Genomic DNA, 144179 nt, shown 5'->3' with positions numbered 1-144179 from the left:
GGACTATAGGCTGGAGCAACTGGCTCCTGGATAGTTGTTTTTATGTTTTTTTTTTTTTCATTTATGCTTTTGTTTTTCTGGTCAGGGGACTTTAACTCAGGTCCTGCATGTGTCCCTGAGTTACTTTGTGTTCAAGGCTAGTGCTCTACCACTTGAGCCACAGCACCACTACTGGCTTTCTTTCTTTTTTCTTATGTGGTGCTGAGGAATCGAACCCAGGGCCTTATGCATGCAAGGCAAGCGCTCTACCACTGAGCCACCTTCCAACCCCCCCCCTTTTTTTAATGGTAGTGATAATGTCAGGTACTGTGCTAGGCTGGTAGCATAACTTCTCTTCGTTTGAATTTTCCAATAGCATAATGAAGTAAATGCTTCAATGTCCTTTATTTTTATATGAGGAGACTAAAGCTCAGAAAGGTTAAAGAGCTGGACAAAAGCTATATAGATGGCACAAAAAGCACATGAGAGCTAGTCACTGGTTTTCTAGTATTTAAACCAGTGCTTTACAGTATGTACGTGGTCACACTTCTGTTTATCTAGGTATTTCAGGAACCCTACTACTAGAGCTATTGACCATGATTAGAGTTGTTTGCTAGTTCATTAGGAAACAAAGATCAGAGAAAACAAGAGAGGTAGAAGAGGTAAGAGATACTTTGCTAGGCAAAAGTTAGACTAGGAATCCACACACAACAGTGCTTCTCAAAATGTGCTATATATGCAACTTACCTAACACTTGTTAAAAGGCAGATGATCATTTAGCAGATATGAGGAGAGGCCTGAGATTCTGCATTTCTAACAAGTCCTCATGTAACTTGTTCTGACTGATAAAAGGACAATACTTTGAATCACAAGGCCGTGTAGAGCAAGTAATAGAAATCCATTACTACAAGGTTCATAATTTAATTGAAATTAGCTTCTACACTACACTGTCACTTATTTCATTTTTCTCCTATAGGCTGTTCCAGGCCCTTGTTTCGGCTTGGTGCTGCCAGTCTGTTTCAGCTTGTTTAATTACTCATTCAAATACAAGAGTTAAGTACATATGAGCATCTTCTCCCATTCTGAGTTTTAACTGGCCTTAATAACTAGGTCACTTAAAACTTAGACATTATCTTTCCTTGGCACAAACTAGATCTCTGGCCATGGAATTCCAAGGCCCAATAGTTGCCCCCTCCTTTTCCCTGGCCTTCCCTCTCCCCCTCCCCATTCTTCCTTCTCTCTCATAGGGATAGTCTTATAAAGTAAGGCATGTATTACTACACCCCAATTCTTCCTAATTTCCTTTCTCAGAGTTCCGGCCTTCATCCAGAGCAGAAAATAGCCTGGCCTTTTAAAGAGTCCAAATCCTTATTCCTTTCACATAGTTGAAATGATACCAAGCATTAGTTTAAGGCCGTCTTCTTTGTAGAGTCTTCTCATCAACTCCAGAAGCCCAGTAATATGTTCCCTGGGAGGTTATTTGCTTTTCCTTGCCTTCTTCTCTCTTTCCTTCCCATAGGATTTTGATTATAATAATTTTGAGCCATTCTTTAAATTTTCATCTATGTTTATATTCTATGACTAATTTTCTCCAATAGCAAGAGTTAAGGGGGACTCTAAACTCCAACCAAGGTCGGTTTGCATTTTAGGTAGGGAAAAGCCTTTTACAATGCTTATGGATCCACTTGATGATCTGTAGCCCCCAGTGATTGGATTGCTTTTCCATTCTTCTCTTTAACCTTGAGGGGGAGATTAACCTTGTGGGGTAGCCTTTTTAACATCTTTAGCAAACAGAATAGGTGATTTCGCATTTCATCACTAGATGAATTAAAAACTGTGCAGACACAGAATTACAATCCTTGTAACTTCTGTCCATTAATCTTATTTTTACCTTATGCCCAGAAATGGTCCTTGAAATATTTCATGATAATAATCATATCTTCCTTAGCCATGTTTTCCCAAGATTAAATGCACCCAATTCATAATAAGTTCTTGGTGGTTTCTTCCTTCCCCCTATTCTACTCTTTTCCTTTATTTTCCTGTCTCATACCCCTTTCCACTTCCTTCTTTTCCTCTTTTACTTTCTTTTCATTTCCTTCCACAGTCCTGGGAATTGAACCCAGGACATAGCATATGCTAGGAAACTGCTTCTACATACTCTTAGTTCTTTGTGATTTTTTTGGTCTTTTTTTTTGGGGGGGGGGTCCGGTCGTGGGGCCTGAACTCTGGGCCTGGGTGCTGTCCCTCAGCTCTTCAGCTCAAGGCTAGCATTCTACCACTTGAGCCACAGTGCCACTTCTGGCTTTTTTCTTTTTGCTTATGTGGTGCTGAGGAATCGAACCCAGGGCCTCAGGCATGCAAGGCAAACACTCTACCACTGAGCCACCTTCCCAGCCCCGATTTCTTGGTTTTTTGACACATGCATTATCACTTGTAAATATTCACCATAAAATAAGCCCCCTAGAAATGGATACACTGTGTGTGGTTTGGTCAGGGCTGAGTGCATTAGGACTGTGACTTCCTGTGTTTTTCTCAAGAAATTGTTTGAGCATGCTAGCTTAAAAAAAGAATAAGTCATTTCTTCATATGTTTTGAGCACCTACATTGGATCAAGCTTAAGATCTACCAAGTAAATAACTTTTCTTAATGTTTAATGGCAGAGATTATCTGTTTTTGTCCTTACCCTCATGGGGCTAGGAGAGAGTACAGCCACTTTCCTTTTATCTTTTCTGCTGTTATCTACTCTCTTCTACAGAGTCTCTCATCTACAGAGGACTTCAGTACCTCATTTAGTCTTTCTCTTTGTCCTGACTCTGGCCACCATCCTGAATGATTTTAATACCATTCTAGGTGATCCATCATATGCTTTATTCTTTCAGTCATTTTCACCTCTCCTGTACATCACGACTATTCCTATGATCTTTATTATCAGAAGATGACCTCACCTCTTATTCCATTATGAATATCTAGGCCACCAGATGCTAATACTCATTTTTCTGCCTTCACACCACCCTCCCACATAGTTGTGTCCCCTACATGCCCCAGCCTTTGTGTGTGTATATGTGTGTGCATGCATTCACATGTTAGTACTAGTGCTTGAACTCAGGATGTGGGTGCTATCCTTTTGCTTTTTTGCTCAAGAACGGCACTCTACCACCTTAGCCACAACTTGACTTCTGGCTTTTTGGTTAATTGAAGATAAGAGTCTCATGGACTTTCCTGCTTGGTCTGGTTTCAAATTGTGAACTGTGGATCTCAGCCTCTGGATTAGCTAAGACTATAGGAGTGAGTAATTGAAAGAAACCTGGCTCCTTTTTTTGTCCTGAAGAAAGAGACTTAGCTCTCCATGCAAAGCTAGTCCATCTGTCTGCCTTTGCTTTGAGGCCTGTGATCTCCTACCAACTTGGGGAACTTCTTTGAGCAGTTACCTACTTTTTCATCTATATCTTCATCTCGTCTTCTTGTTAGTTTCTTCCCAACAGAATTTTTATATACTCAACTTTTATTCCTTTTTTTTTTTGTCAGTCATGGGGTTTGAACTCTGGGCCTTGGCACTGTCCCTTAGCTCTTCAGCTCAAGGCTACTACTCTACCATTTGAGCCACAGTGCCACTTTTGGCTTTTTCTGCTTATGTGGTGTTGAGGAATTGAATCCAAGGCCTCATGCATGCAAAGCAAGCACTCTACCACTGAGCCACTTTCCCAGCCCCTCAACTTTTTTTTTAATTGTGAAAATACTGTACAGAGGTGTTACAATTACATGGGTAAGATAATGAGTACATTTCTTATCAAGCATTGTAGCCTCCTCCTTTGTTTCTCCTTCCCATCCCTTCCCATCCTTCCCCCCCATCCCCCTCCCCCCCACCAAAGTTGTAAAGAAAAAAAAGGACAAACAAAACTGTTCTCTGACTATATCCTCAGCTACTATTCATTCTGTTTCTTGTCTTCCATGATCAAAGAAGCTTTCCTGAAGTGGAGACAATCGATCCATTTCCTCATTTGCTTTGCAAAACCTAGCCTGTACTCTGGCTATTTCCAGAGCACCACTATTACTGCTCCATAAATGTTTGAGTGGATGAAGAAGTGAGTGAAGAATAGTCTGGCTCTGGTGGCTCACATCTGTAATCCTAGCTACTCAGGAGGCTGAGATCTGAGGATCATGGTGCAAAGCCAGCCTAGATAAGAAAGTCTGTGAGACTCTTATCTCAAATTAACCACCAGAAAACTGAAAGTGGTGCTGTGGCTCAAAGGGGTGGAACTGATACCTTATTTTCCAAATCCAATGAACAATTTAAAATATTTTACTGACCTTCCCTCTGCTTCATAGAACATGATCATTGTTACCCTATTTATGCCTTCATGCTTCCTTTGAATGTGCTTCTTCCTTGGCTTCCTCTCCTGAGGTTCCTCATTACTCTCTGATTACTACTTCTCATACTTTTTTTGGTGGAACCTTCCTCTGCCACCCCTTAACTGCTGGTCTTTACCAGGATTTTTCTCATTCTAAACCTTTCTCCTAGGTCATTTCATCATCCCCATGGTTTTATTGACAAAGATATTGACATCTAGATCTCTTTATGTATAGCCAGCCTTCTCTTTGAGCTTTAAGCCTTGTATGTTCAATTGCTGTAGAACATGGTATTATTCCATAGGAATCTCCATACCAAACTCAGTATGTACCAAATTTATCTTCCTTCCTCAAATCTGCTCCTCTTTTCTACTCTTCCTCCTCATTTGGGTGACTCATATCTTTATCCACACAGTTGTCTAGGCCTGAAATTTGGTAGTCATTCTAAATTCCTCATTCCATCAGTCACCAAGACCTATTAAGTCTGTCTTCTAGGTATTTCCTGATAGTTCTCTCTTCTATGTTACTATTTTACATTAGTTTTACTTTTACATCCTCTCTTTTATAAACTATACAAATAGATTTGTAACAACAGGTTTCCTTGCTTCTTCACCTACTTACCTTTAATTTGTCCACATTGGTGCTGAGCTTTCTCTAATGTCAATCAGGTCCATTACTCTGTTTAAAGTCTTAGAATGACTCCCCACTGCTTAATATCCAGGCTATTATACATGCCTTACAAGTCTCTTTACAGCTGGGCCTTGTCTACTCATGTGATCTTATCTCTTTCCATTCCTTACTCTCTTTTTCCAAATAATGTCAAGTTCAACACTCCATCATGCCTCTGGACCTTTGTACACACTCTTCTCTCTACCTAGAATGGTCCTTTGTGTTCTAGCCAAACTCTTGTTCTGGTTTCAAAGTTATAGTATGTCTGGACAGATACACAAGAAATTAGTGACAATAATTTGTCTCTACAAAGAAGTGGGTGGCTAGACATAAGACTGGGAACAAGATTTACTTTGCTTCTGCTTTGTACACTTTGTACCTTTTCTACATTTTGGCCCTATAAATGTGAATTAGTTATTCAAAAATTAATGTGATTTTTTAAATAAAAAGCCTCAAGAATCATGTCCTGTAGAAAGTTGTTTCCCCATTAACCTTCTCCTCTACAGTTTTGCACTTTTCTTTTCTTTTTTCTAGGTCCACAACTGGGACTTGAACTGGGTTCCTGTAGCCATCTTTGCTAAGTGGCTAGCTGTCTATCAATGGAGTCATGGACCCCGTTGCACTCCTTTTTATGTGCTACAGAGATTAAGTCCCTGAAACTACTACTTGTGCCTAAATACTTACCTTGTACTATAATGTATCTCTTTTTTCTTTTCCTTTTTTTTTTCCTCTTTTGGTGCTGGTTCTAGGGTTTGAACTATAAGCTTCCTATTCGATCTTGTTTTTCCTCCTAGGAAATTTCACTCTTACCTGGAGCTCCACCACTTGAGCTACACCTCTATTTCTGAATTTTTGCTTGTCAGATGAGGATTTGGCCTTCTGGGCTGCCTTCAACTGAGATTCTCAGATCTTAGTTTCCACAGTAGCTAGGATTATAAGCATGAGTCAGTGGCACTTGTCTATCTAGTTTTATAATTTATCTTAAGTTGCCTGTTTCCCCTAATTGTGAGCTCCTTGATGAAAAAGATTGAGCCTATTTATTATTTCTCCAGAATCTAGTTAGTACTATGCTCCATAAATGTTTGACCACTCAAACATTTATGGAGCATAGTACTAACTAGATTCTGGAGAAATAATAAAAATGAAGAAGTGAGTGAAGAATAGCCTGGCTCTGGTGGCTCACACCTGTAATTCTAGCTACTCAGGAGGCTGAGATCTGAGGATCGTGGTTCAAAGCCAGCCTACATAAGAAAGTCTGTGAGACTCTTATCTCCAATTAACCACTAGAAAACTGAAAGTGGTGCTGTAGCTCAAAGGAGTGGAGCACTAGCTTTGAGCAAAAGAGCTTAGGAACAGCACTCAGGCCTCAAGTTCAAGTCCCAGGACTGACCAAAAAAGGAGAAGAAGAGGAAGAGGAGGAAGAGGAAGAAGAAGAAAGAAATGAGTGAAGAAATATATGAAACAGGACTACTCCAGTTGTATAGGAATACTCCAGTTATTAAAAACCTCCCAAGCCTATGCTCTTTCCACACCTTCTTCACTCAGTCTTTTCGCCATGTGAAAGTGTGCTGAGCCTAAAAATAATACTTTTACACTAATGCTTAAGTATTATTCACCACCTGGTTATTTTAGGCTTGACACTTTAGTCTAAGACTACCCAGATTATTTCAAAGTCCTTTTTACCTTTGTGTCATCAGTAGAGTTGAGAAGTATTTGTAATGTCCCATTTTGAGTTACTGAATCAGAATAATTGGTATTTACTGAATAACCACAGAGCATCAATAAGTGTATTATGCTTTTATATATACACTGTCACAGTGCATTTTGCTTCAAGTAGGTTTTTGATTCCCAGTTTATAGATGAGGAACTTGAAATCAGTCCCGTTAAGTGCTTTGGTCAAGGTCCCATTGCTGGAAAATGGTGAAGGTGAGATTTGAACCAGAGTCTTTTGACTTCAAAAATCTTGATTTACTCCTAATTCTGCCCTGATTAAAGGGAGCCTATTTGCTCCATGACTATCTAGTAAGAGGTTCTTCAAGGCTGTCTCAAATACCTTGTTGTATTGTACTTATCACTTCCCAATTCTATTTTTGAATGGGATACTCCTATTCTGTCTTTGGGCTGCTCTGGTCATTTAAAGAAACGCTGCTTATAGTGAGACACAATTACAAGTGAGATAAATAAGATGTGTTCAAGAACAAGTAAGTTTGGTTCTCTAGTAATACTTCCCTTCCAGCTTGACCAAACTTTTCTTTCACTTCTTTGACCACAGTTCTTCAACTTGTTACGGGCTTATCTCAACAAACAGTTCAAGCATTCAGCTTATATTTTTGCCAATTCTTCTATAAGGAAATTATGGGAAACTTTGTCCAATGCCTGGATAAAATGAAATACCCTGAAGCTATCATATTCTGTGATCTGCCAATCTAGTAACCAGGTCAAAAAAAGGAAATGAAATATGGGAGGCATATTTGTTTTTTAACAGGGCAATTTGTCAGTGACTCAAAGTAATGAGTTTCTAGTGGCATCCTTTCAGAGAGAATTGACTAGCTGTCAAGGTGATGATTTGGGGGGACAGTGAGCTTCCTACTGCTCTTCAAGTGACATCTAAATAGACAGGGCCTCCCATTCTCATTACTTTGAATTGTACAACACTGATTGCACATGTTTTCAAAGCTTCTATTTTAGTTTTTATTTATCTCTGTGTTATACCGTTTGCACGTTTCCTCTGCCCAGCTCATTCCCTAAACACTTCCCTATAACATTCCTCCCTGTAAAGCTCACCACCATCACCACCACCACCATCATATATCTTTCTTGTCTTTTGAGAAAGATCTAGAAACATTTCTCTTGTTAGTTACTAGGGTTTCATTTTTTTTTGGGGGGGGGGGGGACCGGTCATGGGGCCTGAACTCTGGGCCTGGGAACTGTCCCTCAGCTCTTCAGCTCAAGGCTAGCGCTCTACCACTTGAGCCACAGCGCCACTTCCAGCTTTTTTCTTTTTGCTTATGTGGTGCTGAGGAATCGAACCCAGGGACTCACACATGCAAGGCAAGCACTCTACCACTGAGCCACCTTCCCGGCCCCGAGAAACATTTCTTTTTCTTTCTTTCTTTTTTTTTTTTCCCCCGGTCGGTCATGGAGCTTGAACTCTGGGCCTGAACGCTGTCCCTGCGCTCTTCAGCTCAAGGCGGGCGCTCTAACACTTGAGCCACAGCACCACTTCCGGTTTTCTAGTGGTTTGTTGGAGATAAGAGTCTCACAGACTTTCCTGCCAGTGCTGGCTTTGAACTGTGATCCTCAGATCTTAGCCTCCTGAATAGCTAAGATTACAGGTGTGAGCCACCGGTGCCTGGCTTCTTTCTTTTTTGGTGTCAGTACTTGGCCTTGAAATCAAGGCATTTTGTTCTCCCTTGGCTTTTTCACTCAAGGCTGGTGTTTTTCCACTTGTCACAGCTCTACTTCTTGCTTTTTGCTGGTTAAAAGGAAATAAGAATCTTGAGGATTTATCCTCCTGGCTAGCTTCATAACACAGTTATCCAGTATCAGCCCTCTGAGTATCTAGGATTACAGATGTGAGCCACCAGTGCCTGGCCTGAATCAGAATCTTTTAAAGGTAGGCTTCATGAATCTGCATTCTAATCTAGTTTTCTAGGTATTTCTTTTACTTTAGAATTTGGAAATCACTGTATAGGAGAAAGAGAATTAATGGTTGTTTTTGAAAAGTGTGGCTAAAACAAGCCACACATGGTTGATTGGTTATGACAGGGTCTAGATATGTATTCAGGATGAGCTTAAACTAATGTTCCTCCTACCTCTGCCTCCTGAACATTTGGATTACAGTATTTCATCACCATATCTGCCTCCATTGAATCATTTTTTTAATGTTTCTGACGTCTATAAAAATTAAAAAAGACATTTGTTAAAATTCTCTATTAAGGTTGTAAAAATAGGCTTGGAATATTAATGTAATTAAATAGCAATCTTTCTAAGGTCTAAGTAGAGCTACTGCTAGTAAAATCTAATCTTAATGTATGTCAAATTTATATTACTGAAGAGTTTTCTTTTATAGTTGTATGTTGTGTGACTGAACAATGTATAGATTCAATAACATATATGATTATATATACATATATATGACTCAACAATATTTGTACTTTGAAAAAAACTACATATGTGGTCTGGGAATGTGGCTTGGTGGTAGAGTGCTTGCCTAGCCTGCATGAAGCCCTGGGTTCGATTCCTCAGTACCATATAAACAGAAAAAGTCAGAAATGGCTCTATGGCTCAAGAGGTAGAGTGCTAGCCTTGAGCAAAAGAAGTTCAGGAACAGTGTCCAGGCCTTGAGTTCAAGCCCCAGGACTGGCAAAAATACCCCTACATGTATTTTATCTGATACCTAGTCCTTGATCATGGATAGTAGTGCTCATTGTTGTTGAGAATTGGATCCATTTAACTGTTTTATGCTGTATTTTCCAAAAGTATATGTGTGTGTGTGTGTGTGTGTGTGTGTGTGTGTGTGTGTGTGTGTGTGTACGTGCCAGTCTTGGAGATTGAACTCAGGGCTTGGGCATTGTCCCTGAGGTTTTTATGTCAAAGTTAGTACTCTACCATGGACTATCCTACCTGGTATGACTTGGAGCCAGTCGTCAGATCTTAGCCTCCAGAGTGGCTAGGATTACAAGTGTGAGACAACAGTGCCTGGCTGGTAATGTCAGTTTTAAGAAGTGACTATCATGTATTGTACACTTGATGGAAACTTTAAAACACAGTTTCCTTTTCCTTTTGTCCATCACATAAATGAGGTCACAAAGTACTAAGTGGTAGACTTGGAATTCAAACCAAAGGAAAATATTTTAAAGTCAATGCCCTTAATCACATTACTATTTCTTTCCCTTCCTTCACTCTGGCCAGTGAGTCAAAATCTCTCTATGAGTTTCTTTTTGCTGAAGATGCAATCAGGGTTGAGGTGTAGTCAAGGAAATCAGCTATTTTTTTTCTCTCTCTCTCTCACTCTCTTTCTCTCACGCTTCTCAAGTGTGTTCCCATTTCTTACTTGACTTTCATTCTCTCAGATCCCCATATTCAGTCTCCCAGTCATTCATCAATATCCTTTATCTCTGGGAGAAAGAAGGCCATCTGTCCGATGTTTTGGGCCAATTAAGTTTACTCTGCAAACAGCAATGGAGTTTTCTATCTTAGGGAAGTTACAGCAGGGAGATGCTAAAGTTAGCATCTCCCTGCTGTAGCATCTCCCTGCTATAACTTCCCTAAGGCATAAAAAATATTTTTAAAGCCACAGGACAAAATTTTGTTTCATGACAAGGTGTTTTTAAGGATAGGTAACTTGTGTTTCTCAACTACTCCTCCTAGTGGCTGCCCACTTGAACTGCTCCCAGAGCTGCCTCCCTTGGCTCGGAAAATATATGTATATATGTATATATATATATATATATATATATATATATATATATATATATATATATATATATATATATATATATATAAATTGTACAGAGATGTTGCAGTTACATGAGTAGGGTAATGAGTACATTTCCTTTCGAGCATTGTTACCTCCTCTCTTTTTCCCCTATCATCCCTTCCCTCTCCCCTCCCCCTCCCCACATTATAAAGTTCATTTTCAACATAGTAGTCCTGTATATCTCATCGTCACAATGGGTCAACCTGCATCCCCATTTAAGCATTCCACTATATCCCTTCCCCTCCCCAAATTACAAAAATGTATATACAAGATGCAGAACATTGGCATCAAATACAGTGAAAACGGGTTATACCATGGGGGAAGAACAATCAAAAGAAACAAAAGAATTACATGGTGCATTATAAGTACATTAAAAACAATAGCAAGAAAGAAAAAACTACTTGTGTCCCTATCTTGGGGTTTATTTCACTTAACATCATTTTATATGGTCATATGTACATAGCTTTTAACCTTTTATGTTTGTCCTAGACATGTACTAGTTATTACAAATAAGGGAAACCATGGGACCTATGTTTCTTTGGGCCTGGATTACTTCACTTTGTGGCTCAAGTGATAGAGCACTAACCTTGAACTGACAGCGCCCAGGCTCAGAGTTCAAGCCTCACTAACAAAGAGAGAGAGAGAGAGACAGAGACAGAGATAGAGACAGACAGAGACAGAGACAGAGACAGAGACAGAGACAGAGAGAGGAAGGAAGGAAGGAAGGAAGGAAGGAAGGAAGGAAGGAAGGAAGGAAGGAAGGAAGGAAGGAAGGAAGGAAGGAGAAAGAAAGGAAAAAAATGCTTTCTTTTGGTTAAGGAAGCCATTGTGTGGCTAGAAGATTCCTGAAGTAGTTATTATAATATATTTTTCAAATTCCTGCTAAGGACATTAATAGAATAATGGATAAAACCCACATGATCACCAGGCACTGGTGGCTCACTCCTGTAATACTAGCTACTCAGAAGGCTGAGATCTGAAAATCACGGTTCAAAGCCAGCCTAGGCAGGAAAAACCATGAGACACTTTTCTCCAATAAGCCACTAGAAAACCGAAAGTGGTGCTGTGGTTCAAGTGGTAGAGCACTCGCTTCCAGCTGAAGAGCACAGGGACAGCGCCCAAGCCCAGACTTCAAGCTCCATGATCAACAAAAACAAAAACAAGCAAACAAACAAAAACCCACATGATCATCTCAATTGACTCAGGGTATTAAAAAATTCAATACTTTTTTTCTTGATGAAAACTTCTCAACAAACTAGGGCTAGAACAGAGCTTCCTCATCCTGACAATAAAGCATTTAAAAAAAAACAGTTAATATCATCAATGGTGAAGACTGAAAACATTCCCCCTGAGATCAGGAATAAGAAAGTTCTATTAAACATTGTATTGAAGATTCTATCTGGGGAGTGAGGTAAGAAAATAAAAAGGCATTCTGATTGGAAAAGAATGAGTTAAATTGTCTTTATTTACAAGTGGCAGGTTTTGTATATAGAAAACTAAAGAATCCACGACTATTTGAAGTAATAATTCAGCAAAATTGCAGAATACAGTCTATTTACATAAATCAATTGTATTTTTAAACAATAAAAATCCAATTAAGAAAGGAAGGCCATTTGAAATAATAGAAAGAAAAATACCTAAAATATTTCAATTTTAGAAAATGACGAATACTGTACATACTACAAAATGTTATTGAAATTAAAGACCTAAATAAATGGAACTACATCCCATGCTTGTGGATTAGATGATGCAAAACTGTTGAGGGCAATACTTCCATGTTGATATATAGATTCATTCGAGGCTGGGGATGTAGTCCAATGGTATAATGCTTGCTTGGCAGGTATGTACATTGTAAAACAGGAATTCCAGTGGACATTTTGATAGAAATTGACAATTTGATCTTAAAATTCATGTGGGGTAGTTAGAATAACCAAAATTATCTTGAAAGAGAGATCCTGATTTTAAACTTAGTACAAAGCCATAACACATGGAATCATGATATGATATGGTGATAAACATAAAGATAGAAGAATGAAATACGATAGAATTGGCAGCTCAGAGTAACCATATATATAGTTAGTTGACTTTGACAAAGCCCTTCAGTGGAATCTACAATAGACTTTAATTTCATGCATGTATGAAGGCATATATATATATATATATATATGATTATTTTATTGGTATTGGGATTTAAATTCAGGGCCATAGACTTGCTGGGCAGGTGCTCTACTTGTCCTTTTTTGTTCTGGTTACTTTTGAGACAGGGTCTTGCTTTTTGCCCAGGATAGCCAGCACCATGATCCGCCTATTTACACTTCCCATCATAGCTGAGATGACAGATGTGAACCATATGCCTAGATGTTGAGATGGGGTTTATTGAGCTTTTTTTTTTTTTTTTGCCTCAGCTTGCCTGGCACGGTAATTCTTCTGATCTCAGCCTCTAAATCCAGCTTGATTTAGATTTTTTTCAGATACGAACTCACAGTTTTGTGTAGGGCTGGCCTTTCTCCTTATACCTCCCACCTACTTGAGATCTAAGGTATGTGCCACCATACCTTGCGTATTTGTTAAGATTGGGTCTTTTTTTAAATCCTAGATCACCTTGAACCATCATCCTCTTGATCTCCACTTTCTCAGTAGCCCAGACTACTGACAATGGTCCCCTTTTTTACTTTTTGAAGTGAGGTCTTGCCATAGTTTCTCAAGCTGCCTTGAACCTCTGGATTCATCTGATCTTCCTGCTTCAGCCACCTTAACAACTGTGACTACAGGTATGTGCTAACAAGGCTAAGAATAGCCTTTTAAGCAAACTGTACAAAATTATATATATATATATATGTATATATATATATATATACATGGTGGACATGCTCTGAGTCTGAATGCTTGACTACATAAGAGAAAATGAAACTGAGTGTGGTAGCTCATTCTTATAATCCCAGCTACTCAAGAGGCTGGCCTCAAGTAAAACAAGAGACCCTATCTGAAAAAAATAACCTAAACAGAAAAAGATTGGAAACTTTGCTCAAGTAGTAGAAGCCTTGCCTAGCAAGCATGATTCACTGAGAGTGAGTGAATGTGGGTGTGAGAGAGAGAGACAGAGAGAGAGACAGAGAGAGACAGAGAAAAAAATAGAAATATTAGAACTGAGGAGAGAAATTCTGTGTCTTAACATCGCTTGTTACAAATTTTAGAAAAGTTGAAACAAAAGGCAGGCCATGTACACATGGTGGTAGTCTCTCTCTTGACCTAGGGCTCTGCAGGTAGGCAGCGTGTTCTCATTCATAGCATGGGATTTACCAAAGGAATACTAGTTTCTGGGCCATTACACTAGGGTTTGTTAAAAGTCTGATGGAAATGCTCCAAAAGAAAGGAAGAAATAGATGTTGTCAAAGAGAAATAAGATAACTAAAGGAACAGATTTTTCAAAAAGAGAATACAGGAATGGGATTCAGAGTCCAGTAGAAGGCCTGAGTTCATGATTGTGTGTGTATGTGTGTGCACTAGGCCTTAAACTTAGTGTTTCATGTTCTCATTTTGCCTTCTCATTTGACCACTTAGACCATACCTCCACTTCTGTATTTTTTGCTGCATAATTGGAGATAAGAGTTTCTCCAATTTACTTAGACCCTCAACCCTCAGATCTCAGCTTCCTGAGTAAACTAGGTATTATAGTTGTAAGCCACTGGTGCCCAGCAGTTCATGACCTTCAAGTGCGTCAGATCAGCCGGGTTATGTGATGTTCTGGGCCATTCAGCAACTTATGTGCAAGCTCTATTGATGCAGATGGCAAGGTTCATCCAGGGTTGGAGTTTTGCTAGTACAAAAAACAAAAGGTACAATTTGCACAGGAGCAGAATATATCTGCGAGGATGAGACCTGCATTCAGGAATGCTTAAGGAGTGGTCAGGAGGCAGGTTAATGATCACAAGAATAATAGGCAGTCGATTTGGGGTATTCAGAGGCTATGTGTGTGAGGAACTGTGCATGTGTAGTGGGCGTCAATGAGTGATAGGAGAATATGATAGTCAAATAAAAATGGCAGAGGTTGGAAGTGGCGCTGTGGCTCAAATGGTACAGTGCTTGCCTTGAGCTGAAGAGCTGAGGGACAATGCCCAGGCCCAGAATTCAGGCCCCACTACCTACAAAAAAATGGCAGAGAGGATAGAATTTTGTGATAACAAGGTTCACAGTGTTACCATGGGAACAGGTAGCTAAAATGGAGTTGAGCAAAAAGATTGTGGGAGACAAACAGGTCAAGGAGCTGAGTACAGGAGTTCTTCTGCGTTAAAAAATGAAGCAGTAACTTTGTGGAGTAGGATGCAGAGCCATTATAGAGGTGAGTCAATTAATGTGTTTGCTCTTTTGCAAACAAGCAGGCTTTTGCATTTGCATTTTTAACTACCATGAATCTTGGCAGGACACTAAACAATATCAGATAATTCAGCCTCTGCCCAATTAGTTTCTTTGCCCATTCCTTAGAACAGTTATTTTCATTGTATACTACTTTCTAAATAGGACATGTCCCCATTCCTCTCCTTATAGCTCTTTTTTTTGGGGGGCGGGGGTCCGGTCGTGGGGCCTGAACTCTGGGCCTGGGCACTGTCCCTCAGCTCTTCAACTCAAGGCTAGCGCTCTACCACTTGAGCCACAGCGCCACTTCCGGCTTTTTTCTTTTTGCATATGTGGTGCTGAGGAATTGAACCCAGGGCCTCAGGCATGCAAGGCAAGCTCTCTACCACTGAGCCACCTTCCCAGCCCTCTCCTTATAGTTCTTAGCTGACCTTGTCTCCTATTCCATAAGTAGGCCATCACAAGGGAAGTCTTTCCTACCAATCCTTGCCTACATAGACACTTACCTGCACAGGCAAACTTCCTTGCTTTTTATCTTTTAAATGAAGAATCTATCCATTTTCCTTCTTCCAATGTGCCTAACACCAACAATATCCCTTCTGTAATATCCTTTCTCATTTCATGTGTGTGTGTGTGTGTGTGTGTGTGTGTGTGTGTGTGTGTGTGTGTGTGTGTGTGTGTGTGTCCTGAGGCTTGAACTCTGGAGCTATGTGCTGTTCTCAAGCTTTTTTTGTTCACGGCTGTCAGTCTACCAATTGAGCTACAGCTCCAATTTCAGCTTCTTGGTAGTGAATTGAGATAAGAGTTTCATGTACTTTCCTGCCTGGCTTTGAACGATGATCCTCAGATCTCAGCCTCCTGAGTCACTAGGATTACAGTTGTGAACCACTGAAGACTTAGATGTGAATCCAACCTTGGCAGACAAATCCAGATTTACCAATAAAAAGCCAGAAGTAGAGGTGTGACTCAAGTGAGGGTGCTAACCTTGAGTGGATAAAGCTAAGCAAGAGCCAGAGGGCTTGAGTTAAAGCTGCAGTACTGAAAAGGAGTGGGAATGTAACTCAAATGGTAGAATACTTAATTAACATGTGCAAGGCCTTGGGTTCAATCTTCAGTACTAGAAAGAAAAAAAAAACAGCAATGAGTTCATGTTAATCCTCTAATTCCAATTCAACACCAGAGATTCATTAACAAGGAGAAATCTGACTCCCTTATTCACAAACTTTCATATTCATTTTTTTGGTGTGTATGTGGTTCTGAGATTTGAATTCAGCACTATGTGCTTGCTCTGCAGGTGTTCTACCACTTGAGTCACACTTCCAGCCCTTTTTGCTCTGGTTATTTTGAAATAGAGTCTTGCTTTATCCCAGGCTGCCCTGGTCATTAATTCTTCTATTTGTTTCACACTGTATCTGGGATGACAAGCACATGTCACTGCACCCAGCTTTTTCTGTAAAGGCCTCATGAATTTCTTTTACCTGGGGCTGGTTGTGTTTCCAATCCTCTGGATCTCAATCTCCCATGTAGTTGTGATGACAGATGTACACCACTGTGATATTTCAGATCTCTGCCTCTCCATTGGCTTGGATTAAAATGTGAAAATTTGTTTTTAAATTTTTATTATTAAGTAGTAGTATCAAGAGGTTATAATTCCATAAGTCAATAACCTGAGTACAATACTTCCTGATCACTGTCACTCCTTCCATTGTTCTTGCCTATTTTTCCCTCCTCCCATTCCTACCCTCAAGTAATATAGTTGAATTTTTATGTGATGTACACTCATATTCACTTCTTAACCTATAATACTTTGGTTTCAACTCTGCCAATTCATAAAAATTAGTATTTCTGAAGCCACAATTGTTTGTAGTAACTAAATCCAAAGACTACCATCTAGTCCTGATCTTCCTTGACTTCCCCCCACGTGTTCATTCCTCCTTGAAAGTCTCTACTTCTTTTTTTTTTGTCAGTGTTGGGGCCTGAACTCAGGGCCTGGGCACTGTCCTTGAGCTTCTTTTGTTCAAGGACACTCAACCACTTGAGCCGCAGTGCTAGCTACTTCCAGCTTTTTCTGTTTATGTGGTACTGAAGAATGGAACCTTCAGGAATACTAGTCAAGCATTCTACCACTAAGCCACATTACCAGCCTGAAAGTCTTCACTTCTTTAGTGCAGTCACCAGAACAATGCCCCTCCAAATATGTGAATGTTTTGCTTTATATAAAAGGATGCACCTTTTATGATTGAGTTAAGTAAGATGAGATGTTGAAATAGAAAAGTTATTCTGGAGTATCTGAGTGAGCCTGATATAATTCTAGGGGTCTAAGAGGGAGGAAAGAGAGCAGTCAGAGATGATCTTATGACAGAAACAGAGATTATGGAGATACGACAGCACTACATGTCTGGCCCTGAAGAGACAAGAAGGGCCCATGACCAGGAAATACCATCTGTCTCCAGAACCTGATAAATACATGAATTTGAAGATGAGCACTAATGGTTCATGCCTGTAATCTCAGCTACTCAGAAGGTGGAGATCTGAGGATCACAGTTCAAAACCAGCTGAGACAGGAAAGTCCATGAGACTCTTATCTCCAATTAATCATCAGAAAGCCAAAGTAGATCTGTGACTCAAGTGGTATAGTACCAGTATTGAGCAAAAAATGCTAAAGGACAGCACCCAAAGCTCTGAGTTCAAGCCCAAGTACCATCCCACCCCCCAAGAGACATGGATATGAATTTTTTCCCTAAAGACTCCAGAAGGAACCAGCTCTGTTGAGACCTTGACTTTAAGTCAGCGATACTGATTTTGGGTTCCTGATCTTCAGCAGGACAATAAAATTCAGTTGTTTTTAACCATTAAATTTACAATTTGGTAGAAGAACACTAGGAATCTAATACAGCTAGCCCTCCTGATACTCCACTGTCCTGCTTTTCTGTCTTTCTGCTTGCTTCTTCTTTACCTACTTCCAGAAATCCTCTTCCTCTGCCATTCCTTAAACATTGATGATCCTCAGCTCTTCTCTCATTTCAATCTGCAGCCCCTACCTGGGTACACTTATCTCCTCTCACAATTCCACTGCACTCGTTCAGGATAAACAAATCTGTGTCTTTCAGACCTTATCTCTCTCCTGAGCAATTCACCTACATCTCCACTTGTCTACTCAGCATTTCTATCTAGTTACTCTGTAGATTCCTTAAACTCAACAAGTCCCAAAATGATCTCATTATTCTTCCCCCACATTTCCCTATTCCAGTTTCCCCTGAAAGTCTGCTCCTCCTGCATTCCCTAGAAGTTCATGGGACCGCCCTCTCATAAATACAGCTAGAAACCCAACTCTTCACTTCTCTTTCATGTGTTTCATATCTTAGCTCTATTCAAATATGTTATCTTCATTTTTTTGCTTAACATAATGCAATTGTTTTCCACCAGCTCTCTTGCTTCATTCTTACCCCTGGGAATACATCTTTCCTTCAGTATCCCAGGAAGTTTTCTAAAATGCAAATTTCATCATGACCCTCCCCTATTTAAAACAATTCAAAGATTTGAATAATGTCCAAAGTCTTTGGAACTTCTTATAGAGCTTGTATGATCTATCCTGTGGTTATTCTCATCAGTGTCTCTTCATTGTGGTCCACATTCAGTCTATGTCTATGTACCTAAAGTATTATTACTTTACTGAAGATACTCCATTTTTTTTTTTTTTTGGTCATTCGTGGGGCTTGAACTCGGGGCTTGGGCACTGTCCTCCTCTTCAGCTTAAGGCAAGCTCTCTACCACTTGAGCCATAGTGCCACTTGCAGTTTTCTAGTGGTTTATTGGTGATAAGAGTTTCACGGACTTTCCTGCCCTGGCTGGCTTTGAACGGAGATCCTCAGATCTCAGCCTCCTGGGTAGCTAGGATTACAGGCATGAGCCACCAGGGCCTGGCTACTTCATTCTTTTTATTTTTTTTAAACTCTGTGTTATTGGGTCGACATATCTTTCTGAAATGTCCTTTGTCCTCTGGATACACTAATTTCCAGAACCATCCTTTTCTGATTACCCTCTTTGTGCATGTAGGGAGGGTGCATGTGTGGCTGTGTGCATGTGTGGGTGTGCACCAGTGCTGGGGCTTGAACTCAGGGCTTCTCACTCTTGCTTGGATTTTTTTGCTCAAGGTTGGTGCTCTACTACTTGAGCCATACCTCCACTTCTGGCTTTTTGATGGTTGTTTTTGTAGTCTCAGACTTGTATCTTATTTTTATTATATATGTATACTTTGAAAATTCTTTGAAATAACAGATTGATATATTGTTATCATATATTTTCTAATATTTTCATTTTGTCCATTTGGACTCCATTTTCACTCTTTGAAACATATTTTTCTTAGAAGGAAACTTAAAGTCCTTTCTAAATGACTGTGTTCAGTGAGTGGGTAGGTAATTTTCTATAGTTGCATATAACGGAGTTTTTCATCCTTTCCTGGAAATGTTTCAAAATTAGACTCACAGGGCTTCTCAGTTCAGACACCAGAAGCACAATGCAGTACAACCTGAGATGAATATTTTTAAAAATTTTCTCAGTAAATTTAGATTAATCACATGTAATGCAGGCTTTGCCTTGAAACCTTTTTTCTTTTTTCTTTCTCTCTCTCTTCCTTTTTTTCTTTCTTTTTCTTTTTCTCTCATTCTTTTCTTCTTTCCTTCCTTTCTTTGGTATTAGGGATTGGATTCAAGCTTGCTGGGCAAGTAATATAACACTTTTGAATTAATTTTACTTTTAGTTTTTAGGGGGTTTTTTGTTTGTTTGTCAGTTGGTTGGGGGGCTTGAACTATGGGCCTGAGTTCTGTCCCTGAGCTCTTCACCTCAAGGTGAGCGCTCTACCTTGAGCCACAGCACCACTTCCGCTTTTCCAGTGGTTAATTGGAGATGAGTCTCATGGACTTTCCTGCCAGGGCTAGCTTTGAACCATGATCTTCAGATCTCAGCCTCCTGAGTAGCTCAGATTACAGGTGTGAGTCACAGGCGCCTGGCTTTAGTTTGTTTTTTAGATAAGGTCTTGCATTTTGCTCAGTCTAGCCTCAGACCATAATCTTCCTTTTACTGTCTACCGAGTACTGGGATTACATGCCCAGCTAATAACTCATTTTTAGGATGCTTAATCTACTTTAGTTATTCTTTCAGGCCTTAACTATCCTGAATAGAGGTATAACATACATAATTATTTTCTAACTTTAATGCAGATTTTCATAGCAATCTGGGTAGGAGTCTGAGATTTTGCATTTCTGGGAAAGTTTCCTGCAACATGATGCTGCTGATCCTTGGACCTCGTTTTGGATAGCAAGGACATTTGAATTACACAAAAATGGAGTCAGAGAAAACTGGGTTAGAATCCTACTTCTACAACTTAGTGAATGTGCACCTTTTTGTTTTTTGGTCGATCATGGGGCCTGAACTCAAGGCTAGCACTCTATCACTTGAGCCACAGCACTACTTCCAGCTTTTTCTGCTTATGTGGTGCTGAGGAATCGAACCCAGGCCTCATGCATGCAAGGCAAGCACTCTACCACTGACCTACCTTCCCAGCCCCAAATATGCACCTTTTTCCTTCACTTGTCTCATTCTTACATTCTCCATTTCTAAAAGATGTATAATAAGAGACAAAAAAGGATGTGCTTTTTTGCTTTGCTATTAAGGAGAATGGGTTTGTGTGTGTGTGTGTGTGTGTGTGTGTGTGTGTGTGTGTGTGTGTGTGTGTGTGCCTATCCTGGGGTTTGAACTCAGGACCTGGGCTCTGTCCTTGAGCTTTTTGCTCAAAGCTAGCGCCCAACTAGTTGAACACACCTCCATGTCTGGCTTTTTGATGATTAATTGGAGATAATAATGAACTATACAACTTGTGAATGGGAATGAGTGCGGAAAAACTGGGAGGGGGTGAGGGGAAGGGATAACACTGTTCAAAAAGAAATGAACTCATTACCTGACTTATATAACTGCAACCACATCACCTTTACAACAACAATTAAAAAACACATTTTTAAAAGTTTCATAGAATTTCCTGTCTTGGCTGTTTTAAACCATGATCTTCAGATCAAAACCTGCTGAAGAGGTAGGACTATAGGCATGAGCCACTGAAGCCCAGCTAGAGTCTTGTTTTTTTGTTTTTGTTTTCTAATATTTGGTTTTGGAAAAGGTCAAACACAAGAGAGGATAATATAAATGAACTCCTCTGAATTTATCATCCTCCTTCAAAAACTACCAACATATAGCCAATATTGTTTCATCTGTATACCAACCCACTTTTTCATCCTCTGAATTATTTGAAAGCAATTCCTGGAATCTATATAATTTCCTCCATGAACACTGCAGTGTATATATCAAAAGAATAAAGTGTCTCTTTTCACTTTGTTTCTCATTTTCTAGTCCTTTTACTATTGCTTTCATCTAAAACTTAGTATAAACAAATATCCAGCCAGTGTTCAAAAATCCTCAGTTGTGTCATAAGCTTTTTGAAGTTGGCTTGTTCAAATCAGGTTAAGGGTGGTATTATTATTAAGGTGTTATTATTAAGTACTACTAAGGTAGTATTGTTAAGGGTTGTAACAGTATTACTAAAACTATCCTTACAATCTCTGCCAAGCACATCTCTACTATATACATGAATCTCAAGTGTTGAGGAGCTTGCTGGCTCATTGCAGCTCATTTTAATCTTTGGATACCAGTATTATGAGGTTTCCATTCAATATAAACTATTTCTATCTCCTCTACCTCATATGCATTGAGTTTTACACACACAAAATTGCTCCCTGGGTTCCATGAGCTTGTATTAATTTCCTGTGACTGCCATAAGTACAAAAAGTTGTGTGACTTAAAACAACATCACTTTTTAAAACCTAGCATCAATGGCTCACACTTATAATCCTGGCTAATCAGGAGGCTGAGATCTGAGGGTGGCAGTTCAAATCCAGGCTTGGCTGGAAAGTCCATGACATTCTTATCTCCAATTAACCACCAAACTACTAGAAGTAGAGCTGTGGCTCAACTGGAAGAAGACTAGCCTTGACCAAAAAAGCTCAGGGATAACATCCAGACCCTGAATTCAAGCCCCAGGACTGACACAAAAATTATTTTCTCACAGTTCTGGGAGTTAGAAGTCCAAAATAAGTTGTTGACAGGACTCTGTTCCTTCTGAAGGCTCTAGAGGGGAATCCTCTCTTGTGTCTTCTACTTTATGATAGTCATTTTTCCTTGGTCTGTGGCAGTATAGTTCCAATCTGCCTCCATCTTCATGTTTATGACCATTTTCCTTTAATATTTGTGCCAAATTAACCTGGAGCAAGGGTCGACCCTAATCAATATGACTCATCTTAACTAATCACATCTGCAAGGACCTCCATCTAAAATAATGCCACATTCTGAGGTTTCCAGGAGGTTTGGGCTTCAATTATTCAACCTATAAAATAGCTCTTCAAGAATTTGAAGGACATCAGAAAATCATTCACATTTTTCTCTTATACTGGCAAGACATTCCCTATTCCTTCAATCATTTCTGAAAATTGGGTTTATTTTCTTCCAAATCATTGACAATCATTGAATGACGGAATGTACTCTTGTTGGGGTGTAGTTTGCTGACACAGATTAGATCCAAACTATCTCCTCTCTGGGTGCACATAGTATAGTTTTATTTCCAAAGTCAAAGTTGAGTTGGCACATTTTCTTTATTTCCCCTTCTCTTTCTCTCTCTCACCTTAGGTTATTAGGTGTCCCTCATTGGTTCTTTTATTTTTCTTTTATCATTGCACTTACCACACGATGAAATAATTTTGTAAAAAGGAATTAAGGATGCTATGAGTCAACTCATTGAGCCAACAATGCATTGTAGCATAAAATATCTGAATCATCACGCAACCATTGAATTTAGACTATATATGCCAGGCACTGTATATAGCACTCTGAATACAAATTTAGATAGGACATAGTCTCTGCCCTCAAGGAGTTCATGATCTAATGAAGGACACAGGTATGTGAACAGACAAGAAAATATAGCTGGGCTGACACTGTGATAAAGGCAAGTTCAGGTTGCCTTGAAAGCACAAAAGGACATGTAACCACAGACCAAAATTCAACTTGTAAGGGGAAGCCTTGTTTGGGCATATGATGTTTAGGCTGAGTCTGAAAGTATGACAAAACATCATTTAAGCAACAAGGGAGGAACAGATCGGTATCAAAACAAAGATTATGTAAAATAGATAGCAAGTGGAGAATTACAAGGTCACAAGTAATTAGGACTTGCTGAAACATTAACTGTGACTACACAGTAGCTGGCAAGTTGGAGGAGAATTGTGTGGTATCCATGTAGCTCCACTCCATTTGTAGGGACTGGGGTGTTACATGAGCTGTAAATTCTGATGGCTTCATAGAGACAGAACTAGAGGAGGAGAGACCAATTAAGAAGTACTCCTGTGAAATAGAAGAGTGATGGTACTAGTCAAGGCTTGGGATATAAAACAAGGAGTAGATTTGGGGAGGCGATAGTGAGTTTGGTTTGCCTTTGTGAGTTTTCAGGGATGATATTAATGAGGATGTTTTCAGCATGAAGGTAAAAATGGAATGTAAACCATGACAATGAAAAGGACCACCTTAAAAGCATTTGGATGGAACTGGTCAACACCCAGAGTATAGGAGCTGATGTAGGAGGAGGATCACATAAGGGACAAATTAACAATGGGAAGGTGTACTGGGAACTAGGAAACCAAAAAAATGTCATGGAAACCAAAAGTAAGTAAACAACAGCAGCATTAAATAGCATGGAAATATCTAGTAATTTTTCTTAATCTTGTTTAATTCTCTGTTAAAATTCAAAGAAATTAAAATTATACACTACTGTCTCATCAAAGAAGGAATCAGGTTAATGTGATTTATGCATAGTGAATACTGTTTCCCTTCAATAAAGTGTCAGCATTTTATTAAGTTAACAAGTCTTGATTAATCATTTATTCCATGCTGAGCTTTGTTGTAGGATCTTCAGTAAATAAGACACATACGATCCCTGATCTAACAATATAGTTTTAATCTAAAATTCCTAGACCTATGTAATCTTGCTCAGAAGTCTGAGTGAAAATTAAAATTAATTTCTTATTCACAAAAAAACAATACCTGTTCTATGGAGCACAATGCTTATGAACCTGGGTCTAAGTTCTAGAATCACCATCAGCTAAACTATGTGACCATGAATAAACTACTTGATCTCTCAGCCTTCATTTCCTGAGCTATAAAATGAAGAGATTAAGTATTACCTTCAGGAGGTTATTATTTAAGGATTCAATGCATGCAAGGTACTGAGAACTGTACCAAACATACAAAAAGAGCTTAATAAATAGTTTTATTCCAATGTGGTATGTTTGTATATGTGTGTGTTGGGTAGGTGATAGCTACAATGGAGATGATTAAAATAGATAGTTTTAAAGCCACTAAAACAAGTAAGTGTGTAGCTGCTTTAAATGAGGTCCTATAGTCTGAGACTACAATATTTGTCTTGAATTCTGAACAAAGAGGATTAACCACTATGGCCCTTAGGCCAGAGTTGGTTCATGATCTGTTTTTGAGAATAAACTTTTATTGTTTATGGCTCCTTTTGCATTAACAACAGAACTGAATAGTTGCAAGTGAGATAATATGGCCCATAATTCCTAAAATACATACCACTGACTTACTACAGAAAGAGTTGGCCAATCTCTGCTCTAGGAAGAGAGAACAACAAAGGTCACAAGGCATAAATGAGCACAGATAACTCAAGTGAAAGAGGTACTGAAATGGATGAGAACAAAACTGGTAAGAATGTTGCTTTCAATATTGCTTTCAACTTTAAGTCCACTAATCTTCCTTTGCCAAGTCTACCTTTCCTCTATTGAAAGCTGCTCATCTCCAGCCTTTGAATCTGATATTGATCCTTCTATTTGTATGTTTTCCCAAGGATCACTGACAGTGCTTTCATCGATCTTATATGCAGGTTCTCAGTAGCCTAAGGGTAAGTCATTGAAGCCAGAATACTTGAGATGATTTAGGGCAGCACTTTTCACCCAGTGTAGGCCAGTTTTCTCCTAACAGGTCAGTATTAGTAGGATGCACTGTCTCCAATCATAGCTTTATTACTTAATTATTTATTTATTGTTGGTCCTGGAGCTTGAACTTAGAGTCTTGTGTTCTCACTTGGCTTTTTTGATTAAGGATCATTTTCTACCATTTGAGCCTTATCTCCATTTCTGACCTCTTCTTGGTTATTTGGAGATAAGTCTCGTGGACTTTTCTTCCTAGGCTGGCTTCTAGCCTCAATCTCAGATATCAGCCTCCTGAGTAGTATTGCTACTTATTCAGGAGACAGAGTCATAGCCTTATTTTAAACTTGCATTCTACTCTTCTCTCAGGTGAATATTTGAGTTGGAATTTATTCTTGTGGCATCTAGCTAGCTAGCTAGCTAGCTATCCTTGGTCTGTCTGTCTATCTATCAATCATCTATCTATTTGGGGGCATCTGGAGATTGAACTCAGGGCCTTTAGATTGCCAGGCAACTTCTCTATAATTTGAGCTATGCCTTCAGCTCCTTTGTTTTTATTTTGTGTTTAGATAGGGCTGGCCTCCAACTTATGATGCTATTGTTCCACCTCCTGAGTGAGATTTACAGGCATGTACTACCATACCCAGTTTGTTGCCATGAGTCTTAAATTAAGTCTGAGTAATATCCATGGTATAATCTCACACACACATGTGTATACATGTACATCTACCATTATCTCTGTGTATATGTGTGTGTGTCTGTGTATACATGTATTTTTTTTGGTCGGTTGTGGGGCTTGAACTCTGGGCCTAGGTGCTGTCCCTGAGCTCTTCAGCTCAAGGCAAGTGCTCTACCACTTGAGCCACAGCGCCACTTCTGGTTTTCTGGTGGTTAATTGTAAATAAGAGTCTCACAGACTTTCCTGCCCGGGCTGGCTTTGAACTGCAGTCCTCAGATCTCAGCCTCCTGAGTAGCTAGGATTACAAGCATCAGCCACTGGGGCCTGGCTTATTTATCTCTGTATATGTATGACAGTGGTTCTAAAACTATGTTTTGAGAGACACTTGTGCTCACTGAGATATTAATTAGTAAATATAATGTAAATGTGCCAGTACAGACATATTTGGGAAATGCTAAGTGACCTTTCAGTAGATTTTATTTCTACAGGTCTTAGAGCTTCAGTATGCTAATGGGTACTCTTGAGTCTCTGAGAGAGATTCAGTCTGCAGCATTTCCTACACACATTTGATCCAATCCTTTTTCCTCAGAAAAGCAGTTTATATCCTCAGGGACACTAGTGTTTTAGAGACAGCTTGAGAATCCTTGCTGGAATAGAGGAAGTTGAAGCTCTGAGTAATGTGTCTGGCCTTTTAGTATGAGCCTGTTTTGAATGCATTAGTTCTGCCAAGAGATCCTCCATGTGTGATATTCTGATTACAGATTGAAGTTTGTGGTGAATTTGTTACAATGGCAAAGGTTATTTCTGGATCATACTGTTTCCTGCATTTACTGTCATCTATCCAGCAAACATTAGCATCTACTATGATCCAGTACTGTTCTAGGTGTTCAAGATATACCTGTGATAGGGACATATAAGCTTTTGCTCTTACAGGATACATAATTGTATGTGTGCATGCCCAGATGCACACAGGGCATATAATAGATACATATAAAAAAGAATATGGTACTATATTAAAGAATAATGCAGAGTGAGCAATTAGTGAACTCAGGGTCTGGGCATTGTCCTTAGCTTTTTTTGCTCATGGCAGCACTCTATTATTTGAGCCACAGCTCCACTTTTGACTTCTGTGGGTTTTAATTGATGATATGAGTATCACAGACTTTCCTGCCCTGCCTGGCTTTGAACCTCAATTCTCCAATCTCAACCTTCTGAGAAGCTAGGAATTACAGGAGGCATGAGACACCAGTGCCCAACAAGAGTTCTCTTTGTTAGCACTGTCTGTGAGTCAGTCAAATGGAGATGTCAAATAATCAAGTGAATAGACAAGTGTGGAGCTAGGAAAGATAAAAGATAATCTGAGCTGGAAAGATAAAATGGAGGTCCATCAGTTTATGGATTATTGTATTTCCTCCCCACCTCCAGTGAATCAGTGTTGATAGAGAAGGATACCAAGACCTGAGTTCTAGGGCTTGCCAACATTTAGTGGTAGCAAAGTAAGATGAATAGGAAAAAACAGACTCTGAAGAACATGGAGAGAGATGAGAGGAAAACCAGGAATATGTGTCATGGAAGCTGTAAAAATGAAATGACACTGCTGTTTAGGAAGAAATGGCCAGTAGTAAGTTTTAAGCTTGGACCTTATGACACATTAATACTCCAGAAAATATTTACCAATGTAATGTAGATAAAAAGCATATATGTTTATCATAACAAACTTAATTCAGAAAATTAATAAAAGCAATAAAAGTATATAAATCAGAAGAGAATAAAGTACCCCAGCATGCTGTTTCTCCATGCAGGGAGTGTATTTATTTTCAGCCACTCTCTCTTAAGCAGCCTTCAGGGCCCATTCACAACTTGTATTTTAGAACAATGTCCTATTGATGAGCTCATGCCAAAAGTGCTATTCTTCTCACCATCCTGTTAAGAGCCCCTTAGTTAGAAAAGCCTTTGGTCAACCTCTGGATTTCAGACAACTAGCTGCTTCTTTTCAGAGTAGTATGAAGGTCCCCTTCTGCAGAAGCAACGATTCTCTTGCACAACAAAATCAACCTTCTGTGATTTGATTTTTTTTTCTTCTGGAACAGACTGGGCTCTGTGCTTCTTTCTGTAGAAAGTATCTGGAGCCATTCTCCCCCCTCCTACATTCTTAGCTGGAAAAACTAGTTCATGAGCTGTCCCTTTCATAGTGTGTGCCTGTGGTGTGGTGAGTCTGCCTTAGATTAATTCAATTAAACACCTCAAGCTGATTCTGTCAAACATATTTTTTAATGGGGAGATTTATTTTGCTAATAGGATCAACATATGTTATATACAAAGGTAACCATTAAATAATTATAAACAAATATTTCATCACATACTCCCAGCCAATTTTGCATGTCCTGCCAGATACAAAACATGTACTTTAATAATTTACAGGGAGTAATTTGCATAAAACCATTGAAAGTGGGAATATTTTCAAAGCAGCTGCTTATGTGATGTGATTAGCAAAATCTCCCCACCCCCCATTCCCACCCACACAACATATTAGTCATTCCTTTGAATTAATACATTGAAGGCTCCTGTTAAAATTAAAATATTATCTACTAATAGAGGGACAAATGAAGCTATTAACATTTAGCTCAAATTAGTTGATTGAATTCCTTAATCATTTAGCAAAATCCTTTGTGAAAAGTACCAGAAGAATTTAATTTTGGGGGATAAAAAATAGTCTAGAACTGGGCTGCTGCTGTCTGGGGAGGGATGATAGTGTTAGGGAGCTATGTAAATCAGGGATTAATTCAAAAGTACTGGAAATTTAGGTAGAGAGGAGATTGTTAGAAAGTGAAGGATGTGATAGTAAAGGATGAGAAAGGCAATGGAAAGTGAATCTCCTTTCCTGTTAGTCTTCCAAGAGATAGATAATATTGTCCCAGTATGTCCTTGATTAAATAATCACTTCTTTACACTTTAGAAAATTCTTAGTGGAAAAAAAATTCTTAGTGAGGTGCCAGTGGATTATACCTGTGATCCTAGCTACTTGGAAGGCTGAGATCTGAGAATGGAGGTTCAAAGCCAACCGAGGCAGAAAAGTATATGAGAGTCTTATTTTCAATTAACTGTCTAAAAGGCTGGAAAAGTAGTTACAGCTCCAGTAGTAGAGTACCAGCCTTGAGAGAAAAAGTCAAGCAAGAGTGTGAGGCCCTGAGTTCAAGCCCCAGTATCAGCATAAAAAGAAAATCCTTTAGCTCTCTCTGAGATTATACCAGATGAAACTGAAGAATTCTCTGGGATCATGTTGACTTTCTGACTCACTTTTGGGTTCAACATCATGTTTTGTTTTTATTATTTTTTGATATCTATCTTAAAATTTTCTCTTTTTTTTTGTTTTTTCTTTTTTTTGTCGGTCGTGGGGCCTGAACTCTGGACCTGGGCGCTGTCCTTCAGCTCTTCAGCTGTAGACTAGCCCTCTACCACTTGAGCCTCAGCCCCACCCCTAGCTTTTTCCGCTTATGTGGTGCTGAGGAATCGAACCCAGAGTCTCATGCAAGCATTCTACTACTGAGCCACATTCCCAGCCCCCCTTAAAATTTCTTTTAAGCTACAAATGACATGCTCATTGCAGAGTATCCACTTATGAAATAAATAGAATCAAACCTAAAAGATCTCAAACATCAAGCTCAGTACCAGGCCTGCATGTTAATGACATGCTCTCAGGAACTTTTCTATGCATTACTGGCATCTATGTTAGATACTATTGTATTATATTACATATTTATATATTAATTGGTGCATATAATTTTCTTCTTAATACAACCATCTGTATTCTGTCTGCCTCTTCCTTTTTCTTTTTCTTCATTTTATTGTGATAAATGTCTAACATACTATTTACTATTTTAATCAGTTTTCCGTGTACAATTCAATGGCACTATGCACATTCACAGTGCTGCATAACATTACTTTCAGAAATTTTTTATCATCCCAGATCGAAAGTCTGTATGTTTTAAACAACTCTTCATTTCCCCTCTCCTTAGCCCCTAGTAACCATATTATGTGGTAAGCCATTTGCTCCTTGCTCTTTTAAATTTTGGAAAATGTTCATATGTAAACATAATATAAAAGTTCAAACAGGGTTGGGAAGGTGGCTCAGTGGTAGAATGCTTGCGTTGCATGCATGAGGCCCTGGGTTCGATTCCTCAGCACCATATAAACAGAAAAAGCTGGAAGTGGTGCTGTGGCTCAAGTGGTAGAACGCTAGCCTTGAGCTGAAGAGCTCAGGGACAGTGCCCTGGCCCAGGGTTCAGGCCCCACACTAACAAAAAAAAAGTTTGAACAATGCAAAACAACAAACACAGTATTTCTCTGCTATCTGAAATGGCCCCCAAAAGCTCATGTAATGGAGTTGGGCCCTTTGGAAAGTGATTGGATCATGATATCTCCAACCTCATCAGAGGGTTATTGGGAGGTAGAACCTAGCTGAAGAAAGTAGATGTGATTTTGAATGGTATATTGGGACAACTATTTGTCCACTCTGTTATATTGGGGTCAGCAGACTTCTGACTCAGTAACTTCAAAAAAAGAACAAAAGTTTTTATTGTGGCAAAAGCCATATGACATAAAATTTACCCTCCCAAGAAATTCCAAGAGTTATGGAATAATAATGTCAACTATGTACACATTGTGCAACAAATCTTCAGAATCCCCATCTATCTTGAATGACTGAAACTCTACACTTATCAAACACTTATTCCCTCCCTTCTCCCCAGCCCCAACTATCATTGTAGTCTCTTTGTCTATGAATTTGATTATTTTACATTCCTCATATGTGTACAATAATGCAGTATTTTTCATTTTGTGACTGATTTCTTATACTTAAGTTCATCAGTGTAGTAACATGACAAGATTTCTTCTTTTTTAAAAGCTGAATATAGTATTCAATCACATGTGGATAAATTGTTATAATCTAGTATTTAGTGGAAGGACACTTAGATGGTTTTCATTTCTTTTTTTTTGGGGGGGGGGTCCAGTTGTAGGGCCTGAACTCTGGGCCTGGGCGCTGTCCCTCAGTTCTTCAGCTCAAGGCTAGCACTCTACCACTTGAGCCACAGCGCCACTTCCGGCTTTTTTCTTTTTGATTATGTGGTGCTGAGGAATTGAACCCAGGGCCTCAGGCATGCAAGGCAAGCGCTCTATCACTGAGCTACCTTCCCAGCCCCTTCATTTATTGTCTATTGTGAAAAGTGCTCCATAAACATGGGAATGTGGATGTCTTGTTTATGTACTGATTTCATTTCCTTTGGATACATACCTATAAATGGGCTTGCTGGATTTAATGGTAGTTCTATTTTTAAAAAATTGAGGAACCTCCTGTTGTCCATAGTGGTGACGCCATTTTACAGTTGCTTAGTGGCTGCATAATTTTACAATAGGGAGCATGGTCTCCAATTTCTCCACACCTGTCAATACTTAATATTTTTTATTGTGGCTATCCTATCATGTTTTGAGCTGCATTTTCCTAATGATTATTGATGTTGAACATCTTATCTATTTGTTGGTTATTTTTAAATCTTCTTTGGAGAAATAGCTTTCCAAGTCCTTTGCTCACTTTTAGATACAACTGTTTTGTTATTGAGTTGTAGACATTCTTTACATATTCTAAATGTTAATTCTTTATCAGATATATGGTTTGCAAATATTTTCTACCATTCTGTATGTTGCCTTTCTATACTATTGCTTATCTTTTCCTGTGCAGATTTTTAAAGTTTTGTGCAGTCCCATTTTTCCACTTTCGCTTTTGCTGACTGTGCTTTTGATGTGATGCATTAACTTTCACTTAAGGTTGGACTTTCATCAGGATAGCTTGGTTGTGATTTTTGCCTTCATTTTCCACCTCAGTACGCTCCAGCACATTGTTTAAAAGGGGTGTTGGCTGATTGCTATTGGCTCCCTGACAGTATACACCCAGAGCTACCTTTATTTTTCTGGATTTGTTCCCATGCACAGTAACTAAAAAGCCTATGAGAGGGATTGCGTTCTGGTTTCTTTCTTCTCCCCTTTTGCTTAGTGTTAGAGACAAAGTCTCTTCTGGGGCTTCCTTTTCCTTCTCTCATCCACCTTGTGAGTCAGGCAGTGGTGTCTGAGCCAATGACAGGCCAGCAGGAAGGCTGATTTCAAACCAATGGGAGGTTCTTGAGTTCCAAATGGACCAATCAGCTTATTAGGGACATTGAATACCTGGATAGCTAGCTAGCCTCTGCCCATTGTCCTCTTAGTAATGACCCTCTTGTTTTGCCAGTCAAGGACCTGAGGTCGAAAAACAAAATAACAACAACAACAAAAAACAACCCCACCAAAACCCTTTGATAGCTTTAATCCATCCACACAACTTCTGTCCAAGGCCCAGTAGAGCTTAACCATTCTCCCTTTGTCAAAAGAAAGAGGGGTTGGGTTTCCTACAATTGTCTGCCTTTTTCTGTCTCCTCTACTATTTTTGTTGTACTCTGTAGTTAACTTTACATAGAGTGGCTACGTCAAGAGGACCTGTGCAGAGGAACCAGGCACACTCTTCTCGTTGGCAGCTGCAACGACCTTTTCCTTTTTCTAATCTAGGGGCTTGGAGGGCCACGGGGGTAACAGTGGCTGTGGGAGAAGAGTTTGGCTCTAGTCTGTCTTCCTTCTGTATTTCACACACATCCTGTGTGCTCTCTCTCACATACACTCTCTCACACACATACACGCGCGCGCGCGCGCACACACACACACACACACACACACACACACACACGCCCGCTTGCTCGCGGTGTGTCTCGCTCAAGATGACAGGGCGCTGGAGAAAAGGCTGCTGGAATCAGCTGGTAGGTACAGTAGTAACCCGAACCCCACCCACCCATTGCCTCTGCTTGCTCAGGTTTCACCGGTCACTCCTGCCAGGGGAGAAATCGTGTAAACGCGCCTCCAGAGGAGGGGCTGGGGGAGCTGGGAGGGGCGGGGGCGGCGGAAGGTGAGCCCGGGAAGGTGGCCCAGCGCCCCTTCTGCCGGGGCCCCTCCCAGTGCTCCCTCAGGGTGTCAGCCTCAGCCCCTGTTTGCCCCTACTCCACACCTCCCCCCCTCCCCCGCTTTGGAAGGGATTGCCTTTTTTTTCTCTGCGGCGGCGGAAATGACAGTGTGGTGCTGCCGTGGTGTCATGGTGCTGCCTCTGGACGGAGGGGCGAAAACTCTTTAAGTTTAGCCTGAGAGACCCAGAGGTGGTAGCGTCGCAGTCACCGTGCTGTCCCCTGCGGGGCGCGCGGATCCTGGTTGCTGAGCGGCGGCGGCGGCGGCAGTGAAGGCGGCAGCGGCAGCGGCGGCGGCGAAGGCAGGCGGCGGCCTAGAGTGTTGGTGGCGGCGGCGGCAGTGACGGCGGCCCGAGAGCTGGCTCTGGAGCCCCAGCCAGCTTGCTGCGGAGGCCGGCGAGCGCCCTGCGCTCCCAGGCGCGCGTAGGAGATGGCTGGCACCCGGGAATGCTATGGGTAAAATGCGCCCCCTCGCCGCGGCCCTGGGGCTCGAGCGTTGCCGCCCGCAAGGCTCGGCCCCGGCTCCAGCTGCTCTTCAGGTGCCGCTGGGGCCGGCTTTGGCTGAGGGCACCCGGGCTCGGCGGGAAGGGGTGACGGGAAATGCCAGGCTCAAGGGGGAGGCAGTAGGAATCCCAATCGGGCCCTGGCTCCCGGTCACGCCGTTGGGGCCCGAGCTCCTGCCGCTGCCCTCCTGGGACGGAGTTTGCACTAGCGGGTGCTGGGCTGGGGCGGCCCGAGGCCTCTAGTACAGCCGGGCCAAGCCGGGCGCGGGCAGTAGAACAGCTCTCCTGTCGCTGGGGCACAAGTCTGGGAAAGGGCACTGCCACCTTCCCACGCTCCCGCGAGCAGCAGCGTCCTCCGCCCGGGCGGCGCCCCTCAATCGGCCGTCTGCCCGATGGTGGCAGAGCTGGCGCAGTAGGCAGCAGCGGGCGATGCGGCGGACACCCTGCCGGTGGGGAGGCCCGGCGAAACTTAATGCCTTTTTCGCTGGGGGAGCAATCTTTAAGTCTCTGTCTGGGTGGTTCCTTATTTCTGGCCTAGCTGCGAAAGCAGCTCTGTGGGGGAGAGGGAAAACTTACAGATGTCCACAGAACACACTGCGACGGAATCAGTGAAAGGTGGGTTTTTTTTTTTTCATTTTTTACTCGTAACAATTAAGTAAATAACGGCGGAGCAGATTTTTAGTAATACGGGTGATGATCGGCTTTAGGTTACTTTGCAATTCGTGTGCAACACATTTTTTGGAGGCATTTATTTCTTCTTAGAGCAGGAAATTGGGATCCTGGGGTGCTTGGGCTCATCACTTTCTCTGTCTCTGTCTCTCTCTCTCACTCTCTCTCTCTCTATCTCTCTGTCTCTCCCTCTCCTTCTCTCTGTCTCGCAATTCCACACTCCTCTACCTGCCTTCACCACCATTCCCCTTATTCCTGCCTGCCTCGTAACATGTACTTGCCCACCCAAATCTCCCGTCAAATCTGTCAAATCCCCTCAGTCCCAACCGATCCCCCATCAACCTGTGTACTTGGAGCTACGCAGCTTCTGGCTTCTCAGCCACGTTGCCTTTTTGAAGATTTTTGAGTGTGGAGCTAGTGAATGGTGAATGTTGTGTGTCTCTGGGAAGGAGTACTTAAGAAGGAACATGTTGGAAACTGTAGACAAATACGGAGACGGGAGATGTTAACTCATCTGATTCTCAAGTTGGGCCAGAAAGGCTGCCTTTAACCCCATTGTGTTCCCTCCCAGTTCTTGAGTCAGTTCCCCGGCAATGTTCCAATATAAGGGGGTTGCCAAATAGGGAGTTCTCCCTTACTTTTCTTCTGTTTGGGGAGCTTTAGCTCTACCCTAGATGATTATCCCTAACTCATCCTTCTTTCTACGTTCTCTTCATTCACAGCCCCAAGGGAAAAGGAACCTTTTTATGTATTCTTGCCCAATCAATTAACTTAATGCAGATATGTAATGGAAATTAGATTTCTCCTGATTGTTCCTCACAATTTGATTAATGTGGTTGATATACAGGTTTAGGATCCAAGAAGATCAGAGAGTTCATCCCAAATCTGATGCTACATTGGCTTTACGACCTTAGGACATCCCAATGACCTTCCTTTCATAGTTGGTGAACTTGTACAAAAGGCTTAATATTGTGTACTGAGTATTGTGACTATTGGCTTGGTCCTTTGAAGATGAAAGGATTCTATAAACCCTTAGCATTTTTTTTTCAAAGAAAGCAGTTCATTTACCTTTTATTGGGTGATGGATTGACTGGGTGTAAGTAGGTTTATGAAAACCTTAATTTGCCATTATTGGTCCCTCTGGGATCCAGATCGATCATTGTATTTAGTTCTTAAGTCTGTTTTGTCCCCAAGTAAGTGCCACTGAATGAAAACATATATACAAGTAGACAGAGAACAATGGTGATGATTTTAAGTTTTGAATTATGTCTATTGTACCTAACGATCTGAGTCAGGCTCATTTGAATACATAACCTCACCCATTTTTTAGCTTGTGTGGGGGCAGTTACTTGATTTCTAATGAAAAGTGGAATAGATAATTTTAGGCCTAGCTATATCAGCATGATGAACATCTTATCTAGTAGCAGTGAGTCTGTAAGCACCTATAATGTACAGAGTCTTTTGCTGGCTGGGCTGAGGCCCTAGACTTGACCCAGTTTTTTGGCTTTAGGCTTGTTCAAGGACAGACTCCCAACCTGCAACTTCAGGACTAGGACAGGAGTTTCTGTATGGGGCAGAAATAGAGGCTAAAGACTTGAAAGGCTGGTTTGGTCCCTCCAATTTACTTTCATGACTACTAGAATTCTCATCTAGCATGTTGTACCTTGCAAGGCCACCCCAGGGAAGTACTGCTATAAACCAGAGAGACTTGGTTGCTTCACAAACATATCATATGAACAGTGCAAATTGATTTAGATAAATTGGTTTACTTAATCTCTCCTTCTCAGAACAGAGCAACGTGCTCTAACTTGCAGATGTTAAAGTAGTGCCAGTGGCGTCTCATAATTGCTTCCAAATATTGCACTGGGTAACAAGCCTGTTGATTCCTTCATTCCTCCTCCCATAAAACCTGCTGACACCACAACTGAGAAAGAAACTATAGGAGTATGTCTATCAGCAAACCTCATTAGCTTGGTGAAGATGAGAGAGTGCTGTTTTCTTTATTTTCCTCTTGGAATTTTTTCTTTCTCAATAAGAACATAGAACCCCAAAAAGGTGAAGGCAGGGCTTCCACTCACCATATATCTCAAATGACTCTTCCTGGAGGTACCTGTTTGGCTTTGTGTGTCTGTCATAGATTTTGGTAAATTCCTAGGTATTAGGCACTGGAATTCAGCTACTGTAGGTGGCCCAAGGTTGCTCTATTTCCTTTCAGCTATGTTTGTTTTTTTTTTTTATGTAAAAAAGAAAATGTGAGTTTGTGTTTGTGAGGCTCCTTTTTATTGAAGTTGGATGTCTTGACTTGGAGCATCATCAAAACTTGAGATGTGACATGTTTGTACTTGATGTACCATAGTTCAGGAGGGTTTAAAATTATTCACATTTTAGTAAATGAAACTTTGGTACCAAGACAGTATTGTGCTAATGTTTGTGTTTTAGATCTGTCAAAACAACAATAGCAATATTTAAAAAAACACCAATGTGTTAATCACTGAGCAGTGTATAGAAAAGACTAGCAAAATGTTTTTCAATTAATGTGTTAGATCACACTGTCAAGTAAGCAGATCAGATGAATAATGCTGATACACAAAATTCCAACTTCAGTTACCCCTTCCCCACCCTGATGCAGCCTGCTAGTCAACTTTTCTTCCCTCTCCCATCCAAGAATTTTGATTTGTCAAAATTCTCCTAAGAGTTTTCTGTGGGCTATACAAGTCTCTTATCTGTACTTTGCTCATCTTCTCCTTCTTACTAACCATAGGCATATAACATTTTTGATACTCTCCCAGATCCTTCAATTTTCCTTAGAATCCTACAAGCTGGTAAAACTCTTACATAGTAGAATATATTTGACAGTATACTCAGTAGTGGGATTTTGAGTAATATGCCAACATCCCATTGTTCCTTTCTGCATGTGAGATTCACCTGAATATACACTAGAATGTTGGCTCTGACTGCCTGACCTCAGGCTTTGTCTCAGCCTCTCTTCTGCAAGTCAGATTCCTCTGGTTCATGAATAGTGTCCCTAGGCTCTCAATCATATTCTTACCAAGACCAGATGATCTGATAACAAATCCATTATATAATGTAAAATCCTTCTAAAATGTAAAATCCCAGTATTTGGAATTTACTCTGATAGAAGCATAGTGTATAGGCATGACAGATAATGCTAATTTGGGACCCCAAAGAGTGTGGAATATATACATTTCAGAGATATAAAAATAGTTTAAGGTTGAGAATCCTCGATCACTTTGTCTATAGTCCTTTGTTCAATGTTGCTAGGATCCATGTAGTTCCCTTGAGAGTAGAGGCTTGATTTCAAATAGGCCTCTGTTCTCTGTCCATTGTTTTCTGACTTGAACTTGGGGTCTTCTCAGCCTAATATTTAGAAGCATGCTCTATATACACATACATTGGCAGTTTTAATCTGTAGAAGTAGAGATGACTGTCCAGCCAGCTAGACCACTGAACACTTAAAAATTCATAGATAATTTCATTGGGAAACAGAAGTTGGGAAAAGTAGTTCAAGCTAGAATAGATGAAAAACTGAATTGGAGCTTGGTGTCAGTGGCTCATGCCTGGAAACCTAGCTATTCAGGAGGCCAAGATCCTCAGATCATGGTTCAAAGCCAGCCCCGGCAGGAAAGTCTGTGAGACTCTTATATCCAAATTAACCAGTAAAAAGCTGAAAGAGGAGCTATGGCTTAAATGGTAGAGTGCTACCTTTGAACAAAATAGCTCAGGGACAGCACTCAGGCCCCAAGTTTAAGTTCCAGGATCAACATAAAACAAAACAAAATGCTGAATTGGTAACAGTTTTTGTTTTCCATTTGTTGCCCAACCTTACAACCTTTCCAGCATAATGTGAATTAAGATGAAGTTGTTATAAATGGTACTTAGGATTCTTGTCAATGATTTTACCTTGGCAAGTCTGTTTCTTGGTTACTTAATTTTTAGCATTGTAGTAGGTTCTTTTATTTTGATACTAACTTTAATCTTTATGATTACTACATTGTATAACAATACCCCAGAGGGTTGGATTTAGGTGATAAATATTGAAAGGAAAATATCTTCATGTAATATAAAATATTAAGTAGGCTTTAGTAACTGATTAGGCAGGAAGTGGTTCTGGTTTTCTCTGCCAGTCAGCAATCAACCTTCAGTGATTACTGAGCCCTCCCAGTATGTGATGAAAGCTTAAGAGTTAAGGGATAGTTCTTTCAGTAGGAAGAACTAAAGAAGATATATGAGCATAGAAAATGACACAGTCAAGCTGATCATAGTGGTGCATGCCTATAATTCTAGCACTAGGAAGCTAACATTTGAGGCAAGCCAGAGACTCTTAAATAAACTAACGAAAAAAAATTTTAAATATCATAGTCAGATCCAAGGTCTTCCAGAAATCTTGTGGAAAAGTGTGATTGTCCTCTATTATGCCAGCCATGTGTTTGAAGTAAATTTCCAGATTTTTTTTTTTAAAAAAACACTGTTTCATGTTAATCATCTTTGTATTGTGAAACAGGATACAAATTCTGTTAAAATGATACTTTGCTAACCCCCTTAGGTTCCAAATGTATTTGTAAAACAGATTAATAATTTTGTTTTATCCTCATCTGATTTCCACAAGAGCCTATGAGATATGTGGGGCAGGTATTTTTAATCTGATTGACGAGTAAGCTGAGACTTCAAAACTTTAAATGTTTTTCCAAAACTGCTTAGCTAATTTAGTTTAGATCAGTTTCTATTTTGAAAATAAAGACAGATAATGGCTCTAATACCATTTGTAAAAAAAATACTACACATGTATAAGGTAATTATCAATATTCATTAAGATTATTGGCCACTGAACCCCTTTTCCTGAGTTTCTATTTCCAATCCTTATCATACAGGGTGAGAATAGTATTGTAATGATTTTTGAACTTCACAAGGCCCTTTGGTAACTATAGTATTCTGAGATTTGATTGTCTTCTTTTTCAGTTCCAAATAGTGTTCTCATTAGTTTATAATTACAGGGGCCTCCCCTCTCCTTTAGTTGTTCACTGGAACATTCATTGTATCTTCTTTGAGGCACAGCAAGCAAAACGATCCACTGTACTTTAGCACCTTGACTCGGCCAAGGGAAAGCTGTACATTTTGCTTATGTTGAGCTCCTTTGGTGATGATGCCCATCACTTGGTAACTTTCCTACCTACACTAATAAATGAGATTTGAGTTTTTAGGAGCTAGTTTACAAAAATCAAAGGTGTCTTTCATATGTAGCAATAAATAGCAAGAGAGCTATATTAATAGGATGTCAGATCTAAATGGCATCTTAAAGAGATCCAGTGATCGTAGTCTAACTTGAAAAATGTTTACAGTTGAAAAAACATGATACTAAGCTAAGGCTTGTTTGCTCATCCCTCAAGGCAGGGAGAGAGTTTGTACTATCTTAGGAGTATCTCATGGGAGAGTAATGTTAATATACTCAAAAATATTTATTTTATATTAATTAAAAAATGAAACTCTAGCTCCATTCAATTCTCAGTCTGTCGTCTAAAAGCTAGGCTTGCTTTCACATGCATGGATTTTTCTAGGAAGAAAGGGAGACTATAGCTACTTAGGGAGATAGTGAATGCCCTGCATTACATTCGGCAAACCTAGAAGAGGAAAACAAGATAGAATATCAGCTATTGAAATAAGTGGACATTTAATTATGTTCGAATAGCATTTGAAATAATAGATTCTGCCAAATGCAGATCACGATTTCTCTCTTGATCAGAGTTAGCTAATTCTGGATTTGGCGAGCAATGCTGGAATCAGTCTTGCCTCATAAGAGTAGAATGCCCGGTCAAGGAATGTCCTTGAGGCTCTTATCTCCAATTAACCACCAGAAAACCAGAAGTGGCACTGTGGCTCAAGTGGTAGAGTGCTAGCCTTGAGCTGAAGAGCTCATGGACTGCACCCAGGCTCAGAGTTCAAGATCCATGACCGACCAAAAAAAAAAATGTTTGTGAAGTTACCACTGTCTCATTGTTTAATTTTTGATATACCACTTATTTCTGATGAAAGTATTTGTGATGATAACAGTCAAATGATTTTCAGGAGTCACTTCAACAATTTTAAGTAAGATTTATAGGCAAATTGAGAATTTTCTGATACTTGTTGATCATTATAGGTATTTCAAAGCATTGCAAAACCTGACTGAGGAAAACAATATAAAGTAGTAAGCAATCCAACAGAGTTTTTTTTGTTTTTGTTTTTTTTCCGTCAGTCGTGGGGCTTGAACTCTGGGCCTAGGCGCTGTCCCTGTGCTCTTCAGTTCAAGGCGAGCACTCTACCACTTGAGCCACAGCACCTCTTCCTCCAATAGAGTTTATAAATACTATGTAATTACATACTTGGGAATATAGAATAGTGGTTAACTATGTACACTCTGGAATCAGACAGACCTGAGTTTGAATCTCTTTTCATTTTTTTTTTTGTCAGTTGTGGGCCTTGAACTCTGGGCCTGAGTGTTGTACCTTAGCTCTTTATCTCAAGGTTACCGCTCTACCACTTGAGCCACAGCACCACTTCCAACTTTTTCTGTTTATGGGCTGGGAAGGTGGCTCAGTGGTAGAGCGCTTGCCTTGCATGCATGAGGCCCTGGGTTCGATTCCTCAGCACCACATAAGCAAAAAGAAAAAAGCCAGAAGTGGCGCTGTGGCTCAAGTGGTAGAGCGCTAGCCTTGAGCTGAAGTGCTGAGGGACAGCGCCCAGGCCCAGAGTTCAGGCCCCACAACTGGACCAAAAACAAAAACCAAAACCAACTTTTTCTGTTTATGGGTGCTGAAGAATCAAACCAAGGGCTTCATGCAGGCGAGGCAAGTACTCTACCACCGAGCCTTCCCAGTCCCTTGAATCACTTTTCTAATTGAAATGTATTTTGCTCACTAACTGATATGTTGAATAAAATTGAGATATAATTCACATATCATACTATTCAGTATATTAAAGTATACAATTCAGTGATATATTAAAAATTGTGCAACTATATTACTGCTATCGAATTCCACAACATTTTGTCATTCTCCTTCCAGCTCCCCCGCCCTGATCCTTGGAAACAGTTAATCTACTTTCTATTCCTATGGTGTACCTATTCTGGGCATATTTATAAAGCAAGTTAACCTTTCATGACTGGCTTCTTTCACTTGTTATAAAGTTTTCAGGGATCATTCATGCTGCATATGGGTTAGTATTTAATTCCTTTTACTTTTTTGACCTTGTTCTGGGGCTTGAACTCAGGGCCTCATGCTCTACTACGTAAGCCACAGCTCTACTCCTGGCTTTTTGGTGGTTTATTGAGGTAAGAGTCTCATGGACTTTCCTGCCTGGGCTTGCTTTGAATAGAGATCCTCAGATCTCAGCCTCCTAAGTAGCTAGGATTATGGGCATGAGCCACCAGCTCCCTGGCTCCTTTTATTTTTTATATATTTTTAAATTTTTGTTAGGAAGTCAGGTGCCAGTGGCTCAAGACTGTAATCCTAGCTATTCAAGAGGCTGAGATCTGAGGATCTCGGTTCAAAGCCAGCCTGGGCAGGAAAGTCTATGAGAATCTTATCTCCAATAAACCACCAGAAAACCAGAAGAGGTGCTGTGGCTCAAGTAGTAGAGCACTTGCCTTGAGCTTAAGAGCTCAGGGACAACACCTACGCCCAGTTTTCAAGTCCCATGACCGACAAAAAAAAAATTGTTAGGGGCTGGGAATATGGCTTAGAGGTAGAGTGTTTGCCTAGCATTCATGAAGCTCTGTGTTCAGTTCTTCAGTACCACATAAACATAAGAAGCTGGTAGTGGCACTGTGGCTCAAGTGGTAGAGTGCTAGCCTTGAACAAAAGAAGCTCAGGGACAGTGCCCAGGCCCTGAGTTCAAGCCCCAGGACTGGCAAAAAAATTGTTATAATTGTTGTACATAGAGATTGCAATTCTGCAATTCAGATTATGAGTACAGTGCAACTTGATCAACCTCACACCTTCTATCGTGCTCCCTCCCCCATTTTTCATTTCTTTTAATAGCCAAATAATATTCTTTTGTATAGACAAACCACATTTTGTTTATCCATTTATCAGTTTATGAACTTGGGTTGTTTCCCTTTTGGCAGCTACCAAGACTGCTGCTATGAACATTATGTGCAAGTTTTTGAATGAGCACATTTTTCAGTTCTTTTGGAGTGGAGTTTCTTCGTCATATGGTAATTCCACATTTACCATTTTGAGGAAGTGCCAACTATTTCCTGAAGCAGCTACATCATTTTACATTCATTTTACCAACCTTGGATGAGAGTTCTAATTTCTCCACATTTTGGCTAATATGTGCTATTTTCTTATTTTTGTTAGTTCACTTTGTTTTGTTGTATTAAAGCTATCTATGTTGAAGCAGTATGGCTAATGATGATAGTGTGTGTGTGTGTGTGTGTGTGTGTGTGTGTATTGTGCTGATCCTGGTGCTTGAACTCTGGACCTGGGCGCTGCCTCTTTGCTTTTTTGCTCAAGGCAAGCATTCTACTATTTGAGATACAGCTCCCTCCCCCCTTTTTTTGTTTTCTGGTGGTTAATTGGAGATACAAGTCTCAGACTTTTCTGCCTGAGCTGGCTTCAAACTGATCCTTACTTCTCAGCCTCATGAGTAGCCAGGATTTACAGGCATGAGCCACTGATGCCTGGCCCATTTTGGGCTTAAGGATATTTGAATATCTTTTTTTGGAGAAATGTCTACTGAAATAATTTGTCTTTTTTATTTAAAAAATTTAAAAATTATCTTTAAGTAATTATACAAAAGCATTTCAGTTTAACATCAGAATTTTTTTTCTTTAGACAAGGTGTTGCTGTGTAACCCTGGCTAGCTTCAGATTTGTGATTCTCTTGTTTCATCCTCACAAATGCTGGGATTATAGGTATGAATTGTCATACCTTGCTATTTTTGCCCATTTTTAATTGGATTATTGGTCTTTTTACTGTTAACCTGTAAGAGTTCTGCACATTTCTGGCTGCTCAGATCTTTGTCAGGAATTACAAATCTTTTCTTTCACACTGTGAGTTGTCTTTGTTGATAGTACTGTTTGTAGCGCTAAAGGTTATGTTTGATGAAATTCAATTTCTTCTTTCTTTTGAATATTTTATTATCCTTCAGTAGTTGTACAATGGAGTTTCCATTCAACAAATCAGTTTATGAATACAGTGCATCATTATCAATGTTGCCCTTTTCAGCATTCTTACCAACCACTCCCAAACCTCTGCTTCTCTTACTTATCCTAATTTTAGGTTATGTATTGAAATATTTTGCCTTTTAGCAAAGCAGTTTATGTGTATAATGCATATTGAAGTGTATCATCACTTCAACATCTTCATTCCCTTTAACTCACCCCTTCCCTTATATTTCTCAATTCTATGGTGTTTACAATGAATTCTTGCCTGCACTTTCCCCTTCTACTCCACTTCATTCTTCTACTCTCCTCTTGGCCCCATCCTACCCTCTTTCTAAGTACCCATTTTCTGGTACTTATTTTATAGTTGGGGTAGTTGCTTATGTGTTTTTGGTACCATCTAAGAAACTGTGCCTAATTTAAGTTTATGAACATTCACACTTTTTTCTTTGCAGGCATTTTATAGTTACAGCCCTTATGTTTAGGTAATTGATCCATTTGGAATTGATATTTTAAGAGAGGTCTCACTGTGCAACCATCTTGCTTTATAGTCAAGGGTGCCATTGACTTCTCAGTTCTCCTGTATCAACTTCTCAAGTGCTGGGATTATACGCATGAACCACTATGCCTGAATTGAATTAATTTTTACATATTTTGGATGTGGATGAAATTGTACACAGTATTTGTTGAGATTATTCTTTCTCCATTGAATGATCTTGAATTCCTTGTCAAAAGTATGTTGACCATAAATATGCAAGTTTATTTCTGGAGGTTTAAATTTGAATATTAGCTTTGCTTACTCACAAGCAAGTGTGAATAAGTTACTTTTGGTCATGCTGGTACCTACCAGCCTAGGCTACACAGCAAGACATTACCTAAAAATTTTGCATCTACTTTTTTGAAAATTAGACAAAAGGTGAGTTAATTCAGCAGTGATACTCACTAGACACTTTGTTGGAAATGAACTATACAACTTGGGGGGAGGAGGGTAAAGAGGGAAAAAAACTGGGAGAAAATGAGAGAAGGGTGACACCATTCAAAAAGAAATATACTCATGACCTGATTTATATAACTGTAACCCCTCCATAGATCATCTTTACAATATTTTTAATGATAGTATTGTAAAGGTGATTAGATAATCGTGGAAATAGAGAAAACAGAGTATGTTAAAAAGATGATGAACTGGGCTGGGAAGGTGGCTCAGTGGTAGAGCGCTTGCCTTGCATGCCTGAGGCCCTGAGTTCGATTCCTCAGCACCACATAAGCAAAAAGTAAAACGCCGGAAGTGGCACTGTGGCTCTAGTGCTACAGCCCTAGCTTTGAGCTGAAGAGCTGAGGTACAGTGCCCAGGCCCAGAGTTCAGGCCCCCCCCCCAAAAAAAATGATGAACCATCAGCAGTAATCAGAACAAGGAGACCTTATAACTGAGAGATGAGTAAACAACTGTTAGAAGTTGGAAAAAAGTATTCACCTCCCCCAAATTGGCTAAGTAGTTACTGTATGTTAACAAAATAGAACAGAGTAGAAACAGTACAGAAAAATTACAATAAACAACAGACTGAAGTCGTATTATTCTGTATGGAGCTGAACTCAGTTTAATGGGTTATTTTACAACACTGGTACTTACTTTTTTGTCAAAGACTTTTGAGAAAGCTATAGTGAACAGATACAATATTCATACCATATTACGTGAACATTTCTAGTAGGTTCAGAAATCCCTGGTTAAAGACTTTATTTTGACCTTACCTAAGGCAATCCTGATCCATAGCGTGTTTTCTCATGCTTAATTTTATAGTGAAGTTCAAGGATCACACTGACTTGGGGAAAATTTTTTAGGCTTCAGGCAGAATTGTAGTTTTTTTCTGTATAAAAGAATGTATATAACACCCTCCTGGAGCAGTAGATCTGTGGTACTCTTCTTGATTTTGTATAGTTTTCAACACATAGACATGCCTTTCCCCAATGCTTCTGACAACTCAGGTAGCTTCTACCACAGACAGTGAAGAATACAGACATGCAGCTCTGGAACAGATAGTAATAAATAGATGTGCAATGTAAAGTGGAGATGGGCCTAGAGGGAACAGATATGATTCTGGAGAGGCTTAGAATTAGGTAGGCACATTCAGACAAAAATAGAAGCGGAAACATGCCACTTAGAAACCCTCTTGTAAATAGTCAAGATAAACTTCAGTGAAGTAGGTGATATGATTGAAATAAGGTGTAGAGGAAAGAGGACAGGCACTAGAATTAGACTGACCTGTTCTCTGGGTATGTATGTACCTCATTGATTTATTTATTGGCTATGAACTCCACTTTCCTAACTATACAATGAATACAGCAATGATACCTGTTTCACAGGCTTTCTGAAAGTATTTAATGAAATGTGTAAAGTTTTTTTAATCACAGTACTCAGAACCTAGGAAATGAGTGCTTCTTACTTGTGGTCTAAGTAATCAATAACTAATAATTATTGAAAACCTATTTAGGGGGAGGTGTCATACTGTGATTGAAAATTTTAAAAAAATTGTTAGCTGGGTGCCTATGCCTCACATCTGCTGTCCTAGCTACTCAGGAGGCTGAGATCTCAGGATCATGGTTCAAACTCAGCCTGAGCAAAAACATCTATCTGTGGGACTACAATCAACCACCAAAGAGCCAGAAATGGAGCTGTGGCACAAGTGGGAGAGTACTACTCTTGAGTGAACTGGCTCAGTAATATCACCTAGCCCCTGAGTTCAATCAGGATTGGCACCAGAAATATTGTTGATGCCCATGAAGAGCAGAATTAGCTACAGTTACAGTTATATATATATATATATATATATATGTATATATACGTATATATGTGTATATATACACATATATACGTATATATGTATATATGTGTGTATATATACATATATATGTATATACATATATGTGTGTATATATATACACATACATGCACACACACATATAAATTAAAGCATAATGTTTTATAAGTCATTGGTGGTTGAAATGATAAGTGAGAGAGCTCCTAAGTTTCTAAGCTTGGTTGGTAATATTCACCAAGAAGGGAAAGTTGAAAGTGTGATAGACTTATTTTTATGGCAGTAGTGGTGGTATATAAGTTCATTTATGAAGCTGGGCACCAATGGCTCACACCTGTAATCCTAACTACTCAAGAGACTAAGATCTGAGGATAGTGGTTCAAAGCCAGCCCGGACAGGAAACTCGATGACTTTTTTTTTTGGGGGGGGGGTCCAGTCATGGGGCCTGAACTCTGGGCCTGGGCACTGTCCCTCAGCTCTTCAGCTCAAGGCTAAAAATAAGTTCTAGAGCTTGAGCCACAGCGCCACTTCTGGCTTTTTTGTTTTTGCTTATGTGGTGCTGAGGAATTGAACCCAGAGCCTCATGCGTGCAAGGCAAGCACTCTACCACTGAGCCACCTTCCGAGCCCTCAATGACTTTCTTATCTCCAATAAATCACTCAGAAAACTGGAAGTGGTTCAGTGGCTCAAGTGGTAGAGTGCTAGCCTTGAGCTGAAGAGCTGAGGGACAGCACCCAGGCCCAGAGTTCAAGACCCACCACAGACAAAAAAAAAGTTCACTTATGGACATGTTGAATTTGAACACAGAGAGAAATAACTTGAAGGCAAAATTCCTGCCTTCAATGAAAGCTGTAATTTTTCCTCTTTAAAAACTCTTCCCAGGGCTGAGAAGGTGGCTCAGTGGTAGAGTGCTTGCCTTGCATGCATGAGACCCTGGGTTTGATTCCTCAATTCCTCAGCACCACATAAACAGAAAAAGCCAAAAAAAACCCCAAAAACAAACAAACAGAAAAAGCCAGAAGTGGCTCTGTGGCTCAAACCGCCCCCCCCCCCCCCAATCTTCCCTTCCAATTCTAAGATTCCATAAGATACACTTTATATAAAGCTTTCACCTATGCAGGTGAATGCTGATAGGTGTTACATTAGGCTATACATTAACCCTTGAAAATACTAAACTGAGAGTTGTGGTTTTACAGTAAGATCCTTCTCTATTACAGACAAATTTTCTGTAGATTTCATCAAATAGTTCAGTGCATGTAAAGTATTTGATTTAGAAGCAGCTTTTAGATTGTGCATCCATTGTACTTTGCATTGAGTATAATTGTACTCCATCTTTATGCATCCCATAAAAAGGCTATGCAGCTCTCACTGATAAACATTAATATCTGAACAAATATCAACACTATAGTCCAGATTTCAAGCCCTGATGAGGATTACTAATGCCAATGAGATGATGAATAAAAACTAGTCAGACTCAAAAGATTCCTTTCCCATTTCTATAAATAGTATGAACATTCTCCAACAATATGTTTTATATTTTTCTTAGTTAAGTCTAACTTACAATATTTATGTGATAGATTTTAATGAATGGACAGCTCATGGTAATAAGTATCTGTATGTTCAGCTCAATCTTGTTTCTAAGTTTGTCTGTTTTGGGAGGGTAAATAGGGGCACAGAAAGTGTGGGATAAAGGGTGAACAAATAAAGCAGTAGTACTCACAAAAAACTACGTTGTGATTGGGTACAGGAAGGAAAAACTGGGAGAGAATTAGGGAAGGAGTGATGCTGTTTAAAAAGAAGTGTTCTCATTACCTGATTTATGTAACTGTAACCCCTCTGTATATCATCATTATGAAAACAATAAAATATATAATACATGCATTATAGGAAATTCTCATGGGTGAACAGATTGGTTGACTGAGTGGTTAATTTCTTATCACTTAGTGACTTCTTTTACTTTCTGATGCACACTAAAATTTATGTTACCAGATCAGTAAAGTTCTAGCCTCTTGCCTGCTAAACTCTATGTAGAACTTGACTTGTGTTATGTTGTACCTTAGAAAGTATGAAAAGAAACATAACTTATTCAGGCTTGTGGGAGTTCAGCAGGCATTTAATAATGACACCAAACTGAAGCCACAAGGTAATATGACTTCATCATTGATCAGCAAGTATTGCTGAATAAGTAAAAAAGTTGAAAGTATTCCCCATTTAGCTCATTGAAATGAGAAGTTTTCTGAAGGTGAGGAAAGAAAGTGAAGGTGAAAACTATCATCTTTTGTCTCTAGTAACTCAGTTTACTAGAAATGAGATAGAACAGAAATTTCCACGTGGTAATAGGAAGTAATTTAAGTTCACACTCTGAAGAAGAACTTATTATCTTGCACAGAGAACTGCATTTTTCTAAGCTCTCTCTCTCTTTTATGCAGACTCAGAATGGAATCATTCCAGGAAGTAGTGAGTTAGTTTGAAATATAGCCTTGTTTTCCTTCTACTGTATGTGAAACAGGAGCAGCCCTTATATCTTGTCTTGACGTGAAATAGAGAACGGTGTTGGACAATGGAAATTGAGATTTTTGCAGGGCCTCCATCTCATCACAATCCAGGAGAAAGGATGTCAGTGGAGAATATGTGAAAGAATGATCCATACCAATGCCATGAGCTGCAATGGTAGTGTTTTAATCAGGAAACTAGGATTCAGAGATGGCCACTCAGTTCTATTTATTAGTGCAGGAAAATAAACTCAAGCATTTGTCAAAAACAATGCTTGAAAGGGGAAGAAAGGCTTCCTGATTAATACCCAAATCTCTTTTGTATTGCTCAAGCATCCCTAGGGAGTCCAGCATATATGGCTTCCATTGGTTAGAGTACAATTGATGCTATATCCACTTTCCCTTGAAAATGCTTAATGATGCTTGTTTTGTATTCCTTGCAGGTGAAAGCCCAGCCTCTGTGGTTCTTAATGCCTCAGCAGGATTATTTTCACTAAAGATGGAAACACTGGAGTCTGAATTGACCTGTCCAATCTGCCTCGAGTTGTTTGAAGACCCCCTTCTGCTCCCTTGTGCTCATAGCCTGTGCTTCAGCTGTGCCCATCGCATCTTGGTCTCAAGCTGTAGCTCTGGTGAATCCATTGAACCTATTACTGCTTTCCAGTGTCCTACGTGCCGGTATGTTATCTCGTTGAACCACCGGGGCCTGGATGGCCTCAAGAGGAATGTGACCCTGCAGAACATTATTGATCGCTTCCAGAAGGCTTCAGTTAGTGGGCCTAATTCCCCAAGTGAGAGCCGCCGGGAGAGGACTTACAGGCCCAGCTCCGCCATGTCTAGTGAGCGAATTGCTTGCCAGTTCTGTGAGCAGGACCCACCAAGGGATGCTGTGAAAACATGCATCACCTGTGAGGTCTCCTATTGTGACCGTTGCCTTCGGGCCACTCACCCCAACAAGAAACCTTTCACCAGCCATCGCCTGGTGGAACCAGTGCCAGACACACATCTCCGAGGAATCACCTGTCTGGACCATGAGAATGAGAAAGTGAACATGTACTGTGTATCTGATGACCAATTGATCTGTGCCTTATGCAAACTGGTGGGTCGTCACCGAGACCATCAGGTCGCCTCCCTGAATGATCGATTTGAGAAACTCAAGGTAAGAATTCTGGGGAATATCCCTCACATAACTGACTCAATGTAGTATGTAGTTACGTAGTTAGCAAGTTCCCTAATAAAATGAGTCATGAGTGAGTTAACTTCAAGTTGAGGCATAATCTACTCACCAGAAGCTCTTGCTAGGATTTGCTTTTATTTATACACTTCTGGAGAGTTGTGGAGGTGTTGGCAAATGACCAGATCCACTAGAAGTCCATTCAGGGAAGCAACAGCCTTTCTCCTGTCAGTGACATATTACACATTATCTTTTCTATTATCATTTTACCTCTTCTTTTAAGTATGTGAATACTTGTGTAGGTGTACTGCAATTAGCATAGGTGATCATTTGCATATGCTTGGGTGTGTCACTGTGTAGGTGTGGGTGGACATGTCTGAGTGTATTTTTGCAGATGACAGATTTTAGTGGAAGACATTAGTGTATGTTTATATTTGCATACTCAGTACAGTAAAGAAACAAAAGTTTGTCATTGGTCATTACAGTTTGTTATTAAGCACTGAACCCAGGGCTAATCCAAGCCTGGCTTAAAAAAGAAACTTCAGTGTATTGCAATATTAGGAGTTATGGTTAAATACCCAGCTAACAATGCCCAACAAGAAATGTACTCATCACCTTACTGATATAACTGTAACCTCTCTGTACAGCATCTTTACAAGAAAATAAAATTTAAAAAAATTTACCTGAAGATAATAAATTCATCCAGTATCAAATTTTGTGCTCAAGTTGACTATTGTTGGATTACAGGCTGAAGAACTTGTCTACAATCCTCACCTAAGGTCCAAATCTTTCATTTATTTTCATTGGGCAGCTTTCTAAAGTTGTTACGGCATATATTATTCCTTCTATTCTTTTTTGACATGTTAATTGTACAAAGGGGCTTTGTTGTGATATTTCTATATGTTGTACCATATAATGCTTATGTTCAAGTCAAAATGACTAGTTTTAAAGTCTCCCTACCTCATATGGATGTTAACAAATGTCAGATCTACCTAAATGTTTTATTCTCGTTACCTACCTGCTATGTGGCATAATTTCCCTTAAAATGGAAGCCATTTAACAAAGATTCTAGACAAAAAAAGAGTTGAAATTAATACTGAGATTAGTACTCCCAAATAGGATCTGTGGACCTAGGCCAAGTTAGAAGATACAGACAGTATGGAAAGAGAGGGGAAAAAATGGAGTGGAGATTTTCTTTTATTTATTGTTTTATGTGGTACCAAGGAGTTGAACTGAAGGCCTCATGCATGCGAGGCAGGCACTCTACCACTAAGCTACTTTCCCAGTCCCAGGAGTGGAGATTTTCTTTCTCCCAGATCTGAAAAATTTATTTGAATTTATGTAAAAATGTTGGTGGTGAGTACTCAGAATAGGATGAATTTTTCTTCTGTAATTTACTGTAGATATTATCGAGAATAGCCACACTAACAATGGTTTGTGCTTCTTTTGATAACTATTAATATGTAAAGTAGATAAAAGTCAGTGTTTATCTTTTGATTTCACTCAAGGTGACCTGCTCATTTTTATTAAGGCTGAAGAGGAGAATAATTTCATTGACCTCAATTCTTAGAATCAAATATGTTAGGCCTTGGATCTGGTCTAGTCAAATGGGCTTTGATAGGTTATTTCGTTAAAAGTCACAGAATTGCTTGGAGTGAACTGTAACTGAAATTCAGACTCTAGATGACTATCCTTTCTTTCTTTTTTTTTTTTTTTTTTGGTCGGTTGTGGGGCTTGAACTCTGGGCTTGGGCGCTGTACCTGTGCTCTTCCGCTCAAGGCCAGCGCTCTACCGCTTGAACCACAGCACCACTTCCAGTTTTCTAGTGGTTTATTGGAGATAAGAGTCTCACGGACTTTACTGCCTAGGCTGGCTTTGAACCGAGATCCTCAGATCTCAGCCTCCTGAGTAGCTAGGATTACAGGCGTGAGCCACTGGTGCCTGGCAATGTTGACTATCCTTTCTACTATAGCCTGCTATCACTTTGTTTTGGACCTAAGTTTTTCCCATGAAATGCAATTTAAAACTTTTCTTTCTGCTTCAGCAACTGCATATTTTATTGGTTGTAGTTAAATGACCAGCAACATCAAGAAAAGGAAATATTATATATATTTACAGCTACATGTTGGCAAAAGATGAGGGTGGAGTTGCAGGAAGAGTAAGGGATATGGACAGGATGGAACAATCTGCCAAATATTTGCAGGTGTTAGGACTATAATAAGGCACTGGCCTTGAGAAATATTCCAAACAGAAATCTCTACATCCATATGTACTGTAAAAACACTGGATAGAGTAAGCCTGTATCTACTGAATACCAGCTATTTGAAAACATGAAAACACTGGATGATTGAATAGACATTTGGCATCATGCAGTTATAGCCATCATCTCCAGAGATGGAAGAACAGAAAAGTATTTTATCAAAAGATACTTTAGTCTGCAGCTATGCAGTGATTTTTGGAGGAAAAAGGCCAGATTTTAAATACTTTCCCTTTAATTTTTAAGGAAATGTGCAGAAAATTCTGATTATAAATTAAATGGAAACTATTTTTCACTTATATTCAGATGGAGAGTGGAAACATATGAATCACTTCCAAATGTGTGATTTGTTATATAGTCTGGAATATCTTGGACATCAGAGAGGAGAAGGAGGTTCTGTGTGTATGTGTGCCTGTGCGTGTGCATGTATTCCCATGTGTGAAGGAGGGGTTACTTTGGTGTGCTGCCAAGTATGAAAGGATATAAAGGATATTAATTCTGCACATTAACCAGAAAGGAAGTCTGACTTTTAGTGTCACTTATACTTAGTTCTTTGCATTAATTTTAAATTAAAAAAGCCTTTAAGAGTCTCTTGATATGCTTGAGTCTTTTCTTTTCTCTTTTTTTTTTGGGGGGGGGGGGTCTGGTTGTGGGGCCTGAACTCTGGGCCTGGGCGCTGTCCCTCAGCTCTTCAGCTCAAGGCTAGTGCTGTACCACTTGAGCCACAGCACCACTTCTGGCTTTTTTCTTTTTGTTTATGTGGTGCTGAGGAATCCCCAGGGCCTCATGCATGCAAGACAAGCACTCTACCACTGAGCCACCTTCCCAGCCCATGCTTGAGTCTTTTCTAAGGAGAAAGGAGACTGCTGAGTTGCAGAAGCTGTTAGTGTGTTTGTATGGGGTGTGTGTGTGTGTGTGTGTGTGTGTGTGTGTGTGTGTGTGTGTGTGTATACACCTCTAAGCAATATATCTAAATATTTATATCAAGGGTGTTAACTCTTTGGTCTGTATGTGAGGTAGTGCTTCTTTTTATTTATATGTTTGTTTTTTGACTCTGGAATTTCACTTGTTAAAAAATTTTATAAAGGTAAAGTACAGAGGGGTTACAATTACATAAGTAAGGTAATGAATTTACTCTCTAATTTCCTCCCATTCTTCCCCTCCTCCTGCCCCAACTCCTCTCCTGCCCCCAGTTGTAAAGTTCATTTCCAATATAGTATCTAGTTAGAGTTGCCTTTTTGGTACTAACCTCTGTGATTAGGATTAGTAGTCTCTAGTATTTATATGTTCAACAAAGTAAGCAAATTATGTTATAGGGGGAATGTCAGAATAACTGGAAATTATCTTGTCTCCTTAATACATACTCAAAAGAGGTGAGAGTTTTTAGGGTATTTACTTCTTATTTGATTTTTTAAGCCTACCTATATAGAATTCAGCTATAAGAAACACATCCTTCAGAAGAGTACTACTGGTCAATTAATTATTTTATTTAAAAGAATACTGGTGGGGCTGGGAAAGTGGCTCAGTGGTAGAGTGCTTGCCTTGTATGCATGAGGCCCTGGGTTCAATTCCTCAGCCCCACATAAGCAGAAAAATCTGGAAGTGGCGCTGTGGCTCAAGTGGTAGAGTGTTGGCCTTGAGCTGAAGAGTTCAGGGACAGCACCCAGGCCAGAGTTCAAGGCCCCACAACCGATCAAAAAAAAAAAAAAACAATACTGGTGTTCCTGTACCATAAAGCATACCAGAGTAATTATTTGTTCTATTATTACTCTCTCAGTTTGTATGTATATATAGTCACAGTATATGCCACATTTCTATAACTGCTTCACATAAATTTTCAGCATCACATAAATTTTTCCTCTTCTAAAAGATTGATGTTATTGTATTAATAAATACTGGCTTCAGGGGCTGGGAAGGTGGCTCAGTGGTAGAGCGCTTGCCTTGCATGCCTAAGGCCCTGGGTTCGATTCCTCAGCACCACATAAGCAAAAAGAAAAAAGCCGGAAGTGGCGCTGTGGCTCAAGTGGTAGAGCGCTAGCCTTGAGCTGAAGAGCTGAGGGACAGCGCCCAGGCCCAGAGTTCAGGCCCCAGGACCGGATCAAAAATAAATAAATAAATAAATAAATAAATACTGGCTTCATAAGCAGATCAACTTTCTGAGGCTCTCCATTGATGACAGACTCAACTTAATATTCTAAATCTGTACAACTTAATTTCTGTGATGTTCATTTTTGTTTTCCCTTACTAATCTCGAATATGCTACCTTCATCTACCCCAATGAATCTCCTGTTCACTAAACATTCCGTTCACTTTTTGTTCTTATGATTTTGTTCTGGTCCTGGGGCTTGAACTCAGGGTCTGAGCACTGTCCCTGACCTTTTTTGTTCAATGCTAGTGCTCTACCACTTGAGCCACAGCTCCACTTCTGGTTTCTTGTTGTTAATAGGGGATAAAAATCTCACAGACTTTTCTTCCCAGGCCAGCTTTGAACCACAATGCTCAGATCTCAGCCTCCTTAGTAGACAAGAGTACAGTTGTGAGCCGTTGGTGCCCAGCTTTCATTTTTAACTTTCACTTTTGCTTTTCAATTTGGTCTACTTAGAAATTCTACCTATTCTTTAATGCTCAATTCAAATTCTACAAGTCCATTTCAACACACCATAAGTATAATGCATGTCCTAGAGATTAAACATTCCCTACCCCTTTCTTTCCCCTCCCCTCCCCGTTTTTCTTCTATGTGTGTATCTATCTATCTATCTATCTATCTATCTATCTATCTATCTATCTATCTATCTATCTATCTATCTATCTTCCTGAGCTCTAGCACACCTCGTGTATATTTAATAAAAATCTAAATAAATTAAGCTGTCATGGTTGTGGAAATTCTTTTTTCCCTGGTGCTACTGAGGTTTGAACTCACAGCCTTGTGGTTTAGAGGTAAGTACTCAACCATGCTCTTAGACCTTTTGCTTTTGCAGACAGGGTCTTGTGCATTTTGCTTGGGTGAGCTTCAGAACTTGATCCTCCTCTTTGTACCTCCCACATAGCTGAGATTATAAGTGTACACCACCATATAGGCTGTTGGTCGTGGGGCTTGAACTTTGGGCCTAGACGCTGTCTCTGAGCTCTTCAGCTCAAGGAGAGTGCTCTACCACTTGAGCTACAGTGCGACTTCCGGTTTTCTGGTGGTTAATTGGAGGTAAGAGTGTCACAGATGGGACTGGGAAGGTGGCTCAGTTGTAGAACGCTTGCCTTGCATGCCTGAGGCCCTGAGTTCGATTCTTCAGCACCACATAAGCAAAAAGAAAAAAGCCGGAAGTGGCGCGGTGGCTCAAGTGGTAGAGCGCTAGCCTTGAGCTGAAGAGCTGAGGGACAGTGCCCAGGCCCAGAGTTCAGGCCCCACGACTGGACCCAAAAAAAAAAAAAAGTGTCACAGACTTTCCTGCCTGGGCTGGCTATGAACTGTGATCCTAAGGTCTCAGTCTCCTGAGTAGCTAGGATTACAGGTGTGAGCCCCTGGCGCTGGGCTCTAGGCTGGTTTTTTGAGGTAGAGTTTTACTCTTTAGTTCAGGCTTTCCTGGAACTCACTATGGAGCCCATGCTGCCCTCAAACTCAAGATCCTCCTGCCTTCATCTTCTGCTTGTTGGAGTTACAGGCCTAAACCACCACACCTAGCTTTGTTATATTTTTCTAGGAGGTACATTAGTGTCTGTAGCTTGCTTTGGTTCTCGTTTTAGCAAATATAAATCAGACTTGCCATTATGAATACTTTAGAAGTCTGAAAAATGCCTCCTGTGAACTACTGACAATTTTAAAAATCAGAATGTTAGAAAAAGTATGGCATGTCTTAAATTTTAAGTGCCTATTCATTCTGATTGCTGGATTTTCCAACTCTCTAACCCTTTGGTGACATCTGTATAAATCAGATGTGATTATTACAATTCTCTTTGAGAGTGATGTCCTCACATTTCCATGCCCATAGCCTGCCAAAAATATAGCTGATGAAAATCAGTGGGAATACAGGAATTTCCTGAAAGGAATAAACAAGTACATTTTCTTTTTCTCATTACATTTCCACAAATTCATTACTACAATAGTTGTTAAATGAAGTTACATTTACATACAAGGACTTTGTTGCTGTAAAATTACCTGGAATTAGAGTGCCTTTTGCCATGGGAAAGCAAAATATATGTGTGCATGCACATTCACAAGCATGGGGTGCATGTATGTGCACAAACACACACATATACACATGAAGAGAGACTGAGACACAGAGAGCTAAAGATTGACAGACAAGGAAACAAGAGATATGGGACTTGGAGAATGTTCAAAGGAAAGTTTTGATTAGAGTTAAAGGTTTGAAAATATGATATTCTAGAATCTTATCACAGTTGATTACTTGTCCTTCCTACTCAGTCATTCTGTCATCCATTCTTCCATTCTCACTCAGCTGCCACCTTCTCCTAGTCATTTGTCTATTCACCCACTTGACACCCACTTCTGTTGGCTAAGACAGGTACCCTCTTAATTATGTACCAGTGAGCATTTGACTATTTCTAAACCAATAGGAATATGAAAGAAGAAAGTCCTAGTTGCTTGGAAACAGAGATAAGAGTGTCGTGAATTTATACCACCTAGGAAAAGTCCACAGGACCCTATCTCAGAAGCAAAATATGAAAACAAATGGCTGGACGTGTGACTCCAGAGGTTGAGAGCTTATTGAGTACTTTGAGTTCAATCCTCAGCACTGGCCCCCCCCCCATTAAAAACAAAGAGTAAGAGAAACATCTTTAGGGTCAGGCTTGGTGGTTCACACTTGTAATTCCAGCACTAAGGAAACTGAGGCTGAGCCTAGCTAGCCTGAGCCGTTTAGTGACATCTTGACTGGTGTCTGAGAGAGAGGGAGGTAGAGGGAGGGAGAGGGAGGGAGAGAGAGAGTTAGTGATATCTTGACTGGTGTCCAAGAGGGGGGGAGGGAGGGAAAGAGAGTTTTTATGAGAGACAGGATTTCAAGAGGATATATTTGCATACATATGTATCATATACAAGCATGTATATTCTTGCATGAATCAGTGGCCAAGAAGGACTCTGTGGCTGTATATCAGTATGCCATTTTCCAGGATTTCTATTGATTTTTCTGGTTCTATACTTAGTAGTAATAGAACCCTGTGTTGAAAGATGTTTTCTGTCTTCTGTTGCTACTTTGGTTTGAGAGAAAGTTTAACAAGTAGATATTCTTTTTTTGGGGGGGGGGCGGTCGGTTCTGGGGCTTGAACTCTGGGCTTGGGCACTGTCCCTGTGCTCTTCAGCTTAAGGCGAGTGCTCTACCGCTTGAGCCACAGCACCACTTCCGGTTTTCTAGTGGTTTATTGGAGATTAGAGTCTCACGGACTTTCTTGCCCAGGCTAGCTTTGAACCGTGATCCTCAGATCTCAGCTAGGATTACAAGCCTGAGCCACCGGTGCCCAGCAGATATTCTTATTATATGTGCTCATATCTTTCTGGGTGTAGGTTGTTTTGCCCCAAGTCTTCTCATCAACATCTGAAAGCGGTAAAGATCATTTGAGAACAGTCTGCAAAATATTGACTCACGTTGTTGCTTGATTGATGAAAATCCTGTCTGTTATTGTTGGGCAAAGAAACATAATACAAAAATATAATATAGGTGAGGAAAGATTAAGGAAATGAGAATTATTGAACTCAAAACAGTGAAGTTTAAGGGGGAAATGTGATAATGGCTATCATGCGCATGGAAGGTTGATATAATTAAGCAATGCCATATTCCCTGTCTACCCTGAAGCTAGAACAGCCAATAAGTTTAGCTGTAACATCAGAAATTTAGTTGAAGGATTCATCCATTAATTTATTGAAGAAACAGTAAACACCTTGTTTACAGTTTACTTTGGACACTGTGGTAGGAGCAGGGGCCACAGGAAACCAGACATAGTCTTTGCCATGATGCATTTTGACTTAAAAGGCAATTACAGAATTAGTATGGTAAGCACTATGACAGAAATTTGCATAGAATGCTCTGAAGCACAGAGGCAAAGGGCATCATCAAGCTCAAAAACAAAACATCACAGATGAACTTGTTGGAGAAGTGTCAATTAGAGAGTCCATGAAGAAAGAATTGGCAGGACTTGAGAATGAGCAAGTGATTATAGATGATGCTTTGACTTTACATTTGAGATAATTGTGATTATGGGTCATTCATTCATTAATTCATCATTCATTGAATATCTATTACATGCCAGGAGAGGTGTTTGGGTTACTGTGATAAAGCACAGCATAGTCTCAGATCTGATAGAGTTTTCAGCTTGGTATCAAGGGAGAGAAAACTAAGGACAGAATAAGCACAGAGAATTATAAGAAAGCATAAGAGGGATGGTAGAAGAGACTTTTGGTGAGTTTGTGCAAACCCCAGCTAGGGGATGTCAGTGGGGTCATAGAGGGGGGAGGGTTCTAAACAGGAAAGAAATTGTGTTCAAACATGTAGAAGAGGGGAAGCACAGCACAGAGTACTCTAATACTGAAAGTATAAGTGCTCTAGGAGGAACTGAAATTCAGGCCTTTCCAGGGCGCCAAAATCAGGGCTATAGAAATGAATTTCAATGTCTACAGCGCTAAGACAAAGCTGTGCAGTAATGAGCTGAGGTGAGGTCAACTCAGTAGATCGAGCCTTGCAGAACACCATGTATTAGAAATTAGATGTGAAGGGAGAGCATATGAACAACAAAGAAGAGAATGTACATGAAAAGATGGCACTGAACAGTGCAAGTAGAATATAACCCAATGCCTCCAGGAAAATTGAGTTGACTTTGTCTCACTATTCTGAGTGGGTGTAATCAAAATAAACACTGGATTTAGATTTTCTTTCTTGCGGTCCAAATAATAACTTACCAAGTTAAGCTGGAGGTTTAATTGTGACATATGCATCTAAAGTGAAGGTGGAGGGGATGTGGGATGGTTTTGATACTACTCTGGAAATAGGAAGGTTGGATCTTTGCTCAAAGGTTGTAGAGTCTTCTGAAATGTAGGAGATAACAACTTGTTTTATTTTGCCTGAATAGCGATTCTCTTACAAGCCTCAAGTAGAGTAGACCTATGTGATATACATCCAGTGTATCACCCGCATCTCATTCTGGGATGTAGCCTGTGTCTATACAACAGCAAATAAATGTTTTGGGAATGAATAAACTCTGGCATAAGGGTGTGGGCTTCAGTTTGTTAACCAGATGGTGTGTTCTGTTGTTGAAAGGCCATATGTAATTGATACATAAAGTGACAGACTGAAGCAAAAGCAAAGTAAGTATTTTAAGACAAGCAGCTAAGAAAGAAGGTAGAATGTGACCACCCCCACCCCAAAATTCTGACTTGTAGTTTTTGGAAGATGGGAGGATGTCAGTGTATGCTCATAAAGAAGATACCAAAGAAGAGGAAATGGAGTCACTGGCTCAGATTGTTTTTAAAGACAAAGTTATCTTCTATCAATTGGGATGACTCATGAATGAGTTTTTCTTTCCTTCTTCATGTTTCTCTCCTACCCTCTCTACCCAAGGTTCAATTCCCACATTAAAACTCCAAGATTGAATCTTGCCCAGGTTTAGATAATGTTCCCCTTGTACTTTTTGGAAAGCAGGAGAGCTTACAGGCATTTCATAACAATACTAGATGTTTCAATAAAACAAACAGAAAGGCTACATCCCGTTTTCAGCTTTAAGACTTAGTGTCAGGTCAGTGTATGTGTAAGTGTGCAAACTTGTGTGGGAATGCATGTGCCTTCCCAGAACATGCAAAGTGGAGATTAGAGCCCAGCTTGTGCCATAAGAATAATGAAGAGCTGATGTTTTTACATACAGCTAGGTTTCTTAAGAGAGCCAGTGAGAAATGTTACCAGAAATAAACTGGATCTAGAGAAGGGGAAAAAAGCAGCAATTATTTGAGAGGGTTAGAGAGGCCATTTATTTTTTAAATAGGATGCTGTCTGGAAGAAGAATGGCCTGTTCCTGGCTTCTCAGATAGCAAAATATGTTCATCCCTTAGAAAGATAACTACAGAGCACAAAGGTCTGAATCTATATGACATAGATGAAATGGAACTTGGTGAAAATGGAATCAGTGTAGACTGCCAATTTAGTTAATGCAGCCCTTCTAATATCTCAAGTACGAAAAGATAGCCAAATCTTCCCCTCATTTTGTGCTGTTTAGACACATGCACATTTGGTGTGTTTGCTAGAATGGTACCATCTGAAAGTGAACAGGTTCTCACAGTGTCATAAGCTAAAATGGCTTCTCTAGCCCTCACAAAAGGGAAGCAGAGAAGGACCCAGAGATTACCTCCTGCAGCAGGAAATGGAGCTTCATCCTGCTTACCCTGCCAATCTCTTGTCCTCATTTCCTCCCAGCAGATATCTCCATTCCAATCTCTCTGCCACTTTGGCTAACTTGCTGTCACAGTTTAGCTGTTTTGATAAAAGTTGTACTCACCAGGTTTGGGCAGAGGGAACCTAGCCCAGTCATTAACTAGACTATACAAGAAGAGGGCGAAATAACAAATTCCTTAAAACTCAATAACATAAGATTTTACACACACACACACACACACAAATCCTCTATGTTTACTCAGCCACTGTATAGACCAGATAATTACTTGACCAAATCAATCAAGTCATTGAAACCTAGAGTGGCCCAGAAATTTTAGTTCCAAATGATTTGTCAGTGCTAGGCATGATAAGGAATGAGTGGGGAAATAGACTGCATAATCGCTTCAATTCTGCTTCCCTTTGCATATGTTCTCTATTGAGAATCAATTCCAGTTTGAGACAAGACTTTAATTCCTTGTAAATGAATAGGAAGTGAGTAAGTAAATGTTCAGTGTTTTCTTCAAATTATGTCTCATAATGTAAGAAAACAGTGGCAAAAAGCCATCAACAGATGGTGTTTTCATTAGCCAAAGATCTATTTTTCAAAGCATTTTCATATTAATGAAGCAAGGTTGAAATTAGAGTCATCTTGTCAGTTCTAGTTGTTAAAACGTGCTGGCAATCTGAAAATTGCTAGGAGGCCATAGCACACATTTGCCATAATTTTGTGATGGTAACCCAAGGCCCATAGTCTAACCAGACCCCAAATTATGTGTTCAGCTCTCATTTTTGTATTCAGTAGATTTATAAAAACCATGAACCTCAGATCAAAGCCATAAATGAGGATCACATAACAGGGATCTGAGTCCTGCTATGCACATGAATAATTCATGAAATATCAATTTCAGGACTAGTGTTGCAACAGGTCACATGTACTTGTTAAGAACATCCTCCCTGTGGACTCCCAATTTGAATGGAGACACATTACACTTGGAAACATGGATTTTCAATATTGTTTCAGCTCTGAGTTCATCAATCTACATTCTATTTACCTAATATGTCAATATAGTCATTTTGTGATACATAGAATTTAATTTACCTGGGAATTTGAATTACTCTGCTAGAGGAAATCATTGACCAATTGGGTCTATTCCTAAATCTCATTCTTATTCTCTAACGTAAACAAGATTATTTGATCAAATAATTCAGCTTGATCAAACTGAATTCTGTCATACTCACCTATGGAGAGGAGCCGCTTTTTCCACTCCTGACATCCTTTTAAACCCCATATGATTGGGTATCTGTTTCCAAAACCATCCTGAAATTCCTTTTTCAAAGATTATTTGTGCCCTCCAATTACCAAATGCAGATGCCTTTTATCTCCACTCACTATTCTTATCTTCTCTGCATATTTCACAGTGACAAATCCTTTCTTGAAATACGTTTCTCCATCATCCTCTTAGATTAGTTCAGACTATATTAGCAACTACGTTGAGTATAGCAGCCTCCATTTTTTTCAGAATCTCGGTCTTCAGGTTTTCCTGTTTCAGTTTGCCACACATGCTGCTGCTAGGGTATTGCCCTAAATGCATGTGTAATTATGTCATTGCCATGTTTAACAGCTTTTGATATGCCCCCCATTAAAAAAGGTGCATATCCACGGGCTGGGAAGGTGGCTCAGTGGTAGAGCACTTGCCTTGCATGCATGAGGCCCTGGGTTCGATTCCTCAGCACCACATAAGCAAAAAGAAAAAAGCCGGAAGTGGCGCTGTGGCTCAAGTGGTAGAGTGCTAGCCTTGAGCTGAGGGACAGCGCCCAAGCCCAGAGTTCAGGCCCCACAACTGGACCCCCCCCCAAAAAAAAGGTGCATATCCAAAGTCTTCATAACAGAGCTTTGATCCACATTTCCAGCCTGTCCCCACCAGTACTAGTACTCCCTTCAAGCTGAGCTAAACTATCATTCCTTGAACATGCTTGATATTTTATTAATATTTTTTGAGACAGAATCTTGCTGTATTACTAAGGCTGGCTTCAAATTTATGGGCATAAGCAATTCTCCTACATTTGTCTTCCAAGTAGCCAGGACTACAGGTGAGCTAGTCCTTGTGGTTGGAATACCTTGACATCCTCCATCATTGCCTATTAAAATTCCATCTCTTCTATGTGAAGTCACTACTGCACCCTGAACAAAGTAGATGCTCATTAAAAATTTTGTTGCATTAAATCTCTATGCTTCCAATTCCTTTCTTCTCTGACATCAGTTTATCTTAGAGATGAAGCTGAAATTATTACTGTCTTTCCTTTTTCCCTCTCTCCCATTTTACTTGTTAGGGAAACCCCAGATTGAAATGGAATAGGATTAAAGAAATCAGAGAGCTAGAAATCAGTGGCTCATGCCTGTAATTATTAGCTACCTAGCAGGCTGAGATCTGAGGCACACAGTTCAAAGCCAGCCTATGCAGGAGATTCTGTGATTCTCTTATCTCCAGTTAAACAGCAAAAAGCTGGAAGTGCAATTATGTCTCATGTGGTAGAAATGCCAGCCTTGATTGAAAAACCTAAGGGACAACTCCCAGGCCCTGAGTTCATGTCCTTGTACATCTGCACAAAAACAAATGCGTAAGATAAAGAAATCAGAGGAGATACCCTCAAGCTGAGAAAAAGGAAATAAATGGTGAAAAATTACTCCAGTGGGAATCAAGCCAAAGAAACGAAGAGAGGTCTGGCAAGAAATGAAGTAAGAGTAAAGCTGGTCCTCAGAATCCAGTTTAAGAACAAGTGAAATCAGATTAGTCCATCTAGAAATATATACGTCTATGTGAATGTGAATAGATACCCTGGGATATAATCATGGGAACAGTGCCAAAGTTATTAGGAAGCTACAGCTACTTAGAAGACAGAAAAGAGCAAAGAACATGAGTCTCCTTTCTTTTCTCATACCCCCTTACTCCCCACAAACTTTCCCATCCTCTCTTCCAAATGTATGTACTTTGAACAACAAATTAGAGGAACTATGGAGATAGTAATGAAGCAATGAAGGGAAGTAATGCTTGAAGGGCCAGGATGTTGGTATAATTCATTTGAAATAAACTTTGTAAGGTGTTGGGATGATGAGTGAGAAAAATTATTGAAGCAGCCTACTAATAAATATATCCACAAAAAAAAGGCAAAAAAAAAAAAACCTCACCAGAATAACTAAGTTAAAATAGGGGACTGGATACATGGACTCCAATCCTAGCTTTGCTGCAACTTAGTTATGTGACTATAAATCACTTAAACTTCACTCTGGGCCTGGGAGTGTGGCCTAGTGGTAGAGTGCTTGCCTAGCATGCATGAAGCCTGGGATTCGATTCCTCAGTACCATATACACTTCACTCTGAAGTTCAGTTCTCTCATCAGTAAAATGCTAATCTTTTTTTCATGAGATGATTAGAATTATTAAATAGTATGTATAGAACTACCATGGCAGAGTGTCTGGCAAACTAATCATCCAATAAATCATACTTTTCATAATCTACTCACCTGTAAAAGAGATGATGATGACTTTTTATATACTAAAGGATTGCATGAAGGAGAAAAAAGATATTGACAATGAAATAACTTTAGAAAGTCAAAATTAATAAAATATTCTGAAAACATTAGGTTGCTTTAATGTCAATAAATTCTTATATCCACCTACAACGTCATGAATGTCATCTTTCCCTCAGTAATGACAGTCTGGAACAGAGGTACATCTGATTAACTAGTACCTAGAATAGAGCTTGATGCATAATAGGTGTTTAGTGAGTATTTGTAATATTTGTCTAATGGATTGGGATGAGTTAGTGTTAGAGCACTCCCCTAACACATGTAATTCTCTAGGATCTATACCTATCACTGAAAAACAAATTATTTACTGACTGATCATCACATTGGCTCTCAAACTCATTATTTTTGTCCTTTTTTCCCTCTGTTTTTCCTGCTGGCTTCACACCTTCTATGATGACAGCAAACTCTGGAGATGAACCTCACCAACCTGGTTAAGCGCAACAGTGAACTAGAAAATCAAATGGCCAAACTAATACAGATCTGCCAGCAAGTTGAGGTATGTAACAGGAACCTTCCCAATTCTTTCAGAGGAGATGGATTGGATGATCTTTTGGGGGAGCTTGGGTTTAGTCAGAATGTAGTTCATAATCATTTGGAGTGATGAGTAGCTCTACAAAGTCTCATTTCTGTATGATGCTTGTTCTAAGAAAAGGAACGAATATTTATAATTTTTTAAAAACTACAGTTTTGCTGGGTATGGGTGGCTCACACCTGTAATCCTAGCTACTCAGGAGGCTAAGATCTGAGGATCACAGTTCAAAGCCAGCCCGGGCAGGAAAGTCCATGACACTTTCCCTCCAATTAACCACCAGAAAACTGGAAGTGGCACTGTGGCTTGAGTGGTAGAGCGCTTGCCTTGAGCTGAAGAGCTCAGGGACAGTGCCCAGGCTCAGAGTTCAAGCCCCACAACTGACAAAACAAACAAACAATGCAGTGTTGATGGATTTGAGAGACAACAGTCCTAAGGACACACCCTTCTTTCCAAATTACAGGCAGTAAGAGAATCAGAAAGGATGTGTGATTCTTCCTTCCTCAAACTAGAAATGATCTCTCCTTAAAGAGATTACTGGTGTGTCATAAGCAAGTTGTAAATCCTGTGTCCTTGGGATAGGTTAAGGTTCATTCAGTGTAATATTATTTCAGTAACAATATAATCAGGACTGCCTTTTCTCTTTCTAGCCTCCTCTTTCCTCCTCCTCCTCCTCTTCATCCTGGTCCTACCTAGATCATGCTCCTTACCTGATGCTTACCACCTTTCCACTTATTCTTGCCATCAACAAGTCATACCTGTTAAAGTTGGCTCTGAATTATAAACTGCTGTTCAAGTGAAAGGCTTTCAAGAAATTGTTACCAAGATTGAATTTAGAGTAGAGATTAGATGAGGAGTGAACTCTGTCTCTGGGCATAATAAAATAAAGATGTTATTCCTTTTTCTCAAGAGCATGCATGAAACATTAGCTCTATCTTTTTAGTTTTGTTTGATTTCATGGAAGAACTAATGGTAAGATTTAAAGTCTAAATAGGATTAGAGAACACATTTATTTCTAATGGACTTGGATTGGATAAAAAAATTTCTAATTCTATTTGGAGCCTGATAGTCTAGTTCCAACATTACTTGGGTGACAAATAAATGTAACACTTTGAGTTTATTTTGCTTATTTCACTTTTCTTTTAAATTTGTATTTATTTATTTATTTTTGGTAGTAACTGGGCCTAGAATTCAAGACCCTAAGCTTTCAAGGCAAGCACTCTACAACTTGAGCCATACTTTCAGCCCTTGACTTGATTTTGTTTTAAACAGTAAAATAAATTTATTGTAATCCCAGTTGGTGATTCCTATTATTAAAGGACTGTGTAGAGTCTTCTATGAATTAATTCTATACTCTTCCCTCCCTTACTTGCTCTCCCCCTCCCTCCTACCTTCTCTTTCTCCTTCCTTCCTTCCTTCCTTCCTTCCTTCCTTCCTTCCTTCCTTCCTTCCTGCTGTTTAAAGGGTTTAAAGGCCTTGAGCATACTAGGCTAGTGCTCTACCACTTGAGCCACAGCTTAAACCTTTTTGCTTTAGTTTGGTTTTCAGATAGGGCCTTTTTTAGTTAGAGTCTTGCATTTCTGCCCAGGCTTCAATCCCTTTCCCTCTACTTCCCTAGTAGATTATAGATGTGTACCACTACACCCAGCTTATCTGTTGATGTAGGAGCCTTGCTAACTTATCATGGCCTGGAACCAGGATCCTCCTATCATTGTCTCCTAAGTGGCTGGGATTATAGTCATGATTCTTCATACCCAGCCCTTATTTGGATTTGTTGAAGTCTATGTTTCTTCCAGTAGAGTATACATACTTATATGATGAACATATCTTAGCAATATAATCCCTGATTGTACACTACATTCGCCAAACAAATTGGTTCTCTATGTAGAGTACATAAAGTACTAATGTCTGTGTCAGTTGGCAGAGTGGGCAGGGGTTGGGAAGAAGCATAAGGAATGGAAAGGAAGAATATTAGTATGTAAGCTGGAAAACTGGGTTCTTGGCCTGCTCCGCCTATTAACTGGTTATATGAATGTATGTCATTTGGCTTCTTAGCTTCAATATCCTTACCTATAAAATGAGGAGTTAGACTCACTTTTTGACCTTCATGACTTTCCAGATTTTATGGGTCACAATTCTGTGAATTATTTTCTGCATTCTGTTCTTTTTCTCCATTATCTGTCTAATCCTTTCCAAAAGAGAAGGAACAAAATAGAAAGTATTTCTGAGTGGTTTTCAGCTCATCAGAATCTCTCATGTTCTATTCTATCAAAGATTCTGATTAGACTGTTAGATTACAGTATAAGTAATCCACACTAGTAAAGGGACAAGAGAGTATTGTAAGCAGGAAACTAGATAAGGGATCCCTAGGTTTAGAATTTGCATGATTGAAGGTAAAGTAACAGCTAAAAGTGAATAAAATATGGCTAGAAAATTAACACTCCCCTTCCTCATTCTAATAAGTACAGAGCAAGCTAGAGTCAAATAGCAAATTTAACACTTTGATTCTATTATTCATTAATATTAAAGTCTCTTTTCCCCACTTCTGGGAAGCGTACAGCCCTGTCCAGCCTCATATTAACATAGCTCTATTCCAACCTTTCTGAGACCATCCTAGCACCCAATCCTTTATGTTCTGTTCATGTGGCAGAAATTATTCTCATAAGACAACTCATCAGGTGATGTTTTAACAGTGCCTTTCTGAAGGTAGCCTTCCTTCCTGGGCCTTAAGGAGGTGACACCAGTGCTGTCACATACAAGGAAATAAGAAGGAATAGTCTCATGAGAGCCAACAAAGTAGAAGCACCCTTAGAATTGCTTGTTAAATCCTATCATGAAAGCCACTGTCTTCTCTGGCTACACAAAAGATCAGTGTTTATTAATACCTCTTTATGCATGGCATTATGCCAGAATTTTTTTTTAAAAGCATGAGCACAGTATCTACTCTTTGAGGGCTTACACAATGAAAAAATCCACCGCAATGTAGATATATTTATGTAGGAAATGAAGACAATGGAATAAATTATGAAATAAGAACTTAAAGAATAGTGAGATAATATAATAATGTTGATCACAGGAGTGTATTTTGGGAGTTATCTTCATAGAAGTGTATATAGTTTAGGATTCTGTCCTTGACAGGGACTCTTCAAGATAGTTATGGGAAAAACCATGGCTGGGGCTGGGAAGGTGGCTCAATGCTAGAGTGCTTGCCTTGCATGCATGAGGCCCTGGGTTCAATTCTTCAGCACCATATAAGCAGAAAGAGCCAGAAGTGGCACTGTGGCTCAAGTGGTAGAGCACTAGCCTTGAGCTGAAGAGCTGAGGGACAGTACCCAGGCCCAGAGTTCTGGTCCACTACTGACTAAATAAATAAATTAATTAAATAAAATAAAAAAGACTATGGCTCTCCTTTATGACATCTTCCCTTCTGAAAGGTAAGAGATGTGCCTTCCCTTAACTTCCCCTTAATAATAGGGTGAATCCAGCCTACTTATTATAGTCATTCAACATAGAGCCTATGTGTCCAAAGGCTTCAGGACAAGCCTAGAATTATAAATGCCGTTTAAGAAGATGCTTAACATTTCATAAATGCTTACAAATATTTTATAAAATGAAATCAATAGTAGGATACTGTTAATCATCAGAGCCTGATACTGAATGATGATTTGGATTTTTTTTTCTCTAATGCAGGTTTAGGTGTTTAGGGAATGGCTATATTCACAGTGTAAACCAGGGATTTCACTTTGGGTGGGGATGAAAGATACCAGCTAAGGTACTTCTGAGAAAACTGGAATAGGCTACTTTCCTGCCAAACCTGTTCCTCTTCCTTACTTATTGTCTGCGAATGTTTTTGTCACAGGTTGACATTTCATAAAGAAGCCGTGAACACTGCCTCCCCATTTTAGTTCTTTCTCCCTGTTCTCTATTCTCCTTAGAAAGTAAATAAAGCTGCAGTCTTCCTATTATTACAGAAACAGAGATTAAAATCGCCATAGATTTATTAGCTGAATTGTAACTTATTATAGTTGCTGCTCCACTTTCAGGGTTCAGTAAATAGACGGTTGAAAATAATTTCTTTTGCGGCTGGAGAGCATGGGAAGGAGGTAAGAGGCAGGCCCAAGATTCCCTTTAATCTGGTTAAGGAAGGGCACACTTCGACCTTGCTATTCTGGCCACTTGATCTCTATATATAGTTCTTTGTCCTGGCTCATCAGGCATCCTTTGTTTATATTTCCAAAGGAAATCTCTGTATAATGCATATCTAAGGGAAAATGTATACCAATAGATGGATACTTCCTTTTGGTTTCCAAGATTCCATGGTTTTGTGAATACTAAGCATTCTTGAAAATTTGCCAGGGAGAAAATAGTTAAATAGAAATCAGTTGGTCAACAGTATTTCTGGAGCATATAGTATGTACCCAGTATGTTGCACAATTTCAAATCTATAAAAGAATCATGTGGTTCGTGGTATCTAGAAGCCTAATGGTCTATTTAGGGACAGCACAGCTTCTTGGGAGAAAGAAGAGTGTTTATAAAGCAGCATGCAGAATAGGGATTACTAATGAATGGAATGTAGCCCTTTCAATTTTTCTCATTTAGTTTTTGTAAGGTATATTAAATAGGTAGGTTTCATTAGGTAGCCAATGAAGAGAACACCATGTGCTATTCAGGCAGGAGAAGAAGTTTATTTACCAAACTGCTGCCACCAACGTGCACGGTGGAGAGGTATGGCTGAAAAGGAGAGGACGACCCACCCCTGGGCCAGGACTTATCTAGGTCAGGGACAGGAAGAAGTGTGGCCAGGAGGGGGAAAGTTATGGCCACACTGGATCGGGACATGACCTCAGGGTCTGGGACCCTCCTAAGGTCAGATGGGAGGCATGTGACCAGAGGTGGCCCAGGATGTGACCTAGCAGGAGGGGAAGGTGACTGCTTCCAGGTCTGCCAGTTACCTAGGTAACAGATACTGGGCAGAAACTTAGCCAAGAGGTAGGGAGGTGTTCCTGTACAGACCTTACAGTTTTTGTTCTTAGCTTTTTGAGTCTTGAGCATAGAAAAACATTTTTCTGAATATCTGGTATATGCCTTCATTTTCTCCTCCCCAGAACTGCTGCAATACAATGATTAATCTATCCCCAAATCTCCCTGGGCAGGTCAATATCTTTCTGGCTTTTCTGAAGCTTTTTAAGGAGCTGGAACTGGTCTTCAGCATTATGACAATGGGAAGGTGGAGAGATGGGAAAAAGAAAGGAGGAGGGAAAAAGGAGAGAGGAGAGAAGAGAAAAGAGGAGATAGATTGAAATTAGAAAAGTAGCTTCCTTTGGTTTGGGAAATGTACTTTTTCTGACTTTCCACTAAGGCTTATTATCTTGTCATTTTTAAAATTTTTTTGTAGATTTCAATCTTTTTATGAATCTTTTTAAATTTTAATTTTTTTAAATTATAAAGGTGATGTACAGAGGGGTTACAGTTACTTAAGTCTGGTACAGAGTACATTTCTTTTTGGACAATGTCACCCCTTCCCTTGCTCTCTCCCAGTTTTTCCCTCCTATCCACACTCACAAGCTGAATAGCTCATTTTCAACATAGTGTTCAGTGAGTATAACTAATGCATTTGTTCACTTTTTGTCCCTCCATTTTGTGTCCCCCTTACCTGTGATGATCCCCCCCCAAAAGAATATAAAATGTGAAATTAGAAACAAAAAAATTATTAATTACTAAGAATAAGGCCAAACTTGAAAGGCATGATCTCCATGTAGAGAAAAACTCCAGGCTAGTCATTCCAAAGATAAAAGGCTTGAAGTAAAGGGTTAAACACCAGGTTACAGGAATTGGGTAAATAACAGTGAAACTCAGAAAGAGCCAGAAAACTTGGAAGGTCGTTTGATTTTAGGGTGTGACAAGAAATTTGGAATGTGGTTTTTGCTTTGAGGACTTATTGCTTTGCTTATTTAGAGTATAATTGCTATTTCACTAACTAGTTTCTTTGATGGGAAGAATCAGGATAAGATTTTGCCTTGTGACTTATTGCCTTGGTTATAACTTTGCCTTGTGACTTATTGACTTGGTTATTGGAATGACAGGAATTGTAATGGCCATCTGTAATCACTAACTGCTAGCCCTGCTTCTGTAACTTGCTTCTTTGCTGATTGTGCAACTACCACTGTCCACCTGCAAGTGCCCTTCCCCTAATATGGATCTTGCCTTTAAATATCCTGAGCTTTTTATTTTACTGCTGTTCTTCACTGTCTTGGTATAGTGAGGGGCAGTCGCTGAGGCTAATAAAGATTCCTAGCCTGATTGACTGAGTGTTGGTGACTTCTTTTGCCAATCATGGGTTCGAGTCCCACTGGCCCTGGGAAGTTGAGATACTTCAACTCTCCCAAATTTACATAAGCGAACAAACAAGACAAAAAGAAAAGAAAACAAAAGCAGCTTGTTTCCATTTCCTGTAGTTCATTTTGATAAATATTATTTTGTATAATCACATGCACATAGGCATTGCACTTTTGTGTTCCCTTCCTAGGAGTATCCTCCTTCCGCCTAACTGTGTAAATGCCTAGAATACCAGATAATCTCTCATGTCCCAGTTCATTTTAGATCTAGCTTCCATATAGAGAAAGTATGTGCAATTTCTCTCTCTGAGCTTGGCTTACTTCACATGATTTGTTCTAGGTACATTAAGCCTGTTTTCCATGGACCTTCCACTGTAGGGGTAGGCCAGAAGTTTGCTTTCCCCCCAATAAACTCTTTTCTACCTGAACCATTTGGTGGTTTCCTTTTGGTGAACCTTACAGTAATATTATTCTTTCTAATGGCTGTATAAAATTCTATTGTGTATAGGTACTACATTTTTTCAGATCTAGCCATCTATTATAGGGCATCTGATCTGTTTCCACAACTTGGCTATTGTGAGTAGTGCAGCAAAACATGGATGTGTAAACGTCTTTATGGTATCTTAGCTTGTGATGTTTTGGGTAGATGCCCAGGGGTGTCATGACTGGGTTATAGGGAAGATCTATGTTTAGTTTTTTGGGGGAGGTTCCGGTTGTGGGGCTTGAACTCTGGGCCTGGGCGCTGTCCCTCAGCTCTTCAGCTCAAGGCTAGCGCTCTACCACTTGAGCCACAGCGCCATTTCCGGCTTTTTTCTTTTTGCTTATGTGATGCTGAGGAATCGAACCCAGGGCCTCAGGCATGCAAGGCAAACGCTCTACCACTGAGCCACCTTCCCAGCCCCTATGTTTACTTTTTTTGAGGAACCTCCAGACTGCTGTCCAGAGTGGTTTTACTAGTTTACATTCCCACCAGCAGTACAGTTGGGTTCTTTTCCCCTATATCACCACCAATATTTTGTTATTGTTCGATTTCACAATGTTGGCCAATGTAACTGGGTTGAGGTACAATCTCCAAGTTGTTTTGATTTGCATTTCCTCATGTGCTTCTTTGCCATTCTTATCTCTTCTTCTGAGAATAGACTTCAATCTTTAGGTGGCTGTATACTCTTTCTTTCGATTCCTATTGCTCACTAGAAGGGTATTTGGTTTGGGAAGGCAAGAATTTTTGAGTCTATGTAACAGATGTCTGACTACTTCTCCAACTGCAAAAATATATATGACTTTAAAATAAGTTATAAAGGCTTGGCACTGGTGATTCACTCCTGTAATCCTCACTGTTGAGGAGGTTAAGATCTGAGGATTGCCTGGGTAGAAAAAACCATGGGACTCTTATCTCCAATAAACTAATGAAAAAAAGCCAGAAGTGGAGCTTTGGCTCAAGTGATAGAGCCTTGAGCAAAAAGAAGCTCAGGGACAGTGCTCAGATGCTGAGTTTAAGCCCTAGAACTAGCACAAAAAAAGTTACAAAATTTTAAATAGCAGTCAAAATTTACATAAAATATTTAAGCTTGGAAAAGTAAAATAAATAAATAAATAAATAAAATAAGTTATTTTTCTCAGTAATAGGGTTTGAAATAGAATCTCTCAAGCTTGTTTGACATGTTTGCTGAGGTTGCTCTCTACTGCTTGAGTCACACCTCTAGTCCAGAATTTTGATGGTTAATTAGAGACGGAGTCTCTTGGTCTTTTTTGTCTGGTGTTGACTTCAAACCTCAATCCTCCAAGTGTAGCCTCCTGAGTTGCTAGAATTAAAGGTGTGAGCCACTAGACCCCAGCTAAGAAGCTTTTAATAAAGTGTTCCTATGATGATTTTAGTATGTGATGCTTAAGTGTTTTTAGTGTGCTAGCTAGAAAAAAATAGAGTGTCTAGCTAGAAAGGGCATAATATAAATGATTCAAGCACAAATGTATTTGTGGAAGAGACCTCTAGGAGCATGATAAAATGAAGAAGTGATTACAGTGAAGTGGGTACAATCATGGGAATTGTAATGGAGAAAATGCATGTTAGCCAAACATCACAGGAAGAGGAATTAATTACTCCTTCTGTTGAGGCAGACAGCAGAGGTATTAATGAAGGTGGAAATAACATGTTATATGGGGAAAATGGTACCTTAAGAACTACGTATAGGGGCTGGGAAGGTGGCTCAGTGGTAGAGTGCTTGCCTTGCATGCATGAGGCCCTGGGTTCGATTTCTCAGCACCACATAAGCAGAAAAAGCTGGACATGGAGGTGTGGCTCAAGGAGTAGAATGCTAGCCTTGAGCTGAAGAGCTGAGGGACAGAGTTCAGGCCCCATGACCGATTAAAAAAAAAAGAACTACGTATATAGCAATAAATAGAAAATGGTTGCTGCCTTCAAGGAACATACAGCTAGATTGAAAATCTGTTAGGCAAAATGGCAAATGAAATGTGAAGTGATAGCTGTTTTAATGAAGATAAATGCAAGATGATAAGCTAGCATGGAGAAAGAAACATCCACATCTGCTGGGGGGATTTAGGAAAGGCTGAAGAATGGAAATAAAAATGGAGTTATCTTGAAATATGAGCAGAATTTTGCTAAAGCTATAGAATGAAGGATGGAGCAAGAGTTAGAGTGAAGGGTAAGACTTTTACTGAGAGATATGAAAATCCAACCCGAAGCAGTGACTGTGGGATTAGGAAGGAGGGAATATATTTAAAACATTTCTAGATATAGAATTAAAATTACTAGATGCAAAAGGTGAATGGAGACTACTAGAATGACCTGTGCTGCCTTTAACTAAGAAACACAAAGTATTTGTTTTTAGACATGTGAGGTTTGTTGTACATGGATCAAGGTCAGGTAGGTGATATCTAATAGGTAGCCGACTGACTAGATCTAGAGGTCAGGAGAGAGGTTAGGAAAACTCATAGACATGGAAGTCATCAGCATCTAAGTGACACACCAAGCCACAGGGAATATTCTGAAAGAGAAGAGGGGCTAGGACAGATCTCCAGTTTTTTGTTTGTCTCAAAATAACCTTCCAAAAATAAAAGATTGTTGTGCTTTTGATAAGATTATGAGTGTGGAATATATTTTAAGAATTAAATATAAGAAGTAAATTATTCATTTGTGGGATTAATTAAAGGTTAGATATTACTGCTGTAAAGATTATAAAAGTAACAATGTGACAATGAGGTTTTCTCTTGTTCCAGGTAAGGTGTTAACCCATTTAATCCTCACTCTGTGGTATAGACACTGTTATTATTCCTGCTTTGCAGATAAAGAAACAGATACAGAAAGATTTAACAATTTTCCAAGGTCATGCTTCTAGTCATGAACATAATAGGCAACTGGATCTAAATACTTTAGCTCATAACCAGAGCCTGTGTCCCTAACCATTCTATTACCTTCCTTTTATAAGGAAAGAATGCACTACTTGATTGTTTCTTGTTCATTGATGGTGCTTCCTGCCCATTTTTTAGCTATACTTGGGAAGAATAAAAACAGATGGGTTTGGTGGCTCATGTCAGTAATCCTAGCTACTCAGGCTGAACCAAGAAGATTGTAGTACAAAGACAGCCCAGGCAAAATGCTAGCAAGACATCCCATCTCAACAAATGAGCTGGATGTAATGATACACATGTCCCAGGTACACGAGAAAAGTAAATAGAAGAATATGATCTAGGGGCTGGGAAGGTGGCTCATTGGTAGAACGCTTGCCTTGCATGCATGAGGCCCTGGGTTCGATTCCTCAGCACCACATATAAGCAAAAAGAAAAAAGCTGGAAGTGGTGCTGTGGCTCAAGTGGTAGAGCACTAGCCTTGAGCTGAAGAGCAGAGGGACAGCACCCAGGCCCAGAGTTCAGGCTCCATGACTGGAACCCCCCCCCCCAAAAAAAGAATATGATCTAGTCTAGCCATGGCAAAAAGAAAGACTCTAATTGAAAAATAAGAAAATTTAAAAGGCTGGGGAGTAGCCCAAGCAGTTGAACATTGCCTGGCAAGTGCAAGGCTCTGAGTTCAAATGCCAATATTTTTTTTCTTTTCTTTTTTTGTCAGTCATGGGGCCTGAACTCTGGGCCTGGGCGCTGTCCCTCAGGGTCTTCAGCTGAAAGCTAGTGCTCTACCACTTGAGCCATAGCACCACTTCCGGCTTTTTCTGCTTATGTGGTGCTGAGGCATCGAACCCAGGGCCTCATGCATGCTAGGCAAGCACTCTACCACGGAGCCACCTTCCCAGCCCCTCAAACCCCAATATTGCAACAACAACAGCAACAACAACAACAAAACCTCAAAATCCAGATGTAGTGGTATACATTCATAATTTAAATTACTTGAGAGACAGAAGCAGGCAGACCATGATTTCAAGGCCAGTGTAGACAAATGTTGCAGCAAGATGCTTTGCCAAAAGTATAAACAAGCAAAAAACAGGGGTAGGCTTATGAGTCAGTTGCTAGAGTGTTAACCCTGTATGCTCAAGGCCATGAGTTTGACCCTAAGTACTATAATAAATAATTATATAGGTATATGTAGGGAGAGAGGAAGAAAAAGAAGAAGAGAGAGAATGCCTGTTGTCTAGTCAAAGCTCAGTAACTGGTGGTGAGAAGAGGAGAAAGAGGAGAGAAAGGATGGAGAAGGGAGAGAATGGGGAAGAGAAGGATAAGTCATAGGTAGGGATTGTTGCTGGTAGCTCTAAGAGTACTTGCAATGTCAGTACTTATGGGTACCACATCTTTTTGTCAAAGATTCCTATCTCTGACCTCTGGACTTCCAGTTACTTCTCATTATTTTTGAGGGGAAATGAAGATAGTCATTCTCAAATGGTCCCAAACAACTTCAAATTTTACATGTATGAATCAAAACTTTCCTTGCAAAATTGGGAATCTCAGTCCTATGGCCCTTTAACAACTTACCAGTTACTTCTGCAAAGGTGATAAACTATAAAGTTTTTATGTTCAACGCACTGCTAGTTTTTAGTTTAAGTTTTATTTAGTAAGGAAAAGTTTATTGCCCTTCTGCAGAAATATCTAAGGGGTTCTTTGCATTGAAACTCAGGTAGACTTGCCTATTATATTGCCCAGATTCCTTTGGATTACTGCTTCTAAGCAAAAGCAGAAAGTATTAGGGAGGAACATATGCTTTCTTCTCCAGTAGCTTAAAATGGAATTTTTGTAGATTTTTAAATGTTTATTGGCCAAAATGTTCTGTGAGTATTTTGTGAGAGATGGAAGAGTAAATAAAATGCACTCAATAGTTCTGGAGAAGGATCTGGGCTACCAAGCACCTTGTGAGAATGAAATACCTATTTGGAAACCACTGTGAATTGTAGGTGGAAATGGTTTTCATGAACAATGAAAAATAAGTGCATATTGACCTAGTCTATTCATTTATACTGCAGTAATGACTAATTCACACAATTGCATTCAATCTTATTAAGTATATAGCAATTGACATTTAATGTAGATGGAAAGCCTCAAGCAATTGTGCAATATGAAGTGTGGGCATACCCTATTTTTATACTGGAGAAGAAAACACTTGATAACTTTTCAGTCACCTAGTATGGTTCAATCTTTTTTCAAAAATACTCTGTGACAATTCTGATATGCTACCAAATAACATTTTTTGAGGACATTAAATGTTGCAGTGAAAATATTTACAAGGTATAGATACAGGATAGGTTTTAAGAATAAAATAAGCTAAGATTCATGTGTTTTCCTTCCCATCCTCCCCCATATGTACAGGACAGATGAGCTTTCAGGTATAGTCATGTCTTCTTAGCTTCAACAGTACATATAGATATGCAACCTCAGTCTGTTTTTACACATTCCTTTGATGCAACAAACCTCCTCTTAAAGCTCTATTTCCCCTTGGCTGCCTTCCTCCTCCATTCCCCATTACTTCTTGTTCAATTCTCATGTTCTACTAAGTGACCAAAACATTTGTCTAATTTTGCTCTCTCCTGCTGGCTCCACTCTACCACAGTCTGCCCAGGTTCTCCATTCCCAATGTACTCTTGGAAAGTTAATGGAATCTAAGTGATTCAGTTCCAGGCCTATCAAACTCATCTTGTACCTTGGAATGCTTTTAATTCCTCTTGTACCTTTAATCTCCCCTACTGCCAACCCAATCAAAAACAAATAACAAAGTAGAACCAAAAAGCTTCAAACTTCAAATTAAAACAACCATTACCACAATGCACATGATTGCACACACACACACACACACACACACACACACACACACACACACACACACACACACACAAACACATTTGTTTTGACATCCTTTCATTCTCTGTCATTGGAGTGGATTCCAACTCTATGAAGGATATGGATATAATTAGCAGGGACTGGGAGGGGAGAAAATCATATTTGAATAATTTATTCTGGGCATTGTGCTAGAAGCATTCTTGTTTCAAATCTCACTTAGTATTTATGACATCCCTGATGCAGTTGGTGTATTCCCATTTTACAATCGAGGAACCTAAGAGGGTTTAGATGTGTTTCTGAAAGTCATACATAGAGACTAAGCTGGGGTTGAGTTCTCCATTTCTCCAGCTTCAAAGCCCATGTTCTCTGGACTGGACTCTGCAACCTAGAGGATAAAATGTTGATTCTGACCACTGATTCATTTAAGGAAACAGCTCAGAGACACCTACTGTTTTTCTCCATTAAATAGCTCTACCTCCAAAAGAATAGATGGTTTATTTAGGGACATGAGACTTGTGAATCATGGTAAGCCTCTAATTCCTGTCTTTAGCTTATCTTTAACAGCCCAGAGCAGGTCTCCACATCCTAACAGCCCTTCTTGGGGTAAGAAGAAGGAGAACTGCGAGATTTGGCAGAAGGAAGTTACAATGCTCATGATCAAGCATTTACTTGCTCAGATTATTTTTAGGCTGTGTGGGTGGTGAAAATGGGGTAGGCAGCTCCAGGTAGCAGCACTGTCTCTAGTTAAAGTCTGTTTTCTATGGGACCTGTCCTCCTTTGCTGAAATTCCTAAGGCTGTGGTGCAGGTAAAGCAGATATGGTTTAACAGTTTCCAAGAGTTTACTGTTTTCTCCAAGTAAGGGATAAAAATGGGACACAACTGGAGGACTTGGCGTTTTGGTTCTTCTGATTGAAAACTTTTTCTTTTCTGTTTCACAGACACAGAGCTGACTTTTCCTAATGGAAATTTAATTCAAAAGAGAGACTCGGTTCAATCCCCTGTATTCGGGAAGAAGTGCTCCCCAGTACTCTCCCCACCTGACCCCCACACACAAAGCAGAGCTGACTTTTCCCTTTTCTCTTCCATATTCTTTTTACTTATGCTAGTACTACAGCTTGAGCTCAGGGTCTAGGCAGTGTCCCTGAGCTTTTTTTTTTAATTTAATTTTATTGTCAACGTAATGTATAGAGGGGTTTACAGTTATATACATAAAGTAGTGAGTATACTTCTTGTTGAACCCCCTCCCTTGATTTCTCCCACTTTCCCTCCCATCTTGAGCTTTTTTAGTCAAGGCTAGGACTCTACCACTTGACCTATAGCTCCAATTCTGTCTTTTTTTGTGGTTAATTGGAGATAAGAGTATCAGGAATTTACTGTTCAGGCTAGCTTTGAACCAAGATTCTCTGATCAGCCTTCTGAGTAGCTAGGATTACAGGCATGAATCATCAGCTCCTGACTTCCCTTCCATATTCTTGAGCCCATTTCAGCTTCTACTTAGTGACATCAAAGGCTCCAAATAATCGTTGGTTTTGGAATGAGGTCTAAAATAAAATGTTAGCTCAAAGATTATACAGTGACACAGAATAGCAGGCACTCAATTGCCAAAAGAAGTGTTATTAGAAAAATTTCAAGTGCACAGGCAAGCCCAGGACATGAAAGAACTAGGCAGAGGAGGATAGCATTGATAAAGGGAGAGAGTATATGAAAAGGGAAGCCAGGTACTGTTGTTCACATCTGTAATCCTAGCTACTCAGGAGGTGGAGATCTGAGGATTAAGGTTTGAAATCAGCCCTGGCAAGAAGGTCTATGAGATTTATCTCACATTACCCAGCAAAAAAGTTGGAGGGGAGCTGTGGCTCAATTGATAGGGCACCAGCCTAAGCAAAACAGCCAAGCAAGAGCATGAGGTCCTGAGTTCAAGCCCCAGTACTAGCACACAAAAAAGGAAAGGGAACCAAGCCTAGGACACTAGTTTACTCTATTGCACATACTATGAAATACTTGCAAAATCTGTGGGATGTGCTAATCTTTTAGGAGATATGAATCTTCAGATCCCTTGGGACTGTTCTGAGTTTCTGATTGCCACCTGGTCTTCAGCCAGGAACTCTAAAGCATTTTAGGAGGATTCCATTGGCTTTCTCTTGAAAAAAAAAAAACATATTATTTGGTAGCTCAGAAAGGAAATTGATATTTAAGAAGCAAAAATCTTCCTTGATAAGAAATATACTCACTATCTTGCCCATGTAATTGTAACCCCTCTGTATGGTATTTTCACAATTAAAAAAAAAAAGAAGCAAAAATCTGATATCACAGATGAGTAGGCAAATTGTATATGGTCTGCATGCTGTAGAGCAGAATTAAACACCTTCATGCTTTTGCATTCCGTTTCTATCAGAACCAGGGTATTGGCAGGGAACCACCTGAAAAAAATCCGACTGACCTACAGTGAGTACTGCCAAGTCCCATGCTAACACAGTGATATGTCATTAAGTGAGAAGGTAAAAGCAAATAATGTTCCCAGGGTTTTGGAATTTATTATTTATGGTCTTAAAAAACAACTTATCCTTGCCTGGTGCTGGTGGCTCGTGCCTGTAATCCTACTCAGCAGGCTGAGATCTGAGGACCATGGTTTGAAGCCAGCCAGGGCAAAGAAGTCCTTGACACATTTACCTCCAATTTACTAGCAAAAAGCTAGAAGTGCAGCTGTGGCTCAAGTGGTAGAGTACTAGCCTTGAGCAAAGAAGCTCAGGGACAGTACCCAGGTGGAGTTCAAGCCCCATGATTGGCACACACAAAAATGTGGTCTTTAAGCTCCATTGTGTATTTAGCATTGTGCTAAGTGCTGCAAGACATATATCATCAGCTAGTCTTGTCTTCAGGAATTTTAGATTGTGGTTATCATAATTTATACTACAAAGGGACAGCAAGCTATGTAAATAGGAGATATCCTTATATGGGATTGAAGAAGGCTAAAATTACCATCACCTTCAGTAGTTAACACTTATTTGACACTTAGTATACACCAGGTACTATACTTAGGACTTTACAAGCATTATCTTATTTAATCCTCTCCACTACCTTCTTGAAGATAGGCACTGTCCCCATTTCTCAGAGGTGGAAACTCAGTTGAGATAAGGGGCTTATCCCAAGAGATAGGGTTAGAAGTCTGTGCAGAGCCTGATCACAAAGGATTGTATAAGCATGTTAAGGAGTTTAGAATTTCCATTCACAACAGAGAGAAGCCAACTGAAATTTAGCATAAGCATTTGAGTAGCATGTTTTTAAAAAAGATTATGCTGCCTGACTGCTAGATGAAGAATGCCTCAGAAAGATACAAGACTGAACACTGAAGCACTCAAGAGGGAATGCCATAGCACAGTGTTGAGCTCATAGCAGGCACTCAACATAGTTATCCAATAGGCCAATTCATTTAAGAAAGAGGTTTTGGTGGACAAATCTAATGAAGTAATTATAAAAGAATTGATTTGAATTACACTTATTAGGTAAAACATATGGCATGTAATAATTTACTGAATGTAAGAGTAAGAAAGAGAGGGAGTTAATAATGATACTTGGTGTTTCTGAGTAGCCAGTCATGTCTTTCATTCATTGAGAAAACATTAGAGAAGACTCAGATTTGGGGGAAACATGTAAGAAGGCAAGGAGTTTGTGGTGCCTGTGGTTATGCAAGTGGGAAAGCCCAAAAAGCAGTTAGACATTTGGGTCCAAATTCAAGGTTTTTTGAGATATGTCAGGACATGTAGTTTGTTTTCTTCCAGGGAGATAGCTATTATGCCAAGGTCATTTATTAAAATTATAATCTTTCCCCTTATTCAATTGATATACTACTTTTGCCATACATCAGTTTTTCATGTTTATTTACTTCTATTCTAGACTCCATTCTGTTTAATTGTCTATTTTCTATTGCAATTCTTTGCTTTGGTTATAGTGACTTTATGGTAGGTTGAACATTTGGTAATATCTGATCTCTTTTTAATAACTGCCTTGTTGTTAGGCATTTGGATTTTTCCCTATGAAGCTTAAAGTATCAGGTTATAAAACACACTCAACTTGAGTTGTAATTGCATTTTATCACAGTTATATGTTAATTTTGGAAAATAAATATATTTTGCCATGTTAGATCATGGTAGCATATCAGTATTTTTTCGATTTTATCTTTTTGAGACCCTTTAATATTATTATTATTTTTTTATTTTTATTTTTTTGCCAGTCATGGGGCTCTGAGCTCTGGCCCTGGGCGCTGTCCCTCAGCTCTTCAGCTCAAGGCCAGCATTCTACCACTTGAGCCACAGCGCTACTTCTGGCTTTTTCTGCTTATGTGGTGCTGAGGAATCGAACCCAGGAGGGCCTCATGCATGCAAGGCAAGCGCTCTACCACTGAGCCACCTTCCCAGCTCTATTATTTTTATTCAAATAGATACAGTACCTTTTATTCATTAAGTTAATTCCTAGGTTTTTTGTTTTTTTTTTTAGTTTTGTACCCATTGGGAATAAGTTACTTTTCTATTTACATTTTCTAAAAGCATATGCAGAAAATTTTTGATTGCATGCTTCTTCTTATATATAATAATCTTTTCATATTGATAACTTAAAATTTATAGAAAACTAGAATATGATAGAGTCAGGAGAAGACTTAAGTGATGTAATTCCTTAGAAAGAGTAGCTAGGATTGTAAGTGTGAGCTACCAGAACATGACTCTTGATATTTGGTTACTTCTTCTTGCATAAAATTAGGTAGTTTTTTAGATTTTTCATGTCATAGATTTATATGTCATAAACCTATATTCCCTTATAATAAGTATATATCTGTCAAAGTACTGGAGATAGCTTGCCAACTGTGTGCATTTCTTCCTATCTTGGATTTAAACTATACTGGTATCTTAAAGTCCACCATAAGGGAACTCAACACCATGGACAGTAAGTACTACAAATTGTGGCTGATTATTAAGTGTTATCCACACACAACTGTCTATGCCTATTGTATTTTTTCCTACTTTCTTTATTTTTTGCCTTAATCAGGACTTTCAAAAAAACAGGGTTTGATTTTAACTATACTTTATGTGATAATTTTTTATTTCATTAAGCTTTTTATAAACATTTCATCGTCCCAATTAATTTAGTATACTTTATTGTCCCCCGTTTCTTTTTTTTGGGGTGGGGCTCTGGTCATGGGGCCTGAACTCTGGGCTTGGGCGCTGTCCCTCAGCTCTTCAGCTCAAGGCTAGCGCTCTACTGCTTGAGTCACAGCGCCACTTCCGGCTTTTTTTTCTGCTTATGTGGTGCTGAGGAATTGAACCCAGGGCCTCATGCATGCAAGGCAAGCGCTCTACCACTGAGCCACCTTCCCAGCCCCCTTCAGTTTCTTAAATGAAATGATTAATTCATTTATTTTCAGTCTTAACACATGTTCTTTTTAATATTTTATTATCTTTAAGTGGTTGTTTTATAACACTGTATATAAATACATACAATGAATCTTTTTTATTGTGAAAATACCATACAGAGGGGTTACAATTACATGGGCAAGGTAATGAGTACATTCCTTATCAAGCATTGTTGCCTCCTCCTTTGTTTCCCTTTCCCATCCCTCCCCATCTCCCCTCCCCCATACAATGACTCTTGATCAGTATCACTCCTTTCAACATTCTTATCCATCCCTTCCAACCCACCCCTTCCCTCACTTTTCTTTTCTTTTTTTGGGGGTCTGGTCGTGGGGCCTGAACGCTGTTCCTCAGCTCTTCAGCTCAAGGCTAGTGCTCTACCACTTGAGCCACAGCGCCACTTCTGGCTTTTTTCTTTTTGCTTATGTGGTGCTGAAGAATCGAACCCAGGGCCTCAGGCATGCAAGGCAAGCGCTCTACCATTGAGCCAACTTCCCAGCCCCCCTCACTTTTCTTAATTTTGTAGGATATACATTGAATTCTTGATCACATTCTTATCCCCTTCTCCTTTTTATTGATCTGCCCCTCTCCCCATGACCCCACCTTCTTTTTAAGTACCTGTTTCTTGTTGTTTATTTTGTTGAACTTTGACCTTGCTTTCTAAGGAATTATTATTTGAATTCTCTCTTGAATCTACTATCTTTCAGTTATTACATTTGTATACACTTGCATACTGCATAATGCATTTACTTAATAGTTTGTAAACTAATTCTACCTCCCACACATGAAGGAAAACATGCAGCCTTTGTTTCTTTAGGCCTGACTTACTTCACTTAACACAATTTTTTTCTAAGTCATACAATTTTTTTCTAAGTCTTTCCATTGCTTTACAAATGGTACAGTATCCATCTTGCTAATGGATGAGTAAAATTTTATTGTATATATATATCACATTTTTTACACATCTTCTTAGTGTTTTGACTGAATTCCATAGATTTTGGTATTGAGTATATCATTTTATTTTTATTTATTTAAGTTAAGAATTTCAATTCTCATTTTAGTCTTTGAGTCCAAGTTTCCTTAAGAGCATGTTTCTTAATTTTCTAGTGGCTAAAGATTTGAAGGTCATTTTTATAATTTTATTCTTCTTTTACTGGATACTGATCAGAGATAGTAAATCATAAACTATTTTTTGAAATGTATTCTTTATGGTTGAATACTATATGTACAAATTGTAAGTGTTCTGTGAATATAAGAGAAATATGCATATTTTCCAGGAGGTACAAAGTTCTATGCATAACTATTGCATTGAGTTACCAATAGTTGTATTCAAATATTTTTGTATGCCTTTTTATTTTTTACTTCATCTCTTTTATTCTATGACTGTATCTTTTTACTTATCATTGCTCCTTTTTTGGTGATGTTGGAATGGAACCCATGGCCTTAACTAGGTAGGCCAGTATTCTCCTCTGAGCTACACCCACAGCCTTTCTTCTATTTTTAAGAATATTTGCTTCCTGTTTGTTACAAGTGAAATTATCAATTGAAAGTTATTGATATGTATTGCCAACAATCTCTGTTTACTGAAGCAATTTATACTCCCATACCATAAATGTACTAGGGAGGAGATGAGGCTTGTTTTTATGTTTTACTTTACAATTCAATTACAAAATGCTGCTGAATTAGTTAAGTACACCTTTGGTCACCTCTAACATAATCATCTTTCATGTGGCTCTACTTGAGATCTGGTACTTCCATTTGGTTACAGCAGATATTATTTATTAGAAATACATGTGGCATTTGAAAAACTCAAAGCCAAAGTCAGGCTCTGGTAGCTCATAACTATAATCCTAGCTACTTAGGAGACTAAGATCTGAGGATCATGGTTCAAAGCCAGCCTGGGCAGGGAAGTCTGTAAGACTCATCTTCAACCAACAAAAGGTTAGACATAGAGCTGTATCACAAGTGGTAGAGTGTCAGCCTTAAACAAAAAAGCTAAGGGATACTTCCCATGCCCTGAGTTCAAGCCCCAGTAGTAGCATGTGGAAAAACTGGGACAGTGCAGGGAAAGATCAACATTGTCCAAAAAGAAATGTACTCTTTACCTAACTGAACGTAACCTCTCTGTGTATCACCTTTAATTTTGTCAGACATGGGACTTGAGCTCTGGGCTTAGGCACTGTCTCTCAGCTCTTCAGCTCAAGGCTAGCCCTCTACCACTTGAGCCACAGCACCACTTCCTGTTTTCTTTTCTTGTCGGTCGTGGGGCTTGAACTCTGGGCCTGGGCGTTATCCCTCAGCTCTTCAACTCAAGGCGAGCGCTCTACCACTTGAGCTACAGCGCCACTTCCTCACTTCCTGTTTTCTGAGTGGTTTATTGGAGATAAGAGTCTCACGGACTTTCATGCCCGGGCTGGCTTGAGCCACTGGCACCCAACTTGTTTATCACCTTTATAATAAAAAAATCACAATTTAATTGAACAAGATGGAGCAAAACCAGATACTTCATGACAAAACTGATGGATGTCATCCTCCTGTGGACTACTGTTACAAATAATATTTTGAGTCTTTGGGACTTGAGAAAGTCAGAGAAATCAGAAACAGGTTTTTTTTGTAGTTGTTTTTGTTTGGTTTTGGTAATACTGGGGTTTGAACCCAGGGCCTTATGATTAAGCCTCTACCATATGAGCCATGCCTTTTTTGTTTTAACTATTCTTTAGGTAGTATCTTGTTGTTTGTCCTGGCATACCTCAGACCAGGATTCTCCTGCCTATAGTCTGCTTCATAGCTAGGACCACAGATATGTGCCAATGTTATAAAGGAACTTGGTCACAAAAAAAACCAAAGAAGCCAATTTTGACAGGTGGAATAGGGAGTCTTTATTGGAAAGCCGGTGACTGCAGGTGAACTCCAATCTGCAGTCCCTGGACTACACTGTGAGAAAACTGAGCCATGAGAGCAGTAGAGGAAAGAAAGGGCAGAGAAACAATACCAACAAACCAGATCAACTCCAATGGAGAGCTGAAGTGGGACACCATGGTGACCAGAGGAGAGCCAGGAGCCAGGAGACACAGGATACAAGGCATGGTGTCCTGGCGCCTGAGCTGGTCTGGGCCTAAATAGTGTCAGGGTTAGGGGGCAGGGTCACAAGAAACTCAGGTACAAGGCACGGGACTGACAGGTCAAGTAACCTATTCTCCAAGTCCCCACCCTGCCTCTAGGAATTGAGGCATGCTCATCACCTGTGAGGTGGGACTTCCCTGGAGTCCCATGAAGATGGAGGCAGTTAACCCAATATCTTATCATCCACCACTTAGTCAAGATGACACTGGCTAAATCCAGTGCCCCTATTTCACCACCATGTCTGGCTTATTGATTGAGGTAGAGTTTCACTAACTTTTTGCCTAGATCAGCTTTGAACTGTGATCCTCCCAATGTCTACCTGCTGAGTAACTAGTTCTGCACAAGTGTGTGCTACCATGACCACCCAGAAGCCATTTTTTATTAAACAGTTGAATGATAACTCTATGTTATACTAAAGAATTTCCCTCCACAATTTCTGACATCTTTGCAATCCCAGAGTTTCTCCCTCTCTGTTCTACCCAGTGATGGCTTTTTCGTCTCCCCATTATCTCCTTCACAACTTTTTTTTTGAGATACTGTCATTTGTGATGCTGTGTGAGTGAATGAAAAACATTGTATAGGAGTCTGCATTTTCATGAAGGGCAAGCATTCTTGAAGGTTGAATTTTGTGTCAATAATTAGGGTAAAAGAGGTGCATACAACTGATGAGGGCTTCTGTTTCTTCACTGTGTTACAGCAGTAATTATTCATTAGAAATATACATTGCCGTTGAAATGTCAGAATCAAATTCCTTTTCATGAAGTACTTGATTAAGATAAATCAACAGTAAATGTATTTTCTTTATATAATTAGGAGACTCAAATATGGAATAAATATTAGATGAATTATTATTAAGGAATTATTAATAATTGTGAGCCAGGCACTAGTAGCTCATGCCTGTAATCCTAGCTGCTCAGAAGGCTAAGATCTGAGGACTATAGTTCAAAGCCAGCCCAGGTAGGAAAGTCAATGAGATGCTCTCCAATTTACCACCCAAAGCCAGAAGTGGGGTTGGGAATGTGACTTAGTGGTAGAGTGCTTGCCTAGCATGCCTGAGGCCCTGAGTTCAATTCCTCAGTACCACATAAACCAGAAGTGACTCTGTGTCTCAAGTGGTAAAGCACTAACCCTGAGCTCAAGAACTCAGGCACAGGGGCTGGGAAGGTGGCTCAGTGGTAGAGCGCTTGCCTTGCATGCATGAGGCCCTGGGTTTGATTCCTCAGCACCACATGAGCAAAAAGAAAAAAGCCAGAAGTGGCGCTGTGGCTCAAGTGGTAGAGTACTAGCCTTGAGCTGAAGAGCTGAGGAACAGCACCCAGGCCCAGAGTTCAGGCCCCACGACCGGAACCCCCCCCAAAAAAAAGAACTCAGGGACAGTGCCCAGGCCCTGAGTTCAAGCCCCAGGACTGGCAAAAAACAAAAGCCAGAAGTGGAGCTGTGGTTCAAGTGGCAGAGCACTAATCTTTTTTTTATATAACGCACTAATCTTGAGTGAAAAAGCTAAGGGACAGTGCCCAGGCCCTGAGTTCAAGCCCCAGGACCAGCACACACAAAAACCTGGGATTATACAACTAATTTCCTTTTGCTTTTAAGATGAAAACTGCAATTGTAGGGGTAAAATAGAACAATCTCTTGGATTTGCTTTCTAAAACTAGTGGAAACAGGAGGGAATAAGATCAAACACATAAAGAGAACTGTTTATGGCTTTTAAAGCTGATGTTAGACACATGGGGTTTCATTATATTCTTTTTTGGGGGAGGGGGGTCCGGTCATAGGGCCTGAACTCTGGGCCTGGGCTCTGTCCCTCAGCTCTTCAGCTCAAGGCTAGCGCTCTACCACTTGAACCACAGCACCACTTCCGGCTTTTTTCTTTTTGCTTATGTGGTGCTGAGGAATCGAACCCAGGCCTCATGTATGCAAGGCAAGCACTCTACCACTGAGCCACCTTCCCAGCCCCTCATCATATTTTTTTTTTTTTTTTTTTTTTTTTGCGTCCGGTCGTGGGGCCTGAACTCTGGGCCTGGGTGCTGTCCCTCAGCTCTTCAGCTCAAGGCTAGTGCTCTACCACTTGAGCCACAGTGCCATTTCCGGCTTTTTTCTTTTTGCTTATATGGTGCTGAGGAATCGAACCCAGGGCCTCGAGCATACAAGGCAAGCGCTCTACCACTGAGCCACCTTCCCAGCCCCCTCATCATATTCTTTAGTGTTAAATATACTTAGACAATTTCATAATAAAAATGTTTAAGATGGTAATAATAATGTATTCTCACGGTAACCAGTAAAAATGTCAAATGTATAAAGCAAGCATTTTAAATCTTTCTCCACCCTCTCTTCAGTCAAAATCTTCAGCCTAGCTTATTTTTTGTCTACCAAATCCATTTTTATCAGTCTTATATCCTCATTCCTAGGACTAGCCCAGTTTTCTCCCATGTCCAATTCATCTTCCTTTTTGACATATTGTTTGAAGCTCCTCAGTGAGGAGAATGTGACATCAGGGAAAGATCCAGGTGCAAGCTAAATCATGTGACTGTCTAAATTCAGCCCATGGGAAACTGGCTGCTAGTAGATGTATCTTTTGTTAGAAAATGAATTTTGGATCTGATGTTGAGGAAGTGACATCTGAACTGGGCAGCCCTGAAGTGCTACCATTTATTCTAATCAAAGTAACTGAATATGTTAGCTCACTCTGCAAATAAGGACAACAGCCTTTTGGGTTCTAGTTAAATTAAGAAGAAAAATATACCTGATTTTTAGGATGGAAGCCATTTTTAAATAAGATTTACTTATGTCTCTCCATCCTCACCTTGCTCCCTCCCTCCTTTTTTCCCTCCCTCCCTCCTTCCCTTCCCTTCCCTTCCCTCCCCTCCCCCCTCCCTCCCTCCCTCCCTCCCTCTCTTCCTCCCTCCCTTCCTTCCTTCCTTCCTTCCTTCCTTCCTTCCTTCCTTCCTTCCTTCCTTCCTTCCTTCCTTCCTTCCTTCTGTAGTTCAGGCTGGCCTTGAACTGCAGATCTTACCTCTACCTCCTGAGTTGCTTTACTAATGCCCAGCAATTTAATTTTTTTTAGAAACAAATTCACATATACCTAGATGTATGCTAGGTGTAAGTCCTAACCTATCTCAAATACCAACAAGAGATAGTGGCAGTATCCTTTGGGATGGAACAAGAGTTGAAAAGGACCAGGTGCTGGTGGCTCATGCTTATAATCCTAGCTACTCAGGAGGCTGAGATATGAGAATTACAGTTCAAAACCAGCCTAGGCAGGAAAGTCAGTGAGACTCTTATCACCAATTAAGCCACCAAAAAGATGGAAGTGGATCTGTGGCTAAAGTGGTAGAGTGTTAGCATTGAGCACAAAAGCTCAAAGACAGCACCCAGGCCCTAACTTTAAGCCCCAGGACTCGGACCAAAAAAAAGGAGTTCAAATGCCAGCCATCCTATGGTATAGTAAGAAATGTGAATAAACACATGAACGTCTGAATTTTTGCTTTCTGGGAAACAAGTATTGATTGCTTTCAGACCAGCATAGTAAGTTGAAGTAGGGAGAATGGGAAAGGCAACTCATTTTTATTCAATTCTTACTATGCTCCAGATAGTGTAAAATATTTATCTCTATTAATTCATTTACTTTTCACAACCTCTTCTTTTTTTTTTTTTTTTTTTTTGGGTCCGGTCGTGGGGCCTGAACTCTGGGCCTGGGTGCTGTCCCTCAGCTCTTCAGCTCAAGGCTAGCGCTCTACCACTTGAGCCACAATGCCACTTCTGGCTTTTTTCTTTTTGCTTACGTGGTGCTGAGGAATCGAACCCAGGGCCTCAGACATGCAAGGCAAGTGCTCTACCACTGAGCCACCTTCCCAGCTTCACAGCCTCTTCTAAGAGGTTTAACTGCTCTTAAATATAGGTTCTGAGATGCTAAATTACTTGTCCAAAGTTATCCAGATTGTGTCAAGGCTGGAATAATACTCAAGCCTGCTTGACTTCAAATTCAGAGCTCTTTCCACTGTCTTCTGTTGCCTCCTTGGAGACAAAAATGATGATAAGAAATGGAAACTCAGAACATGAAAATCCTCAAAAAAAAAGAGAAAACGGTTTTCCTCAAAATAGCTTTTGCTACAAAGAGAGCTATCAAATGGCATTCAAACCACTTTGGTGGTTTGAATGGAACATGGATCAACTGCAGGAGATCTGGCCTTGGAGTCAGGCAGTCCACTTTGGGCTGTGACTCTGACACTTGCTAGCTTATGACTTTGGCAAGTCACTTTACCTCTGGATCCCATTTGCCTTATACAAAAAAATTCTGACAGTCATGCTTACCCTACCTCAAAGGGTTGTTGAGAAGATCAAATGAATCAAATATATGTGAAAGCACTAGGCACTAGTGGCTCACATCTGTAATCCTAACTACTCAGGAGGCTGAGATCTAAGGATAGCTGTTCCAATGCAGCCCAGGCAGGAAAATTCCTGAGACTCTTATCTCCAATAAACTACCAAAAAGTTGGAAAAGGATCTGTGGCTTACATGATAGAGGGCTAGCCTGTGCTCAGGCCCTGAAAGCACTCTCAGGGCTAAACTATAACAATTAGACAGCTATAGTAATTACACAACTAATTTTTTCTGAGACAAGGACTCACTATGTAGTCCAGATAGGCCTCAATCTCAGGACTCTTCTGTCTCAGCCTCCTGATTACAGGCATGTGCCTTTATGCTTAGCTTTGTTTTGCTGAAAAACAATAATAACAACCAAACAGTGACAAGCAAAGAGGGTAGGGAAGGGGAGGGGAGTGAAGAGGAGGGGAGGGGAGAGGAGGGGAAAGGGGAAAGGAAAGAAGGAAGGGAGGAAGGGAGAGAAGAAAGAAAGGAGAGAGATAGAGATAGAGAGATTGGAAGGGAAGGAGGGAGGGAGGAGGAGGGAGGGGGAGAGAGAGAGGGAGAGACCAGGCACCAGTAGCTCACACCTGTAATCTTAGTTACTCAGCCTGAGAGGATCATGGTTCGAAGCCAGCCCCAGGCAGTAAAGTCTGTGAGACTCTTATGTCCAATTAACTACCAGGAAACTGGAAGTGCAACTGTGGCTCAAAGTGGTAGAACACTAGCCTTGAGCAAAAAATAAAGCTAAGGGAAAGCAACCAAACCCTGAGTTCAAGCTCCATGATAACAATATAATGATGTGGTTATATTATTGTATCTTTGGAATCTGAGTAGATTGGGATTCTTTTGCATATCATTTATTTTCTCTAGAATCTACTGAGCTTTCCAAAGTGGGGAACCCTAAGCCACAGGCAGAAAGTAAAGGCCCCAAAGATAGCTTTTGTCCCCATGCTGTCATTGGTTAGATATAACTGAATCTGTTTAGAGGTAACATTAAGAAAAGATTTGTCTTGGAAAAAAGATCTCCCAAAGGTAGCTTTAGGGGTAGGGGAGCACAGACTTTTAATTTCCTAGTGATGGGAAAGAGGGTTGTAAATTGTAGGATTATGCTTATTCAAGTACTCAGACACATGTAGGTAAGCCTAGCACTTGTCAGCATCAGGCAGCATCCATCAGGGTCCCTGGTGGAGCCTGTGTAACCCACTGCTTCAAGTGATACTTTCATAGTATCAAACTTCTGTTCACTTTTTTCACAACTGTCACTCCCTCCACCCCCAACCACAACCAGGCTAATAGGTGGATACCTTCCTACACAGAACAGATATTGGATGGGGAAGATGCATATTCATTAATACATTAACAAGTGCTTTAATGAGCCTCCAGTGTACAGAGATGTACTGTGCTTGGAGCTCAGAGCACGGAATTCGCTCCCTAAGGGAGCACTATAGAGGAGACTAGAACTGAATGTAATTATGGTATTATAGATTTTAAAACGAGGAATTGTGGTGTTAGATATCTTTCTTGCTTTCACATCTATTTCTTCTAGACTGAAGCTAATACCTTTTGGGCTCTGAGCCTGAGAGACAGTGTTAATTATGGGGAACTCCGAGCAAGAAAACAAGCTCAGGCCAGTCAATTTGACATGAAATGTAATCTGTGTTTTGTAAGAAATCAGCAGTTAACCTCCCTTTTGACATTGACCTTCTATTCTTGAGTGATGATGTGGCTCCTGATAGGAATGAGCATCCATCTTTCATTTACAAGCAAGGCTAACTCTGTCAAGCAAAGGGAAATGAGGTCTAGATGCTTAGATGTGGAAGGAAGAATAAGAGAAGGGGCATGGAAATCCCAAGGAAAAACAAATCCATAATCCCAATTACAGAAAGCAAAGTAAGCTATATTCAAAAAATGAAAAAAAAATCCTGATGATAAAAAATACTTGGTTCTGTCAAAAACCCCAGTGAGGGGGCTGGGAAGGTGGCTCAGTGATAGAGCGCTTGTCTTGCATGCATGAGGCCCTGGGTTCGATTCCCCAGCACCACTTAAGCAAAAAGAAAAAAAGCCGGAAGTGGAGCTGTGGCTCAAGTGGTAGAGCACTAGCCTTGAGCTGAAGAGCTGAGAGACAGTGCCCAGGCCCAGAGTTCAGGCCCCATGATCGGACCCCCCCCCCCCCCAAAAAAAAAAATCCCAGTGAGGCTGGGAAGGTGGCTCAGTGGTAGAGTGCTTGTCTTGCATGCATGAGTTCCTGGGTTCGATTCCTCAGCACCACATACACAGAAAAGGCTGGAAGTGGCCCTGTGGCTCAAGTAGTAGAGGGATAGCCTTGAGCAAAAAAGAAGCTCAGGGACAGTGTCCAGGCCCTGAGTTTAGTCTCCAGGAATAAAAAAAAAATCCCAGTGACTATATTGATAGAAGTCATAGTTATCATCATTGTCATGGTAGTGGAAGTAGTAAAACAAAGAAAAATCAAATCAAATGACAGTTATTTGACACCTATCATGCATCCAAAAAATACTTTACTTGTGTTATCTAATTTAATCAGTATGTATGAAACTTGTGTCATCTAATTTAGTCAATGTGTATGAAATAGGTATTTGCATTATCCTCTTTATGGAAGAGGGGAACCGGAGACCACTTACCCCAAACTTGGGTAAGCAGTTAGTAAGTAATGGTACCAAAAGGCTAATGCAAGACAACTGTTTGGCTTCAGATCCTGTTCTTTCAACTATTTCCAACTTTAATTTAATTTTGATTTTTTGTTTGGTAAAGATACATCCTCACCTCAGTACTCCCTGGGCCTTTTGGCCTTGACACTTTCCTCAGGGAATTTACACTTACAGTCCCTGCTCTGTCCTCTCCACTTTCTTCTCTCCCCTCTCCCTTCCCTCTCCTCTTTCCTAATTCATGCTCAACCAAGATACTCTACCCAAGAGCATTGGGATCCCCTCACCTGTGGAACTTTTTCCTCACAAAAATTCCTTAGCTCTCCTTAATCTTTTTCCTAACATATGAGGTAGTTGAGACCTGTAGAAATATATCCTCAAGTTTTCTTGTTACCTAATTACAGATCTGGAGATTATTCTGAGGCTTTCCTTCCTATTGATGCTCTCAAACAGAATGCCTCAATTCTTTGTCCATGGGTTATTTCTTGGTACTTCTCTCCCTGCCACCTTCCCCTTAATACTTCACTAATGTAGCTCAGGTAATTTTTTCTTCAGTTATCTAAAATCCTGCTTCAAAGACAATGTTTTCTTTCTCAGAATAATGCTCTCCCTGAGAGAGTACTTTATTTGTATGGATTGTAACAGGATGCCAAATCCATCTCCTAGAAACAAATATCTTGAGGACTATGCTTATGTCAAACTTGGATATGAAAAGAAGCTAAATTTTTTTTCTGCAGTCCAGTTAGAGACTAAAGAAAACATAAGCTGTGACCTCCTGCCTTACTTCTCCTCTTGTTCCATAATTCTCATTATTCTGTGGTTATGGAGGGCAATGAAAAGGGCAGTTATGGAAAGCACTCTGAGCTAGGAATTAGGAGCCTGGGTTCTGCTACTACCTTTGCTACCGACTAAGTGCCTGAATTGAGGCAGAGCAACCTGTGCACATTTGTGTTACTCTGTTGCATTGAAAATTCTTGATTGCATGTTAATTTTTTCTTTGGACTGTAACTTCCTTGAAGGCAGTAGCCATAGACATGCCACATTCTTTTTGGAAACCATAGTTCCTAAATGTTCTTTCTGACCCATTCTGTCACCTCCATCATCCATTTTCTACAAGCTGTGGGACTGAATTTTGAAAATTACAAGACTCATGATCATGTCATTCCTCTTCCTCAAACACTTCAATGCTTCTCTATCGTCTTAGAAATAAATTTTTGTAAGACTCATAATGATATTACTTAGCACTCCAGCATATTCTTTTTTAAATATATATTTTTATTGTAAAAATACTGTACAGAAGGGTTACAGTTACATGAGTAGGGTAATGAGTACATTTGCTATAGAGCATTGTTACCGTCTCCTTTGTTTTTCCCCTATCATTCCATCCCTCCCCACCTCCCCAACTCCCCCCCCCACACATTGTAAAGTTGGTTTCAACATAGTGTCCTGTACATCTCATCATCACAATGGGTCAACCTGCATCCCCATTTAAGCATTCTGCTATATCCCTTCCCCTCCCCAAATTACAAAAATGTATATACAATATGCAGAACTCCAGAATCAAATATAGTGAAAACGGGTTATACTGTGGGGAAAGAACATACAAAAGAAACAAAAGAATCACATAGTGCATTATAAGTATATTAAAAATAATAGCAAGAAAGAAATAAAGCATTTCCTAGAACTCAATGAAAATGAAAACACCTCACAAAGAAACTTGTGGGACACAGCAAAAGCAGTCCTGAGGGGCAAATTTATTGCCCTCAGTGCCCACATCAAGAGAATGGAGACAGACCAAGTAAATAATCTCATGTTGCAACTAAAACAGCTAGAAAAACAAGAAAAAATGGGACCTAAAGCTACTAGACGAAGCCAGATAACCAAATTGAGAGCAGAGATTAACCAATTAGAAAATCAGAAAACCATAACCAAAATAAACCAAACAAAAAGCTGGTTCTTTGAAAAAATAAACAAAATTGATGGCCCGTTGGCAAGATTAATTAAAAAAAGAAGAGAGGAAACCCATATTAATAGGATTAGGGATGCCACGGGAAACATCACAACACGTACCCAAGATATCCAAACAATTCTAACAGACTACTTTCAAAAGCTATACTCTCTAAAGGAAGAAAATCTGGCGGAAATGGATGCATTTTTAGAGAAATACAAGTTACCCAAACTGAGCAAAGAAGAAGTTAACCAATTAAATAAGCCAATATCCTATAATGAGATACAGGAAGCTATCAAAAGTCTTCCAACAAAAAAAAGCCCAGGACCAGATGGATTCACAGCAGAATTCTATAAGACCTTTAAAGAAGAACTAATACCCATACTCCTCAAGCTCTTCAGAGAAACAGAGAAGGAGGGAGCTATCCCAAACTCATTCTACGAAGCCAATATCACACTCATCCCCAAACCAGGCAAAGACCCAACCAAAAAGGAGAATTACAGGCCAATCTCCTTGATGAACACAGATGCAAAGATCCTTAACAAGATTCTAGCTAACAGAATCCAGAAACACATAAAAAAAATAATACACTATGATCAGGTAGGCTTCATCCCAGAGACACAGGGATGGTTTAACATACGTAAGTCAATAAATGTAATCCAGCATATCAACAGAGCCAAGGTCAAGAATCACATGATTATCGCCACAGATGCAGAAAAGGCCTTTGATAAAATTCAACATTCATTCATGCTAAAAGCTCTGGAGAAAATAGGAATAGAAGGAACATTTCTAAAAACAATAAAAGCCATTTATGACAGACCAATAGCCAATATTATACTTAATGGGGAAAAGCTACAACCAATCCTCCTAAAAACAGGAACAAGGCAAGGATGTCCACTGTCTCCACTCCTCTTCAACATAGTCCTAGAACCCTTAGCCAGGGCAATAAGGCAAGAAAAAGACATTAAAGGGATCCGCATAGGGAAAGAAGAAGTGAAACTATCCCTTTTTGCAGACGACATGATACTATACCTCCACGATCCCAAAAACTCCATCCCCAAACTTTTAGAAATCATAAGTCACTTCGGCAAAATAGCAGGATACAAAATAAACCCACAAAAATCAGTTGCCTTCCTATACACTGATAACGTACAGGAAGAGAGGGAAATAAAGGGAGCAACCCCATTCACAATAACCTCCCAAAAAATAAAATATTTAGGAATTAACCTAACCAAAGATGTAAAAGAACTATTTAATGAGAACTATAAAAAGTTAAAGAAAGAAATTGCAGAAGACACTAGGAAATGGAAAGACCTCCCATGCTCCTGGATAGGCCGACTTAATATAGTAAAGATGGTGATACTTCCAAAATTAATATACAAATTCAATGCAATTCCTATTAAAATCCCAATGACGTACATCACTGAAATACAGAAAACAGTCCAAAAATTTATATGGAACAACAAAAGACCTAGAATAGCCAAAACAATTCTAGGGGATAAAGACAATATGGGAGGGCTATCCATGCCGAACTTCAAACTCTACTACAGAGCTATAATCACAAAGACAGCATGGTACTGGCACAAAAACAGACCCGAAGACCAATGGAACAGAATAGAAGATCCAGATATAAATCCACAGGCCTACAGCCAGCTGATATTCGACAAAGGAGCCAAAGACATACAATGGAAGAAACACAGCCTCTTCAACCGCTGGTGCTGGGAAAACTGGGCAGCCACATGCAGAAAACTAAAAGTGGACCCCAGCCTATCACCATGCACCAACATCAACTCAAAATGGATTAAAGACCTTAACATTAAACCTGAATCTCTGAAACTACTGCAGGACAGAGTAGGAGAGACACTTGAACTAATAGGCACAGGAAGGAACTTCCTGAACAGAGTCCCAGGGTCACAACAAGTTGGAGAGAGACTCGACAAATGGGACTACCTTAAAATAAAAAGCTTCTGCACAGCTAAATCTATCGCAACTAAGCTAGAAAGACAACCAACTAATTGGGAAAAAATATTTACCAGCAATATATCAGACAAGGGGTTAACATCCTGTATATACAGGGAACTCAAGAAACTAATCCCTCCCAAACCTAACAAACCAATTACTAAATGGGCAAGGGAACTAAAGAGGGACTTCTCAAATGAAGAAATAAAAATGGCAAAGAAACACATGAGGAAATGTTCATCATCCCTGGTGGTGAAGGAAATGCAAATAAAGACAACCCTGAGATACCACCTTACCCCAGTCAGAATGTCCCACATCCACAAATCAGCCAACGACAAATGCTGGAGGGGATGTGGAGAAAGAGGAACCCTATTACACTGCTGGTGGGAATGTACACTTATACAACCACTTTGGAAAGCAGTCTGGAGGGTCCTTAGAAAGCTAAAGATTGACCTCCCTTACGACCCAGTCATACCACTTCTAGGCATCTACCCTGAACAACAGGAACCAATATACAAGGACACGTGCACCTCCATGTTTATTGCAGCACTGTTCGCAATAGCTAGGATATGGAAACAACCTAGGTGCCCCACCACAGATGAATGGATCCAAAAATTGTGGTATCTATACACAATGGAATATTATGCAGCCATTAGAAATGACAAAATAATGGCATTTGCAGGGAAATGGATGGAGCTAGAAGGAATCATGTTGAGCGAGGTAAGCCAAGAACGAAGAGACAAACGGTACATGGTCTCCCTCATAAGTGGATGCTAAATCCAAAAGGTTAGTGATACGACAAAACTAACAGGACTTAAGAAACAAAGAACTCCCGCTCATCTGGTTGAACCACTACTAAATATCCTCATGCTGCTGATCACAAATATGGTATATAACATGTGAACACTGTTATATATTACAGACTGTGGTAGACAATTTGCTCCAGGGAAGTTAGAATGAACTTGTGACTTTGAAATTATGTAATCATTTAATCACAATCAAAAAAAAAAAAAAAAAAAAAAAAGAACCTCGGGGAAGGGAGGGAGGGAGGGGATGGTAGGGGGAAAACAATGGAGGGGGTAACAATGTTCAAGAGGAAGTGTACTCATAACCTCACTCATGTAACTGTGACCCTCTGTATAGTAGCTTTACAATAAAAAAAAAAAAAAAAAAAACTACAAAAAAAAAAAAAAAATAATAGCAAGAAAGAAAAAACTACTTGTGTCCCTGCCTTGGGGTACATTTTGCTTAACATCTTCTTAATGTGGTCATATGTACATAGCCTTTGACCTCTGCTTGTCCTAGACATGTACTAGTCATTGCAATCAAGAGAAACCATGGGACCTATGTTTCTTTGGGCCTGGCTTACTTCACTTAATATAATTTTTTCCGTCTTTCCATATTCTAACAAATGGGGCAATGTCATTCTTTCTGATGGAGGCATAGAATTCCATTGTGTATATATATATATATATATATCACATTTTCTTGATCCATTCATCTACTGAGGGGGCATCTGGGTTGTTTCCATATCTTAGCTATGGTAAATAATGCTGCAATAAACACAGTTGTGCTGGTAGCTTCAGTATGACCTTGTTTGTGATCCTTTGGGTAAATGCCCAAAAGTGGGTTTGCTGGATTATAGGGGAACTCTATGCGGAGTCTTTTGAGGAACCTCCATACTGCTTTCCAAAGTGGTTGAACAAGTTTACACTCCCACCAACAATGCAATAGGGTTCCCTTTTGGCCACAGCCCCCTCCAGTATCTATTGTTACTAGATTTCTTGATTATAGCCATTGTACTGGGGTGAGGTGGAATCTCAATGTTGTTTTGATTCCAGCATGTTCTTTTACCTCCTGTACTTTATAACTTGTTTATTAGCTTTGTAAATAAGTACAAATCATATTTCTGACTTGGATCAGACACTGGAAAAACAAACTTGTCCTCATAAAATTCACAAACTCTTTTCTTCTGGCTGACAACTACTGCCCTATAAGGATCAATTCAGGTGTTGCCTCCTGCAGGAAATCATGCTCCATGTTTCTCCATTCCTGATGTATCTACTTCCTAGTCTCTGGTATTTGTTGTCTCTGTATCATAGCATTTTTCTTTTTTCCAATTAAACATGTCAGTTTATGAGTATAATGCATCTTCATAGCACTTCTATGCACTGATTTTTCTCTCTACCAGAGTAAACTCTGAGCGTAGATGCTATGTCCTCTACATTTTGTTTTTATACCCAGCACATGGCTTGATACACAGTTTATACTGAGAAATGATAATTGCATAAACAGTACCCTCTGGTGACTGGTTTTTGTAAGTACCATATTTTATACACCCAAAGGGAATTTTCTTTTGACATTAAGAAAGGAAATATTTTAAAATATGTGGTCGGGGCTGGGAAGGTGGCTCAGTGATAAAGCACTTGCCTTGCATGCATGAGGCCCTGGGTTCGATTCCTCAGCACCACATAAGCAGGAAAAAAAGCCGGAAGTGGTGCTATGGTTCAAATGGTAGAGTGCTAGCCTTGAGCCGAAGAGCTGAGGGACAGTGCCCAGGCCCAGATCTGGTTCAGGCCCATGACTGGACCCCACCCCCCAAAAAAATATGTGGTCTTCTTGCACCTAGGTTGTTACAACATCTCTCCAAATTCTTCACACTTCATCAAACAATTATGAGATGACACAACAGATGAGAGAAACCATTTTGAATAATTGCATAAGAAGCAAGTGGAAGGGAAAATGGTCATATTAGTGAAGAAATCTAACGTGGTATAATCATTACAGTTTCTGTGGGGAATTTGGCTCCAGAATTCTTTCTAGACACTAAAACCCACAAGTTCCTGATACAAAATGGTGCAGTATTTGCATATGACCTACCTATGTCTTCCTGTATACTTTATCTCTTAATTGTTTATAAGGCATAATGCAATATATGTACTATATAAATAGTTGCCATATTACATTTTATTAAATAATGACAAAATTATTTACCTGTTTAGTACAGGTGAACTATTTTCCATATATTTTTCTGAGTTTGCCTAAATTTACAAATATGAAATTCATGGATATGGAGGACTAACTCTATAAACTTTTCTTTTCTTTTTTGTCAGTCTTGGGGCTTGACCTCTGGGCCTGGTTGCTGTCTGTCCCTCAGCTCTTCAGCTTAAGGCTAGCACTCTACCACTTGATCCACAGAGCCACTTCCGGTTTTCTGAATGGTTTATTGGAGATAAGTCTCTCACGGCCTTTCCTGCTCGGGCTTGCTTTGAACCATAATCCTCAGAACTAAGCCTCCTGAGTAGCTAGGATTACAGGCGTGAGCCACCAGCACCTAGCTAAACTTTTCATTATGCTTTAATTTCAAGACTAAGATATGCATATCCATCTGTCCATCCAGCTAGCCAGCCATCCAACTAGCAAAAGTTTATAGAGCACCTACAGTCTGCCAGGTACTATTCTGTGATAAAGATGCAATAGAAAAGAACAATATCTTTAATCTTAAAGTGCTTAGTTGTGGAGTGGGGAGACACAATAGATAACAAATATGTATTCTTATTAAGTGGGCTAAAAATAGACTAGAGTGTATGTATGTGAAAGTAAGAGAGGAGAGACAGAGACCTTTATCAGATATATAAAATTTTTCTTTGTATCCAGACTTGGGCTTCAACTTGGGGTGTTTTGCTTAGCTATTATACTAAAGGCCTCAAAGCTGATACTCTACCACTCTACACTTTGTCGGTCATAGGGCTTGAACTCAAGGCCTGGGCACTGTCCCTGAGCATTTTGCACTCAAAGCTAGCACTCTCTACTACTTTGAGCCACACATCACTATTGATGATAAGAGTCTCTGAACTTTCCTGCCCTGGATGGCTTTGAACTGCGATCTTCAGATCTCAGCCTCTTCAGTAGCTAGGATTACATGCATGAACCATCAATCCTGGACTTCTTTTTTTATTATTATGTAGAAGTAGTTGTACAAATGGGTTGCCATTCAACGAAGTAGTTTATGAGTATGAGAATCTTTATTGGTTGGGCCTTCCTTTGGCTCACTGAACTTTTTTTTTCTTCTTTAAGATATTTTTCTGGCTAGGCGTCAGTGTCTCACAACTGTAATCCTAGCTACTCAGGAGGCTGAGATCTGAGGACCATGGTTCAAAGCCAGCCCGGGCAGAAAAGTCCGTGAGACTTATCCCCAATATACTACTCAGAAAACTGAAAGTGGCGCTGTGGCTCAAGTGATAGGGTAATGGCCTTGAGCTGAAGAGATGAGAGACAGCACCCAGACCCAGAGTTCAAGCCCCATGACCAACAAAAAAAAAAGATTTTTATTCTGAAGGGTTATGTCACAGGGAAGTTACTAAAATAATATAGAATTCCACATACCATTTACCTAAGTTCCCCCGGCACTAATGTCTTGCATAACCATATAATTATCAGAACCAAGAACCTCATTGGCCGAATACTGTATCACCACTTTCACATGCATTCAACGTTTTAGGGCGTATATGTATTTTAATGTTATCATATACATTTATTCTTTACTCAACATCATATTTCAGACACCATAATTTCTTTCTCCCTCCCTAAATACTGTCATTTGTGTTACCTCTTTGTATTCAAAGCTGCCTTCCTTGAAACTGATAAACTTTATCTCATCATTATAATTTTTTTTTCTAGCATGTCATGTAAATGAGGTCTGCGGTTTAGCTCAGGTGGCAGAACAGTTGCCTACCAAGTGTTAGATTCCAGTACTGTAAGAAAAGATGAAAAACTCAAAAATAATGTCATGTAAATGGAGTCATGTTATGATTTAAAACAATATTTAATTATTGCCTTTAAGGAGTTGCCATTTAAAAAGCAGTTTATGAATACAATACAATATATCTTGATCAACATTCTCACTAAAATTTTATTTTTGAGTCAACATGCATTTATGAGGTGCTTCATTGTAGAATTTCCATACATGCTGTGATTTTCTATGCTACTCAACATAATTCCTCTGAGAGCCATTCAACTCTTGTATAACAACATTGTTTATGATTGTTTTCGTGAGTCATGGGGCCTGAACTCTGGGCCTAGACGCTGTCCCTCAGCTCTTGAGCTCAAGGCTAAGGCTCTACAACTTGAGCCATGGCACCACTTCCAGCTTTTTCTACTTATGTGGTGCTGAGGAATCGAACCCAGGGCCTCATGCATGCAAGGCAAGCATTCTGCCATTGAGTCACTTTCAAAGCCTGTTTATGATTTTTTAATTGCTGACTAGTATTCCATTATATGAACGCGTGTTTATCCTTGCCCCAGTAAAGAGCATGTCAATATTTTCCAATTTGGGCCTAATAACAAATAACAGCTATAATCACTGTATAAGTTTTTGAATATGGATATAAATGGTCATATTTCTTTTTTGTTGTTGTTGTTGGTCATGGTGGCTGAACTCTGGGCCTGGGCCCTGTCCCTCAGCTCTTCAGCTCAAGACTAGTGCCCTACCACCTGAGCCACAGTGTCATTTCCAGCTTTCCTCTTTTTGCTTATGTGGTGCTGAGGAATCGAACCCAGGGCCCCAGGCATGCAAGGCAAGCGCTCTACCACTGAGCCACCTTCCCAGCCCCACTTCCAGCTTTTGTCTGCTTATGTGGTGCTGAGGAATCGAACCCAGGGCCTCATGGGTGTGAGGCAAGCACTCTACTACTGAGCCAACTTCCCAGACCCAATGGTCATATTTTTAATGTAAATGCATGGAGGTGAGAGACTGAGACTTTTATATCTTACAAATGATTATAAACAAGTGTTGTGCTTCACAAGGTGAGCAGTAGAGTGGAAAAAAAACACTAGATGGGGAGTCAAAAGATCAAGGGCTGGGAAGGTGGCTCAGTGGTAGAGTGCTTACCTTGCATGCATGAGGCCATGAGTTTGATTCCTCAGCACCACATAAGCAGAAAAAGCCAGAAGTGGCACTATGGCTTAAGTAGTAGAGTGCTAGCCTTGAACTGAAGAGTTGAGGAACAGTGCCCAGACCCAATGTTCAAGCCCTATGACTGACAAAAAAAAGATCTGACTATAGACTTATCAATAATATGAGTTGGTTAAACTCTTCCCTGTCCAGACCTTGTATTTCTAGTTGTAAAGTCAAAATATGGAATTCTATGATTTTGTTCAGTCTTTTGTAGAGCTAGCCAGCATATGATTCCAAAGAGATATAAAAAGTATCTCTGCTTTATTTTATAGGTAATTTATATCTATGTATATAAAATACCAGATATAAAATCTAGATCATATTTTTCCATTTTTTCTTGCATGCAATAGAATATGAGGAAGAGAGCAACTAACCCTAACTAAGGCTATGAAGGTTTGCTTTAATCTCTGGAGAGAAAGTACTCCAAAATCAACATAGAATTTCCATTTAGCAAAAAATATTCCTAAGGCAGGTATGTGCAACAAACAACTTTGTACTTTATCTCCAGTATTTTCACTAGTGTGACTAGTGTAAGGCAAATATGGAATACATGTTTATGCATACATGTATGCACATTTTTATGCTTTCTAAATATGTTCTATGTATTTTAGTACTATGTTAAGTCAGGAAGAAAATATAGAAAACATTTGCAATGGCTAATTCTAGGGAATGTATTCACATTGAGATATAAATCTAAAAGAAAGAGAAACATGGGCTGGGAATGTGGCTTAGTGGTAGAGTGCTTGCCTGGCATGCATGAAGCCCTGGGTTCTATTCCTCAGTATCACATAAACAGAAAAAGTCAGAATTGGCATTGTGGCTCAAGTGGTAGAGTGCTAACCTTGAGCAAAAAGAAGCTCAGGGACAGTGCCCAGGCCCTGAGTTCAAGCTCCAGGATTGGCCAAAAAAAGAGAGAAACACATATGAATACAGATTTTGTCTAATTTTTTCTCTCTCTCAAACACATAGAGAAAGAAGAATTTAAAATCATAGACATCTTCTGGGTGCTAGTGGATGGTGCCTATAATCCTAGCTGCTCAGTAGGTTGAGATCTGAGGATCATGATTCAAAGCCAGCCTGGGCAGGAAAGTCCATGAGACTCTTATTTGCAATTAACTATCAAAAACCTGGAAGTAGAACTTTGGCTCAAAATGGTAGATTGTTAGCTTTTAGCACAAAAGCTCAGGGACAGAGCTGAGGCCCTGAGTTCAATCCCCAGGACTGGCACAGACACACACAAAAATCATAGACATGAGCCAGACTGCCTAGTTGAACAGTGTGGTTTGACCTCTGTGATTTTTGGGTTCTTCCATAGAACAAGAACGGATAAGAATAGTGCAGAGGAAGTGGAGGTTGGCCCAAGTGGTAGAGTGCCAGTCTTGAGTAAAAATGCCAAGTGAGAGCACAAGGCTCTGAATTCAGGCCTCAGTTCCAGTACATACAAAAAATACAAAGCAATGAGAACAGTGTCTAGTACATGGTACACACAAGAAAAGTGTTAGCCATTTGTGCTGTAAGCTGATAGAAACTTTCTTTGTGTCTGGAGACCTTCCACAGCCTGAGGCCATTCTTACTCTGCTGGATATGGCTTAAGAGTTGGCTTAGTTGCCACTTCTTCCTCACTGAGTGTTTTAACTTCCATAGCCCATTCATCACCTACTTCTTTCTTCCTTATCTCCCATTGTAGTTTAGATATTAACACCAAAGTTTGCTTAACTATTCCTTGGTTGTTTTTCTTGCTGTTATTGCCTTCTAGGCTATAGTTATCCAGGAGTTAGTTACATGAGTCTGAAAATTCTATTAATAGTCTCACAAATGCCTTAGTCCATTAAAGGGCTATCTCTCCCAAATCTAAAAGAATGGATCAGACCATTTAAAGAAATCCTTGCTCCCTTTTGTTATTTTATTTAAAGTTGGCAGTCCTGTCTTTGAAATGCTGTGGTGTATTGAAAAAAAAATCTTTCTTTTTCGTTTCTTTTAATTCATTTGAGCCTTCCTCCTGCTGCTGGCCTGTGTGCATTCATGCACATATCCCTGTGCAATCTAGGTTAACACTTTAGCTTTGATGCAGCCATGGTGACTGCTATGTCTGCTTCATAAGCATTGCATTTTAAGGCATCATTGTAAAAAAGTAATGAACTTTTTGCAGCTTCGTAAGATGATAAAGCTGTTCATAACAACTTCTCAATAATTCATCAGATATCCAATTTACCCCTCACTTTTCTTTCTCATCTGTCTTGCACAGAAATAACTTCATGTTGAATAAAGTCCTACTCAGCCTTTCTTCTAGTGTTATAACAGGAAGTGAGAAATTGGTGTGTCTCTTCTATGTCTTTGAGTACTGTGCCTGCTTTCTCTTTCCACCTTGTTCTTAACAATGCTTCATGTGTTAATACAGTGCCATGATCTTGATATTTTCCCCAGTGCATCCTGAACTTCTGCCCATGATATCTGTGAACCCTAGAGACTCAAAATGACAGCATACATATCTGTAATACATCTTTGAACTTAAAAAATTGTGTGTGTTTTGTGTGTGAGTGTATGTGTGTGAGTGTGTGTGTGTGTGTGTGTGTGTGTGTGTGTGTGTGTGTGTGTGTGTGTGTTTTCAGGGCATGGATGCTGTCCCTGAACTTCTTTGGTTAAAGTTCATTCTCTATCACTTGAGCCATAGCTTCACTTCTGGCTTTTTTTTTTGATGGTTAATTAGAGATAATCATGGATTTTCCTGCTTGGCTGACTTCAAACCACAGTTCTCAAATCTCAGCCTTCTGTGTAGCTAGGATTGCAAGCATGAGCAACCAGCACTTGGCTCCTGAAGACTCCTTTAATGTATGTTTACTTTCCAGTACCTGGCAAAAAAATGTGGCTTTTGCAAACCCACATATTTATTTCTGTAGTGACCAACAGTAAAGTCCTTCTGCTTGTGTTTTTGTATTAGGGAAAATTTGGGAAGACTACATTTTACTTTTGCCATCAATCTTTGGGCCAAGAGATAGAAAAGAACTTTGGGAAATAAGATAAGATGAGTAGTTGAAAAGAAATGTGGAGCTGGGTGCCAGTGGCTCATACCTGTAATCATAGCTACTCAGGAGGCTGAGATCTGAGGATCACAGTTCAAAGCCAGCCCGGGCAAGAAAGTCCATGAGACTCTAATCTCCATTAAACCACTAGAAAACCAGAAGTGGCACTGTGGCTCAAGCAGTAGAGTGCTCGCCTTGAGCTGAAGAGCGCAGGGACAGCACCCAAGCCCAGAGTTTATGCCCCACGACTGACCAAAAAAAAATGTGGAAGATGTCAGTTTTTTGCTATTTTTTAGAAAAAAGTAACAGAAAAGAATAGGAAAAAGGTCTTAGGACTTGTTGGGAAGTCCTGAATACCTAGGCCTTGGAGGATTTGGACCTGGGATCTTTGTATTTGTTTTTGGCAATACTAGCAATTGAACTCAGAATCTTGCAGTTGCTAGGAAAGCTCTCTACCAATTCAGCCATGTTCTCAGTAGTTTTGCCATTAGTTTATTTTGCAGAGAGACTTTTGTACTTTTTCCAGGGCAGGGCTTGGACAGCTGTCCTTCTATCTCCAACTCCTAACTACCTGATTCAAAGTGTGGTGCATGACACCTGGCTTATTTTTATATAGAATTTTAACTTTTGCTTGGCCTAGCCTGTCAAATAGCTGGGATTTCAGACATGTGTCACTTTGCCTGAGCCTGGGTTACTTAATCTTAAAACATTAAAACCTGCCTTTCCCAAGGTCCTTTTGAGGTGGATAGGTTCACACAAATAAATTGACAAGATTGACCTAATGATTTTTGCAAAGAGGATCTATTTTTCTATAAACATTAAGTCACTTATTAGAGATTTAGTTAAATCCATTAATTGAAATCAAGAGCAGAGGTTAAATAAGGAGCTAGGGTCTTTCACAAACCAACTAACATGATAACTCCAGTTGTTTCCAGGTAAGGGTTAAAATACATGTAAAATATCTTACCGCATTTTCAAACAAAACTGCAAACAAAACACCAGGGCCTTCAAGTACCTTCCAAGCAATTTGAGTTGTTTTACTTACATCATGAAGACAGTTTTCCCCTGAAGTATTTCTTATTCACAAAACACTTCAAGACTCTATTCTTTCAGGCTGCTTCTTGACATGGAAAGATTTTAATGTCACTGTTTTACCTTTAGCTAGGGATTTTTGCCTCTTCAGCCAACTTTCCGCTCTACTTGTTCTACCTGGTTGTTTTATCTCCCCAGATATGACTGTCTGCAACCCCCTTCCCACTCTGGCTCCCACACTTCAACGTGTATTTTCTCTACATCACTACAGAGGGGTTGGGTAGGTTGGAGAGGAATGGAGGAGAATGATTAAAGAGGTGACATTGATCCAAATGTGTTGTAGTCTTAACCCTCCCCCCCTTTTTTTTAAAGATTATTATAAGGTTTATTAGAGGAGCCACATTTCCCCCAAGAGGGAGCACATGGCATCCTTCACCATCCAGGTAGCAGGAGGGTCTGAGGGAAGGAAGTGAGGTAGATGGGGTTTTAGGTGGGTCTGGGCAGAGAGAGACCAGCTGTATGCCAGGAACTCCAGGGATGAGAGGGTCTCAGGTCTGGGTGAAGCTGAGGACCAAAGGTGAGCATAATACTAACATTCCCCACTCTGTTGTTTAATAAAAATAGGGAGTACCAGGCCAGGGATATGGGCAGAGGTTGTTTCTTTCGAGCTACTTCCTGCTGTAAAGGGGCGAAGTAGTCGTGGGTCCTTGTTTCATTGCTTGGCCGGGTACTGTCCAAGAAGCATATAAAACCCCCTTTTTACATGTACTTACATATAATAAAAATATAGTAATAAAATACATCACTACAGCATAGTTTCTAAGGCTTACTATTCTTTTTTTTTTTTTAGGCTTACCATTCTTATTTTGATATTTTATGGTGCCAAGTCAATCAGCAAATGTTTCACAAGTGTTTTTTGTAGAAGGCACTCTTCCAGTTCAGTGGGAGGAACACTTCTCTTTGTGGAGCTTAATGTGTAGTTGATTTTTGAGCAAGGGAGGACTCCTTTTATTTAACTGTTTCTTTTTGTTCTTCTTATTTTCCTTGTCTAGGTTCTGAATCACATTACAATAGCCTCCTAAATTGTCCTCAAGCTTACTAATATCAGATCAATCCTAGTTCCTCTTCTTTAAAAAAGGTTGTGTGGTAAACTTCCCCTGTACTTACCTTCTTTCCACCCAACAATATTTTTAATTAAAATACATTACATGCAAGCTGGACACCAGTGACTCATACCTGTAGTCTTAGCTATTCAGGAGGCTGAGATCTGCCAGCTCCGGCAGAAAATTCCTTGAGACTCTTATCTCCAATTAACCAGCAAAAAGCCTGAAGTGGGGCTATGGCTCAAGTGGTAGAGCACCGGACTTGAGAAAAGAAATTAAGGGACAGTGTCCAGGTCCTGAGTTCAAGCCCTTCTACCAGCAGACACACACACACACACACACACACACACACACCACACAAATACATTGCATATATGCATGGAAATATCACTGAAACACCTTTAGACAGTCAGTATATGCTAAACTTTAAAAAATGTTTTTCAGACGAGATTGGGCGCGTTCAGGATGGTATGGCCGTAGACTAAAAAATGTTTTTCAAAGATATCATAATGCCTATCAAATACACAGTTGGACCATGTGACATCTTTTTCAAACCTTATTGCTTGGCTTGAAATTTCTCTCACTTCTACCTTTGAAATCTAAGTCGTATTACATCTTTAAAGTTCAATACAAGTGCTGATTTCATCCATGTATCTATTTTCCGCTTGCCCATAATATCTTTCATTTCAATTTTTGTGATTATAGTCTACATGACTCAATTACTATTTAATTTATGCTACCTTGCCTGGCTTGTTTCATATGTATATAGCTCCTCGCCATCTAGATTGCAAATTGATGAGGTCAGGGCCTCAGCATAATGCATCACACACAAAGATGCTTAATACATTTTCTGATGAAGATGATGATGATTTTTCTGGGCTTCTGGGCCAAGGAAGAATTGTACAGATGCATGACAAAGTTAAAATTCTAGAACTTGGGAGAGGAATAAAGGAAAGCTTTTTATAATATAAGTCCAAAGTATGGTAAGAACATCAGTATGTTGTTTCCTGGCTTAGATCTTCATTTTATTACCAGAAGAGCTTTACTAAGATCAAAAAAGAAAGAAGGGAAGAACTTTGGAATTACCATGAATTTATTTGGCTACTGAGGGAGAAGCAATCAAAGTGATACTGAACCTGAGGAACTGTAGTAATAATAGTAGTAGCATTGAAAAAAATAGTAAACCAGAGGTGAAGAGCAGATATGAAGAGAATAAAGTTTGTTTTTAGATATGGTGTACAATGATTTATAGGAACTTTAACCCAGTGGACATATCTAGGAAGCAGTAAAAGATGTTTTCACCATTCAATACTATGCAAAAAATATTTACTTAACATATACTGTGTTCCAGTCACTATGCAAGGCATAGGCAAAGTCAAATAAGACACAGTCTCTCCAGAGAGAGAGAGAGGAAGAGTTCTCTAGAACTTACGTTTTTTTTTTTTTTTTTTGGTCCGGTCGTGGGGCCTGAACTCTGGGCCTCTTGAGCTCTTCAGCTCAAGGCTAGCGCTTTACCACTTGAGCCACAGCGCCACTTCCGGCTTTTTTCTTTTTGCTTATGTGGTGCTGAGGAATCGAACCCAGGGCCTCAGGCATGCAAGGCAAGCGCTCTACCACTGAGCTACCTTCCCAGCCCTCTAGAACTTATGTTTAAGTGAGGAAGACAGATTAACATATTATTGTGATGTAAGGAAGTAAACACTATTTCAAAGGAGATGCTTTGGAGATACAAATAAGGGAACAGAAGATTGAGAAGTTAAAGACATGATGATTAGTGAGTAGGTCCTTGAAAGGTAAGGAAAAGATTGTTCAACAAATGAGCAAATGCCTTTCTGAGTAAAAGGATAATCTCAGGCAAACATATGGGACATGTAGTTCTATGGGAAAACAACAGCCTGAATTGACTAAAGGTAAAGGGATGTCAGAATAAAGAGATGATGAAATGGAAGACAGGTACATTTTCTAGAGAGGCAGTATATGTAATTGGTAAAATGTGGACCCTCCTGTTATACTCCCTGGATCCAAATCTCATCTCTATCACTACTAGCTATGTAGCCCGGAACAAGTTACTTCATCTCTGTGTCTAAGTTATCTATCAAATGGGAGAAAGGATTCCTTCTTCAAGGGATTGTTTTGAGGATTGGGAGAACTAGAATATATAAATTGATGAGAGTAATGACTACCATACAATAAGTGCTGTGTAAAGGTTAGTCTAAGGAGTAAATTACAGGGAACAAGGTAGTATACCATGTGTAGTACACACAAGTAGCAACCTGAAAAAGAAACTGTGTTTACAAGTACTCTAAGCAATGGCCCAGGGAGAACTAGATACTTCTTTTATTCTCAGATGAGTGAGAATTCCTTGAGATGATAATATGTCTATCTTGGTCCAGAGATGGACATTTTGCTGGAGTTAAAATATGTACAGGACATCTGTGAAGAGAGATAGTGGCTGAAAATGCAGCCCTCTCCTACTAATGACGCATTCAGCCCCTTGAGTTTGAATGAGTTCAAGCAATCCATTCTCTATGTCTCAGCCTTCTAGAGCTCTGCTCAAGTGGTCCTTGAATAGACTCTTGGGACTGTGGTGCTTCTCTATGTGACTGCTCTATGTGCTGCTGAAATAAAACTGAAACCTTATCTGTCTCCCCAGCCAGCCTAGGGGTTTCACCTAACACAACTCAGTTTGAATTATAGTTTTACCATTTATCCAGCTATATGACTTGAAGCAAGGCACTGAAATTCTCAGAACCTCAATTTCCCTGTCCTTGAAATAAGAATAAAGGTGCCAGTGGCTCATGACTAATTCTATCTACTCAGGAGGCTGAAACCTGGAGGATTGCAATTCAAGGCCAGAAAGGGCAAAAATACCTATGAGACTCTATCTCCGAGTAACCAGGAAAAACTGACTGGAAGTGTGATTCAAGTGGTAGATTGCCTGCTGTGAGCAAGCAAGCTTAGCAAAAGTACAAGGCCCTGAGTTTAAACCCTAGTGCCAACAAAACAAAACATGACTGCTGTATCATAAAGCTATAAAGAAAATTTAATTGTATCTATAAAATGCCTGGTATGCTAAGTCCTTGCCTTCTTTCCCCTTTATATTTAGGAAGCCTAAAGATTTGTTTCTTTCATTTTAGCCCCTTTCTGGGGCCTCTGTACCATGGATTATCAATAACTAAGGGAGATATGGGAGAAATCAGTCCATGGACCAGCAATGACGAATAGAATCTTTTACTTTGACTTTGCAGTAGAGATATTTTATATAGGTAGTATTACAAAATAGGAAAGATAGTCAGACACTGAACAAAGATACCAATAAAGACATACCAGGTGAGGAAATACCAGTAAAATATAACAACTACATGAAAAAATACCTACACATTTATATAACTAGTGGGAAAATATATCTGCACATTCATGTATTTAAAATTAGGAAATAACAAGGAAAATGGAGTACATTTTTGTTAGGACAGTTAGAAATATGTTGTCACAATATTATTATTGTGTTTGTGGAGGAGGGTGCTCTCTTCCTGATATACGTAAATCTCCTTACCCTCTTTTCAAATGAACAGCAGGACAGGGTGCTGGAGTAAAGGGAATTGCACAGTGGGAATAACATGCCCCCATCTCATCTGTCCTTCTGCCCAGCCTTCCATTAACCATCATGATCTACCAGAGGTCCGGAGAGCTTCCTATCTGTGGTGCTTCAATGCCCTTGCATCATTAATATCATCATCTCTACTCTTCTTCTAGGAGTGGATCTTATCGAGGGAGGTATGGAAGAAGTTGTGCATGTTTAGCTGTCAGTCCAAACCTTTTAAGAGTCAGCAGGGGACAAAGGCAACAATCACTGTGTAATACCCTGGACTTTCTTGGCAGGTGAATACTGCTATGCACGAGGCAAAACTTATGGAAGAATGTGATGAGTTGGTAGAGATCATCCAGCAAAGGAAGCAAATGATTGCTGTGAAAATCAAAGAGACAAAGGTAAAGCATGACATTTCAGTGAGGCCAAGGAAGACCTAACTTTTCACAGATGGCAGAGTTTGATCCTGATGATTACAGTTTGAACTTGGATCATGAAATCAGAAGAATTGAGTTGTAGGGAGGAGGGAAGAAGCAGAGTTTGGCCTAGTGTTATGAACCCAATAAAAATGATGACAATTCAATGGAAACATTCTAAATTTTGACCTGGTTGTTGGTTACATGGACAGATGAATATGGAAGTATTCCTTTATTTGTACACTTAGAATTTGGGTGTTTTGCTGTTGTATTAGCCATCATTAAAAAAGGGGGGAGGGCTGGGAAGGTGGCTCATTGGTAGAGTGCTTGCCTTTCATGCATGAGGCCCTGGGTTCGATTCCTCAGCACCACATAAGCAGAAAAAAAGCCAGAAGTGGTACTGTGGCTCAAGTGTGCCCAGGCCCATAGTTTAAGCCCCACTACTGACAAAAAAAGAAAGAAAGAACGAAAGCAAGAAAGAAAGAGGAAAAAGAAAAAAATGATGGTAGATATTAAATATGGGCCAGGGTTATAGAAGTTAATAACTGGAAAGCTGAAGAATTGTGATCCAAAAGGTCAGATATGAGCCTCCATGCAGCTATAATGTTTTAGGTTTGTTGGCCTGCTGGTCAAAGTTAGTGATTATAAGTTCATGCTGTGGGTACAGTGTGAAACTTTATGAGAACCTGGTTTGATGAACAGCACTCTATACCATGCTGGGTACTTCCAGCTAACACAGAAATTGAAATTTCCAAGGAAACAGATTTGGAAACACAGCATTATGAATAAAGAGACTTACAAACATATATACATGGTGGTATAGATACTCACAAAGAAAAATAAGGTACTTTTTGTTAAATGTATGGACAGTAAGATGTAAGCAATAGTGATCTCTGGTGGGTAGAATTTTGTTTTTTTCAAATTTTCTTTTTTTTTTGGGGGGGGTCCGGTCGTGGGGCCTGAACTCTGGGCCTGGGCACTGTCCCTCAGCTCTTCAGCTCAAGGCTAGCACTCTACCACTTGAGCCACAGTGCCACTTCCGGCTTTTTTCTTTTTACTTATGTGGTGCTGAGGAATCGAACCCAGGGCCTCAGGCATGCAAGGCAAGCGCTCTATATAGTGAATATATATTGCTTTCATAACAAAATTAATATTATTAATACAAAGATAACTGAGCATATATGACTGTCCAATGTAAGTGAGTGAGTTATAAGTTGGAGAAGGAAAAGTTGGCAGGAGAGACTTAGCGGGTACATCAAGAAGTTAAAAGGGCCCGGCGCTGGTGGCTCACGCCTGTAATCCTAGCTACTCAGAGGCTGAGATCTGAGGATCGCGGTTCAAAGCCAGCCCAGGCAGGAACGTCCATGAGACTCTTATCTCCAATAAACCACTAGAAAACCGGAAGTGGTGCTGTGGCTCAAGTGGTAGAGAGCTCGCCTTGAGCTGAAGAGCGCAGGGACAGTGCCCAAGCCCAGAGTTCAGGCCCCACAACCGACAAAAAAAAAAAAAAAAAAAAGAAGTTAAAAGGTTAATACAGGGACTGTGGGATACTAAGAAGCCTTATTTTTAGAATCATTGCAGCAGATCTCCTTCATGGTGTTTTATTGTTTTTAATTAAGCACTGTATTTTTTATCTTTTTTTTTCCTTTACTAATTCCTTTAAGGTTATGAAACTGAGAAAGTTGGCACAGCAGGTGGCTAATTGTCGTCAGTGTCTTGAGAGGTCAACAGTCCTCATCAACCAAGCCGAACATATTCTGAAAGAAAATGACCAGGCACGGTTTCTACAGTCTGCAAAAAATATTGCTGAGAGGTAGGTTTCCTATATTCTTTGGAAGTGCCTGATCTTATGAAAGGGGTTGACTTCAAGTGAAAGAATTCTGTTCAAGCATGTGTGTAGAAGCTGCCACCTGATGATTTTACCAGCTAGGTGATTATAGAGCCCAAGTGCTATATTACTCTGTGGGTTTCTGGACCATTCTATTCATCTTTTCAGCCTACCAGTTATTTTAGTGCATAGCCCAACATGAGGTCTTTACTCCTGCTGTTACTTAGGGCTTGAGCTCTTTAAATGGTTATGGTGTAGGAAAAAACACTTATTGTGACATTGATAGATTGTGCCTTTCCTAAGCTTTTGTGCAGTTATTGTTTCTCTCATTTAGTTCTTTACATAAATCCTTTACAACAGCAATTCTTTGACTTTTATTTTGTCACTCATTACTTTGAAAATCTGATGAAAGTCAAAAGCCTTATTTGTTAGGTAGAAAATAGATAATTTTGTACAGAAGCTTCAGAGGACTTGTGTATTCTTAGGAGCCCATCCATAAGCCATTGGCAAAGAATTCATGGTCTAAAAGTGCATTGTTTAGTACAATTACCAAGGCCTCTAGGTACTAAACCAGATCATTAGGCCATATTTGACCTCCTTTATAGCTCCCTCTCATTCATTGAAGACTTGGGATCCAGGCTCAGATCTTTTTCTTATTGCTTCTACAACAGCACCTGCGTGGCTGACTTATATAATGCTCTAGCCATCTAACCTCCTAGACATCCTTTCCTCCAGAGACTCTTACCTGTGCATCACTTCATCCACCCACTTCCAATGAACGACATCCAGAGCCGTATCATCACTCAGAATTTCAGTGAAATCACAAACTAAGGCATCCTTCTTTTGAACAATCTCCATGCTTGTAAATATTTTTATTCAAATGCATCCATCTTTAACTTTATTGAGACCTGTAAGTCCTGCCTACCTACCTGCTACCTCCTATCTTCACTTTTTATTTTTAGCTCACTTCAGGAACTCTCCTTTCAATCTGTTCAATTCCTTTGCCCATTGCCCTTTTATCAGTGATAAGATTCCAACTCAAAATATAGCAAAAAATGAAAGAAAATTTACAGAGCCTAGCATCCAATAAAAAATTAGCAGATGTGCAAAGAATCTAGAAAATACAACCCATGAGTAGTAAAAGCATTAGAATTAGTAGACAAAAACATCACTACAGGGCTGGGAAGGTGGCTCAGTGGTAGAGCGCTTGCCTTGCATGCCTGAGGCCCTTGGTTTGATTCCTCAGCACCACATAAAGAAAAAAGCCGGAAGTGGTGCTGTGGCTCAAGTGGTAGAGAGCTAACCTAGAGCTGAGGGACAGTGCCCAGGCCCAGAGTTCAGGCCCCACGACCGGACCCAAAAAAAAAAACCCCATCACTACAATTATAATTTTAACCATAAATTCAAAAAGCTAGAGGAAGACTGAATATCTTTCTATATGTGTGTGTTCATTCTCAGGCTTGAACTCAGAGCCCCAAGCTTTCACTTCTAGGCCGGCAGTGTACCACTTGAGCCACATCTCCATTTCCAGAAGCTTCTGCTAACCACTGTTCTGCTCTCTACTTCTATGAGCTTGACTTTTAACATTTCTTAAACATGAGGTTGTATAGTATTTGCTTTTCTGTGCCCGGCATATTTCTTTTAGCATGATGTCCTCCTCCAGGTTCATCCATGCTGTCATAAATGACAGGATTTGGTTCTTTTTAAAGTTGAAATATTCCATTTTATATGGACACTGTATTTTATTTATTCATTCATCTATTGACAGAAATATAGATTGATTATGTGTCTTAACTATTATGAATAATACTGTAATGACGATCAGAGTATACATATCTCTTTGACATTGATTTCAAGTCCTTTAGATATGTTCTGGGAAGTGAGATTGTTAAATCATATGCTATTTATATTTTTCTTTTTTTGGAGTAATCTGTGTAGTTTGCTACAGTAGTTATACTAATTTACATTGGTGAGAATGTAAAGGGGTTCCATTTCTCTGTATCCTTGTCAACATTTCTTATCTTTCATCTTTTTAAATAGTATCCTTCAAAATCAATAACTTTTTAAGATCTTACCTTAAACTTATTTTTTACAAATTTTTACCAAGATTTGCCTGGGTTGTGCATCATTGTTAATGCATCCCTCTTGGTAGGATGGTCTAAGCATTTCCAATGTGAAGACTAGTAGCCTAGTTCTGGATTTTTTTCTAATACTATTTATTAATATTTCTTCCTTTATTCTTTCTTCTTCCTCTCTGGAACTCTAGTCAGATATGGAATATCCTAGGTTTCTCCTCTAATATTAAAAATCTTTTGTATCCTATAACTTGGTCTTTTTGTTTTAAGAAAGTATCTAAGATACTTTCTTAAGTTTTTCATTCACTCTTTCTAGCAGAATCTCAATTTCATCATTTATATTTTTATTTACAAGTCTTTTATCGATCTTTGGGTTATTTTTCATTTTATAAAAATTGTTATTATAGCCGGGCGCTGTTGTCTATAATCCTAGCTACTCAGGAGGCTGAGATCTGAGGATCATAGTTTGAAACCAACCCAGTCAGGAAAAAAAATCCATGAGACTCTTATCTCCAATTAACCACCAAAAAGCTGTGGCACAAAAGCTCAGGAACAGTACCCAGGCCCTGAGTTCAAGTCCCACGACTGGCCAAAATAATTAATTAGTTAAATAAAATACAATTACTATTATAAAGGTGATGTACAAAGGAGTTACCATTTCATAAGTCAGTTAATGAGTACATTTCTTTTTGGACAGTATCACCCCTTCCTTCACTCTCTTTTAGTTTTTCTCACCCATCCCCACACGCAGGTTGTATATAGTTCATTTTCAACATAGTACCTACTGAATCCCACTGCTGCATTTGTTCATCTTTAGTCCCTCTATTTCTGTGTCCCCTTACCTGCCCTCCCCAAATACATAAATGAGCAAATAAGGCAAAAAGGGAAAAAAGCCTCTTGTTTTCATTTCCTGGAATTCTTTTGATAAATATTATTTTATATGATCAGAGGCACAGAAGCATTGTTTCTTTGAGTTCCTCCCCTAAGAGTATCCTCGTTTGGTCTCACTGTGTGTGAATGCCTAGAGTCCTGCATAATTTAATATGCCCTGGGGTATTTTAGATCTAGCTTCTGCGTATGAGAGAAAACATGTGTCATTTGTCTCTCTGACTTGGCTTACTTTACCTGTCTCATAATTGTAATCCCTCTGTACATCACCTCTATATAAACAATAAAATAAATTAACTTTTTAAAATTCCATTGTGTATAGGTACTGCATTTTTTTTGATCCATTCATCTATTGTAGGGCATCTGGGCTGTTCCCATAACTTGGTTTGTGTATATGCAGTAATAAACATGGATGTGTAAGTATTTTATGGTATTCTGGCTTGTGATGTTCTGGGTAGATGCCCAAAAGTGATATGGTTGGTTTATGTTTAGTTTTTTGAGGAACCTCCAGACTGCTGTCCAGAGTGGTTGTACTAGTTTGCATTCCCACCAGCAATGCAATAGGGTTCCTTTCCCCCACATCCCAACTAGCATTTGTTGCTGCTTGAATTCACAGTGTTGGCCAATCTTGACTGGGTTGAGATGGAATCTCTGAGTTGTTTTGATTTGCATTTCCTTTATGGCCAGGGATGTCGAGCACTTCCTCATATGTTTTTTTTTGCTCTTTGCTTATTTTTAACATTTTATTGTTGTTTCATGGCCACAAACTATTTGCTTGTTTTCCAGAGAATATTTTATTTTAAAAAGTTTTTTTTCAAAACTCTGCATTGTCTGTTTCTTCTGTAAGTTTTAGTTTCTGTCCTTCCATTCCCTATATCTAGTAAGTTTTAGCCTACCTTTTAAATTGTAATCACTAAAAGCTCTCACTAAAGTGGGTACAGAATTATACATTTGGAACTGTGTGTGTGTGTGTGTGTGTGTGTGTGTGTGTGTGTGTGTGTGTGTGTGTGTGTGTGTGTGTACATGCTCTGGTACTGGGGCTTGAACTCAGTTCTGAACAGTGTCTTTTAGCTTTTTCTGCTCAAAGCTGGTACCTTTACCATTTGAGCCACAGCTTCAATTCTACTTTTTTAGTGGTTAACTGGAGATAAGAGTCTTGTAGATTTTCCTGCCTGGGCTGGCTTTGAACTGCAGTCTTCAGATCTCAGCCCCTAAGTAGCTAGGATTACAAGCATGAGCCATTAGCGCTTGGTGGAACACTAATTTTTTTTTTTCAGTTCTTGGTTAGAGGTAGAGTTACAGGCCTGCTTTCCAGCATTCTGGGAGCCAAGCAGGGAAAGGGAGCTGAGGATTTTAAGATAGCTTTTAGTATAATGTCAAAACTCACAAAAAGTAGATCTCACATCCTTACATCTGCTGCCAGAAAGTGGAAAACAACAATTTTTAGTGGATCTGGGGGTCTAGTTATTTTTCATGCACACTTTCAACTTTATGCCATTAAATCAGCTTGATGTTGCTGGCTTTCTGGTCCAGATTTTTCTGTTCTGTTGTTGGTTACCACACATTCATCCAAACATTTGTTGACAATCTCTTAATTGCTGGCATCTCCTTTTTTCCATTTTCTTTGCCTTTGTGGGGTTTATGACGTTTTATTCTTTGTCATTTCAGAGGGATTTCATGAAAACAGAGCTAAAACATACAATTAAACCATTGTAATTGTTACCACTCAATCTTCAATCCTCTGAAATATTTTCCCACCTCTTTGAAAGTTCTTTTGAAGGTCACCAAATAAAGACCTTGTTTCTAAACAAAACAAATTCCTTTGTTTCATCTTTCCCTTTCATCTAACTTCATCCTTCTCAGTAGTATTTTTCCTGATTTGCCATTTTTGTTTGCCAGTCATAAGCCTTGATCTCTGGGCCTGCACCCTATCCCTGAGCATTTTTGCTCAGGTCTAGGGCTATACCACTTGAGCCACAGGTCCACTTCAGCTTTTTGGTATTTAATAGGAGATAAGTATCTCACAGACTTTCCTTCCCTGGGCTGACTTTGGACTCAGATATCAAGCTCCTGAGTAGCTAAGATTCCAGGCATGAACTACTGGTGCCTGGCGCTAATTGACCATTTTCACTTAGCAATCTCTCTTCTCTTGTCTTCCGTGAACACTCATGGTTTCTTTCTTTTTTACTTTATTTTATTTTATTTTTTATTGTGAAAGTACCATACAGAGGGGTTACAATTACATGGGCAAGATAATGAGTACATTGTTGCCTCTTCCTTTGTTTCCCCTTCCCCATGGTTTCTTTCTTACCCATCTAATTGTTTTTGCTTTTGTGATGAAGTCTTCATTGCTCTATTTCTTTAAGGTTATTTTTCTTCCTGCTAATGCTTTTGGATAGTTTCCTCTCTCTGCACAATTTTCCTTGCAAACCTAGTAGCTCCTAGGGATTTATTTACCATATAATTTCCATCAATTTCCTTGTGATAATTTCCAAATCCATACAAAAATCTTTTTTTCATATATTCAAGGAGGTGAACTGGATGGCTATCTATGAGGTGTGACTTGAGAATCACATACCTAACCTAAATATCTTTCTCACTAGTCTCATCCAGAATTGAGAATTCCTCCCCACCATTATTCATTGTATTGTGTTAAGGTACCATGATTTCAGAAAAAAATGAAATTTTAACTAAAATATCTCATTCCCATTACAAATGACATTCATCATATCATGCCTAGGAAAGACTGTAACAAGATACTAATTCTGTGTTTTTCATAAACACAAATACAAACAGATGCAGGGAGACTGTGTTTATATGCCTTACAATGTCACTTTTAATTCATTCTTAATCTTCCAGCCACATTAGCCTTTGGGAGCACAGAATCTCTCTATATTCTAATATATACATACACAATTATATATACATATAAATGTATGTATGTGTATGTATTCCTAAGTATATATGTGTGTATACATATATACATACATACATACATATTTCACAAACATAAGGCTAGTAAGATTATTCTCTACTCTATCTTACATTTGAAACATAATTTAGCGCACAAATTTCCCCATATCCTTGTAAAATCTAATTTCCAATGGTCATATGATGCTTCATCTTTTGATGTATAATACAAACTTAACTTGGTCTTATTGCTAGACAATTAGGTTACATATGGGATGTGGAGTGCCCTTGTGGTTATATTTGCATACATCTGTTATTTCCCTAGGAAGAATTTTATGAAGTAGAACTGTGATGTCAAAGAATATTTAATTTTAAACTATTTTGATACTTAATGTTAAATTGCCTTCAAAATGTCTGTTGATTTCAGTCCTAATAAAACATGTAGGCATCATTTAAGTAGGCATAGAAAGTTCCTATATTACATTATTTATAACCTAAATGCCATTTCATTTTAATTTATATCCCTTTGATTTCTCATGTAATTGGATTTTTAAATATATTTGTTGGTTGTTTGTTTTCATGTTTTTTGAATCAGTTCTTTCTGTTTTGCCTACATTCCCGTTACTACTTTACTTGCTTCTTATTCCTAAACATCTTGAAAACCTTTTCCTCCTACTTCCAATTTTGACCCCTTCTCATCTTCTTAAAACACTACATTTCTTTGCCTAAAATGCTCTAGTGGCCCTCATTGTTCTTAGGATAGGGTCCTGGGTTTGTAGGATAGCTTATGAGACCCTGAATGACTGCAGCCATAAGATGTAAGAGGACACACATTCATATAGCCCTAATTTAGCTAATTTCTATTCATCATATAGACTGTTGCTTGAACTGTAGAGAATGAAGGGGTGACATTGTCCTAAAAGAAATGTACTCATTAACTGACTTTGAAACAGTAACCTGTCTGTACATCACCTTTATAGTAACAACAAAATGACTTCCGCTAGGGAGTTTATCATCACTTCCCAAGTCTCTTGTTTATACTCTATGCTCTTTATATTGAACAATTAATGTCTCTATTTTTCATGATCTGTGAGCACTGCAAGGGCCAGGATCATTACAAGGATATATTTTCCCTGTGTGTCTCCAACATCTAGCACAGGACCTAGTGTATTAGTTTTACTTTCCTTTGCTCCTCTCCCTTCCCCTCCCCTCTCCCTGCCTTCCCTTTCCCTTTTCTCCCTTCCTCTCCTCTCTTCTTTTCTTCTTTTGTCATCTCTCTTCCCTCCCTAATTCAATCTAACTTCATTCCTTTGTTTTTTGTGATACTAGGGTTTGAACTCAAGGCCTCACTCTTGTAGGTGTCCTACCACTTGAGCTAAGCCCCCAGCTCCTTTTTTACACTAGTTATTTTTTAGAGTCTTGCTTCCTGATGATCTTCCTATTTTTCACTGCATACTATTGCTATGATATCAGGCATATGCCATCACACCCAACTTCTTCCATCAAAACAAAATCTTGCAGACTTTTCTGACCAAGTTAACCTGGAACTGTGATCCTCTTGATTTCAACCTTCCACACAGCTATGATGATTGGTAAACAGCATCAAACCCAGCTATTGGTTAAGAAGGTGGTTTTATGAACTTTTCTACACTGATTGTCCTCAAATCATTATCTGTAGATCTCAACCTTGCAAGTAGCTAGGAATATAGGCATGAACCACCAGCATCTAATAAATTAGTTTTTCTTAATGGATGGGTAGATGGGTAGATGGATGGATAGATGGAAAAAACGAATGAAGACTGAAGAGTCTAGGAAGAAATTTCTTAAGCCATATCTGGCTTGACTTTTACCCTAAAGAAGTTATCATCTGCTTATGCATCTAATCCTAGAAGACTTATAGTTCAATGTGAGACCCTTAGACAAATCTTGCATTTGTTTATACTAGCCTGCAGTTTATTCTTGTAACAGCTCTATTTTTATAAACAGCCAAGAGCTGTTTTTTTTTTTTATTGTGAAAATACCGTACAGAAGGGTTACAATTACATGAGCAAGGTAATGAGTACATTTCTTATCAAGCATTGTTGCCTCCTCCTTTGTTTCCCTTTTCCATCCCTTCCCATCTCACCCCCCCATCCTCCCTTCCACCGCGCCAAAGTTGTAAAGTTCGTTTTTCGACATAATGTCTTATACATCTCATTGTTGCAATGGGTCCACCTGTATCCCTATTTAAACAATTTGTTTTTTCTCTTCCCCTCCACAAATTATACCAACATCAAATACAGTGAAAACAGGGCTTATATCGTGGGGGAGGGACATACAAAGCAACAAAAAAAATCATCTTATAAATATGTTAGAAACAATAGCAAGAAAGAAAAACCATTTGAGTCCTTATCTTGGGGTTCATTTCGCTTAACATCAACTTATCAGACTGTTTCTTCTTGTCTCAGACATATACTAGTTATTGCAAATGAGGGGAAACCATGGGACCTATGTTTCTTTGGGCCTGGCTTACTTCACTTAATATAGTTTTTTCCAAGTTTTTCCATTTCCTAACAAATGGGGCAATGTCATTCTTTCTGATGGAGGCATAGAATTCCATTGTGTATATATATACCACATTTTGCCAAGAGCTGTTTGTAGATGTGCAACAAGGAGTACATTCATGCGTATGCATTTATTCAGTTTTTCATTCCCTTACAACTGCTTTACCATAAAAAGTTTCCTTTCTGATCTTCTTCTACTTCATGCCCCTTTTTGCCATTCTAATCTGCATGTTGTTGCCAAGCTCATGTTTCTTTTCTTCTTGTCATTTTCATATGCAAGACCTTAATTGGTTCTGATTCAGAAGGTCTGATACAGGACTCAAACATGAATATTTTGCTGAGTGCTGGTGGCTCACGCCTGTAATCCTAGCTACTCAGGAGGCTGAGATCTGAAGATTGCGTTTCAAAGCCAGGCCAGGCAGGAACAACCATGAGACTCTTATCAGCAATTTAGCCACCAGAAAATCAGAAGTGGTGCTGTGGCTCAAGTGGTAGAACATTCACCTTGAGCTGAAGAGCTCAGGGACAATGCCCATGCCCAGAGTTCAAGCCCCATGACCCACAAAAAAGAGAATATTTTGATAGAAGCTCCCCCAGATAATTATTCTAATGTATAACCATGGTTAAAAGTTGCTGAAATATGCCTATCACCAGGGGCTCACACCTGTAATCCTAGATACTCAGGCTGAGATCTGAGGATCATGGTTCACAGTCATCCCAGGCAGGAAATTTCCTCAGACTCTTATCTTGAATAAACTACTTTAAAAAAAAAAACCCTAGAAATGGAGCTGTGGCGTAAGTGGTAGAGTGCACTCATTGAATAAAAGACGCCCTGGGACAGTGCCCAGGCACAGAGATCAAGCCCCAGGAAGAGGGGGAAAAAAGAATTGCTGAAATATATAAAAAGTATATTTTTTAATTAAAAGAGAGAAGAAACTATAAATGGATATAGGTACAGATTACAATCAGATGTTCATGGATTCAATTATATCTTGCTTTTTACTAGTTGTATGATATTGGGAAATTTACTTCTTTACGTTTTTACTTACAAAATGTAAATAACATCTAACAAAGTTATGATTATGAATAAATTAGATAATTTGCATAAGTTGCATGCACAATGCCTTGTATCAACTAATCACTCAACAAATGTTAACAATTGCTATTTATTATTTATTATATGTCTTTCATTGTTTTAGGAACCACACAAAATACAAGAGGTACAAAACATGAACCTCATTTTTTTTTTTTTTTTTTTTGTTGGTTGTGGGGCTTGAACTCTTAGCTTGGGCACTGTCCCTCAGCTCTTCAGCTCAAGATGAGCACTCTACTGCTTGAGCCATAGTGCCACTTCTGGTTTTCTAGTGGTTTATTGGAGATAAGAGTTTCATGGACTTCCTGTCCGGGTTGGCTTTAAACTGAGATCCTCAGATCTCAGCCTCCTGAGTAGCTAGGATTACAGGCATGAGCCACTGGCCCCCGGCTGAACCTCATTCTTGAGTCCTTTAAACATAATTAAGGAGTTAAAATTATCATAGGATTATTCAATTAGAGAATAAAAAAATGAAATGTAAGTATTATAAAAGACCAGATATACCTGAGTGCCTGATGGCTCATGCCTGTAATCCTAGCTACTCACTGAGATCTGAGGATTTTAGTTCAAAGCCAGACCAGGCAGGAAGATTTGTGAGACTTTTATCTCCAATTAACCACCAAGAAGCCAGAAGTGGAACTGTGGCTCAAGTGATAGAGTGCTAGCCTGGAGCAAAAAAAACTCAGGGACAAGCCCTGAGTTCAAGTCCTAGGACTGGGTCCAAAAATTAATAATAATGGGCAGTAATAAGAAAACGTTAACCCAGCTTGTGGGTTTGTTGATTAGCATGGAAAAAAAAGGGGATAAATTCTTAAATTGCTCTTACCAAGCCTTCAGAGGTCTAGTTTTGAGGCTGCCTGCCAGATGGAAAATGATGCAGAGGGGAAAAAATCCTGTATTTACTTCTCAAAATTAAGACAGGATGGGAGAGTGTGTTTGAGGGGTGAACATATGTGAGCAAATATGGTATAACACTTAATTGGTTCCTGACAATTAAAATTGAAATGATTTTCATTGGAAAAGAACGGATATGATATTTTCCCTTGCAAGTCATTTGTTTTCCTGTTGTTAAGCCAGAAATCAAACACTGGATGAGATTGCAAGCTTATTTTGATGTATATTGATGTACTTTTTTTTTTTTCAGGGTCGCTATGGCAACTGCATCTTCTCAAGTTCTGATTCCAGACATCAATTTTAATGATGCCTTTGAAAACTTTGCTTTAGATTTTTCTAGAGAAAAGAAACTGTTGGAGGGGCTAGACTACTTAACAGGTGTGAAAATATTGCACTTTCCTGCTTGTTTAATTTTTTTTATTTGGGTGAATTTAAAGTTGAATGTAATCTGAAAGGGACAGTATTTAAAATGATTTTTTCTAAACTTAGATGTGATAGATGTATCTTTAGGTAAAATGTCTTTTAGTTCACCCCCATTGTAATAGAAAAGAAAGATGATTCCATCAAATATTTAATGCTTCTAAAGTTTCATATGAAGTGTCAGAGATATTAGCACTCAGCATTAGTTTTCAAGACAGACTGCTTGTAAGAAACAGATGCCAGAGAGGATAAGGGTATATTCACCAATCACAACAGTTTCCTCATGTTTGTGCTAATCATGGTATAGTCAAATTATGCACAATATTAAGGAGGAAGACATTAGTCCAATTTGTTGGTTTGTTGATTAGCATGAAAACAAAAGGGAGAAAAAATTCAATCTTCTGTTTAACTGAAGTACTCCCCATGGGCCTGCATTGGAAGTGACCATTATGGCAGTTATTTTGTTTTTTTGTTTGTTTTGTCGGTGGTGGGGCTTGAACTCAAGGCCTGAGCACTGTCCCTGAGCTTTTGTGCTCAAGGTTAGCACTCTACCACTTTGAGCCACAGCTCCACTTTGGGTTTTGGGGGTGAATAAATGGAGATAAGAGTCTTACACACTTTCTTGCCTGGGCTGGCTTCAAACCATGATCCTCAGATCTCAGCCTCCTGAGTAGCTGGGATTACAGGTGTGAGCCACCAGCACCAGAGCCTGGCTGCAGGTGATTTTCTTTTGAGCCAAAACACCTTTCCAAAGGATGCTCTCAACAAAGACTTATCAGTAATAATATTTAACCTAAAAATATTTGAAAAGGTGCTTACAAACAGCTATCAAGCTTGGTGCTGGTGGCTCACGCCTGTAATCCTAACTTCTCAGGAGGCTGAGATCTGAGGATCACGGTTCAAAGCCAGCCCAGGCAGGAATGTCCATGAGACACTTATCTCCAATTAACCACCAGAAAACTGGAAGTGGTGCTGTGGCTCAAGTGGTAGAGCACTTACCTTGAGCTGAAGAGCTGAGGGACAGTGTCCATGCCCAGAGTTCAAGCCTCACAACCACCACCACCACCACCAACAACAACAACAACAAAATCAAGAGTGAGTGTACAATTGTTAAAATGTCTAAAATAAAGCCTAATAAATTTCTACAAAAGTCTGTATGCCAGTGGCTCACGTTCAGATCTGAAGATCATAGTTTGAAGCCAGCCCAAGAAAGCCTGTGAGACTCTTACCTCCAATTAATCATAGAAAAAACAGAAGTGGCACTGTAGCCCAAACGGTAGAGTACTAGCCTTGAGTAAAGAGGAGCTCAAGGATAGTGCCCAAGCCAAGCGTTCAAGCCCTGGGACTGACAAAAATAAAAATAAATAAATAAATTTCTACCAAAAAAAATAAAATACAAGATGCAACCAGACTGTTAAAATTGTTGACTACTAGCCAGGTGCCTGTGGCTCATGCCTGTAATCCTAGCTACTCAGGAGGCTGAGATCTGAGGATCATGGTTCAAAGCCAGCTGGGGCAGGAAAGTCTGTGAAACTTTTATCTCCAATAAAAACCACCAGAAAACCGGAAGTGGTGCTGTAGCTCAAGTGGTAGAGTGTTCATCTTGAGCTGAAGAACTGAGGGACAGCACTCAGGGCCAGAGTTCAAACCTCACAACTGACAAAAAAATAAAAATGAAAATAAAATAAAATAATTGCTAGCAACCTTAAAGATTATTGAATGATTATTTTATGAGAAAAGTACATGTATAAATATAACTTTATGCTTGTAGCTATTTTGTTAATATCTTAGCATAACTATCATTTATTTATGCCAGATACTTTACATGAATTTTATATCATTAATCCTCAGAGCAAATTAATACAGTAATTATCATTCCCATTTTACAGATGGGAGAACTAGTATTAATTTGAACTTTATTGTCAAATATATATAATAAAAGTTATTTTGAAATAGAATAAAGTAGCTAGGTTCTGGTGGTGGCTCATGTTTATAATAATATCTACTCAGGAGGTTGAGATCTGAGGATCACAGTTCAAAGCCAGACCAGGCACCAAAGTCCTTGAGATGCCTATATCCAAATGACCACCAGAAAATGGGAAGTGGAGCTGTGGGTCAAATTGATAGAGCATTGGCCTTGAGCAAAAGAGTCAGGGGCAGCACCCAGGCCCTGATTTCAAGCCCTATAACTGACAAAGAAATAGAATGAAGTAGATTGAAGTCCATGATATATAAGTAAAATATGTAGCTATTTAGCTATAAAGTATACATATGTGTTTATATAGGGCCAATTGGACAATGGGAGAACTCATCACAATAGCTAAGCCTAAAATATCTTCATTGTTGAAACAAGTGGTTGTGTTTCAGGTTGCATGTGTCTTGCAATCTAAAATTTCTCCCCTAAGACTTTTCCAGAACTGGAAATATATCTTAATAGAATGCTTGTCAAGTATGTGTGACATTCTGTGTTTAAACCCCAGTATTGAGTAAAATAAAGAAACAAACAAATGACTCTTCCTTTCCTAGAGATGTTGAGTTAGACAGGAAGAATAAGGATTGTAAAATTCCAAACAGTGAGTGTTTCTTACCTTTCTTTTCCCCCTACTTTTTCTTACAGCCCCAAACCCACCATCTATCCGAGAGGAACTCTGTACAGCCTCCCATGACACCATTACAGTCCACTGGATCTCGGATGATGAGTTCAGCATCAGCTCCTATGAGCTTCAGTACACCATATTCACTGGCCAGGCTAACTTCATCAGTAAGTCATGGTGTAGTTGGGGCCTGTGGCCAGAGATAAGGAAATGTAAGGAAGCAGTAAGCTGCTCAAGATTGGCCGGGGCGCCACGAGGCAAGTGTTTGTAAGACATGTTAGGTTGTTTAGTATAGTCTTTCATAGACAGTGTAAGCTCCCCGGGGCATTGTGAAGCTCTTCCTGCTGGGTGACAAGCAACTTGTGCATTTCCCTGCTGGACAGGTCATTCCCTGAGGTCATTCCCATTTGTTTGTCACTCCACTGTCCCAAGGAGAGCACTGCTCAGTATTTGTTCCTAGATAGCTAAGCCACCATCATTTCTCGCCCCATGTGTGTGAACATCTTGCTCCCTGACTCTTCCTTCACTTCATTATCATGATATATTACATTCCAAGAGTATTTCTTCCTTTACCATTCCTATTTGCATCAATGAATATGGTGACAAGCCTTCTGCCTCTGTCACTCTTCTCTTTACTTCTTCCCTCTTTCCACAAAGAACTATAGTAAATGAAAAAAATGTGTTAGAGCCAGGCCTAGTGGTGCATACCTAAAATCCCAGCACTTGGAAGGCTGAGTCAGGTGGATCACAAGTTCAAGGCCAGTCTGGGCTACATAGCAAGACCTTGTCTCAAAAAAACAACATAACAATAAAAACACCAAATTCAAAAAATATTGACAAGCCACCAAATGAAAGATGTTTAGAAAAGCAGTTGTTTAGCTCACGTGTTAAGAAGACTTTAACTTCCTGTGAAATGGAGCAGGAAAAGGCAGAGTAGAAATTTAACTTGTTGATCATCAGTTGAAAAGCAGTGAAAGTTCCCTTCAAAGCAGTGGGGATGCAATCATAATTAAGGCTAAATTCAATAACCATGTGCAACTGGCTGATACCTATAATCCTAGCTACTCAGAAGGCTGACATCTGGGGATCACAGTTCAAAGCCAGCCCAGGCAGGAAAGTCCATGAGACTCTTATCTCCAATTAACCACCAAAAACCTGAAAGTCGAGGTGTGGCTCCAGTGTCAGAACACTATCCTTGAGCAAAAAAAGCTCAAGGACAGCACCCAAGCCCTAAGTTCATGCCTCAGGACACAAGCTGAGTTCAAGATTGAGACTGATTCCTACCTTATAGTTATATCTGCATAGGTGCAAATTAATACTCTTTTACCTTTGCACTTTGCATTTATGTCCGACTTCACAGGTTAACATGAAAAACAGTTTCCCAACTAAATCCTCCTTATAAACTTTCCTTTTTTATGATAACAAGGGAAGAATTCTGGTTTGTGACAATAATAGGGAGGGGAGATGAGAAGATATTGAAAAGTCAAGCATTAAAAAAACACTTGCCTCTTGCAGCTCCAACCTAAGCCACTTGGCCTATGTAGCAGTGTTCCTGAGTGGTTTTTTTTTTTTCCAAGCAAAAAGTCACAACCTCGATAGCCTCATTCACATACTTTTCAGTGTAAGTTCTGGCAAGTCCTAGAGCCAGCATCTGTGCTTCTTCCTGTTGTGAGGAAGGCAGTTGTGTCTTAGCAACTGAGAACAAGTCTGAGAAGTGACAAAGATCAAAAGGTTGTCACTTCAGTTTTCAAAGCTATATAGTCATAATGTAAAGAAAATCCCAAAGGGCTAGGAAGGTGGCTCAGTGGTAGAGCACTTGTCTTGCATGCATGAGGCCCTGGGTTCGATTCCTCAGTACCACATAAGCAAAAAGAAAAAAAGCCGGAAGTGGCGCTGTGGCTCAAGTGGTAGAGTGCTAGCCTTGAGCTGAAGAGCTGAGGGACAGCGCCCAGGCCCAGAGTTCAAGCCCCATGATTGACCAAAAAAAAAAAAGAAAATCCCAAAGTGTGACTAATAGTGATAAAAATCTTAGCATCTTAGAGTTGGACTGGACCATAGGAATCATCTAGTGTAATCTCTTCTGCCAGACATTCAGTAAATGATGGCCTTGTCTCTGCTTGAACATTGCCAGTGATGTGATGCTCAGTTTTAATAAAGCAGCCCAGGGGTTGGGAAGGTGGCTTAGTGGTAGAGTGCTTGCCTCGCATGCATGAGGCCCTGGGTTTAATTCCTCAGCACTACATAAACAGAAAAAGCCAGAATTGGCGCTGTGGCTCAAGTGGTAGAGCACTAGCTCTTGAGCGAAGAGCTGAGGGACAGTGCCCAGGCACAGAGTTCCAGCGTCATGACTGACAAAAAAATTAATTAATTAATAAAGCAGCCCATTGGTGATTATATACTACTAATAATTGCCAGTGCTTCATTATAAGAGGCTTCTTTCTCTTAGTAAATACTACCAATAATTCAAATATGGTAATGTATCACCATTTATAAACATTATTTCATTTAGACCTCACAAATACTTGCTGAGATTTATGACATAGATGATATTTATTCTATCTTATAAATGAAGACGCTGAATTTCAAGTTTAGTGAGTTGCCCAGGGTCACAGAGCTACAAAATGATGGAGATTAGAATCCCTAGCCCATCAGACTTCAAGCTTAATGTGCCAGCTACTAGTTATTTCTAGGTCTGGCTTTCTTTGCTTCATTAATCCACCTTTCACATGATAGTATTCTAGATAGTTTAGATAATTCCTCTGTTCCTTCTAAATTTTCTTTTTTCTTGCCAGACATCTCATTATTTTAACTGGTCTTCATACAATACAGTTTTCAGATAGGTGTTTTTTTTTTAACCATCTGATATCCTTTTTATGGACACATTTCTATTTGCCAAAATGCTTCCTAAAGTGTAATTTAAAAAAAAGTGAATAAAGCTGGGTGCTGGTGGCTCACACCTGTAATCCTAGCTACTCAGGAGGCTGAGATCTGAGGATCATGGTTTAAAGCCAGCTCCAGGGAGGAAAGTCTGTGATACTTTTATCTCCAATTAACCACCAGAAAACCGGAAGTGGCTCTGTGGCTCCAGTGATAGAGCACTTGTCTTGAGCTGAAGAGCTCAGGGACAGTGCCCAGGTCCAGAGTTAAAGCCCCAAGACTAGCAACAAAAAAATGCAAGTGAAACTTTGGCTCAAGGTGGGAGAGTGCTATCCAAGCTCAGGGTCAGCACCCAGACCCTGAGTTCAAGCCCCATGACCGACCAAAAAACAAAACAAAAGAAAACAAAACAGTGAAAACACCCAAAAGTGGTCTGAGTGCTACAGAGGTAGCTGGATTATTTCTTTTGTACACAAGTTGCTGCCTTCTTGCCCTACATCTTTTTTTTTTTTTTTTTTTTTTGGTCGTGGGGCTTGAACTCTGGGCCTGGGCACTTCGTTGAGCTCTTCAGCTCAAGGCTAGCACTCTACCACTTGAGCCACAGCACCACTTCTGGTTTTCAGGTGGTTAATTGGAGATAAGAGTCAAGGACTTTCCTGCCCATGCTTTGAACAGTGATTCTCAGATCTCAGCCTCCTGAGTAGCTACGATTACAGGCGTGAGCCACCGGTGCCAGGCTTTGCCCTACATCTTTTTACTGGGCCAGCCACACTGACTACTGTTTACTTAACATAAAGTCAGCTGACATCCCATGTATTCCAGCTGCACTTTCTATAAAATTGAGTATCTAAATTTGAACTGCACCTTGAATTTATACTCAGTACATTTTACTGGATTAGCTCTGGACCCCTTTTTCTAGCATGCAATGAGTCTTTGGGATCCAGATTTTACCTTCCAGAACATTTGTTTTCCCTTCCAGCCTGACTTCTATGTTGTCTTCCAGTCATTATTAGGAAAGTCCAATAGGACGGGAACAAAAACAGAGCCCTGAGCTGAGCACTGGTGGCCCACACCTGTAATCCTAACTACTCAGCAGGCTGGGAATCTTAGGATACTCATTTGAAGCCAGCCTGGACAGAAAGGACAATGAGACCTTTATCTCCAATTAACTAACAGAAGGTTGGGAGCAGAACTGTGGCTCTAGTGGTAGAGCACTAGCCTAAAGTGAAAAAAACTAAGAAACAGCAACCTGGTCCTGAACTCCAGCCCCAGTACAAACACACAAACACACACACACACACACACACACATGCACGCACGCACACACATACATGCATGCACACAAAAAACAAAGACCTGAAGCAAACTTTTACTGACGATAAAGATTTTTGAAGACTCAGATCAATTTGTCCATAGTGTGTCATATCTGTAGTTACATGATGTCCACTTGTCCTTCATTGTTAGTGCTAATTTTGATCACCTTGTCAAAATATTGTCTGATTTCTTCATAGTGTATTTCCTATTTTTCTTTTGCTACTAATAAACAATATGTTTGGTGATCCTTTAAGGTCATGAAAATATCCTGCTTCCTCATTAAACCTATCTCACCCCATCCCTACCTCTGTTTTAGCATTACTGATGTTCTTATCCTACCAGTCTTCACTCTGATTATAAAGTGGTTGTCTACCTGAGTACTCCCTTTCACATTTATATGTTGACAGTAAACATTCTACTGTAAGGAAGAACCTGCTCCTTGTTTTCTATTTGTTTTATCAGTATGAATTCTCCAATTCCCTTTTATCAATGGTTTATAATTCTTTACTGCCTTTATTCATTTTTGTGCATAAACCATCCCGATTTAGTCGGTGGGAGTCTTTCAAAATAGCTCTCATCATCATGAGCACTCACTTTCTAGCATAACAAAATGTACTAGGCTCATTTTGACCTTATCCTGTCCTAACCTGGAATCTGACATTTTTCATTTCTTTTCTTTTTTTTTTTTTTTGTCAGTTGTGGGGCTTGAACTCTGGGCCTGAGCCCTGTCCCTCAGCTCTTCAGCTCAAGACTAGGGCTTCTACCACTTGAGCTACAGCTCCACTTCCGGTTTTCTGGTGGTTTTTATTGGAGATAAGAGTTTCACGGACTTTCTTGCCCAGGCTGGCTTTGAACTGAGATCCTCAGATCTCAGCCTCCTGAGTAGCTAGGATTACAGGCTTGAACCCCCTCGCCTGGCTCTGACATTTTCTTTTTTTGGGGGGGGGGGGTCAGGTCGCAGGGCCTGAACTCTGGGCCTGGGCGCTATCCCTCAGCTCTTCAGCTCAAGGCTAGCGCTCTACCACTTAAGCCACAGCGCCACTTCCGGCTTTTTTCTTTTTTCTTATGTGATACTGAGGAATCGAACCCAGGACCTCAGGCATGCAAGGCAAGCGCTCTACCACTGAGCCACCTTCCCAACCCCTGACATTTTCTTTAGTAGGAAAATATTAGAGACTCAAACCTTCAGATCTTTGTTTACTTCATTTTATTTTTTTTAAATTTGAATTTTGAATATGTTGATTTCGTTTCTTTTTTTATTTAATTTTTTATGTTAGGTAAGCTCTTGAGCTATACCCAGCATTTTTATTTATGTTTTGTTTCTAGGATAAGGTCTCAATGATTTTATCTAGGCTGACCTAGAACTCAAGATCCTCTTGCCTCTGCTTCCTGTGTGATCAGGATTACATACGTGTGTGTGTGTGTGTGTGTGTGTGTGTGTGTGTGTGTGTGACATTCCTGGCTTAAGTTTAATTTTAGGATATAGCATGGTTCCTAAAGGGAAAAGTTTGCAAAAAGTATACTAAAGAAAGCATCCTTCCCTCCCATATCTTTTTGTTCTTTTGTTTTGTTTTTGAAGTGTAGGTAGTAAGACAAGTGCTCTGCCCCCCGAGCTGTGCCCCAGTTCTCCCAAATGTTTTTTTTTTTTGGCCAGTCTGAGGCTTGAACTTAGGGCCTGGGCACTGTCCCTGAACTTCTTTTTGCTCAAGGCTAGCACTCTACCACTTGAGCCACAGCACCCTTTCCAGCTTTTTCTGTGTATGTGATATTGAGGAATTGAACACAGGGCTTTATGCATGCTAGGCAAGCACTCTACCACTAACCCATATTCCCAGACATCTCCCAATGCTTTTAATCCTTTATGTCCATTCTAATCCCTTGTAGGTAACAAACCTCTTTCTTTTCTGGGTTAGCCTTTCTTTGTTTTGTTAATCTAAGCAAATACAGTTTACTTTGCATTTTCTTTCTCTCAAAATAATAGCATTTGGTATATGCTGTCATGCAATTAGCTTTTTTTCAACTATTATCTCTTGGAAATCATTCCATATTAGCTGATAGAGATTGTTCTCCTCTTTTCTCATATTGCATAGTTACTTCATTGTGAACTTCATTTGTATTTATTTGTCTTTATATTGTTTGAAGGACATTTTGAAGACCATGCACTTCCCCCTTTGTATTAAAATTTCATGTGTAATTTGTGATTTATACTGTATATAGATACATAGATAGGTAATATCTCAAACACTGTTCCTAGCCCTTATCCTTACTTTGTCAAAAAAATCATTGAGATATCCACTGTTTCTTATTCTTTCTATAACACCCCACCCATTATGGTCTTTTTTCTAGTTTTCATTTAGGTTTTTATTCCACCTCATTCAAATTAATCACTAAACCCTTCAGATTAGATCTCTTGAAAAACACTCATCATTATTTTTAATTTTCACCTTCACTTAGTCTTCTATTAGAGATGCATGGAAGTGACAAAATCCACTGCTCATTTTTTTTTTTGCCTTTCCCTTTCCACCCTCCAGAAGAAGTATGGGGAAAAAACTCCAAATAACAAGAGATTTGTCTAGATAATCCAGTATAATATGTTGATTTCTCTTTTACTGAAAACTGCCCAAATATATGTTTTTGGTTATGTATATCTTCTCCTGTTTTAAGCCAATGTTTGCAATCTAAAACAGAAGCCTAGACATCTGATCCCTTTCCCTGCTTGAGAGGGAAAATTGTTCAAGTTGACAATGTGTTACTGAACCACCTGACTCCAGAGGGGAATGGGAATCAGAGCTAGGAAGGGGTAAAAATGTGCAACATTATGCCATCTCTTTTACTTCACTTAGATTCCAGAACATTTGTGAATTCAGGATGACACTGAGGTAGAGGAGTAGAATTTTAAGTCCTCATTACCTTATATAGAGACAAAGGAACATTTCTAATCACCCCATGAATTGTGATGCCATGCAGAGAATACTGGCCTAGGATTAAAAGATACCAGTGTTCTCTCTTGTAAGATGAGAGATATTTGATATGTAGGTATCCTTTCTGCTCTGAATTTCCATTTTTCCATGCTCTGTACAGGACTGCTCCACTCATACAAGGCCAGATTTGGCTCTCAGAGGAGTAGACATTGGAGTAATGATGCAAAGACTCCATAAGAGTGATGATTCTGGGCTGGGAAGTTGGCTCAGTGGTAGAGCGCTTGCGTTGCATGCATGAGGCCCTGGGTTCGATTCCTCAGCACCACATAAGCAAAAAAAGAAAAAAAAAAGAGTGGTGATTCTATGATTTGATGTAGTGGCTATTTCTTTATTATATGGCACAAAGATGATATGATGTAACTTTTGCTAGTATTTGCATTCACTTGCTAGAAGCAAGAAGACAGACAAAAGCCTGGCTCTGTGGGACAAAATAAATAGTGGATTCACAATCTCTGGTTCATTTCATTATAACTTCTCAGACTCAAAACAAAGCAAAATAAATGTGCTTTGGGAGGGAAGCCTGTGATTGCATTTTTAGTGTGTTTTTCTTCAGTTTCTTTTTGTTGATTGATATCCTTGTCTTTGCCTACTTTACAGGCCTGTATAATTCAGTGGATAGCTGGATGATTGTGCCCAACATTAAACAGAACCATTACACAGTACATGGACTCCAGAGTGGGACACGCTACATCTTCATTGTTAAAGCCATAAACCAAGCAGGCAGCCGGAACAGTGAACCCACCCGACTAAAAACAAACAGTAGGTGGTGGTGATTCCAGCAAGAAAGACCCACTTTCAGCTCCATACCAGGGAGGTCCTTAGCCTGAGATGGCACCCCATCAGTGCATGATGGCAGTGGCACTGGGCAGAGGAGAATTGCTGCTGTGGTTTGTACTTTAGCTGGGGGGTTTGTTGGTGTCCATGGGTGGGGGGTGCGGGTTGTATGTACAATACTAAAACCCAGAATAGCATGGGAGGATATTAGTGATGAGGCTTTCTCTGATTTTTACCACCAAGTTTGGCAGACAATTGAATGAAAGAACATTATTTGTGATAATCTAGCAACAGTCAACCACAGAAAGTATCACTAACATAACTTCACAAATGATACTTACTAGTCACTAAAGGAATAGTGGCTTTTCTTCTTGGTCTCATGTAGAAGGAAGTTTGAAGGCAGGCAGTGAGGACTGGTGAAGCAGCTTTGTGGTGGCAGAAAAGAGACAATTTCCATCTCCCTTTGTGCATTGCTTGTTGCCACATGGCCACGAGATAGCCACTATAACCTCCACATGTCACGTTGCTTTTTAAGATATGAAGGAAGACACAGTTGGTATTCCTTTTATCAGAAAAACAGAAACTTTCCATAGATTTCTGCTACTCTGATTTCTGATTTTATTTTATTAGCTTACCCTATAAAGAAGGGAGGGTAAGAAATTGAATGAGAGAGATAAATTATAGAAAGACATTAGGTTAGCCAATAATGCTTGTCACAGAAGCATTTACTTTAATATGCAAATCTTGCTTTCTCCAACATCTGACCTAAGGGAATACTTTTTTGCATGCCAGTACTGGGGCTTGAAATTAGGGCCTAGGCATTGGGCCTGAGCTGTTTTGTGAATGCAAGACTGGTGCTCCACCATTTGAACCACAGCTTCTTTTCTGGCTCTTTGCTTATTAATTTGAGATAGAAGTTTCACAGACTTTCCTGCTTTGGTTGGCTTTGAACTATGAACAGGTTTGAGCCACCGGTGCCCATCAGGGAACAATACTTGATTGTATAAGTCTCTTTATTGTGAATGAGCCTACATTGATGATACAATAGTCACTGCTATAAGCTTGCCTAATTGTATATTGTTTGTATTCCAATTTTTTTTTTTTTTTGGTCAGTCATGGGGCTTGAACTCTGGGCCTGGGCACTGTCCCTCAGCTCTTCAGCTCAAGGCTAGTGCTCTACCACTTGAGCTACAGCGCCACTTCCAGTTTTCTGGTGGTTTATTGGAGATAAGAGTCTCATGGGCTTTCCTGTCCAGGCTGGCTTTGAACTGTGATCCTCAGACCTCAGCCTCCTGAGTAGCTAGGATTACAGGCATGAGCCACTGGTGCCAGGCTTTGTATGCCAGTTTTAAGAAGGCAAAAAAGTCCCTGTTACTTGATTCCTCAAGTTTTTTTGCTCTACCACCAAGTAGTGATAACTTCAACAGTGACTCTCACTTTCTCCCACTTCAAGCATTCTAACACTCCTTAGAATCTACTCAAAGGAGCAGGGATGAGGGAGAATGATGAAGGAGGCAAGTATAATCAAGGTACATTATATGCATATATAGATGTCAAAATGAAACCCTCTCTCATACAACTAATTGATTCTAATAAAAAGCACCCCAAAAATCTACTCAATCTCAAAAAGCACCTAATGGAATAAAATACAAATCATATTTGAGAACATGATAGATCTCATTTAGTTTAATAAAATATGGTAGAGGGCAACTCTTGTATGCAACCTACCTTTTTCCCATAGTGAGAAAAGAAATATTCCATGGAGGTTATGTTATTGGTGAATGAGTTCTGTCCTTACATTCTTACACACTATGTCTCCTGGCCTTTTTCTTTTGTATAATCTAAACAGAAGCCAGCTTTCTCTGATTCCAAAGTGATTTTTCCTCTTGAGGGTCCCCGCTACTGCTGTTTCTGGAGGATAAAATTCCATTTCTTCAGTGCATCATCAAATTTCCTCCTTTTTCTACCTTCCTCAGGCCAGCCCTTTAAATTGGATCCCAAAATGACTCACAAGAAGTTGAAGATCTCCAATGATGGACTGCAGATGGAGAAGGATGAAAGCTCTCTGAAGAAAAGCCATACCCCAGAGAGGTTTAGTGGCACAGGGTGCTATGGGGCAGCAGGAAATATATTCATTGACAGTGGCTGCCACTACTGGGAGGTGGTCATGGGTTCCTCAACATGGTAAGTGGATTTCAGTTTTCTTTTCTTCTATCTTCTCTGTTGTTAGTTTCTCCAGCGATTGGATTCTATATTACAACCCTAACACCAACATAAGTCAAAGTTAAAGTGTGTATGATGAAAAACAGTCTGGAAAAATTTGCCTGCTAAGCATTGTGGTTCATACCTGTAACAGTAGCTACTAGATAGGGATTAGGAGGATCATAGTTTGAAGGCAACCTGGGAAAAATGTTAGTGAGACTTTATATCAATAACAAGGCAGTTACAGCAGTTCACACTTGTAATTCTAGTTATGGGATAGGAGGATTGTGGTCTGAAGCTGGCCCAGGACAATTGAAACTGAGGTTAGCTCAGGCTAAAATAAGACCCTTATGTGAAAAGTAACCAAAGCAAAAAGGGCTGAAGGTGTAGCTCAAGTGGTATAACATCTGCCTAGCAAGAGCAAGGCCTTTAGTTCAAGTCCCAGTCCTATTCCACCAAAAAGAAGAAGGGAAGGAATTTGTCAGCTTTTTTATTTTTTTGTCCGTCATGGGGCTTGAACCTGGGCCTGAGCACTGTCCCTGAGCTCTTCAGTTCAAGGTGAGTGCTCTATCACTTGAGCCATAGTGCCACTTTTGGTTTTCTGGTGGTTAATTGGAGATAAGAATGTCATGGACTTTCCTGTCAGGGACTGGATTTGAACCTGGATCCTAAGATGTCAGCCTCCTGAGTAGCTAGGATTATAAGCATGAGCCACCCAGCTTTTTAATAAAATAAAGATAGGCTGGATTCCCATGGCTCACACCTGTAATACTAGCTATCTGTGATGCTGAGCATGGGAAGATTGCAGTTCAAGACACTCCTGGACAGTAAAAGTTGGCAAGATTCCTTCTTAAGCCAAAGCTGGGAACAGTAATATGCCCCTATAATTCTAAACTGATTGGGAGGCTGAGATTGGGAAGATCACAATTCCAGGACAGGGCACATATCTGTGAGATTCTATTTCCATGGAAGGAAACTGGACATAGTAGTAGTAGTAGTAGTAGTAGTAGTAGTAGTAGTAGTAGTAATGTGAGAGAGAAAGAGAGAGAGAAAGAGAGAGAGAGAGAGAGAGAGAGAGAGAGAGAGAGAGAGAGAGAGAGAGACTGGTATCACATCTCCCTGGGTAGCAAGTGTGAGGCCCTGAGTTTCAACTCCAGTACTGCCAAAAAAAAAAAAAAACAGGAAAGGATAGAAGAAGAGAGAAGAGTTATAGCAATATAATATATGTGTGAACTGGAGCTGGGAAGGTAGCTCAGTGGTAGAGTGCTTGCCTCACATGCATGAGGCCCTGGGTTCAATTCCTCAGCACCACATAAACAGAAAAAAGCTGGACGTGGCACTGTAGCTCAAGTGGTAGAGTGCTAATCTTGAACTGAAGACCTGAGGGACAGTGCCCAGGCCCAGAGTTCAATCCCCATGGCCGACAAAAAAATAAAAAAAAGATATGTATGAACTACTTTAGGAAGAAGCATGTGTTACATTTCTCATATATCCTCTATGATGTTTAGCACAATACAGATTATTTATAAATGTTTATGTCTCTGTCCTTCCCACTTCTCACAGGTATGCAATTGGTATTGCCTATAAGTCAGCTCCAAAGAATGAATGGATTGGCAAGAATGCATCCTCCTGGGTCTTTTCTCGATGTAATAGTAACTTCGTGGTGAGACACAACAATAAGGAAATGCTGGTGGATGTGCCCCCACAGCTTAAGCGCCTCGGTGTCCTCCTGGATTATGACAACAACATGCTGTCTTTCTATGACCCAGCTAACTCTCTTCATCTTCATACCTTTGATGTGACCTTTATCCTTCCAGTTTGTCCAACATTCACAATCTGGAACAAATCCCTAATGATCCTTTCTGGCTTGCCTGCCCCCGATTTTATTGATTTTCCAGAGCGTCAGGAGTGCAACTGCAGGCCTCAAGAATCTCCCTATGTGTCTGGGATGAAAGCTTGTCACTAAGTTTCAAGAGAGCAGAGAATTCACTGGCTCTCCAGTTCAGCAGTCCTTTCCCTCTTAAACTTTGGTTAGTGCTCAATAATATGAGACAAAAAGTAAAGTTTATTTGAAGCATCCAAAAGAGCTAGTTATTGTAGATTTAATTTTTGTGCACAAAAGCTTGTATTTGAATTAATATATGGAGTTTCTCAGAGCAAATTTATCTGAGTAGTCTGGGTTTCAGGCACTGGAGAAGAAACTTAGACAATGTCTCCATTGTCACTGGAGAATTAGAAATTCCCAATGATTTCAGAGTGCAAAAAATATTAGAAGGAATTAGAATAACTCTAGGTAAATAATATAGAAAGATACTCTGAACAAGGAGCTAGCTAGCCAAAAGTGGGGATGGTGGTCAGCCTTTCTAGTACTGGCCTATGAGGCCACATAGAATTTTAAATTTTATCAAATTATTTTGCATATTGTATTGCACTTTTAATGAAAAAACGTACAAGCAAGGAGTTGTTGTAAGAAAATCATTCTTGTGCATATATAATATATAAATCTGTCATTTATATAATATATATGCACAATAAATTTCTTGATTTGTTCATTTGGGTAGAAATTACACCATTCATTTTGATCTCCTAAAAGAAATATCAAAACAAATATTCCCCCCCCCATCCATCCCTTCTTTTCTATCTCTTGTCAAGACATAAACAGGACATGAACAGTGAGAAGAGCTCTTGGTTAGATTAAGAGAGAATTGGGAAGAAGTTGCATATGGAATACTATTGGTAGATAGAAATTTGCTCCAAGTAGAAGTGTAGCAATTTCACTGAGGCTGCTTAATGCTATTTAAGGGCAAGGAGTGCATCAATCTGTTTAAAATTCTGTCACACACCTTCACACCCTTGCTCTTTGCTGCACTATTCACAATAGCCAAGTTAGGGAACTAGCCCAGATTCACTACAACTAATGAATGGACCAAGAAAATATGATAAATGTATATTTATATATATGTATCTATTCATATAGATACACACAAATACACACACAATAGAATGCTAGTCATCCATCAGGAAGAATGAAATTACATCATTTGCAGGAACATGTATTGTCCTGGAAAAAGAAATGTTGAGTGAAATAAGTCAGGCTCAGAAAGACAAAGAGAATATGTTTTCTCTCATATGTGGATGGTAGACCTAAAATATAAATGTATATGTAAAGACATATAGAGTCATATGCATGCATACATAGGGTCAAGCTGACTAAAATATGGTATATGCAGGAGTGAGATTCTATGGTGTAACATTTGACCAATGAACAGTTTAGCAAAATCAATACCAAGAAACTAAAACATGTCTTTACTGAGGGAGTCTGGGAGCTATAAGAAGGGGGCAGATGAATGGAAAGAGGAATAGTGTGCAAATACAGTGTAATACCCAATGTACATATGTGAAAATGGAACTAAGAAACTTGAGAAGATGGATGGGGATGAGATAGATGGTAGAGGGAGAATGATGGAATGAATGCTTCCAATTAAGATTCATTATACACACAAATGCACATGTTAAATAGAAACCCTCTTATACAACTATTTAAAGATAATAAAATTTTTAAATTAAAATTTAAGAAAAATTCTGGCATAGCTGGTTACTGGTGGCTCACCCCTTTAATCCTAGCTACTCAGGAGGCTGAGATCTGAAGATCACAGTTTGAAGCCAACCCAGTTAGGAAAAAAATCCATGAGACTCTTTTTTTTTAATTTAAATTTTTATTGTGAAAATACAGTACAGAGGCGTTACAATTACATGGGCAACATAATGAGTACATTTCTTATCAAGCATTGTAGCCTCCTCCTTTGTTTCCCCTTCCCATCCCTTCCCATCCTCCCCCTACCCCCACTCTTTATAATTTTTTGGGGGGGGCTTCAGTGGTGGAGCCTGAACTCTGGGCCTGGGCGCTGTCCCTCAGCTCTTCAGCTCAAGGCTAGCGCTCTACCACTTGAACCACAGCGCCACTTCCGGCTTTTTTCTTTTTGCTTATGTGGTACTGAGGAATCGAACCCAGGGCCTCATGCATGCAAGGCAAGCGCTCTACCACTGAGCCACCTTCCCAGCCCCTCCATGAGACTCTTATCTCCAATTAACCACCAAAAAGCTGTGGCTTAAGTGGTAGAGTGCATGAAAAGGGAGAGTGACAGTGCTCAGGCCTTGAATTTAAACTGCAGTACTGGGACAAATAATTCTGTCACAGGATGTTTTGAAGAAATATAATATTATTAATCTCAAGTACATCAGTTACTAGAATTATGCTACAAAGAATTGCATAATGGTGTTTCTTTAGAAACTTGCTTGATTTGATCTTTAATAATGGATTGTTTCAGGTGCAATTATTTGCATATAAATGTACTTGTGCTTTCAGATAACACAGTTCTGAAGTGCTGAAGAATGCTGAATATAATCTGTTTTCCTAAGTATTTTGCTTAAATATTCTTTCCTTTTACAATGTTGTTTGTGAAATTCATTTGCTCCTTCATGGAAAATGCAGACATAAATTGCATCATAACCCTTATCAGGGTTGTAGAAGGCATTGACCTTCCTGGTCTATGCTTTTATCAGTTCCATTGCAGAGATTTGAGATTTCAGAGAGCCAGAGTTTCCTCCCCACCAGGGGCTAAGTCTGCTACAAGGAATCTACTCCTTGGAAGTTGTGAAAGTATTACTTGTGTGGCAAGCCCTCCCCCAGGGAAGGGTTGTTACAATGTCAAGTCTCTCCCGCTTTCCTTTACACCAGCTTGGTGAATGCTCCTCCATTAATTTGTTTAATAAACTGTTAGATGCTAGGCAATCTACTGCAGTGAGTGCACATATTAATAAAGCACAGTTTTTGCTATCAAATAACTTGCTATTTTTCAGAAAAAAGTATATAAATCCTACCCCACAGCTGTTATGTATTGTTTGTTCACCTAACATGAAAAGTAACATTGATGGACATACAAAGGAGAAAAAAAATGTTGCATGTGCTGAGGTTCAAACCCATGGACTCATGCACACTAGGTATGGTTGTTAACCATTGTGCTACCTCCCTATCCCCAAGAAAGATGTAAAGAAAGGCTCAGATAAACATACATAGTAGTGCAGTCAGTTGTTTTGGGTTTAAAAACTGTGTACTTAACAAAGAATCAAGAGATGAGAGCTGGGCAGTGGTAGCTCATGTCTGTAATCCTACCTACTCAGGAGGCTGAAATCTGAAGATTGAGGTTCAAAGCCAGCCTTGAAGACTCCTTTTTTTTAATCTTTTTTTAAAAGTAGTTGTACAGAGGTGTTACCATTTAACAAAGCAGTTTATGAATACAATATCTTGAGCACTCTTATCTACACTTGACTTTCAAAAAAAGCTGGAAGTGGAGCCGTGGCTCAAAAGGTAGAGTGCTAGCCTTGAGTTAAAAAGAAAAAAAAGCTCAGGGACAGTACCCAGGCCCTGCGTTCAAGCCCCAAGGCCTGGCACAAAAAAAAAGGAAAAAGAATAAAAGAAATGAGAGACACAGATAAGATTCTGTAGTGCTGGTATATAGTTTGATGTAATAAAAGGTCATAGCCTTGAAATTAAAATCATCCAGCCAAGCACCAGCTAGTAATCATAGCTACTCAAAAAGCTAAGATCTGAGAATGGTGTTTTGAAGTCAGCCCAGGCAGGAAAGTCAATGAGCCTCTCATCTCCAATTAACTACCAAAAAGCCAGAAGTGGAGCTGTGGCTAAAGTAGTAGAGTGAAAAATTAAGGGACAGTGCTCAGGCCTTAAGTTCAAGCCCGAAGCTAAGCACATATACATACAAAAATGATGCATGGATAAACTGCCTAGCACAGAACATGGCATTTAGTTTACTGTGAATATTCATCTCTTCCTATAGTCAATAGGGGTCAACAGAATTATTTTACTTTAACTTTTAGGTTAATTTCTCCACCTTACCTTTGCATGTTACCTGTCCTACCTTCTATCTTCCTTTGCCTTTTTCTACCGGATCAACTCCTGGCTTCTAGCCTGGGTTAGGTGTCCCTCTTTGGAGCTCCCCTTGTGCTCCAGGCATGGCTTTTTCTCAGTAATAATCACACTGCATAGCAGTGATTTCCAAATTCCATCCTCAGAACACCAGTTAGAATCACCTTTGGTGATTCATTTGCTAAAACAATTGATTATTGGACTCCAATCTAGATCTATTTAATTTGGATATCTGGGAGCATAGGAGGAAATTCTCATAATTTTGACAAGCTCCTCAGGTTACTCTGATGCACAAAGAAGTTTGATGTATGTTAATTACCTTCCCTATTACACAGGGAATATGTTGAGGGCAAGGACTGTCCTTTGTTATTGTTGTTGTATTTTTAATACCTAGCATATTGTCTGGAACAGAGTAGTTGCCTGGCTAATGTTTGTTGGATGAATGTATGAATGAACAAATGAGTAATCAATCTTTCTTGTATTCTCATGTCCATAGTGATATTTCTTATTGGACAGAAAATATTGGTTACTTCTCCATTTGGTCTGTATTGATACCATTTTGCACATGAACCAGAGCTCATACATGTAAATGAGCATTGTTCTCCTCAAAAACTTTTTGGCAATTACCTTGGAGATTATCATCAGAACTAGTGACACGATTCTTTTCAATAACATTTCATTTTTTTTTTCCAAACTTGGTTTTTGAAGGTAGATTTAATTTTTGATTGTAGGGAAAAAACAACTCAGAGTTAAGCCTCCTGAATAAACTGGGAAGTTAAACAAGGTTTGAGGTAAGTGATGACATTTGACTCTAAAGAAGTGACTTCCAAGTTAGAATGTAGTGACAAAGTACTTAGTAGGGGTGTGGTGAGTCCCAGAGATTTACTTCAATAAACTGAAGACTTTCATACGGTCCTGGCAATGCCAAGGACCTGGAAAGGAGTCACTGACTACCTCTGGTGGAACTCAGCTGCACACAGGGAATGGGACCTATAATTAACCTCTTCAAGGAAGGGGCCTTCATAACCTTTGATGTTGTTGTACTCTTTTCCACAACTCTTTCTGCTAGAAAATTATTTTCTGTCTACAATTTATGCTTGTTTCCACTTTTTATATGTTTTATTGAAGAAAGCACAAAAATGTAAGCTTGTTTTGAGAATATGGAAAAAAATCTGTAATGCTATGTTGAGTGAGGTTCTGGCTACTTGTAAGTAAGAAAACTGCATCTGGCTGTGTTTTTAATTATGTAATCCCATTGTGAAATTCAGATAGCGGCAAAATCACTAAAATATTCAGCTAAAATATTTTAGGGGAATTTTCTAAGCTTCCTTGGTTTACATATTTATATATGACTACCTGGATGGAGCAATCCATAGATGGACTTTTGAATAAACTCGAACAGATATTTGAATCCTTTTCTTCCAAGGAATGGAAAATGAGGCAGGTAGATACAAACCACTCCCATGTGTATTTCTAGCTCCTGAAGCCAATTGCAGCCTCAGAGCCAATGAGCTGTGTTTGGCTGTGTATTTCAAGTTGGCCAGACTTACTGCCATTAGGTTAGACAAAATTGTCTTTCATGG

At 39.6% G+C, this 144179-nt stretch overlaps 1 protein-coding gene across 4 annotated transcripts; it reads left to right on the top strand.

The window, feature by feature from the left end:
* The first annotated feature begins 32271 nt into the window (after positions 1-32271).
* On the top strand, positions 32272-139809 carry Mid2 (midline 2). 4 transcript variants are annotated; one of them, XM_042690088.1, is made up of 10 exons: positions 32272-32376; positions 48652-49367; positions 63991-64086; positions 111137-111244; positions 112924-113072; positions 123741-123868; positions 126528-126671; positions 134274-134435; positions 136427-136634; positions 138216-139809. In XM_042690088.1, the coding sequence occupies exons 2-10, from the start codon at positions 48708-48710 to the stop codon at positions 138616-138618; spliced, it is 2058 nt and encodes a 685-aa protein (XP_042546022.1). In that variant the 5' UTR covers positions 32272-32376; positions 48652-48707; the 3' UTR covers positions 138619-139809. The 4 variants fall into 4 exon arrangements, with proteins under 4 accessions (XP_042546022.1, XP_042546021.1, XP_042546024.1 ...); XM_042690087.1 differs by lacking the exon at positions 32272-32376 and adding an exon at positions 32605-33030; XM_042690090.1 differs by lacking the exon at positions 32272-32376 and adding an exon at positions 33053-33113.
* Positions 139810-144179: the final 4370 nt, after the last annotated feature.

The sequence above is a fragment of the Dipodomys spectabilis genome, unplaced genomic scaffold (assembly GCF_019054845.1).
Source record: "Dipodomys spectabilis isolate Male_0828 unplaced genomic scaffold, ASM1905484v1 ptg000132l, whole genome shotgun sequence".
Taxonomy (NCBI): domain Eukaryota; kingdom Metazoa; phylum Chordata; class Mammalia; order Rodentia; family Heteromyidae; genus Dipodomys; species Dipodomys spectabilis.
The sequence above is the reverse complement of the archived record's forward strand: the minus strand, read 5'-3'. Positions and strand labels throughout refer to the sequence as shown.

Coding starts and splice junctions, on each gene's coding strand:
- Mid2 (XM_042690086.1), top strand. CDS start 33,656: ATGTCCACAGAACACACTGCGACGGAATCAGTGAAAG. Junction 134,436..136,426: donor CACCCGACTAAAAACAAACA/GTAGGTGGTGGT, acceptor TACCTTCCTCAG/GCCAGCCCTTTAAATTGGAT. Junction 136,635..138,215: donor GTCATGGGTTCCTCAACATG/GTAAGTGGATTT, acceptor CACTTCTCACAG/GTATGCAATTGGTATTGCCT.